General features: G+C 38.8%; 5 protein-coding genes and 1 long non-coding RNA gene across 6 annotated transcripts in view; 4 read left to right on the forward strand and 2 right to left on the reverse strand.

Annotated features, from left to right (window-relative positions):
- The first annotated feature begins 220 nt into the window (after positions 1-220).
- Positions 221-7,856, forward strand: ube2g1a (ubiquitin-conjugating enzyme E2G 1a (UBC7 homolog, yeast)). The gene is made up of 6 exons (XM_042499078.2): positions 221-452; positions 3,355-3,457; positions 3,607-3,704; positions 4,974-5,152; positions 6,083-6,202; positions 6,679-7,856. Exons 1-5 carry the CDS (start codon positions 407-409, stop codon positions 6,167-6,169), a joined length of 513 nt encoding a protein of 170 aa, XP_042355012.1. The 5' UTR covers positions 221-406; the 3' UTR covers positions 6,170-6,202; positions 6,679-7,856.
- A 1,490-nt stretch (positions 7,857-9,346) lies between these two features.
- ankfy1 (ankyrin repeat and FYVE domain containing 1) lies at positions 9,347-37,313 on the forward strand. The gene is made up of 25 exons (XM_042499218.2): positions 9,347-9,485; positions 12,747-12,954; positions 13,729-13,847; positions 14,657-14,792; positions 14,903-15,026; positions 17,598-17,747; positions 17,837-18,002; positions 19,133-19,337; positions 19,422-19,490; positions 19,577-19,779; positions 19,866-19,963; positions 21,144-21,345; positions 22,343-22,441; positions 22,627-22,780; positions 23,379-23,547; positions 24,444-24,562; positions 24,921-25,077; positions 25,760-25,960; positions 26,055-26,231; positions 27,655-27,802; positions 29,365-29,455; positions 30,442-30,566; positions 30,660-30,806; positions 31,496-31,586; positions 31,684-37,313. Exons 1-25 carry the CDS (start codon positions 9,476-9,478, stop codon positions 31,814-31,816), a joined length of 3,501 nt encoding a protein of 1,166 aa, XP_042355152.1. The 5' UTR covers positions 9,347-9,475; the 3' UTR covers positions 31,817-37,313.
- Positions 37,309-42,081, reverse strand: cyb5d2 (cytochrome b5 domain containing 2). The gene is made up of 4 exons (XM_088088135.1): positions 41,708-42,081; positions 40,511-40,651; positions 39,231-39,417; positions 37,309-39,124 (listed from the first exon to the last, which is right to left on the reverse strand). The coding sequence occupies exons 1-4, from the start codon at positions 41,964-41,966 to the stop codon at positions 38,956-38,958; spliced, it is 756 nt and encodes a 251-aa protein (XP_087944261.1). The 5' UTR covers positions 41,967-42,081; the 3' UTR covers positions 37,309-38,955.
- Positions 42,082-43,122: 1,041 nt separating this feature from the next.
- On the forward strand, positions 43,123-92,545 carry zzef1 (zinc finger, ZZ-type with EF hand domain 1). The gene is made up of 54 exons (XM_088088102.1): positions 43,123-43,676; positions 48,857-49,001; positions 49,323-49,517; positions 50,087-50,270; positions 50,370-50,569; positions 51,540-51,750; positions 52,547-52,663; positions 53,773-53,951; positions 54,184-54,282; positions 55,094-55,185; positions 55,288-55,433; positions 55,524-55,629; positions 56,405-56,623; positions 57,464-57,555; positions 57,645-57,853; positions 57,965-58,098; positions 59,280-59,350; positions 59,429-59,543; positions 60,450-60,615; positions 61,197-61,318; positions 61,435-61,557; positions 62,221-62,390; positions 62,934-63,015; positions 63,108-63,309; positions 63,423-63,556; positions 64,469-64,709; positions 64,802-64,881; positions 65,586-65,676; positions 65,766-66,222; positions 67,152-67,316; positions 68,345-68,464; positions 68,563-68,724; positions 69,496-69,628; positions 70,196-70,334; positions 70,439-70,604; positions 71,294-71,541; positions 71,672-71,844; positions 72,452-72,659; positions 72,760-72,920; positions 73,632-73,912; positions 74,659-74,833; positions 74,928-75,060; positions 75,668-75,894; positions 76,491-76,799; positions 76,883-76,983; positions 77,657-77,792; positions 78,657-79,016; positions 79,361-79,504; positions 80,351-80,519; positions 81,151-81,249; positions 82,228-82,393; positions 83,532-83,682; positions 86,288-86,359; positions 89,437-92,545. The coding sequence occupies exons 1-54, from the start codon at positions 43,263-43,265 to the stop codon at positions 89,515-89,517; spliced, it is 9,075 nt and encodes a 3,024-aa protein (XP_087944228.1). The 5' UTR covers positions 43,123-43,262; the 3' UTR covers positions 89,518-92,545.
- A 13,975-nt stretch (positions 92,546-106,520) lies between these two features.
- Positions 106,521-110,549, reverse strand: LOC148187186 (uncharacterized). The gene is made up of 3 exons (XR_015778935.1): positions 110,282-110,549; positions 108,547-108,684; positions 106,521-106,955 (listed from the first exon to the last, which is right to left on the reverse strand). It is a non-coding gene; the product is annotated as an uncharacterized LOC148187186 (long non-coding RNA).
- Positions 110,550-131,189: 20,640 nt separating this feature from the next.
- atp2a3 (ATPase sarcoplasmic/endoplasmic reticulum Ca2+ transporting 3) overlaps positions 131,190-144,179 on the forward strand; it is a 67,195-nt gene continuing 54,205 nt past the window's right edge. The window contains exon 1 of the mRNA XM_088088918.1: positions 131,190-131,699. Within this exon, the coding sequence (XP_087945044.1) occupies positions 131,582-131,699 (118 nt within the window). The 5' untranslated portion in view covers positions 131,190-131,581. The remainder of the gene's footprint in view (positions 131,700-144,179) is intronic.

Raw genomic sequence — 144,179 nt, forward strand, 5'->3', positions numbered from 1 at the left:
ACACATAAAATCTTTAGGACTTGAAACTCAAAGTTAAGGACTTGGGATTTGCGTGTCATGACCTGGACTTGACTCTAGACATTGGCCTGAATGCTTTTTCTTGAATTGTGGGAAACTCAGGTTGTTATTATAATGCAGAGGATCTAATCTCTGCGCCACACTCAGGTGAGCTGAGGGTGGCGGTAGTTTCGCCCTGCGCGCTGGTTGTCAACCGCCGGTTAAATCTCCACCGAAGAAGAAGCATCATCAGCAGCAGGAGAAGCCGCCGCCGCCGAAGAAGAAGAATGAGGAGAATGCTAAACGGAAAATAGATCCCGGGGACGAAGAGCTGCTCGGTGAACGTTAAACTAACGCCGTTACCTCAAAGTATCAGCATTGATCATCGCTGCACCGCCTCGGAAACAGCATGACGGAGCCTCAGTCCGCGCTGTTACTCAGGAGACAGCTCGCAGGTAATCAGACACCCCGCTGTTTGTAACCGGCCGCACCGTTAGCCGTGATTCAAACGGCGCTAACTGTTTTTCCTGAACCTTCCACACCAACCTCACTGTGTCCGAACCGATAACATTCACAAAATGATTATTATTAGTAATTATTATCACAGTGGATGCTGACAGTTTACCGGCTTCTGTGTGTTGACCGGTACGTTTTGATTTCAGCTAAAATCCGCCGTAGCATCGGGCTGGCTAACAGCGGTTAGCCTGCCCGTTAGCTCGCTGGATGTGTTTACATGTCTGACAACCGACACAACAAGCGATGTTTTTCTCTCTTTAAACGTCGCGTTTGATAATCGTGTCATCGTCTCGATTTTAGCGAACATATTCAAGCACAAATCAAAGTAACGTTTCACGAGTTGACCCAGTTTTAGACGCCGAATAACCGTTAATGTTGAACGTTAACTCGCTAGCGGCTGTGTGTTAGAGTTAGCTGTCACTGTCGTTAGCCTCAGCGGCAAAAGCTAACAAGCTAATCTATTTTTTATTTAACTACATTTAAAAAAAAATGTTTTTTATTTATTTATAACCCGATAGAATATCACACACACTCCTATCGCTCTGCACATAAATCGCGCTTTTCAAAATCAAGCTTATAACAAGTATCTTCCATAAATATTGTTTTTTTCTCGCATTGAATTAAGTGCGAGTATTAAAATCCTAATAATAAATATCAATATTCATTAATTTGAATAACTTTACCTTTTAAATGCCACGTTTTTGTCATGATGCCACTATGTTTTAGATGGAAAAAAACAACAAAAATTGATTTTTTTTCAATGTTCTACATGTAATTTTTTTTTATTGTATTTATTTATTTTGATTTTTTTATGATCCCAGCCTGAGATATGTCAATGATTAGCAGCAACACTAATTTTTAAACATTATTATGCTTTGTGCAGTGTTAAATACTCACTCATATCGCTCTGCACACAGATGCACTTTTCAAAATCAAGTTACAAAAATATTATACATTAATATGATTTTCTACTTTCATAGTTTAGTATTTTACCCAACATCAGTCTTTATTATTATAATAATTTTTATTATATATATATATATATATATATATATATATATATATATATATATATATATATATATATATATATATATATTATTTTTAATTTTCATAATTTCAACCCTTTAAATGCCAGGTTTTTGTCATGATGCCAGCCTTTCTGTGTATAGATGAGAGAAAAACAACACAAAAAAAATAATCATTTTCAATATATTACATGTAAAGTAGGTCTTTTTTTGTTTGTTTGTTTGTTTTTGCTGCTGACAGTCTGGGATATGTCAGTGTGTGAGTGTAGCTGCTGACAGTCTGGGATATGTCAGTGTGTGAGTGTAGCTGCTGACAGTCTGGGATATGTCAGTGATCAGCAGCTACATTGACTGTGACAGGTCACCTGGTGGAAATAGCATGTATTTCCTCCATATGCCAAATATGGTCAAAATGACCTCATCAGGTGGAAAATAGTCAAAATGACAAATTCAGAGTCAAAAGCCCAGAATGACACCCAGAAATAATACAAGTCCTGTTTTTCTGCTCTGATGGCTGTGGGATCAAAAATGTCAGTTTGAATGGGTTTCAATGGAGCATTTTTGGACCTGAACAGTCTGAATGTAACTATTTAGTTTCCACAGTGTATTAGATCGTAGATCTTTGCAGCAGCCTTTAAACAAACTTTGCAGCAGACTGTGGTTTGTTTGAGACCTGACGCCGCAGAACCGAACCAGTTCCAAACAGCTGACAAGGGTGTCTTTTATTCTTTTGAGAATGTATTCTTCATTGTCATAAACAATGCCTTCTTTTTCTAATGCCTTTGAAAGAAATCAAGCTAATTTGCTCATGTTTCAAAGGGTTAAATGCTAGTGAAAGGTGTCTTAATGCAGCACAAGAAAGTGGTCTCAATTCAGGTGGTAAAGGGTTAAATAAGGTCAGCATGAAGCAGGAATATATAATAATGTAATAATAATATATTATAAGGGCTTGGCGATGAAAAAAATCACGAAATAACTTTTCCTCGACTGAAATATAAGACGTAGTCGATAGAATGTCGATAGAACGCATTCAGCCATATTTTGACAGCCAGTGATAATAAGAATAGCGTCGTGGTGAATCAAATGCAGTGAAAGACTTCAGCTGACTCTAGAACAGCTGAGTGTTTGACAGCCACAGCGTGTCTGTCTCTGTGTCTCATCCAGCCGCTCACGCTGAGCTCTCATTATCATTGCCAGGGGCAGGTGTAATGTTCCAGTGGGTGGACATGTCCGACAGCCCGCTCCAACACGCGTACATGTTTGTTTCAGATGGAGCTTTTCATTTTTATATAATGCTGGAAAGTTTGATAAATAATAATAAATCATATGTTTATTAAACTCCAACACACCATGGTCACATGACACTGTGTCAGTGAACTATGAGGACAAAAAACAAACCACAAAAAAGAGCAAAATAATCGTTCTTTAATTGTAAACAAAGTAAAATGTTCAGTTAATGGTGATATTGATTTTAGGTATGCGGCTCGGACCTTTGCTGGGAGAAAATTTTAGTAACTGGACCTCTGTGAGTTTTAGTAGAATAGGTCCTCCAGCTGGTGATGCTGTTCTACAGTATATTTGTCATGTTCAATGTCTGACAGAAAATAAATATTTAAACCCAAATGAACCTGATGATATCTTCATATCTCACTGAGGAGTCAAAGGAACCTTTAAGCTCCACAGAAATAGTGATTTGATGTATATCGTGATATATATCGGTATCGACTGATATGAAAAAAATATTGAGATTCATATCGCCCAGCTTGATATAATATCATCCAGTGGTGATGTGAATTTTTGTTTTTATTTGTAGAGATGAACAAAAACCCGGTGGAAGGATTCTCAGCGGGCCTGATCGAGGATAATGATCTCTACAGATGGGAAGTCCTCATCATCGGCCCTCCAGACACTCTGTAGTAAGTTTCTCACTCTCAGATATTATGGGATGTAGCAGGAGAGACGTGGTGCTCCAAATAACTCATTTCCTCTGCAGATTTAGCTTTTTCAAAAACAAACTCACCTGATTTATTGATTTCTTTCCTTCTGTGATCTGTTTTATTCACAGCGAAGGCGGCGTGTTTAAAGCCCATCTGACGTTTCCCAAAGATTACCCTCTCAGGCCGCCTAAAATGAAATTTATCACAGATATTTGGCACCCTAACGGTAGGTCCAGGTGGAGCAAAAATTGATATGATATTTGACTTTTTTATTTTAGTAAGACCTTTTTTAAGGAAGTGGAGGTTACATTTCACTCAGTGATGTCAATACATCCCAACAAATTAAAAAAAATCAATAAAACATGTATACTGAAAAGGATGTATAAGCAATAATAAAAACTGCATAAAGAAATTGGAAAATTATTTGGTGAGAAAAAAATTGGGAAATTAATACAAAGGTGAATAAATAAAAAAGCAAATTACAACAGAAATATCAATTTTACAAATGTAATATTATTATTATTATTTTTTTTTTACATTTTATCACTTATTGTCTAGATTTAAATTGTTTTTGTTACATTTTATGACATTTTTCGTTCTTGTTTTTTTAAAGAAATATATGTATTTAGTTTTGCATCGCGGCCACTTTGGAGAAAACTGAGTAGCTTTAGGCGTTATAATATAGAATACCTTCAATATTATAACACGTGTCGGTTACGTGTCGTTCTACGTTAACTTTCAAATGCATACAATGATTTTCAGTGGGACAGAGATATGAAAAAGGAAGTGCACCCCTTGACTTGTTGCATATGTTGAATTTTAAATAAAATTATCAGATTTTTTTTGTTACAGTGGGATACTAGTTTTTTTTTTCTTTAAAACCAGTAGAAACACCATTAAGTAATAATTAATTTTTGTTTCAAAAAGTTGCTGAAATTCAAATAAATGAAACTGTACAAGAATGGATGTAAACAAGAATAATGCCCTGGAGTTTTTCTTTTATTTCAAACATGTAAAATACAACTAAAACAGGAGTTAAAAACAGACCAATAACTACGATTACTTGATTTATATGGCACCTGAAAAAAAAGCAGAAATGGGATACGCAGGTGAAACAGCAACAGAAAGACAAACAGTCCTTCTGAACACAAGCACGAAGAAAGTAGTGTTGGGTTCAGATTAAATTAAAACCAGAGGACAATAATGCGAAATGCAGGATGCACTATGTCAATATAAAACAATACATAAATACGTAAATTAAAGGAAATAAAACAGAAGACATCACATAAAAGCAAGTCTATGAAGATGTGTTTGAAGACACCTGTCCACACTGTAAACTCAGATGTCCCTCTGATAAATACTGACTCAAAGGGGAGGCAGATATTTTTCAGATATTTTTTGTCTGTAACAATATAATCCTTCAGTTTGGCAGCGGATGAGCTGACTCTTGTGTTTTCTGCTTCGTGAATTGTACTCTGTGTTTTTTTTCTTCCAGTTGACAAGAACGGCGACGTATGTATTTCTATTTTGCACGAGCCGGGAGAGGACAAGTACGGCTACGAGAAACCAGAGGAGCGCTGGCTGCCTATCCACACGGTGGAAACCATCATGATTAGTGTTATCTCCATGCTGGCAGACCCAAACGGTGACTCACCCGCCAACGTGGACGCTGCAGTAAGTTCACTCCTTAAAGAGAAGGAGGTCAGAAATGGTTGAGAATTAGAGCCCGACTGATGTGGGATTTTTGATATCGATGCCGTTTTTTTAGCGAAAAAATTCACCGATTACTGATATGGCGAGCGATATAGTGAATTTTTGAGCTGGAATGAAATTAGATCATTTCTACGTGGATTGTGCTCTGATTTGGCACTGATATGCAAAAGTGCTCAGAAGGCTGCTTTTGTAAACTTTAAATTTTTATTAAAATTTAAATTAAATTTTATTAAATTTAAATTGTAAATTTTAACATTATAAACAAACAAAAATAAAGAATAAATAAAAATAAAATAAACATCAGCACTGTATGTGTTCAGCATCAGTCTTTTCTGGCCATACAAATAAAGATTATAAAAATAAAAAACACATCAGTACTGTTTGGTCTTTGCTCACCATTTAAATAAAGAATAAATACAATAAAATAAATAACTAAATAAACATCAGTGCTGTTCAGTTTCAGTCAGTTGCTGAACATTTCTAAAACATCCATCACATGGTCTGTACAAAAAGTTCTCTCATCAGCGCATATCTGAAAAAATATCAGCCGATATGCTCGAATATGCTCCGATATGTCTGCGAAAGGCTCATAACGGCCGCAAATATCGGTAGACCAATATATCGATCGGGCTCTCGTGAAGTTTTTAAAAAATCTGCTCCTCTTTTCTGATCAAAAATATCTCTTGTTTCATCTCAAACCACATTAACGGTTAACTGGTTTATGTTTTGGATGTATGTGTAACAAAATGCATGAATTATGAATACACCTTTTTTGTATATCTATAAAGAAATCTAATAATTGAATTAATGAAGGGGTATGCAGCATATTGGAAAGGTAATAAAAAGTATAAAAATAAAATGCATTTTCTTTTCCTTTCTTCGCCCCTGCAGAAAGAGTGGCGGGAGGACAGACACGGCGCGTTCAAAAGGAAAGTTGCCCGCTGTGTACGAAAAAGCCAAGAGACTGCGTTTGAGTGATATTTAGCAAGGATTTAGCTTCACGTTTTCAGGGCAAGTATTTTTATTTTTATTTTATTTTTTATCCCCATTTAAAATCTTTGGATCAGAAACCAACATATGTATAAATAAATACAGAAACCTTAATAAATGCCAAAATAAATATATAAATAAATAAAGGTAGTTTATATATTTTTATTTATTTGGCCGTTTTTATACTAAATTGTATATTTATTTCTGCATTTATTAATTTATTTTCATATTTTTTTTGTTTCTGTATTTTTTACACATTTATTTTCATTTTTAATTATTTATATCAGTATTTGTTTCTACTTTTGTTTATTATCAGTTTATTTATCCGTGTGTTTATTGTCCTCCATACATAAGATATACAGTTTGTAAGTGTAAGAGGCCACTCAGAGGGCGTGCAGCGCCGCAGATCGTTTTCATTTTCCTTCCTGTTGTTGTGACTTGTGTCGTCATCCTCGCTGCCTCCTAACACACGCGTGTTTTTTTTTTGTTTCTCACAGGTCTCTAATTGATAAATCAACATGGCACTGTCTCCTGCACTCTTCCACCCTGTTCGCCAGGCTCGTCCTCCGTCGCTCCGGCAGGAACAGACCGGCTGCTGTAGGCTGCAATAGAACATAACGGTGACTACCACTGCTGACCGAAAAACCCGCCAAGCAAGTGCCAACTCAAATCAAAACAAACGAAAAAAACCCAGAAGATGATTAAAACAAAAAAAAAAACATTTTTCAAGTCTATGAACTGCTTCAACATTCAGGAAGATATTGTAAAGACATGTATATAGCACAGACTAAACCGGATAATATATAAGCTCCCTCCTTCAGCCGCCAACACACTTAGACCAAATGAATAGCGCTGGTTCACTTAGACTTACTTCTCTCCGTGTTCCCTCTCTCCGCTCCGGCATGCTTTACGTTCTTTTTTTTAAGAGTCTGAAAAAGAGACGCCGTCGGAGGAACGTCGACCTGCGAAGAGTTCGAGCGACAGACGAGATCGACCGATGAAGGGAACTCAACATGAACCTGATTTTTAAAAAATTCTTCCTCCATCACAAGTCTTACCATCACTTCATTTTTTGTGCATGCTAAATTTTGTTGATCTTTTTTCAAAAGTGCCTCCTAAATAAAATGCTTGGCCACTTCACCCTGCATTGAACAAGTGTTAAAAAAAAAACAAAAAACAGATGGAGAAATTGTGTACCACCTCTGTATGAGTTTATTTAATAGCCAGTACACAGGGACTCTGTATAATGGTAACAATTTGGTGTAGCAATAACTCCCCCGAGTATGAAGTGTTAATTTTTGATATCCTGATTGGATTCGAGGTCTCGTCCTCCAGTATTCTGTTCTTTTAGCAGCCTCTCTTTTCCTCGTCTGTGTTGTCCTCAGTAGGAATTGTTATGCATGCTTTATTGTAATTTTTGTTTCAGTTTTGTTTGTTTTTTTTGCTGAATGTTTCCGGGATTTTGTTTGCAAATGAGTGTTTGTGTGTACCGTGTGTGTGCCCCTTTTTGTTTTGTTGCTCTCTCTCCGAATCCACAATCTCTCCGTTATTCTGCTCACTGAACTATTGCAGTTTTGCCTAATGTACAAAGACAAAATACTGATGTATATTTTTCATGTTATGAAACCTGTCACCTGTAGTGAGTTCTTCTAAAAATATGACTTTTTTTCAATAATTAATGGTATTTTTAATTGAGGTGTTTTTTTGGGGGGGGGGCAGCATTAATAACATTTCTGTCATGACACACATCAGAAACTTTTGCACAAAGTTTTTTTTTATTGCACAAATTGTAAATGCGTTTTTTAGAATGGCCGTAGTATCTCCAAATAACAGGGAAATATTCTGGAAATTTGCACAGATCTGGGTGGGTTTTTAAATGAATGCCAAAAAAAATGCCAATTTAAAAAAATAAAGTCCTTAAGAATGTTAATTAAAAAATTGCTAAAAAGGAAAGACGTCCAAAATTTTATTGAAAAAAAGTTCCAATTTGTTAAAATCATTAAAACTTAATGAAGAACAAAAGGACACATATTTTAAAAGATGAAAAAATAAAGCCACATTTTTTCCTTTAAAAAATACAACAAAAAATAAAGAAAAAATAATCTTTAAATGTTTTCTAGAAAAATTCCCAATTCAAGAAGATTAACAAAAATGTGTAAAAAAATAAAATAAAATTTTAAAAAAATCCCAAAAGTAAAATAAATTCTAAATACAGTCATTTAAAGTTTATATTCCACCAATAAAGTCAAAATAAAACATATAAGTCCCTTATTTGACCTACTTCACATTTACCCCCCTCCATAAATAACAAAGTCCCTAAATTATATTTAAATATTCAGTTCTAATCCTGATCTGAATTCACTTTTTATTTCAAAAGAATATATATTTTTAAAAAACTGTTATATAGTAATTTAAAAAGAAATGATAAGGAGTATCGATGGAAAAACAGCCTTTTCCCCTTTAAAATCACCCAAAAAAATTTAAAGAAAAAAAAACGCTATTTTTTTTCTTTTAAAATTGCCCAAAAACAGTTTTTGAGAAAAATATCGCTTTCTTTTTTATATTTTATAAAAAGAAAATCTAAAGAAAGAAAGAAAAGACATCTAATTATTAATTTGTAAACATTTTTAAAGAATTTTTTTTGTTCTTTGAAAGTCACCAAAAATTTAAAGAAAAAAACAAATCGCCAATTTTTTGTTTTTAAAAAATGTTTTTGAGGAAAATATCGCTTTTTCTTTTTATTAAAACAAATCTAAATAAAAACCGTTAAAGAAAATAATCTCCTTATTTTTGATTTGCCAACAAAAAAATCATCTAATTTTATTCTTTAAAAGTCACCAAAAAAAGAAAAAAATCTTCTAATTTTATTCTTTAAAAGTCACCTAAAAAAGAAAAAATCTTCTAATTTTATTCTTTAAAAGTCACCAAAAAAAGAAAAAAATCTTCTAATTTTATTCTTTAAAAGTCACCAAACAAAGAAAAAATCTTCTAATTTTATTCTTTAAAAGTCACCAAAAAAAGAAAAAAAATCTATTTTTTCCACCTTTAAAAATCTGCAGTAAAATAACTACAAAATATCGCCGTTTAAAATTGCATGCTCCACCCTTGAGCTAAAATTAAAAAAAAATCGATTGTCTATTAAGAGAACGTACGGTCTTTGAATTTACCTCAAAGTCCTGGAAATCTCCTGGAAACCCTTGAAGTGTTTGAGCCGCACCTGAACGCAGCACCGCTGTCTCCTCTCTGTGATATCGCGATAGTTGCCACCGGAGCACGGAGCTATCGCTGAGCAACATGGCGGAAGGTATGAGATTGTTTTTTTTTGCCTCTCCGGTCCACTCCCTGTTATCACCGTGTGCCCGTTAAACCGTCACACCGAATCAACCGGTGTCCTCTCCGGTTACCGAGCTCCCTGCTGTCCGCGGCAGAGGAGACACGGAGCCGTACGTCCCGTGCGTCTGTGCCGTTAGCTGTCGGTGATGCTGCTAGCCTGATTTTTTACAGCTAACGTTTCGAGTTAACGTCGAACCGACAAACCGAGAAATGTTCGCCGCGACGAGAAATCTTCAGTTTTAGTCACATTTATTTTTGGCTGCGACAGAAATTAACCCGATGTTAACTTACAGAATAAACACATAATGTTGGTATTTAGCTTTCTGCGAAATGTCACGCATCAAACTGTCCACAGTCTCGCGCTAACGTTAAAATCCACTAACGGCGTCTTTAAATGTTCGCTCACAAAGACGCATTTTAATAAAACAATTACAAATGTGGCGTTATCATGTGGTAAATGTTGGGACGCGAGGCTGCTCGGCACACAGGAGCTGTCAGCAGTAACTGTGGAAGAAGTACTCTGATCACAGTATTACTACTTTATACGAATACTAAAGTAAAATATTTTGGTTCGAGTAAAAGTACTGCATTCTGATTTTTTTACCCAAGTAAAACAACAAAAGCGTATTCTGCTCACAGGGCTCCCACAGTCATGGAAAACCTGGAAAAAAGTCATGGAGTTTTGCAATCACATTTCCCACGCCTGGGAAAGTCATTAAATTTGTACAAATCATTGAAAGTTATGGAGTTTTAAAACCGGAGTAAATTTGCTTTATTTATTTAAAAAACAAAACAAAAAAAACCCAGAATTAAGGGAATAAACAATGCAGAACAAGAAATTGCCCCAAAAATTAGCCCGAAATTATTGAAAAGTACAAAACAACAGGAAAATAAAAATCAAAAACAGTAACCTCAAATAGTGCTTAATAATAATAATAATAATTTTGTAACAGTATATTAAATATATATAATTATGATTATAACAACTGTTTTCGCAACATTTTTCTTCTTTTTTAAAAAGTTCTAAATCGACTTGTATCTTGCAATTTGCGGGACATTTCTGTCACACAGTGTTACTGCAGTCATGGAAAACCTGGAAAAATGGATGGATTTTTACAGGCACATTTTACATTTACAATAGAAATAGCAAAAAAAACAAACAAACAGGAAAACGAAAACCAAAAACAGAGACCCCAAAATCGTACTTAATGATCAGGATTCTGTAACATAATGTTATTTAATGTTTATTTTGTTTTCTTGTTTTTTACCTGTTGTGCATGTGATGTGGATCCAGGTTTCAAAGGGTTAAATCATGTTGTATTTTCTGTCCATAATATTTATGTGCCTGTGTGTTGCAGTACTTTTTTAACAAAAAAGTTTTATTATGTTTAATCAGTGCACCAAAACACAAAGCAAATTTCTTGTAGGTTGATTATATTTTGTTATTTTTCTGAACCTGCAAAGTTATCAGGTTAATGTAGGAGCAGAAAATGGTAATACTCAAGTAAAGTACAAGTACCTTAGAATAGTACTGAAGTGCCATCTGAATCTGGTTTACTGCCAAGTAGGTTTTCACATGCACTGGATTTGTTTGGGTTTATTTGTGCATAGCTTAAACACATAAAACGAAAATTAAATCAACTATAAAACAAGTTTTGCAAAAAGGAAGACAAGTATAGCATAGAGGAAAATTGCAATAAAAATATACATGTAAAGGTATTTGCAATATCTGTGAATAATTGTGCATGGCAAAGGGCAGCACCTAAAGCAGGCCTGGAAATAAGAGCATGCCTGCTGTGTGTTCCTCCTTAAGGTTAAATCTACTTAATGCATTAGTGATGGCTGCTAAATCCTGCAAAACGGAGCTGGATTTTAGTTCAGTATGACAGTTTGTGCAGCAGCTGCTGGTCCTTGTTGCTCCTCCATGCCGCCCTTCCTGTGTCGAGCTGATCAGGTGGTTTTCGGAGACGCCCCCCTTCTGTTCCTCATGACCAGCCGCCGTGCCAATAACGGTTTACGAGTGAGGACAAAGTAACGTGCCGGCTCAGCATTCCTTCTTCAGTAAAACTTAACCGTTTTAAAGGAAGGAAACGGGCCTCAGTGAACTCTGTGGATCAACGCTGAGACATCAAACTGTGTTGCAACACTGCAGAGAGTGTGTTTCGTTTAGAGGAAGAGGGAAAGGTTTGCCCAGAGACAAACACAGTTTAGATTCTGCCACAGTCCCTTTTTAAGATTTGGAAATTTGCATCCTGTGTGCTGAAAAATCTCTGTGCAACACAGGTGACAAAGAAGAGTGTCACAAGAATTAAGCCAGTCTTTTGAAGCTTATTAACGGCACAAGTCCCAGGGTTGGCACGGTCATGAAAAATCTGGAAAAGTAGTGGAATTTGCAAATAGCAATTTTTCCAGGCCTGGAAACACACATGATGTGTTCAAGGATTGTTGGAAATTTGAAAATCCAAAGATAATTTCTGTTTTTGCAGTTTCTGGCTGTGATCAATGGGGTTATTTGAAATCACCAAACACTTTGGAAGGAAAAATAAAATAATTTTAAAGAAAAAAAACATTTTTTGAAGAAGAAAACAAATCATATTGAGTTAACCAAAAAAATCCAAAATTTATTCTATGAATATGTTCAAAAATTTAAAAAAAAAAAAAATAGAAAACAAAAAAGTCTTTTCAACAAACCACAAAAATGTTTCCCTTGAAAATGGCCAAACAGCTTAAAAAATTAAGAAAAAAATCATCAAAACCTTTAAACAAAAAACATTTTTTTTCAAAAGTTGCCAAAAATGTTTGAAGAGGAAAAAAAATCATAAAAACAAATGTTTAAAATCAGCAGTAAGATAAATACAAAATACAGCCATATAAAGTTTTATGCCTTTCCACTAAGCCAAAACACAAAAACATGGGTCCATCCCCAGTGCTTAAACACATATGTGACATGCCTCCTCCTTTTAATAAATAAGAACATTCCCAAAGTTATATTTAAATATTCAGCTCTAATCCTGTTCATTAGTTTCATTTTTTGAAATAATTCATTCATTAAAAAAAAAAAAAATCACAAACACAAGCCTCTGTACTCTGCACCGCGCCGTTACTTTAAGAAAAGGTGCTTCAGAGGGTGCAGTTATAAATGTGGTCAGAGCACGTCTTCTAACCTGCTTGTCTCCCTCTGTCCTCTGTCTGGTTTTGTCCTGTTTGTCTCTTGTGTGTTGGCGTGGGACAGAGGAGGTGGCCAAGCTGCAGAAGCACCTGGCCCTGCTCAGGCAGGAGTACGTGAAGATGCAGCAGAAGCTGGCCGACACAGAGCGGCGCTGCGCCGTGCTCGCCGCTCAGACGTCCGGACAGGGCGCGTCCAGCCCTGCGGCTGCAGACACCTTCATCAGCCGCCTGCTGGACATCGTGGCCGACCTCTACCAGCAGGAACAGTACAGGTGAGCGTCAGCCGGGTCGCAGCTGTGCAGATGTTGCGATGTGTCTGCTGTGGTGCGATGAAACCTGCCTGTGCTGCTGCGGGCGACTCTTCACGTCGAAGCTAAACAACCTGTGACTGTCAATCGTGTTTGTTAACAAGCTGCACACTTCATCCGATTTTAATCACAGTCACAACTGCGGCTTCCCACAATTAACTGAACACCGTCTACACAATACTGTCACATCAAATATTCTAGGTTTACATTTGTTTTATTTTCATGTTTTTTAAAATTATTGTTTTGTTTAGCTTTTATTTAACCATTTTCCTATCATCATCATCATCATCATCATCATTATTATTAATAATATTTATTGTTATTATTACTATTAATCTGTTTTATTATATTTTTGGTTTAGCCTTTATTCCACTATTTTTATTATTATTATTCATCCGTTTTATTGTCATTTTTTCTTAATCTGTTTTATCAAGTTTGTGGTTTAGCTTTTATTAAATCATTTCATTATTATTTATTATATATTTTATTATTGTCAACATTATTTAATGACAGTCGCTTTCTGCTGTTATGAATGCTGTCAGCGTAGTGTCCGCTGTCTGCATACTTTAATATTTCACAGGAAATATTGTACAAATCATACACTGTTGGTTTCACAGGAAGTTTAAAAAATCCTACGTACTCCTTTAGCCGACTGATTCGCGTGTGAGCGTTGAATTTCAGACGCGCCTGAAGAATATTAGTGATGTTTTCTGAGACATGATTGTGTTGGTTTTGCAGCGATCTGAAAGTGAAAGTGGCGGGAGAGAGTCTCAGCGCACATAAGTTTGTGTTGGCGGCTCGCAGTGACGTCTGGAGTCTGTCCAACCTGGCGTCCACCTCTGAACTGGACCTGTCAGGTGAGACACGTCACGGTGTCCCCTCCTCACCCCGTCAGTCAGTCCACAGGCCGATGGGTAAACTGAGTATTTATTTAGGATCACGCAGTCTGTCAAAGTCCACTGTTGGATGCAGTTTGGGCTCTCTGCTCTCCACTAAAATAATCACTAAAGACTGAAATCATTTAAATATGACCAAATCATTTTTTTGTAGTTTTCACTGTTTGACCTGTTGCTGTCTGGTAACGAGGACAAACAGACTTAAAGACAGTTTCTCTCCCGGAGCCGTAACCACACTGAACTCCAGTCAGATAATTACATTTACTTATCATTTTTTACATATATGCAACAAGTGAAAAAAAACAGAAAGTAAAAGTTGAGTTTTTAAGAGGAACAGACCTAAAAAAAAAAAAATGAAATAAAAACTTGAGTAAAAATTAAAATAATAAATAAAATAATTTTAAATTTCGAATTTTGATAATTATAAATATAGTTCTCTGGACATGTTCAAAAAGTAAGAAAATAAATATATAAATCTATGAATTTCTTGAAATTAGAAAGACATTTCTTACCAAGTTGCTCATTTTCTTTGTTCCTGTATTTTTTGAAGAAATCAAAGCTGTTTGTTGAGGTCTCAAAGGTTTGATTATTTTTGAATGGCGACTGAATGCAGCACGAGAAAAGTGACGTGTCTTCAGGATTCAAAGGGTTAAAAAGTTTGATTTGTCCAGAGTGATTTTTGTGTTTGTCAGATTTACGTTACGTCACGTTAGCGCTGAGATGGATTCACGCGTGTAAATCTCTGACTTTGTGACGTGATGGATTTCCAGATTGCAAACCTGAAGTTGCCATGGCGATGTTGCGCTGGGCGTACACGGACGAGTTGGAGCTCACTGAAGATGACGCCTTCCTTATCGACTTGATGAAGCTCGCCAACCGTTTCCAGCTGCAGCTGCTCAGAGAGAGGTCAGAGGGGTCACACCGACGGACGCAGGCGACAGTTTAACTTTAACTGTCGCGTCACGTTTTTTGACACATTAACGGCCTGAAAATAAACGTGTGTCCGTGCCTCGCAGGTGTGAAAAAGGCGTCATGTCCTCGGTGAATGTCAGGAACTGCATCCGCTTCTATCAAACCGCCGAAGAGCTGAACGCCACCACGCTGATGAACTACTGCGGGGAGATCATCGCCAGTCACTGGGTGAGTTCGGACAGGACGTGACTGACAAGAAAAAAATAACATTTCGGACAAATGTGCAGCCAAAAGTGCTTCACACACCAAAACTAAAACGACACAGACAAAAATAAAAAATGAAGAATAAATAAAAAATTAACAAATACAAATTTGCATCAGTAAAACTGACAACAATGACATAATAAACTGTTAAAAATCAATGTGTAAAAATTAACAATAAAAATTTACATGAATAAATCTCCCAACAACAAGAAAATGTTAAAAATCAATACATAAAAATAAAAATGAATAAAAAAAATAGCATGAGTAAAACTGACAACAATGATACAATAAGATGTTAAAAATCAATACATTAAAAAATGAACAATAAAAAAAATTCAAGATTAAAACTAAAAACAATGTTACAATAAGATGTTAAAAATCTGTAATAAAAATAAGCAATAAATAAAACTTTGCAAGAGTAAAACTGACAGCAGCGATACATCAAGATCCATCCATCCATTTTCCTCCTCTTCTCTGGGGCCGGATCACAGGGGGCGGAGCAAAGCACGCCAGACGTCCCTCTCCACGGCAACACGCAGCAGCTCGTCCTGGGGGAGATACATAAAAATAAAAAGTAAAACTGGCAACAATGACACAATAAGATGTGAAAAAATAAAAGATAAAATAAAAACTATGCATAAAAATAATGATAAACCAATAATTAAAACCTGGACAACTGAGGCGAAAACATTACTTAGATTTAAAACCGGATTATTATTCCAAAGAGAGTTTGGGGATGTTTGTCTGCGTTGTGGTTCGATACTGAGCTCTGGACAGTTCGGTCTGGAACACGTGACCTGTGTGAGCGTCATACATGTCGGAGAGATTTGTGTTTTTCAGTCATGCTGAAAAAAGCCGTCGGCTCTGAAAATGATGCAAACACGTTAGTTTGCTCTCTGATGTCACCTCTCGGGATCATGTGATCGTCTGCTGGTTTCATCAAGTCTGACTGGGTTCTGCACCTGCGCAGAAACAGCACAGATTTAAGGAACTTTCCTCATCGTGGTTTGAATCTGCCAAACGTTCAGGAGTGTTTCTCTTCTGGATCACCTTTAATCTGCAGTGTTTCTGTGGGTTAATCTCCTCGCGCTCGCTGTTTCTGGCAGATTAATGTCGTGTTGTCTCGTCAGCGTGAGGCTTCATTTACGATGCAATAAAGAGCGGCCGGAGCTCGGCAGGTTTCAAGGTTGCCTTTATGAGCTCGATGTAGAAAACGGATGTTAACTGTCAGCAGCTTCTGACGCCCGAAACTCTCATAACTGCAGACTTCACCAAAGCAAAGAACTCTGCAGCATCAGAGCCTCTTAACAGTATTTTTACCATTATATCCTTTTTTATAACATTATTTAAGCAGTATTGTATTTATATAAACACATACACACGGGACTCGCACGGATATGACCAGCATTGTGTCCACGCCACGTTCCTCCCCAACTCCCTTGTCGACTTCCACACGAAAAAAAGTTTTCATTTTAAAATTGCTGCATTTACGCAAAATATCCACACAACTTAGTTTGAAAACTGCGAGGCTGCGTTTAAGTCTGCACCAGGAAAACTGAGACTTTTGTAGACGTTTGCTCCCCTGATTGGCTCAAATAGTCACAAATAAAACTCTGGTCTCATTTTTTCCCGTCTCTGTAAATACGGAGATGCCTGTTTTCTTTCTTTTTTTTAACAAAAATGTATATGGGCAGATGTGGCCTCAGAGGGAAAGAAAGGTAAAAATGATAATTATCATCATTATTATCGTTGAATCACCGAAACAGTAACCTTTAGGGGGGAGGAGGGAAAAAATTAAATGCATTAAACAAATGAAAAAAATTCAAAGAAATGACTAAATTTATTAAATGCATGAATAAATTTAACTCTGACTGCAAATCATGTTTAAAGTGGTGTTAACGAGGGCTGCATAATTTATCGAATATTGATCACAATCAAAATTTGGCTTCTCACAATTAAATGGACACAATCTAGACAATACTGTTGAATTAACTTTTATAGGTTTTTAAAAACAAATGATTTTCATATTTTTTTAATATTGTTTTTTTCCTTTATTTTTTATTTTTTAAATTTTGTTATTATTTTTATTTTTTATTTATTTTATTTGGGTTTTTTTCTGTTTCACTTTTACTTAACTACTATTACTACTTTTATTATTATTAATATTATTATTATTTTCTTTTTTATATTAGGTAATTACCAAAAAATAATATTTAGTAGAGAGGAGATAGAAGTAAAGGAATACATTAAATTAACTGAAAATAAATAAATAGTATTAAATCAATAAATTACATGCATAAGTAAATGCAATTTAGATATAGAAGTAAATGTTTAAAAGAAATAAAAGGATTCAGTGCTTAAACATTCAAATTCATTTGTAATAAACATAAATCACCAGACAGAGCGTCACTTCCTTTTCATATTGGATAAATGGAGACAAGATGTAAATCTTATTTTTAGGATCCTGTCCTCAGAGAACGGGTGAGTCGGTTTTTTCAGATTTGACTCATTTGTTGTGTTTTTTTGTTTTTTCAGGACGATCTGAGGAAAGAAGATTTCAGCACCATGAGCGCTCAGCTGCTCTACAAGATGATCAAGTCAAAAACAGAGTATCCGCTCCACAAAGCCATCAAGGTGGAGCGGGAAGACGTCGTCTTTCTCTATCTCATCGAGATGGACTCGCAGGTCAGATTTAACCCTTCGTGAACCGTTGCCGGTCACAGTGAAGTTAACGCGGTGGACTCGAGGTTAACCAGTTCCTCTCCTGTTTTCAGCTGCCCGGGAAGCTGAATGAACTGGACAATAACGGGGACCTGGCGCTGGACCTGGCGCTGGCTCGTAAACTGGAAAGCATCGCCACCACGCTGGTGAACAGCAAAGCGGACGTGGACATGGTGGACCAGAGCGGCTGGAGCCTCCTGCACAAAGCCATCCAGAGAGGTCTGTGGGACACATCACTATTATTATTATTATTATTATTATTATTATTATTATTATTATTATTATTATTATTATTATTATTATTATTACTATTACTATTATTACTGCATTTTTAGACACTCAGTCTTCTTCATGGCTTCCAAAATCAACTTCCCTCTGAGCTGCAAAGGCGCTCAGTTTAAAATAATTTTAAGGCTTTACTTAAAATGTTAAAAAAAGGAGTTCTAGATATTATTTATGTTTCTTTTTTAACTCAATGTGTGTTTTAAAATTCTATTTTTGATCTCTTATTTTATTATCATTAATAATTTATTTGTTCCCTCCTGTTGATGTAATTTATCTCTATTTAGGCTTTTAATCTATTTTATCAATCTTTTTTTGTCCAGCTTTTATTTAATTATATTTTATTATCATATTTTTATAATCATTAAATGTATTTTATTGTCACAATTTTTTTACTCTTTGCCCCATATTTTTAAGAAATCTATCTAAGTAGTCTTTTCTCTTGCTTTTATTTTACTGTTATTATTATTATTAATATTGGTAGTAGTAAAGCCTTAAAATCTGTTTTGTGCTCATTTCTTTCTTGTTTTGCATCTTAAATGTATTTTTTCTAGCTCTTAGTCAAACATTTATTTAGTTACTTTACTATTGTTATTATTATTGTAATTATTACAATTATTAATATTTTTATCATTATTATTATTAGTAGTAATAATAGTAATAATAACAATAAAGCCTTTAAACCTATTTTATTGTCATTATTTTTTTGCGATTTTATCTTTTTAATTAATTTTATTTCGTTGTTTAAACTAGTTTTTATTTCACTCTGTTTTACTTCCGTAACATACCATAACACTTAATTAGTGTTATTATAGTTTTTAAAACCTTTTTATTACATTTTCAGCATTATTATTTTCTGGCCTGCATCAGTCTCAAATTGTTAAATCGTCTTTTTTGTGTTTTTTTTTTATTTTATTTTTTATTTGCCTGTCAGTCGAAATTCAGCTGCATGGAAGCTTTTATTCAAAATAAAGTTTGATTGATTGTACAAACCTGGTTACATTATGAACAATATTTTTTTAAAGTTAACATGTGAAAGCATTAATTCTTTCCTCCTCCTCTCGCAGGTGATGAGTTTGCCTCCGTCTTCCTGATTCGTCACTCGGCTCAGGTGAACGCCGCCACAGTGGGGGCGGTGGAAACCCCGCTTCACCTGGTCTGTTCCTTCAGCCCCAAGAAACACTCTGCGGACGTGATGAGCGGCATGGCGCGCATCGCAGAGGCTCTGCTGAAGACCGGAGCCAACCCCAACATGCAGAACAGCAAGGGCAGGTAGGCAGACCGCCGGCCGCGATTCGGTTTTATCGGACCGCAAAGTGTGACGGTGCTTGAGACCTCGTCTTGTGTCATTTTCAGAACTCCGCTGCATGAAGCCGTGGCGTCGGGGAACGAGCCCGTGTTCAACCAGCTGCTGCAGTGCAAACAGTGAGTCACGATCTGCCCTCAGAGGATTCAGTGAGTTTGTTTCGTCACGACAGCTCATCCTGCGTCTAATCTGTCCGTCCCGTCAGGCTCGACCTGGAGCTCAAGGACCACGAGGGCAGCACGGCTCTGTGGCTCGCCCTGCAGTACATCACCGTGTCTTCAGACCCCTCGGTGAACCCGTTTGAGGACGACGCTCCGGTCGTAAACGGCACCTCGTTTGACGAGAACAGTTTTGCAGCCCAGCTCATCCAGAGAGGAAGCAACCCTGACGCGCCTGACACGAGCACAGGTGCCGATTAATGACCTCGCTTTATTTTAATTAAGCCCTCAAACACATTTTCATCCTCATTTCTTTCTGTTTTATCCTTTTTGTAGAAAACTGCCTGATGCAGAGAGCAGCTCGGGCCGGCAATGAGGCAGCAGCACTTTTCCTCGCCACTCACGGAGCAAAGGTCAACCACGTCAACAAATGGGTGCGTATCAACATTCGGACCTTGTGTGCACGTCATATGTCCTTTAAACCGTCCAAAAAAATTCAAATATTTTAGCTCTTAGTTCATATAATGCATGTCAGGTCTGGCACGGTGGAGGACAGAAGCTGTCAAACATAAAGATAAATACATTATAAGTTAATTTAATTTAGTGAGATTAATTTGGCTCAGAAAATAAATGTCTGCGCACTGTCAGACATTTCTGCGCTGGAGCCGGCTGTCAGACATGTAATATCATAAAGAAAATATTATGTTATTATCACAATTTTAATTCAGCTTACATTTAAGCCATTATTTCCCTGATCATGATCTTTTTATTTTATCCTGAATTGTGCAGTAATGAGAAAAGTCTGTTTAAATGTGAGAGCTGTTAATTTATCATCAATAATCGGTCTGACAATCTACGATGATAATTGTGTTTTCACCTTGAAGATGGTTTACAGAACGGTATTCAACTGATTATTATTATTCATCAAACTTTCCAGCATTATATAAAAATGAAAAGCTCCACCTTAAACAAACTTCAGGTAAATTTCAGCACATTGTGCTGATAATAGGCCAACCTCTCCTGACTGTAGGACTCTGACTTCAGCTTCTGTCAAACTTCTGTGCTGTTAATCATTTTACTCAGGAATTAAAAACTTTTGAGTCGGCCTACTTCTCCTATAGCTGCAACAGCCTGCCGACATTCACAGTTAGAGAAAGGCTGAAAATAAGCTCATGTGCTTGTGGCCCCGGGCCCCCAAAACATTACATCTGCCCCTGGTAATAATAATTAGAGCTCAGCGAAGCGTTGGATGAGACACGGAGCGATGCGTCCTGCTGTTTCTAAATAATTCATCCAAAGTCTGATTAAAGCTGAAACTAACACAAAGTCGTCTGTAGAGTCTAAAGAAGTCACTTTCACCTCTGCAGATGTGTCTGTTTCAAAGCTGTGGCTGTCAAACACTATCATTGGCTGTTCGTGTTGTCTGTCAAAACGTGTCTCGAATGTGTTCTATCTGTCGACTACGTCTCATAATTCAATCGAGGAAAAGTTATTTCGTTATTGATATCGTTATCGTTTTATCGCCCAGCCCTACTGCAGGTCCTAAAAAGTAACCTGATAACCAAAATCATGACAAATACTAAAGATAAAATGAATTCTTTGACCTCGTTTCAGGGTGAGAGCCCGCTGCACACGGCGTGTCGCTGTGGCCTGGCGAGCCTGACGGCAGAGCTGCTGCAGCAGGGCGCCAACCCCAACCTGCAGACCCAGAAGGCTCTGCCTGACGAGAGCGTCAGCGTGGCTCTGCAGACGCCCCTCCACATGGCCATCGCTCACAACCACCCAGACGTGGTCTCTGTCATCCTGGAGCAGAAAGGTCAGCGTTTTTACATCTGCATGCATTTGACTAAACGTGGTGTGGGCAATTAGAGGCGTGCCATTTCATTTCGTTCACCATAAAACCAGCATAATTTTTAACCCTCTAAAACCTTTTAGGACAGTACTTTTCTTTACTTTTATAGTATTTAAAACCTTGAACCCTGAGCGAATTTCTGCATTTTTTCTAGAAACATGGGGAAAAAGGGCATGAGCAACTTGGCAAGAAATGTTCCTCAAATTGATATAAATGAGTAAAAATTTGTTTAATTTACATATTTTTATTTATTTAGTTGTGATAATTTTTTATTTTCAGGTAATTTTGTATTTTACGAATTTCTCGCTAACTTTTAGGTCATTTCTTGTTTTGTTGCTCAGTGCCCTCTTTTCATGTTTTTGAAAGAAATTTAGTTAATTTGCTCAGGATTCAAAAGGTTAATACGCTAAAAAGAATTCATATAATGATGAAACTGTTAACAGCTAAGAAATGTAATTTTTGGTTGATTTTGTTTTGTTTGATCAATGATTATATACATTATCTGAGCTGCACTCTGAGTTACTATTGTTATTTATAAACTAAAGAAATTTAACTTTAACTTTTCATTTTAACTGAAAGTTTGAGAAAAACATGGTGACATTTATAACGATAACAATTTTTTGTTACAACTGCATGTTCTCGAAATTAACAATAAAGTAGTCTTCATTTTCCTGACTGTTTTTAACTTGTGTTAATTGACTCATTATTGTAATATATTGCTTTACAATACAATATTATTTTTAAAAAAAATTATTTTATGTTTTTTTACTTGCAATGATTAATGTCATACATTTCTATTTTTTAAAAAAAATGTTTTTATGATGTACTCAGGTCTTTCTTGAAAATAAGATCTCAATGGGACTTACCTGATTAAATAAAGGTTTAAAATAATCTTATGCCTAAGCTTGGCTCCACATGAAATGCCTCCTCTTCATCTCCCTCTTGATTTGCTGTTTTGCAGCTAACGCACTTCATGCCACCAACAACTTCCAGATCATTCCAGACTTCAGTCTCAAGGACTCTGTGGACCAGACGGTGCTGGGCTTGGCCCTGTGGACAGGTACGCCGAGGCTGCGTCTTCACACTGATCTGTGCACGGTGACCTCTGTGTGTGTGTGTGTGTGTGTGTGTGTGTGTGTGTGTGTGTGTGTGTGTGTGTGTGTGTGTGTGTGTGTGTGTGTGTGTGTGTGTGTGTGTGTGTGTGTGTGTGTGAGATGTGTAATGTGTCCCACGTGTCCCCGTCAGGCATGCACACCATCGCAGCTCAGCTGCTGGGCTCAGGAGCTTCTATCAACGACACCATGTCCACGGGACAGACGCTGCTGCACATGGCCATCCAGAGACAGGACAGCAAGAGCGCCCTCTTCCTCCTCGAGCACCAGGCGGACATCAACGTTCGGTAACGCCGCCGTTATACCACAATTATAAAGCACTTGATCACTTATGAAGTGCTTGAATTATTGTTTTGAGTTATTTTATTTTATTTTAGTTTTCCATCAGTAGAGATGAAAATGAGAGAGGAAGTTAGGACGTCACTGCTCTTTATTGTCAACTAACGTGACTTATCTCTTGAATGCCATTTGGATTATATTAAATAAATAAATGCATAAATGTGTAAATAAATAAATGCATAAATGTGTAAATAAATAAATGCATAAATGTGTAAATAAATAAGTAATAGATAAATAAAGATGTCTGAAATAACTAAGTATGGCCATAAATGAAAAAATAAATAAATAAAAAATAATGCAATAAAAACTTTGTATAAATAGAATAAGTATAAGTGCTTAAGTTAATCGATTTTTTAAAAGTACTTATAAATTATAAATCATCTGCCACATATTAGTTTGGAGAAAATAATGAGTTTAAGATGGTGTGGCAGATATTGAAACCGTTATCAGAGAAAAATAATTCAGTATCGATTTCCAGAAAATAATTTTTCAGGAGAGATTTTAGGTGATATTTTCTGTGTCTGATGTCTCTGTCTCCATCACCAGGACCCAGGAGGGACAAACAGCTCTGCAGCTGGCCATCAGTAACCAGCTGCCGCTGGTGGTGGACGCCATCTGCACGAGAGGAGCCGACATGTCCGTGGTGGACGACAAAGGGGACCCTCCTCTGTGGCTGGCTCTGGAGAACGGCCTGGAAGACATCGCGTCCACGCTGGTGAGACAGATGCAGCCAGTTTAGAGACGATAGTTCCCGCTCACTTCCTGTCTGCTGAGTAACTAAAACCCAGACCACTTTTTTCAGTTGAAAAGCAAAATAAGTGGGTATGAAGCAGAGTTGTTGTTTAATTCAGGTTCAACTCTTCACATTTTAGTGCGAAGTATTGAAATTCTGCATGTTGTTGTTGTGAGTGATGAAGTAATGAGTCTTAATACACACAAATTCATGAGCATTTTTGCTCTCTGGGTTTTTTGAATTTTTTTTTTTTTGGTAAAAAGCCACAGACTCAAGATGTTTAGAGGTTTTGTTCTGCAACATGAAATACGTCTGTATAAACCCAGTTTTTGAACTCTTTAAGGTTTTCCGCGTCTTAAAAAAGGCAGTTGCTTAAAAGTGGCTAAATCAGACTATAGTGTTTCATCCATCCATTCATTTATTTATTTTAATCTTTGAGAAAACTTATTTTTATTTAAAAAAAACCAAACGAAACATAATGAGCAACTTGGAAAAAAATGTCTACAAACTGCTAAAAAAATAGTAAAAGGTGACAAAAATAAGCTGTGCTGTATTATTGGATATTACCAAAAAATAACAGAAAAATGTCCAGAAAACTACATTTATACAGTAATTCTCTTAATTATATATTTAAATTATGTTACAAGAAAAAGAAAAAAAGGCACTTTTTTGGGGTTTTTTTTTTTTTTTTTTTTTTTGGTATTTTACTTTTCGTTTCTCATTTCCAGCAATTTTCTTGTAGCTTTTTACTAATTTTTTGCAAATGTTTGGGCTATTTCTTGTAAATTTAACTGTAGCTCCCCTAAACAGTGCATGGAGACATACTCAGTGGAGCGAAGTTTGCAGCCGCCGTTTTGACTCTCGTTTGTCCCGCGTAGGTGCGTCACGGCTGCGACGCGACGTGTTGGAGCTCGGGGCCGTCCGGCTGCCAGCAGACCCTCCTGCACAGAGCTGTGGATGAGAATAACGAGGTCTCTGCCTGCTTCCTCATCCGCAGGTACGTTAACCCTCTCACCACCAGCGTTTTGGGGAGCCCTGATCCCAGCTGTGAATGTTGTGCCAAAAATCCTAATCACAATTATTTTGGTCAATTTTGAAATCACGATTATTCACCACGGTTACTCATTGACTTTGTAAACATGCTGCATTTATATATGCATCATAATTTCCCTTCATACTTTTCACATTGAGTTTCTTTTTAAGTCCTTAATTTAATTCCTAGCCGACGTCTTGCCTCCTCTGTGTGTTTGTGTGTGTGTGTGTGTGTGTGTGTGTGTGTGTGTGTGTGTGTGTGTGTGTGTGTGTGTGTGTGTGTGTGTGTGTGTGTGTGTGTGTGTGTGTGTGTGTGTGTGTAGTGGTTGTGACGTGAACAGCAGCAGACGGCCGGGCCCAAACGGAGAAGGAGACGAAGAAGCCCGAGATGGACAGTCGCCCCTCCACCTGGCGGGCAGCTGGGGTCTGGAGGAGGTGGTGCAGTGCCTTCTAGAGTTTGGAGCGAATGTTAATGCGCAGGTCAGTCCTGAGGGGGGGCGACTTTAGTGTTATAGGACTTATGTGCTTTTTCATTGCGGCTGCAGTTAACATTAAATAACAGATCTCTCAGTGAGCTGTAAACCTGACGCTGTACACTTTGATTTTATTTTATTTTTGTCTTGATTTTCTGATTTTTTTTTTTCTTTTTCCCGATTTTATTTTATTTTTCTGATTTTATTTTCTTATTTCTTTTTACTTATTCATGTTTCATGATTCATCTATCTATTTTTTTTTATTTTTCCTGGTTTTCTTTTTTTTGATTGATTTTTCTTTTCTTTTTCCAGATTTTTTTGTGATTTTTCTTTTCTTATTATGATTTTCTTATTGCCTTTTCTTTTTCCAGTATTTTTTTGTCCTTATTTGATTTTCCTTTGCTGATTGTGTTTTCTTTTGAGAAACTGTTTTGTTTTTCCAATTTGCTTTTCCATTTTTTGATTTTTTAAAAAAATTTTAAAAATTATTTTTTCTTGATTTTTCTTTTTGAATTCCTTTTTGTGCATTTTTATTTTGTTTTTCTTTTGATTATTTTTTTCCTATTTTTCTTCATTTTTAATACATATTTAGTTCACACTGTGCGAGGAAGCCTGATATTCAGGATTTTTTTGAAGAAAAAAAAAATGTTTTTGAAGCGTTGTTTCCGTTGTCTGTCCGTGTCTGTCAGGATGCAGAGGGCAGAGCTCCCATCCATGCTGCCATTAGCAACCAGCACAACGTCATCATCCAGCTCCTCATTTCCCATCCGGACATTCGTCTCAACATTCGCGACCGTCAAGGAATGACGCCCTTCGCCTGCGCCATGACGCACAAGAACAACAAGGCGGCAGAGGCGATCCTGAAGAGGGAGCCGGGAGCTGCTGAGCAGGTAGAGCCGACCGAAAAGCGCCGCTTTGTCTCTCTGCAGGAAGATTAAAGACGTTTACTCAGTTACTAATGTCTCTCTCTGTCTGTCTGTGCAGGTGGACAACAAAGGACGTAACTTCCTCCACGTGGCGGTGCAGAATTCAGACATTGAAAGCGTCCTGTTCCTCATCAGCGTCCAAGCTAACGTGAACTCCAGAGTTCAGGATGCCGCCAAACTCACCCCGCTGCACCTGGCGGTCCAGGCCGGATCCGAGATCATCGTCCGCAACCTGGTATGAACGCGACGCCGTCCCCGCCCGCTTTTTGGTTTTTATTAGCCTCCATTTAAACATGTATGTTCAGAACCGGCCGTTGATTTGTCAGCTAATAACGGTCGACCAATATTGTTTTTTTTCAGGGCTGATACCGATACCCATAATCAATATTTGGAGCCGATATGCATTTACAATAACAATGAAAATATTCCTGTCAATATGTAGAGTTTTAAATATAACAAACTCCAACATAAAACTTTATTTAAATGCTTTTAGCAAATGTTTAATCAAACTAAAACATTCGACATCATGTACAGCAACTTCTCAAAATCTTTTTTTATGAAGTCAAGTGAAAATTTAAGTAAAAATGAAAAAATAAAAATAGCTAAGGTTTCACAAAGTAAAAGTTCCTCCCATGCTGACGCTTTCTTTGCAAATTTTATTTAATTAATTTTATCGTCGATAATTAAAATAAAACCTCAATACAGATAATCAGCAAAATACCAAATATTGCCCTAAATAATCATCCAGGCCAATAATCTGTCGACTCGAACACAGAAACAACTTCACTGTCAATAAATGTTGACACAAAATAAACTAAATATAATGATACAGAACATCAGGCACTTAAAGAAAAAAAAGAGTGAACTGATTATTTTGGGGATACCAAACTGTAACTTTTTCGAATCGCCTCAAAGACCACCGCCTGCAAGCGTAGAAAGGAGTTTTTTCATACTTCATACATGTGTTTCCGTAATTTGTATTCGCAATTTCAATTTGTGCAATTTCTCATAATAACTTTATTTATAGAGCACATTTTAAAACGGGGCTTACAAAGTGCTTAACAATAAAAACAACAAAACACAAAAATCAATCCAACACACAAGATAAAAACACAGTAGAATAATTTAAAAATAATTTAAAAATCAGCGTCAGCATCAATTAAGAAAAGCCAAATGATAAAAGTGAGTCTTGGGAGCAGATTTAAAAGAGGACACTGAGTTTACCTGCCTGAGTTCTGCAGGTGATCGAAGGTGACGAGTCGGGTTTAAGGGTTAATGGGATCCCGCCTGCTGGTGCGGAGCGCAACGGCCTCCTTTCACACGTGATTATGAGTCAGTGCGGCAAAAAAATACCCCAAAGATGGCGGCTGGTTACAGTCAGTGAAACACATACAGCGAGGCTGCCCCGCCCACACCACTCAACTGCGTCTGTTTGCTTTTTTATTTAAAGTTTATTCAAATTTAACGTCTCCACATTGAGCCAAATTTAAAAAGGCACATCCTCAGGTCCCCAGCGACACACTCGCTGAGTGCGACGTAGATTTTTCCAAACGGTTGTCGAGATATAACGAGGACAAACAGGCAGACAGAGGTGTGAGCTGCAGTGGCGATGTTAATGAAAGAGCGATGCAGCTGATTTTGGGTGTTGCTGCTTCCAGCTGCTCGCCGGAGCCAAAGTAAACGAGCTGACCAAACACAGACAGACAGCGCTGCATCTGGCCGCCCAGCAGGACCTGGCCACCATTTGTTCTGTGCTGCTGGAGAACGGAGTCGACTTCGCTGCTGAGGACGAGAACGGCAACAATGGTACCGACTCCCGCTCTTCATTACAATGCTTCAGTTTCTGTGTAATCTGAACGTGGTGGACGTGTTTATGTTTTCCCACGTCAGAGACGCGCTCCGAAACATCGGAAAAAAAGCTTTATTAAAGAGCTTCTCTCAGCCAAAAATGTGACCCCCCTGAATCATGTGATGAGGGGAAACGTCAGGGATGCAATATATTTTAAAAAGTACTAAAAATGTATAGATAAAAAAATAAAACATTTGGTGAGGAATACCATAAATTAGGCTTTAAAGCAATGAAGAAAAATGTATAATTTGTTTGATTTCTGTTACTTATATCTGTGTCTGAGCAAACATGATTTGGGACTCGGTAGTTTCACCTGATTGTGCTGAAATTAGAGTCATATTTTACATTAAATGAATCCTGCGTGCTTATCGTTCTGCTCTGTGGCAGAAAAGGGTTAATCGTGTTAGACAGAAGTGAAAGCCCATTTTTACACACACAACCTTTATTTAAGGAGGGAGACTTTCATTTTCAATGATGCCGAGCGGGAATAAAGACAAAACATCCAACAAGCAATCAGATGACAGTTTAAAAGAGACAGAATCAAACAAAAAAACTAACCATGATATTTAAATTTAAACAGCTAAAAACAGAAAAACAGAAAAAAAACATGGTAAGGTTTAGAATTATAATAAAAAACATCAACAGTTAAAACAAGATCTGAAATAAGACATTTGAATGATGGGAGAGAGTCCACGTTTAAGTTTTTTTGCAGATTATTTCATGAATAAGGTGAACTGTAAGAGAACGACATTTTTCCAAGTTCATTTCTAAATTTGGAGAACGTCGAGTAACGAGATATTCTGCGACCCAGCACCCAGATTATGTGACTTCAGAGTTAAGAAGGATGAATTATAGTGAGGAGGCATCTGTTTCAAAGCTTTTTAGATGATTTTAGTCGCCGACCTTCAGCTAAAGATGTCGGTAGATGCTGTACGGATCACCGGATACGAACCTCAGAGCTGAATGATGCATCCGGTGACTTTAACGTACAGGCAGCAGCTTTTCCGTAAATGACGGCCCCATAATCTAAAACAGATCAAAAAGCAGATTTGACTTTTCTTTTTCTATATAAAAAGGAGAAAAAAAATGTTTATTCCTGTATAAAATTTACAGTTACAGTTCTCAGTTTGTTAGCGCGGACGTCAGTCTGATTCATTTTATCGTCAATCCTGATACCAAAATATGTGTGTATCATGGGGACTCAAATGGCACCGAATGATAGGGACGACCCAGTTATCAATAAAAAAAGGGACAAAAGTCAGCTCAGCTCAGAGTTCAGGTTGTGTCTCAGTCCCTTTGTGGTTTTTGAATCTGAACAGTGTGCTGAGTTACCTGCTGTGTAGCTGATTCTTCATCCCCAACATCAATAACATTTTGTCCTTCTCGTTGTGTCCTCCTGGTCGTGTCCTCCTGGTCGTGTCCTCCTGGTTGTGTCCTCCTCCTGGTCGTGTCCTCCTGGTCGTGTCCTCCTCCTGGTCGTGTCCTCCTCCTGGTCGTGTCCTCCTGGTCGTGTCCTCAGCTCTGCACCTGGCTGTGATGCAGGGCCGCCTTAACAATGTCAGAACTCTTCTCACAGAGTCCAACATCGACGCTGAGGCCTTCAATCTCAGGTTTGTTTGCAGCAGCAACATTAGAAGCTTCTTAAGCTCACTTCAGACCAAAGATTCACCACGAGACAAGTTCAGACGCGCAGCTACTACAAAGCGCCGGTCCGTGACGTTCATACAAGTACGACTGGACGGGACAACTCTCTGCTCCTCCGCTCTGATTTTCAGTTTTTCAGGTTTATTTTGTGGCTGAATATAATGTGTAGCTTCTTAAATTAGAGTGGGGACAGTGATAGTGAGATACTTGCCACAGCTGCATCTGTACAAGTGATGAAACAGTGGGATGTGTATTGAATATGCCACAGTAATCTATATATAATCTATAATCTATATAATATTTTCTTATGTGTGTTTGTTTTCTGGTTTTCTCTTTCCTGATTTTTTTTTGTGATTTTCTTTTCTTTTTAAGAGATTTCTTTAATGTGACTGATTTTTTGTTTGTTTTATACTTTTCTCTTTAGAGATTTTTTTTCTTAATTTTTATTTGTGTGATTTTCTTTTCTTTTTTAAGAGATTTATTTTGTTCCACTGATTCTTTTTCTTATTTTTTGTTTGTTTTCTGGTTTTCTCTCTTCTGATTTTTCTTTCTTTTTCTTAATTTTCTTTTTTGTGATTTTCCAAATTTTCTCTTCCTTTTACTGTTTTTTTTTCTCGAAATTTTTTGTGGGTTTTCTAGTTTTCCTGCTTGTGATGTTTTTTTTCTTTTCTTTTTATTGTCTTTTTTTATTTATTTATGTTTTTTTGTCCTGATTTTCTCCTCTTTTTCAGAGTTTTCTTTTCTTTTTACTGATTCTTATTTGATTTATCTACAAGCTGTTTGGTTGTAAAAACAGGTGATGTGCTTGATGTTGTAAAACCAGCCACCTGTGATTTGACCCGCCCTCTCACAGGTGACGCCATCAGCCAGTTCACGCCGCTGCAGCTTTTCTCTGCAGCTAACCTTCAGATCTGACTGTAATGTCTCCTGTTGATCTCATTCTGCTGCTCAGGGGTCAGTCACCGATGCACGTACTCGGCCATTATGGAAAAGAGAACGCCGCCGCCATTTTTGAGTTGTTCCTGGAGTGCATGCCTGAATACCCTTTGGACAAACCCGACAATGAGGGGAACACAGGTACGGCAGCCCGTTAACGGCACACGTTAGCGGTCCTCTCGTGACAGAGCCACTGTGTCATCGACGCGTCATGTGACCTGTGTGTCGTTGCAGTTCTGCTCCTGGCTTACATGAAAGGAAACGCAAACCTGTGCCGCGCCATCGTGAGGGCCGGGGCTCGACTGGGCATCAACAACAATCAGGGCATCAACATTTTCAACTACCAAGTTGCAACCAAACAGTTGCTCTTCCGCCTTCTAGGTGAGTTTTCACTCTTTGTTACCAGATATTTCCCCTCAGGGACCGTTTAATGCATTTAATGCACTTTTTATTTTTGATAATTGTGTGTGTGTTGATGCATGTGTCCTAAATGTAGTCCAGATTGTGTATCTGAGTGTAATCAGTGAATTTGCAGCTCAGCTCCTACAATAAGTCTAAAATACACGGTGGAAACTAAATAGTTACATTCAGACTGTTCAGGTCAAAAAATGCTCCGTTGGTCAAAAAAAAGAAAAAAAAAAATTGAAAAAAATCCTACAGTTGAGAGAAAAAAGACAACAGCCAAAGAAACAACAATAAATAAATAAATAAGAAAATAACCTTAAAAAGCATTTATTTTATGTACTTTATTATTTTATGTCTGTAACAGAAAATTAAATAAGATAAATTATTACATAAAATCTGTAAAAAATTAATATGATTATAAATATGGCTTTCTGAATGTTTTTTCCTTCCTTTCTGGGATAATTTTGCCAATCCTCCCCTCTTAATTTAAAACTAATATTTAGGCAACTGTCTTTTCACATTTTACCAATTTCTTGCAATCTGTGGAACAAGTTAGCTTGTGAAATCCATCTGAACGCAGCACAAAAAAGAAAACAATAGTCGATCCATGTTTCAGAGGGTTAAACCCCGTCGTGATTTTATTTATATTCTGTTTATCTGTTCAGATATGCTGTCCAAAGAGCCCCCTTGGTGTGATGGGTCCAACTGCTATGAATGTGTCGCCAAGTTTGGTGTTACTACACGGAAACATCACTGGTTAGTCTCTTCTTAAAATATTATTTTTTTGATTTCACTCATGTTTTTATTTTGTGAGTTTTTCCTGATTAATCCGGCGTCTCCTCCTCGCCTGCAGCCGCCACTGTGGGCGCCTGTTGTGCCACAAGTGCTCTATAAAGGAAATCCCCATCATCAAGTTTGACCTGAACAAGCCGGTGAGGGTGTGCGACATCTGCTTCGATGTACTGACTCTGGGTGGGGTGTCGTAATGCCGCGGCCCGGGTCTCCTCCACCCTCGCGGTTCTTCGGGCGCACCAGGAGAAGGGACGTCAGTAGCAGGACAGTTATGGACCATCACCTTTATACTATTCCAGTCTAAGAAAAAAAAGCATTAATGTTCTAGAGGGACGTTTCAGATAGAGAGTGAGACATCGTCTTTTTGTTTTGGTCTTAAAGTGGATAGAGGACAGACGCGCTCCGGCTCCATGACGGCTGGACTCTTTGTTAATCAGTTTGTTTCAATTCAATGATTTAAATCAAATTCTCTGTTGGGATATTTCACCGTCAGCAGCCTTTATGCTCTGACCAAAGACAGAAATTCATTGCTCTGCTTTTGAACAAAAGCAGAGCAAACGTGTTTAAGAGCCCCAAAATCACTAAATCTCTGTAATCTTTCCCTCTTCTGTCACCCCGACTCGGACCGGATCCAGCAGGACAGACGAGGAGGATTTAAAGGGAAAGCAACTTTTGTTCTAACAAACGAGCATCGAACCAGTTAGATCCAAAAATAAAACGCTGACTACGTTTACATGCACACAAAAAAGACAATAATCCTGCTAAGCTGTTTACACGGCGAATGGAAACAAATATTCCACTAAAACTCCTGTTTACATGCAGACGTGCACAGCGAGCGGGCAAAACTTTATTTATTCAGGTGGGAGCGCAATGTGCTGCATAAAGTGCGAGGCACAAAACAAAGCCAGCATCTGAGCATAAAAACAAATCAAATCATTAAAATTAAAACAAAGAACTTAAAAAGATTAAAAAAGGCGTGTCAGAACTGATGAAAAATTATTAAATAAAATAATATTAAAGTATAACATTTAAAGTGGATAATACATCTAAATTAAAATAAATAAATAACTAAAAAATAGAATAAAGTAAGAAAATGATTAATTTTTTTTTTTAAACCAAAAAAAGACCAAATGATAGATTAACCAATAAACCAGTAAAATTACCATACTTTGATTAATGTTAACATGTTGTTTATCATGTCAAAACATGGAAAAGTAGAACAACTTGCATTTTTGCATAAAAATTGTTTTTTATTTTTATTTATTTTTTTACAGTTTAGATGTTTGTTTTTTTTGTTTTTTGTTTTTTTTTTTACAGATTTTTTGTTTCTTCTTCTGACCAGAAATTAGGGCTTTTCTACGTGCATTTCTACTAGACTTCATACCTTCCTGAAATTTCACCTGGATATACAGTTTATGACGGTATATGTATGCTGTGCGGCCGTCAGCTTTTCAGACTAATAAATACACAATAAAAACCAAAACAAAATGTTCAGAAAAGTAAATATTCTCACACCTATTTTCCTTGTTAAACAGAGAAATACAACTGCGCTCCTTCTGAATTCAACTCTCTCTCGGTCACAGAAGACTGACGACGCTTAACTGCCTCATTAACTCGTCAAAAAACATTTCATCAAACTCAACAGAAACAAAACTAGCCTGAAATGCTTGGTTACTCTTGTTAGCAATCTAGTTAGTAAGTCCACTGTTCCAACAATCACCAGTTCGGTCCGAATAAATCCTTAATTCACTGAGTTGGATGTAAAAACATGCCGTTATTTCCCACACGGTCTCTCTGCCTGCTGGCCGCCGGCTGTTTACAGTCCTGTAACATCTCCCTCCACCACCAGGTGTCGCTGTGTCGTCAGCTCAGCTTCAGCTGACCCAAGCCTCCAGGAAAAGCACCGCGCTCTGATGCAAATTTGACATAGTGGTGAAAAATGAATAACTCCGTCCAGGTCCGTCACGTGATGCCCACGGACCCTAAAAGACTGACTTACATCGGGAAAAAGACGTCTGTAAATCAGTGTCAAACCCCCCGCGAGATGTCTCATTTTACTATTTAGATTTAGGTCAAACAGTTTGATAACATTTAGAAAACCTAAAAGAGCTGTAACATTAGATTTTTAAGACCGCCACTCAAGCTAGCAAAGCGCACATCCATGGTGGGGAGCTCAGACTGTATAAAGATGGACGACTCGCCCCCCCTTCCCCCGACTACGCCGAAGGGCGGCTAAAATATCCGAGATACGGGCATTGCCATTGTGTGAGGATGACGTCATTAGAGCCGGAGTCTGTGCAGTAGCGAAACACCCGTCTGACCAATCATGAGCAGCTCCATTAAACGCGAGCGCACAAATTGGCTGTCACGGTTGTCAATCATGGCGGAAAACCCCCCTTTTGTTTAACTTATTAACTCATTAAAACCAAACTTATGAAAACAAACACTTGAACAAACATCAGGGGGATGAGAACGCCTTCAGTGACAGAAACCATCTTTGGGGAAAATTTCTTTGGCATGTACTTTGAGTTTTTAGTTTGTCCCATTCACTAACATGGAGGGGCGGGCTTTATGACCTATACTGCAGACAGACACCAGGGGGCGATACAGGTCGAAAAGTTAACGGAGCTGTCATGTCGTCCACCCTTATATACAGTCTGTGGTATCCATGACAACGCACAGAGATGTCCGGAAACAGACGAGAGGCCGTGTGTACAAAAAACTAAAAAACAGTAGAGACGCATTTTATAAATAATGCTGCTAAAATCAGAAAATGTAAAATTGGGAATATTTAATGGCTGCTTATATGACCGGCATCCGATTCAGAATATTGTCAGATATGTGCATGTAACCGTAGCCACGGACCATGTTTCACTTAACTGTAGGAGGTGAATGACGGCACATCTGGAAGAGGATGGAATTTTTCATGATTTTTTTTATTTCATTTTTTCAACGGAATCCCAAAATGGTCAAGATTCAAACATTTTATTAGTATTGTTTTCTCGAGATTATCTCAAAACAGAAAAAGAGCCCCTGAATGTACGGCGTTCACCGAGGAGCTTCTCACTGTAGCACGCGTCCTGGCTGATCCGGTCACAGCGCTACACACAAGTTTTAACAACAACCGAGACACGTTGTGATTCGATCAGTCAAACCGCTCGCTCTCTCTGACGGGGACATCGGTGTGGGACGTGATGGTTGTTTCGATGAAAACGTGGTAAAACCTTTATCATGTTATATCGAGTTGGACACAGTGTTGCTTGATCATTCTGAAAACATTGTGAAAACGTTTATCGTATAGACGGATCTGCAAAAACACCTGAAAATGCTGCAGTTTGCATGCCAGGCCAGTAGTTGGCGGTAATGACACACCATAGGTGAAGACCACACGCCCGCATATGAAGGCGTTCTGTGAAGGGATGACGTATTTTTGTAGTTAGCGTCGCACTGGTTCCCTCGTCAAAAACCTTCTGGGATTTTCGATTATCGCCAAAAATAATCCCTGTGACGAACACAAGTTTATTATACTTACAGGTTTGTTCAGCATGATAATCTTCACGTGAACTCGCCACAAGCAAAAAGCTGTAAGCTGGCTGTACAAAAAACATGGTGGTCGCACGACCTAAACGGCACGACCCCGAATCTTCAACCGTTCAAAAAGTTCAAAAATTGGATTTATATATTTTATGTTGCAGAACAAAACGTGTAATTATCTTTAGCCTGCGTTAACCACAGACCTTATTTAAGACATTGTACCAAAAAACCCAGAGACTTAGAGACGAGGGAACTGCAAAAATGCAAACGTACTTCCGTATTTTAGGACTCATAACTTAACCGTTCGATCTGCAAACAAGAAGATGATGGCGAATGCGTGCACGAGAACGGACGGCGTTAATAACCTCAGCAGAGTCAGCAGCACAAACACAGCTCGGCAGTCCACCGTTGTTACTGTTGTCCTCCTATTCGGGCGCGGCTGTTTGTCTGACGTGTGAAGTGCGGCTGTGACGTCACCGTTCTCGCGGGATCATCGCCAGTTTACACGGCGACAGAAGGGGGCGGCGTTTTCAAAAAGATTACACTCTGGAATCAAATTTGGCGTTTTTGGCCCCCAAAACGCTGTTGTCGTGTTAATTAAAGGCCAAACTGCAACAAAAGTTTAATGTTTCATGCAAAAACCGTCGACCTGTAAACGGCCCTTTGACCCTCTGGCGTGAGTGAAACGGGACGTAAAGAAAATCCGAACACGTGGTCAGCTGCTTGATAAACGCAGGTGTGAACAGCGACGTGTGTCGGGTGTCTCCTCGTGTTCGAATCACCAAAATGTACATTCAACCCCAAAACTGTTTGGCCCCAAAACAGCTTTTGCTGCACAGAACGCAAAACTTCCTGCAGTGATTTAGGCCTAAAAATCGCCGACGCTTCAGTATCGCGATACCTTGAGAATGAAAAGATTTGCTCTTTCTCCAGATCTTGGGGAAACTATCTTGGAAAAATATTTATTTTGAGATAATAACACAAATCTTACAAGAAAAAAAATCAATAAAATCATCACAAAAAAACGGAGGAAATAAAAATGAATTATTTTGCAATATTAAGTCATTATTTTTATATTTAAAGTCAATATTTTGAGAAAGATTATGTTGAGAGCTTTTAGGTCATTTTGAGATATGTCATTATTTCAAGATACTATGTCTTTATTTCGAGATACTTTGACATTATTTGGAGATATTAAGTCATTTTTTCAGGATACTAAGTCAGTTTTGGGAGATATGAAGTCATTATTTTAGCCTGAAATAATACTAATATAATAATAATACTAAAGTTTTGAAAGATTTGTTTTTCTTTCTTGAGATCTTGAGAAAATTATCTTCAAAAAATATTTATTTGATATTATAACACAAATCTTGAGAAAAAAAAGTTAAATAAACTGCAAGAAAACGGAGCAGATAAAATGTTTGAATTCATGGCCGTTTTAGGCTTCCGTATTTTTTCTCCATGTTTGGTTCATCGTGTGCATGCATCAGCTACGTTACATGAAATACTTTTTAAAAAGTTGGGAAAATTTGACCTGAGAAAGCTTATTTTATCCCGAGAGCAGTATCAAAAAACAGTTCTCCGAACAATCTTCCTCCTCGGTTACAGAAATGCCTATTTTACGCGTATGTATGTCATTTGATTTGTTGTCTCGTCATAATCATAAATCATCGAAATCAGAATGATTACATTCCATTTTTTTGGTTTCTTATTTGCCATGTTGAGGTCCTCGGAGTAAAGTCCCCACAATGTTGCCTCGAGTCAAGTTGTCGTCTTGACCCCGTCACGTTTAACGCTTCTTGATTTCTCAGCCTAACAGGTGCACTTTATCAAGATCACATGACATTTCAGGCGGTCGGGGAGAACGTGGAGCGGCGGGACGGCCGAGTAGCGGGGCCTCTTTAAGTATTGTTAAATTGTACAGATAAATGTGTGATATTTTTGACCACTACAACTGTTTTGTACTTAAAATGCAGTTTGTGCTTGTCATTGTGACAAACCTAAATCTTGCCTCTGTTAATCTTTTATGCACATTGTTTAATCTTTTATGCACATTATATTGTATCTGTATGCTCAGATATCTAGCCTGTCTCTTCCTGGTGTATCCTTTTAGAGAAAGGGAGGACAACTTTACATAAAGGTCATCAAAAACTTTGACTTTTCTTCATTTTTCCTCTTTATTGTGAAAAAAAAGTTATATTTATGGAAGCCCATATTTGCCAATATAATGAAAAAAAAATCCTGTAAGTCATTATGATGAGAAACTTTCTCGAAATATTAATATCTCAAAATAATGAGAGACTGCATCAGTATTTTGACTTTAATTAAGTTGCATAAATTAGCTCAACAAAGTCCTGCAAACTTTGAAAAAACTTTTATTTTGCAATACTGAGTCATTATTTTTAAGTCATTATTTTGAGAAACGTTATTATGTTGAAAAATGTTCTCAATATTTTGAGATACAGGGTAATTATTTTGAGATATTGTGTTGTTTTGTTGAGATAATTATTCTAAAGATACTTTGTCATTATTTAGAGATACTAAGTTGTTAATCTAAGCTACTAACTCATTATTTTCAGATACTACGTCATTATTCGAATAAATTAGGTCTTTATTTTCAAATACCAAGTCAATATTTCCAAATACCAAGTCTTTAATTTGTGAGATTAAGTAATTATCTTTAGATAATAAGTCAATTTCCCCACTGTGGGACAAATAAAGGATTATCTTATTTTAGGATTATCTTATTATTTGGATATAATGAGTAATTGTTTCAGATACTAAGTTATAATTTGAAAATAGTAAATCATTATTTGGAGATTACAAGTCATTATTGTAAGATACTAAAAAACATTCTGAGATACCAAGTCATTCGAGGATATTAAGTCATTATTTCAGGATGCTGGTAATTATTTTGAAATTTTAACTCATTGTTTTCAGTTTTCAAGACAGTTTATCTTCATTTTGATACACTGTCATTTAGAGATCGATGTCATTTTGAGATTGTATGTCACTATTTTGAGATGCAATGTCTTAATTTTAGAAAATGTTTTATTATTTCATCAACATTTTGTGATATTATGTTCATTTCAAGATATTAAGCGACTGTTGTTTAGGTCATAGTAAGTCACTATTATAAGATATTAAGTCACAAATTTGAAATACTAAGTCATTACATTAAGATACTAACTCATTGTTGAGGTAAGTCTATTTAGACATGGTAAGTCATTATGAGATACTAAGTCATTATTAGGAGATATTAAGTCACAATTCTAAAATACAAAGTCATTATTTAACAATACTAACTCAATATTGTTGAGGTATGTCTTTATTCAGACATTATAAGACATTATTATGAGATACTAAGTCATTATTTACAGATACTAAGTCTTTATTATGAGATACTAAGTCATTATATTGAGATATTAAGTCACAATTTTGAAATACTAAGTCATTTGAAAATACTAACTCATTGTTAAGCGAAGTCTTTATTCAGACATGGTGAGTCATTACTCACTGATACTAAGTCATTATTCACAGATACTTAGTCATTATTATGAGATACTAAGTCTTTATTATGAGATACTAAGTCATTATTATGAGATGTTAATTCATTATTATGAGATACTAAGTCATTATTATGAGATGTTAATTCATTATTTCTAGAAAGTTCATCATGCTGACTTACAGGATGTGTTTTTTAATCACATTGGCAGATATGATCTTCCATATAGTCCCTGGTTGTTGTGCTGCTAACTGCAGTCCATGAACGGCTTCATTTTCTGGTCTGACTTGGAGACTAGAACTCTCCAACAGAGCATGACTCGGCGTCCGGAGGGCAGCCGGCGTATCTCTGCAGGTTGGGGTCTTCCTCTGCTGCAGACTGGACACAGACGCAGCGGACACTGCTGGAGCCCGGAGAGAAGAGCCTCCGCGGGACGCCTGTCCAGCTTCTGTCCACGCCACCGCTGGAAGACAAACCAAAACTCTGAAGCAGGTGAACAACACATCTCTGCATTTCATCTTCTGCCTGCAGCGCTGTTAATATTTCATGAGCAGCAACTATTTCCATACCTCTTAGTGGAGCACCAGACTCGTCCTCCTCTGGCGGCGCTCCACTCTGAGTTGCATGCTGGGAAGCGGACCCTCTCGGCCTCAGACTGGGCTTTGATTCTGCGGCCGTCTGCGAGTGCTGCTCGGACCTGCAGCAGGGCCTCTGTGGGCTGACCGGTCTCACTGTAGAACCGGCCGATCAGCAGACCTGAAATTTAACACAAATTAATCATTTAAATACCAAAAAATAAATAAATACAGGAATAAATACACAATAAATAAATAAATATGAAAATATACATACATAAATAAAAGAATAAATGTATTATTATTAAAATACATATTTTTTTTAATCTCCAAAATTACACAATTTATCACAGCCAGAAACTGTAAAAACAGCAATTATCGTTAAATTTTTACTTTTTTTGACAGTCCTTGAACACATTATGTGAAACAAACTTCACAATCTGAGCTTAAAATAACGATTTTTCAGCAAAATCATCTCATTGAATAAAATAAATATATTTGAACTTCTCTGCACAACTATAATTTCTCAAAACTGCACTGCTGTTTCATAATAAATCAGATATATTTTACATAATTTTCATAGTATTCTTAAAAAATATTTTTAAACTTTACTCTCTTCCAAATTTATGTCTTTTTTTTTTGCAATACCTGTTTTTATTTTTTAATTTGTTTTTCTCCTCCTATCTTATTGTTATGCACTAATACACCAAAGCAAATTCTGAGAATAAATTAATGTTTAAATAAATAAATAGATGTTGAAATATATACGTAAATGACTAAATGCTGAAACAAATGCATGAATAAATACTTATAATAATTTCAATAAAATGTTGAAATAAATAGATAGTTGCATGAATAAATACTTAAACATTTATGATTAAATAGGCAATTTATAAATAAATATCTTAAATATATTGTAGATTTTTGTGCAGCTACATTTATTTATTTCTGTGTCTGTATGTTAATGTGGTTGGAGGTCCTAACCTCAGCATTTATTCTGTCAGTATTGCATTCATTTATTTATTTCAGCATGTATTTATTGTCTTATTATTTGATATAATTTATTTAATAACCTCTATTATAAAATTCCGTTTTAATTAATTAACTGATTAATACTTAATTTATTGATTAATAGTGATACATAAACCTGACTGTACAAGATGCCTGAAGGTAACATCTAGTCTTTTTAGGAGGAAATGAACGTGCTTTACAAAAACAAACAAAAAAAACACATTAAATCACATTTAAATATTTCGGGAACAAACAGGAAGTACCTGCAGGTGTGTAGTCCCTCTGGTAGAAGGCCAGCCAATCACAGAGAGCGATGACCTGCAGCGGGGACAGACTGGACACGTCGTCCGTCAGTCCTTTTTCTGTGAAGTCTCCGGTGACGAACGCCAGCGACGCATCTCTGCCTGAAAATACAGTTTACAGGCCTCTGCAGTACAAGAGGTACACACACAGTATATACACGCAGTACACATACATATACACACACAGTTTACAGAACAAGAGATACTGATGTACTACAGCCCTGTGTGTGTGTGTGTGTGTGTGTGTGTGTGTGTGTGCAATTGTTAGACTGGAATTCATGTTCCTCATTTAGATTTTTAATTATTATTATTATTATTATTATTATTATTATTATCATTATTATTATTATTATAACACATTTACACATATACACCATTACTCAGCCAGAAACTGTAAATACAGAATTTATCATTGAATTATCACATTTTTTGATGGTCTTTTATCACATTATGCGGGACAAGTTCTTCTGTATTTTAATTTTCAAACATCAGATTTTTTTAAATCTAACAGCTCATTTATGTGGAGGAGAGAGGTCTTTCTTTTTTTTTCCTGGTCACTGATGATGGAGGCTCAAAGAAAAGCATTTGTAGCTTCAGGGAGGATAAACAATGGAAAAATAAATAAATAAATAATTTTTAAAATAATTTTAAAAACCCTCTATCTATCTCCATCTATCCATCCATATATCTATCTTTGTTTTCAATTTTGTATTTATATATATTTGATTTTTAAATCTTGATTCTGGCCATTATGACATCAAATTGAGAATTAAGTACAAATTGTAAAAAATTACAGAATGATCACAGAACTCTCATAGAAAGTGCAATAAATAAATAAATATTATTAGACTATTATCATCATTAATTTCATTACTAGCCTATTACTCTTTATAATAATAATACAAATAAATAGCATACTACAAATAAATAAATAAAGATAAAAATCAACAAGATAGTAATAATGAATAATAATTATTATTATTATTATTATTATTACTAGTATTAGTATCATCATTCTTTATATTTATGTTTACGAGATGTATTTATAGTATTTAAACGTGAAACTCTGTTAAATAATAAAATATATTTCTGTGTGATTTTTGAGCTCAGATGTTAAAATCAGCACACTCAGGGCTCTCTGGGAGACGCGGGAATCACCTGCCATGCCGTGATAAGCTCCTCCGGGTCCGTAGTGTTTGCGTCCCTCGTGCACATCGAACACCTGTCCCAGGATGGCCAGGTAGAGGCCCGGGCTGCCCTCCGCTCCGTCATACTCCGATAACTCCCTGCTGCTCAGCAGCCGCGCGGCTGCAGACGGCTGCTCAGGGTCTGAGCCCAGTCCGAGTGTTTCCGACCAGTCCCGAGGAATGACGAACGCCGCCAGCGCCACACACGCCGCCAAAACATAGCCGAGCATGCTGGTCCTTCAAAAGTTTCACCGTTTCATCCATTTATTACATCATTTCCCCGATAAATGCAAAAACCGACAACACAACACAGCAAAACTCACGACGCTGAAGTTCGCTTTTCATTCGTCGCTTCCGATTCCGCAGTTAAGGGGAGAGTTAAGGGGATAGTTAAGGGAATTTGCAACACTTAAGCGACGGATTTTTGGCTTTTTGCACCTCCTGCTGTGGTGAAAGCATGAAAGACGTTTTAAGTAAATCCTTAACGCTGTCTGAAAAACACTTTAAAATATATTAACCCTTTATTCTACTTGTAAAAATGCAATAAGGGACATTTTGCTACATTTTTTCACATGCAGACCACATTTGATCAAAAACCACTTTACTTAGATTTATCGAATCTAAACTAGATTATCCCAGAGAGGTTAAGGATTATTTAAAACACAGATTCAGATTTGTGAAATCTTTATTTTATTTGTAATTTAAAAAAAAAAAAAAAACACAACACACATTCAGACGCCTTTAACAACCATTTTAACCTCGGAAACCTGAGAAAATTAGGTTGATTTCTTTCAAAAACATAACATGCAATGTGACGAGAAATATAATGAAAATGACAAAAAATGATTTGATTATTAGATTTTTAGATATTATAAAAACATCCAGAAATGTCCCGAAATCTGCATTTAATATATTTATAATTCTCCCTCTAATAATTCTGTATATATATATATGTATAAAGAGAGAGAGAGAGATTAGCAAGAAATTAGTAAAAAAGAAACCCCCCACCTCAAAAAAAGTCCAAAATCACACAAACACAAAAAAGTAAGGTTAAAACCAACAAAAAAAAACCCAAAACAAAACAACAAAAAAAATCAGGAAAGCGTTAAAATATATTATTATCATTATTATCATCATCATCATCATAATTAATATTATTAATTATCCATTGCCATCTTATTTTTACTATCTTCTTTTCATTGTTCTTAGTAGTATTAGTTTTAGTTTTAGTATTTTTATCTTGAAAATTCTCTCCTTAACGACTGAATACGAATCGGAAGCGAACTTCAGCGTCGTTAAAAAAAAAACCCCGAGTACTTCCGGGAACATCACAGCGCGTGCGCACACTGGCGGCGCAGAGGACGTCCCGTGCACGTTGACGTACGGTGCGTAACGTCAATGCGGTAGTAGTGAACGGGGAGCTCGGTGTAGGTTAGACAGGTCTGTGTACAGACCGGGACTACCGTTAAAACTGAGTCCGGGGGGCCGCACACGGTGTCGGGGAGCCCTCGGTCGGTGAAACCAACATGGGGAACGCGGAGAGCGGCTGCGGCGGCGGCAGCGGCGACGAGGACGACATGGAGACGGAGAGTCCCGGCTTCGCGGAAGACAGTCCGGCCTCTGCGGCCACCGCCGGCGCTGTCGGAGGCGGCGGCGGCTCCGGTGCTGGGAGGAGCGGGAGGGGGGCGGCTAACCCGCCGGTGGCCACCGGAGGACCGCCGACCCCCGGGGTGCTGCTGGAGCAGGTGAAGCTCCGAGAGGCGGCGGCGCGCATCAGCGACTCCGGGGTCGCCATCCGGGAGTCGGTGCTGGCCGGGAACGAGGGGGTCCTGGTCCGGTGGCTGGAGGACCGGCTGAACCGGGGAGAGGAGTCCGTTAACGTGGAGCAGTTCTGTGAGATGTTGGAGAGCAGAGACGCTCCGAGAGACGAGTGTGAAGAGGTACACACACACACACACACACACACACACACACAGAATAAAAACACAGAAAATCACACTGAAAACACAGAAAAATATAAAGAAAACACACACAGAAAAATAGAAAACAAAAACACTCAATCAAACTGGGAAAACAAACCAGAATCACAGAAATACACACACACAGAAAACAGAAAAAATCACAGAAATACACACCAAACACACAAAAAGTCACAAGTCTTTCTAAAACATGGACAGTTGGTAATGAGCAAAATACCTGTAAATGAGGAATTTAAAAAAAAAGTAAAGGAAAAGAAAAAAAGGAGACAATAAAATTACCTTAAGATAGTCTGTACACACATATGTGTGTGTGTGTGTGTGTGTGTAACATGGATTATTTGAAATTGCCTTGATTTCTTTTTTAAAAAATGTGAAGAAGGCAACGAGTAATTTCCAAAAATAACCTGCGAAATAAAAGAATAAAGTAAAATAATAATAATAATGAAACAAAAAAGAGACAATCGTGTATAAAAATCTGTTACATGATTTGAAATTGTCTTGATTTCTAATTTCTGTGTAGAAAGCAATGAGAAAACAAGAAAACTACCTAAAAAAGGCAAAAAAGGAGAGATGATAAACTGACTTTAAGATAGTGTTAAACATATATTTTCTTAATATCTAATAATGTTCCCACAGCTAAGTCATTTCCTTGTCACCTTTTCCTTTTTTTTTCTTGCCGCGCAGCTCTTTGCTTTTTCTTCATGTTTTCAAAAGAAATCAAACCAATTTTCTCAGCTTCCTGAACTGATGTTGATCCATGTTTTAAAGGGTTAACTGTCTGTATTCTTGTTCTTATCTCACACATGAGGATTGACAAGTTTTTATATTTTTTATCAAACACAAAAGATGATACAGATTCAAAATGGAGGAAAAAATATACAAACAGAACAAAAACAAAAGAGCAAATACACAAAAGTACAATAAGACGTACAGATTAGGTCATTAAAGACAGCAGGGCCGTGCAGAGAGATGTTAGGGGGCAGGGCCTCATGCAACAAAAGGGCACCCCTCTCATAATTATTAAGAAAAAAAGTAGCATAAAGGGTAAAGTCAGGAAATTTGGGACACTTTTTGGCAAGAAAACCGCTTAAAACTGCTGACTGCCTTAACCTTTAGGGACTGTTTGGTGCATTTTACACGCTTCTTCATTCGTCATTTTTTGATAATTTCGGCTGTGTTAATGCATACTGCATACATTTTGGCTAGATTGTGTAATTTTTTGGTGTTTTTTTCCATCAAAAAACATAGTGGCATCACGATAAAAACCTGACATTCAAAGGGTTAAAATTCAAAAAATTAATGAATATTTGATACTTCTGATTAGGACCGATATTGGTTAAAGAAATAAGCTCAGTGAAAGTAGAAAATCATATAATGAATAATCATTTTTAGAGCTTGATTTTGAAAAGTACATTTTGTGTGTAGTGTTTATATTCATATATATGACATTTTTTGCAAAAAAAATAATATTGAACATGAATGTTTCCACTCTCGCCCCGAATATTTTACCAAACACGCCTGTTTTTCTATATACCAGTATTGTAGCACACATTTGAAGATCCAACGATAATTTCTGTTTCTGGTTTCAGGCTGTGATAAATGGTGAAGTTTTTGGTGATTTTTAAAGAAAACATGTTTCTGGAAGGCACACTTTTTTTTTTAAAGCAAACGCAGTTGCCAAAAATGTTTTTTTAAAAAAAAGCCTTTTTTTTAAAAAATAAAAATCAACAGAAATAAAAAAGCCCATTTTTTTCTCTCTAAAAATAGCTAAATAATTTTAAGGAAAAAATAAATCATTGAAATGTTTTCTTTGAAAATTGCTAAAAAAAATGCTGATAATATTTTTTCTATAAAAATAGCCATATATATATTAGGTATATTGTAAAATGATAAGATAGCAGTAATATTGTATTGAGATTTGTGTACCGTGATAATATTGTATTGCAGTGCCATCGCTGATTCCCGCCTCTGTTGACAGACCGATCCCAGTGAGGACGGCTGATATCCGTCTTTATGCCCCTTTATGATGGCTGATAAGTCGAAATGACAGCCTGTAGTGTGCTGATTGATTTCTTGAGGCCGGGCCGTGAGTCAGACCGTCGAGCTCTCCCGATGTCACCTTTTTATTGTCTCTGGGTTTTCAGCTTTGGCCTCCTGGAGTCCAACACGCAGCTTTATTGTCTGCTGGCTGACATTTGCTGTTGAACCAAAGGTTGCAGATGAATAGGTCGACTAATGGACGTGTACTTTAGTCGGCTTTCGGCTTTGTGTGGATAGATAGGAATGCCGCTGGGATGCTTTACATACTATACAGGCCAGATATACTCAGCAGGCTCTGATTAAGGGGCCACTAACAGCAGGAGGCCAGGGGCCAGTCTCAGCAGCCCCAGATAGTTTTAGGATTTAAGGACATATGTAGGATTTTAGGACATTTCAAGGATTTTAGGACATATGTAGGTTTTAAGGACATTTTAAGGATTTTAGGACATATGTAGGACTTTAGGACATTTAAAGGATTTAAGAACATATGTGGGATTTTAGGACATATGTAGGACTTTAGGACATTTAAAGGATTTAAGAACATATGTGGGATTTTAGGACATATGTAGGACTTTAGGACATTTCAAGGATTTTAGGACATATGTAGGTTTTAAGGACATTTTAAGGATTTTAGGACATATGTAGGACTTTAGGACATTTAAAGGATTTAAGAACATATGTGGGATTTTAGGACATATGTAGGACTTTAGGACATTTAAAGGATTTAAAAACATGTAGGATTTTAGGACATGTGTAGGATTTTAGGGCATTTCAAGGATTTTAGGACATATGTAGGTTTTAAGGACATTTTAAGGATTTTAGGACATATGTAGGACTTTAGGACATTTAAAGGATTTAAGAACATATGTAGGATTTTAGGACATATGTAGGATTTTAGGACGTAGGATTTTAAGACATATAAAGGATTTTAGAACATATGTAGGACTTTAGGACATTTCAAGGATTTAAGGACATATGTAGGATTTTAGGACATATGTAGGATTTTAGGACGTAGGATTTTAAGACATATAAAGGATTTTAGAACATTTCAAGGATTTAAGGACATATGTAGGATTTAAGGACATTTTAAGGATTTAAGGACATATGTAGGACTTCAGGACATTTCAAGGATTTAAGGACATATGTAGGATTTTAGGACATTTCAAGGATTTAACCCTCCTATTATCCTCAAATATTACTCACACATTTTACCTTTGGGGTTAATTTGACTCCAGGGATATTTGCCTCCAGAAAAGGATTTTACAGAACATTGTTGACTAAGTTTTTGTGTCAGGCACTTTGTTTATTTGTTGAATACCTTAATAACCCCTTGATAATGAAACATTGACCTGTCCTCTAGCGCCACCATCAGGCCAAACTTTTCAGTTAGAAATAATTTATCTTGAAAAGTTTTCATCTAAATCTTCATCAACATTAATGACCACAAGAGTATGAACCCTGTTGGTTTTGGTGATGATATGACCTTTCCTGCAGCGCCACCATCAGGTCAGACTTTCAGTTTTAGTTTTAGTGTATCTTGAAAATCTTTCATCCAAATCTTTTCTGATTTGGGGTGCACGTTCATGACTCTCACAGAATGAACCATGTTGATTGATGTTGGTAACCCCCCCTTTCACCTCATAAACATTTGTTTCAAGTCAGCTACATCCAAGTCTTTCCAGCTGTCCCCATACACACACTTCCCCTCTAAATTTGTCATCCCAAGAACAATATTTTCAATTGATGGTGTTATGAAGAGCTCAAATGATGACTTGATGTCTTCAACATGCTGACTGCATATCTGGTGGGGCCTGGAACCATTTTGATGATATTAGCATCACTAAGTCTACCCTGCTGTTGAAGTGGGGAAAAGGACCATATTATGTTCCCAGCAAGCGTGCAGGTTGCAGTGCTCACAGAGCACAGTGAGGAGGGCTGCCCTGCAAGCTTTTATATGTTTGCTCCTCCCTTATTTTGCATGAACTACCAATGTCCTTGCAATAATACCCCGCCCTCCACAGCGCGGGAAATATCAGTTCTGTTTGGCAGGTGTGAGTCATAGGTCACACACACACACACACACACACACACACATTCATACCCCCCATGTCATGTATCAACTCAAAAGTATCAGCTCTGCAGCTGCAGGTGTGGGGGTGTTAGGTCGCACATGGGTCACACACACACAGACAAGTTTTACTCAGCTAAAACAGCTTGGGGTCAAATTGACCCCAGAGGAACACCAATGCACGCAATATATGTTAAACACATTGAAAAAATATCATATTGATAATTTTATGCTTAATCAATTGTACCCATCAAATTAGGAAAAGTCATGAAATATGAAGCAAAAAAAAAAAGTCGACTATTATTTTTTGAATGATAAACATTGAATGGATAATAGGAGGGTTAAGGACATATGTAGGATTTTAGGACATTTCAAGGATTTTAGGACATTCAGCCTTTCTCTAACTGTGAATGTTGGCAGCTATAGGAGAAGTAGGCCGACTCAGAAGTTTTTAATTCCTGAGTAAAATGATTAACAGCACAAAAGTTTGACAGAAGCTGAAGTCAGAGTCCTGCAGTCAGGAATCGTTCTTTAATTGTAATCAAAGTAAAATGTTCAGTTAACGGTGATATTGATTTTAGGTTTGAGGCTCGGACCTTTGCTGGGAGTAAACTTTAGTACCTGGACCTCTGTGAGTTTTAGTAGAATAGGTCCTCCAGCTGGTGATGCTGCTCTACAGTATATTTGTCATGTTCAATGTCTGACAGAAAATAAATATTTAAACCTAAATGAACCTGATGATATCTTCATATCTCACTGAGGAGTCAAAGGCTTTAAGCTCGACAGAAATAGTGGTTTGATGTATATCGTGATATATATATATATATATATATATATATATATATATATATCGATATCGACTGATATGAAAAAAATATCGTGGTAAGACTTTATTCCGTATCGCCCAGCCCTAACTATGAATGATGACATTTGTTGGCCCAAAAGTCTTAAATCACCATGAAGGTTTGTGTTTCAGGGAAGAGTGTCGGCATATAAAGAGTCACAATGTGTCCTGTGTCTTTCTCCGTCTCAGGCCTTTGGACAGTTCGATGCGGAGGGGGACGGGGTGGTGGATGTGGAGAGCATGCTGATCGCTCTGAAGAACTCCAACGGAGCCAATCTGAAGGGAGAGCTGAGTCATGTGATCAGACAGCTGCAGGCGTGCTCCCTCACGCCAGGTACGACGAGTGATTTGTTTAACCCTCCTTTTATTTGAGCGTCTGTCGGCAGCCGACAGAGGAGCTCTGTGGAGACCAGGCCTGAGTCATAATAATAACTTTAGTCAACACTGAAATCACCGTTATTTACCACGATTACTCACTGACTGTTGCATTTATTGAACATAAAAAACTTCTATGACAGCAGGATAAATCTGTGAAAATGTTCTCAATCGCCATCTAATTTAAATAAGACACAAACTGTCATTAAGCACTTCATACAAAACCATTTCTCTTTATCCCCGAGTCTCTGTCCAATCTGTATCTTTCTCTTCCTCGCAGGTTTTGTGGACATCTTCTCCAAGACCAAAGACCGTTTAGGGGCTCACGCCTCTAAGATCCTTAAATTCTTACACAGGAATCGTATTCCCAGCAGTGCCATCCCCTTCCCCATTTTAGAGGGCTACAACAGTATTTGCACCATGAGGTCCAGCGTGGTCCAGGACTTCCTGGAGTTCCTCCTGCAGAAGGAGAAAGGTGAGCACTTTTCTAGTATTTTAGGATTTTTTTTTTACGATTTTAGGACATTTGTAAGATTTTCGATATGATAAATTAGTATTTTTATTAATATTAACATTTTAATATTTTATTCAGAAATCACCAGAAATTTGAGTTTTCTTTTAAAATTGTCAAAAAATAAAAATAAATCACCACATTTTTTTGTTCAAAAATGATAATAATTTCAAAAGAATTAAATAAAAAAACACCAAAATGTTTTCTTTGAAAATTGCTAAAAATGTTTTAAGAAAAAATAATTTTTCTTCAAAAATCTCCAATAATAATAACAACAAAAAATAAATAAAATCAGCAAAATGTGTTCATATAAAAACTCGCCTTGTAACCTCATCAGTGTCACCCAATCTCTGGGAGTTTTGTAGTTTTTCTGGAGGCCAAAACATGCAGAGCAAACTGAGCTGATGAGCTGAAGACAGCAGCAGTATTTCAGCCAGACTAAAAGTGTCTGTCATTGTCTTTGTTACGATGACAGAATAAATCAAAGTATGCAGAAGTTTGCGGTCGTCCTCATCTGCGTTTGTGTCTTTCAGACTTAGACATCCAGTACAGAGCGGAGCTGGACCGCGATCCCGAGGTGGACAAAGTGAAGGTGGTCACACAGTGCTACAGCACCATCGAAGCGTCGTCCAACGTTACCGACATTTACAAGATGACAAACGGGGAAACGGCGTCTTTCTGGCAGTCGGACGGCAGCGCGCGCTCACACTGGATCAGGTAAGAGCGTTGTGCCCGGAGGCTCTGCAGCTGGTTGGCATGTGTGCTCGATCCTTGAATCGTTTGAGGTGGAAACTGGTGTCTTTTTTTTGCTCCCAGGCTGAAAATGAAACCAGATGTGGTGCTGAGACGTCTGGCCATCGCCGTGGCTTCCAACGACCACAGCTACATGCCTCAGTTGGTGTCGGTCGCCGTCGGGAAGAACCGGCGTTCCCTGCAGGAGATCAGGGACATTCGCATCCCCAGTAACGTCACCGGCTACGTCGCCCTGCTGGAAAATGCCAACATCACACACCCCTGTGAGTCACCAGCTGTCACTGCGTCTGCTGCTCAGCGGGGAATTTATTTCAGGTTTCATACAACCATGAAAATCCAGGAAAAGTCAGGGAAGTTGCAAATAGCAGTGTCCAGTCCTGGAAAAAGTTTTGGAGAACTAAATATATTAGTAGTGATGGAGTTTTGTTTCATAAACCTGTATAATAGCACATGATTTGTTCAAGGACCATTGGAAATTTTAAAAATCCAACAATAATTTCTATTTTTACAGTTTCTGGCAGTGATAAATTGACATTTTTGGTGAAAACATGGTTTCCAAAAAAAAAAAAAAAAATTGTCAAATAAAAAAAAAAAACAGAATATTTTGAATAAATTAATAAAAAGGCAAATAATTTTCTTTAAAAAATGCCATATTAAAAAAATTTTTTAAGAAATTGCCAAAATTATTTAAGATCACCGGATATTTTTCTTAAAAAATCAGCAGTAAAAAAAAGAAAGAAAAATACAAAAGACAGCCATTTAAAGTTAAACACTCCTCCCCATGGCCAAAATAAAAAAGTGACTCATAAATGCAACAATGCCTCTGGTAAAGTGGGTGTGGCAGTTTGCAAACCCAAAAGCAAAACAGAGAGGAAGAAGAAGAAGCAGCGCGGTTAAAGCAGTAATTACTATGACATCATCACATTTTATTGCTTTTGTTGTTTTTGGTCCTGCAGGTGAAGCCGAGGCCAGAGCCATTGTGTCTTTAATGATAATGACCTTTGTGCCTAAATGACAAAAACAGAAATTCCTCAGCTGCCTTTTTATGGATTTAACTTCTTGAGTTTATTAGTACGAGTGATTTGTTTCACGTGTGTCTCCTTTAATCAAAATCTTCTTGATGTCGCTCTCGGAGGATGAATATGATATAATATTAATTATAATCTGTGCGTTTCTGTGCATGATGTATTCCCTCAGTCTGCTAACCGAATTATCCGTCCACCAAACCTGCAGACATCCAGATCAACATCAAGCGGTGCCTGAGCGACGGCTGTGACACGCGGATTCACGGCCTGAAGACGCTGGGTTATCAGATCACCAAAAGTAAAGAGGTGTCCGTTTCGGACGCTTCGGCCATCTGGTACCTGTCTCTCCTCACCTCCCTGGTCACAGCGTCCATGGAGACCAACCCTGCGCTGGCTCAGACCGTCCTGCAGAGCACACAGTGAGACGCTCATGGCTTTGTATAAAGACATGAAAAACCTGGAAAAGTTAAACTAAATATTCCTTGAAAGTTTTAGAAAAAGTACTGAAATTTTGTTTGACAAACCTGTATAATAACATGATGTGTTCAAGGGCTGTCGGATATTTTAAAAATCTATGATAATTTGGGTTTTTATAGTTTCTAGGTTGTGACAAATTGTGCAATTTTTGGAAAGAATGTTCTCTTTAAAAATCACCTAATTTTTGATTTTTTTTAGATATTTTAATGGGCTTTTTGCCTTTATGGGACAGGACAGATATAGCGTGAAAGAGGGAGAGAGAGAGGGGATGAAATGCAGCAAAGGGCAGAGGCCGGACTCGAACCCACGGCTGCTGCATCGGAGACACGACCCCTGTACATGGGGCGCGCACTCTACCACCTGAGCCATTGGGCGCCCCTAATCACCAAACTTTTAAAGAAAAAAATTGTCAAGACTTTTTATAGAAAAAAAAAATTGAAAATCACCTAAAATATTTAGAGAAAAAAATATCATTTTTCTTGCTGAAAATTTTTCTTTAAAAATCACCATCATTTTTTTTAAGGAAAAAGAATTTGCCAAAACATTTTAAAGAAAAAAAAACACATTTTTTTCTTTGAAAATCACCTCAAATAAAAAAAAAATTAAATCACAAAAAAATTGAGAAAGAAATACCAAAATGTTTTCTTTTAAATCACCCAAATTTTTTTAGGAAGAGAGCAAGCAAGCGTGTTTGTTTTGGCTCTGAGGTTTTTTATTTTCTGTTTTTTTTCCTCCCAGAAAAGCCTTACGCCACATGCCTCCGCTGTCACTCACGCCGTCGTCCACCGACTTCCCCAAGTTCTTCTCTCTGAACATCCTGGAGGAGGTGGACGGGTTTCTCCTCAGGATCGCAGAGTAAGCACACACACACACACACACACACACACACACACACACACACACACCCATCGCTGTGCTCATCACAATGAAAAATCAAAGTATTGATTCTTGCCGATGATGCGCTGTTTCCATCCCACGTGGTGTGAACCTTCAGCGGCGCTCGCAGCCTTTATCAGCGCGAGTGAAATGATGTCATCAGTAAATGATCAGCAGTGTGTCTGCGGGCGGTTTAATCTCACACACAGTCAACACTGACACACACACATCCAACCACAGGTGGATTTTACCAGCAGAGACTTAAAACTTTTAGTTTGTCCACTTTCAGACAAAGAAATGATCCGTTTTTTGATAGATTACGAGACGACGGGCCCCTGAGCGCAGACATTAGAGTCTCTGTAATTATTTTGTGTCTTTTTTAGTTTTTTTGCATCTTTAGTTGTTGTTTTGAGTCGTTTTATCTCTCTTTGTGGTTGTTTATTGTCCTCTTGCATGTTTTTATTTTTTTTAGTCTTTTTATAGTCGTTCAGCATCACTTTGTAGTTGTTTTAAGTCTTCTTATAGACATTTTAAATGTCTCTGTAGTTGTTTTAAGTCTTCTTATAGACATTTTAAATGTCTCTGTAGTTGTTTTAAGTCTTCTTATAGACATTTTAAATGTCTCTGTAGTTGTTTTAAGTCTTCTTATAGACATTTTAAATGTCTCTGTAGTTGTTTTAAGTCTTCTTATAGACATTTTAAATGTCTCTGTAGTTGTTTTGAGTTCTTTTATGATAGTTTCTCTTCGTGGTTGTTTTGATTCATTTTTGTTGTTTTGAGTCCTCCGGGTTGGTTTTGTGTCTCTTTGTAGCTGTTTGTGTCTTTTTGTTACTCTGCTGCCTCTCTGAGTGGTCTTTTGTGTCTCCTTGTAGACATTTTCAAAATCCAAAAGTTGTCCTCAGATGAAGCTCATGAGATAAGATTTGAAAAACTGTAAACCTAACCTTTACGATGTGAGGGATCTTTTGTTAGACGATGCATGAGAATATACTTACTTGTCCAAAACGTCTCTCTAACTTTCTGAAATAGAGACTTCAACAATCATGTGACTAAAACTAACCTGTGTTTGTGTCTTTGTCGCCGTGTAGCTGCTGCGTGAGTCCTGACGCAGAGCTGACCCTCCTGGCCTTCGCTCTGGCCAGAGGCAGCGTGGCCAAAGTGCTCCAGGCTCTGTCCTGCATCAGCGATCGTCTGGAGGCCGAGTACAAGGCCTCCTCCCTCATCGTGTCCATGGCCGCCGTCAGGCTGCGACTACTAAATCGCAACGGTAACGTGACCACTTTACTCTCACTGACATGAGGCCGTCTGAAACCGTAGACGCGGAGGGAAAGTGCCGAGCGCACGGGGAGGAGATCCATTAGTGGTGCTGTTAGAGAGCTGATCATTATGCTGCAGTCGGAGGCGGAGGAGGCGGCGCTCTGCCTCCCACTGCAGGAGCGAAGCTGCATGGAAAGTGATCGCGTGATGAACTGGTGTCTTAATGCTTTGTGTGATTACAGGGAAGCCTCTCCAGTTACACCTGCAGGCCTGTGATGTGAAGAGTAAAGAAGAGAAGTCCGGACCGGAGAACATGCTCACAGAGTCCTCCACCGGAGACGGTACGACCACGTCCTTATTCACAGACGAAACAACATCAAGTTCATACCGAGGCGGGGATGGGGACTGATGTGATTTTATTCAGGGTTTGTACAGTCATGAAAAACCTGGAATAGTCATGGAATTTGCAAATAGCAATTTACAGGCCCAGAAAAGTTTTGAAAAACTAAATATACCCTGACAATTTACCTAAACAATAACGCATGATCTGTTCAAAGACCAATGAAAAATTTTGTTTTTACAGTTTTTTTTTTCATTTTTAAAGAAAACACACCCTTCACACCTGCAGTTCATCAAATAAAAAATGTCTCCTAAAGTCATCTAAAATTCTTTAAGAAAAATAAAATTGCCAAAATATTTTATTCAAAAATAAAAACGGTCAGTAATGATGATGGTACAATTTTAAAAAATTAAAGGAAAGATTTTATAAAAATCAACAGAAATTCTATAAAAAAAAAAGTAGCCCAATTTTTTTCTTTAAAAATCGCAAAAAAAAAAATTAAGGAAACATGAATCATCAAAACATTTTCTTTGAAAATGGCCAAAAATAATTTTTTTCTCTGAAAAAAAAAAGACTTTTTTTGGAAGGCATGTTTTCTTTAAATATCTGCCTTTGTCTAAGAAAAAAAGGGCCTCCCCATCACCCTCTCCCCCCTCATAAATAACGAAGAGTTAATGAAGACGAAAAATAAACATAGGTTCTGACACTAATCCAACAGATCAGACATTTTGCGACGGGTACTCAGTTCCCATCCCTCACTTCTTAAACTAAAAATAAACGTGTATTCACTGAATGATTTTGTCGCTCTGCAGGTTTTCTCACTGAAAGCGGCAGGAAGAGAGCCAGCATCATCCTGTCGACTGAGGACCAGAGTAACTTCCAGGTCACTCAGATGAAGATCAAAGTGAGGATTTCACATTTTTCAGTGATAATGTTGATCAAACCAAACACAGACGGAGACGGTTCCTGTGACTGATGACACTTCCTCTCTGGTTTTTGAAATCAGGTGCGAAAAGGAGCCATCGGAGCAAAGTGCGGTTTGGTTTTCGCGTACAAGGACGACGACCCTTTTGATGCAGAGAAACATTTCAAGAGGTTCAAAAAGTTTGACGCCTGGGACTACAAAGACTACAAAGAGTTTGTGCAGGACAAGTAAGCTTCCCTAAGTGCATGCTGCTCGACGTTTTGCAAACAGAAAAGTGAGTTTGTTTCATGTGACTGATGCTGTCACCTGACCCGCAGCGTGAAGACGCCGTCGCAGTCAGAGGACGAGCCGATTGGCTGGTTCGAGCTGGAGGACGACTGGAACGACGTGGAGATCAAACTGCAGCAGTGTCGCGTCGCAAAGGTGCATTCTTCCTCTAACAGGCTTCGTACGGTCATGAAAAACCTGGAAAAGTCATGGAATTTGCAAACTGCAGTGGTTCAGGCCTGAAAAGCAAAATGTGGAAAACTAAATATATCCTGAAAGTTTGGGAATTTTGTTTCTCAAACCTGTATAATAACACATGATGTGCTCAAGGAGCGTTTAACATTTGAAAATCCAATGATAATTTCTGTTTTTACAGTTTCTGGCTTTGATAAATGGTGACATTTTTGATGATTTAAAAATGGCCTGTTGGTCATATCATCTTCAAAAATCACCCAAAAAGTTTTTGAAAGAAAAAAAGTTGCCACTCTTTTTCTTTACAACCCACCAAAAATGTTTAAAAGAAAAAAAGAGGAAAAAAAGTATTTATTTTTCAAGAAAATATGTGTGTTTGGAAGGCATATTTTCTTTAAAAGTCACTGAAAAAAATTACTAAATTACTAAAAAGTAAAAAAAAAAGACCCTTTTGTGTATATAAAGCTGTATGCCCCCCTATAAATAACGAACAGTCCCTAAATTATATCTAAACTTTCAGCTCTAATCCTGTGCTGAAATAAATAGCATTAAAAAATGATTACGTAGTAATAAAAAATAACTGATAAGGAGTATCGATGGTCTTTTAAAATTTGCCTGGAAAAGTCCTGGAAATGTCTTGTTAAAATGCGTATGAACCATGTAAAAAAAAAAGCTTATTTTTCTGTCATTGTCAAATAACCGCGCCGCTCGTGTGTCCTCCGTCTCCGTGTGTTCCCAGTTCCTGATGGTGAAGTTCCTGTGCACCAGGCAGGACTCTGCGGAGCGCCTCGGCGTGCAGTCCCTCAGCTTCAGCGGGTACCTGTGTCCCGGCGCCGAGAGGCTCGGAGACCTGGACGACCTCAGTCCGGAGGGAGAGAGCTTCGACGGCGACGCCGTCACCGGCCTCTGTCTGCTCAACAAGACGCTGTTCTTCATCCAGCAGCTCACACGAGACATGGTAACTGTTGTAATCGATGGGTTAATCTGCCCGGACATCGCCATGACGAGACGCTGCAACTTCTCCTTTTACTGCACTGCTCTGCTCTGTACTATTGCATTTCCTTCTAAAATTTTCCACCTTTTTCTTTAAGTATAAATAATTAATGAATATCTAAATACGTATAAATTTAAAACTAAAGAGGGCTGAGGTTAGGACCTCCCACCTCGTTAACATCCAGACACAGAAATACAGAAATAAATCAATGTAACTGTATAACAATATAAAACATTTATTTATTATATATGTATTAATTTATTTTTCTTCTTATTCATTCATACATTTATTTTTTTCCAGTATTTATTCATTTTTCTGCTGATTTTTTTGTTTGTTTTTACTTAGATATCCAATCATTTTAGTTTTTAATTCAACACTTATTTATTATTTATTAATTTTTTAAAAATTAATTTAAATGTTTATTTATTTTAACATTTGCTTATTATCTATTTATGTATTCTTCTTGTAATTTAGTTATCCATTTATTTTTTTCAGTATTCACTTTAACATTCATTTATTTATTTATTTAATCTTTTTTTATTCATTTATACATTTATTCATTTCATTATTTATATCAACATTCATTTATTTTACTATTTATTCCAGCATTTATTTATTAATTATTAATTTATTCATTCTTGTTTTTGTTCATTTATACAGTTATTTATTTCAGAATATATTCCTATTTTATAAATTTTTTTATTTCTTGATACTCAGAGGGAAAACATGCTACTGGTCTTTTTTTTGTTTTATTTTTTTGCCTTTATTGTTAAGGACTGTGTCTCTGCCTCTCCATCTGTGCAGGACGCCTCTCACTTCAAGCAGAAGTATCTCCTGGACTTCAGCGGTCTCGGCCTGGACCTCTTCTGGGGCTTCTACAGTAAACTCAGGGAGATGTGAGTCTGCGACTGTTAGTTTGTCACCGTCAGGCCTGTTGATGCGTCATGAGGACATGTCTCAGCTGTAATCCATGTCTTTGTCTCAGTGAGGGAGAGGAGGTGCTGAAGAGCAGAGTCCTGCTGCTCCAGCTCATGCAGAACTGTTTCCCCATGCTGCCCAACCCGCTGGAGCCTCGGGGCCCGGGGGAGAGCCGGGGACCGGAGGACGGGGCCGGTCCGTCCACGTCCAGCGCCGCAGAGTCTCAGAGTGACTCTGTGAGGGCCGTCGGTGAACTCTACACTCACCTGTGCCACAGTAAGACCTGCCGTCAGCCTCCAGTCACCCTGCAGCCGGCGCTGACGTGGATCTGCTTAGATGATTGCATTTCTCTGTGAAAGCGGGAATTTTCTCATGTTTGTGTTTCAGTCGTGGACGGTCCGGAGGGCGAGACTTTAGTGGAAAAAGCTTTGCACAAGGAGACGGTGAAGGCCATTCTCAACGGAGCGGCTGTCTTCTTCCCCGATAAACACGTCAGACGGGACAAACTCTTCCACATGATGGTGAGTCCATGCAGACGTCAGAAGACGCGCCGAACGTGCACGCGTTCAGGTGCACAACGAAAAATAACTTGACTGCAGGGCGTAAACGAGATCTGCACACGGTGGGCTCCAAAACAATAGTTTATTTCTCTTTTTCTGTTTGTGAGGCAACGTTTCGAGCTCCGTGATCAGTCGAGTGTGAAAGAAAAAGCACAAACCGAAATGTCTTAATGTGTTTTGATTCGAAACCTTCTGTGATTGATGGGAATTAATGACCGCCATCACTGGGAACAATGAATCAGATTTTGGCAATAGTTATTGCATGTTTGTGATGATCTGGTACTTAAACATGTTAGTACGGTCATGAAAAACCTGGAAAAGTCATAGATTTATAAGCAATTTCAAGGCCCATTTTTTGGATTTTTCTGAATGTACCCAGAAAGTTTGGGAAATATCATGAAATTCAGCACCTGAATAATAACACATGATGAGTTCAAGGACCATTGAAAATTTGAAAAATCTGTTAATAAATTTCTGTTTCCTTTTTTTGGGGGCCGTGATAAATGTTGGCATTTTTAAAGAAAACGTGCTCTTCAAACCTGCAGATCATCGCTTTCTTAAAAGGAACAAAAAGAACAGTGGCCGAATTATTTTCTTTAAAAATCACCCTTTTTTTGTTTTAAGAAAAAAAAAATGCAGAATGTTTTCTTCAAAAAAATCCCCTAATAATGATAATGATGATAATAAAAATATCATATGAATTATATTAAAAATAAACAATATGTTTCTTTAAAAAAAAAAAACAGCAAAATTTTAAAAAAGGCCGGCATTTTTGAAAGAAAACACGCCTTCTTGTTTTCTTTTAAAATCTGCAGTAAAATTAAAATAAAGTACACACATTTAAAGTTGTATGTCCCTCCCTAAGTCAATAAAAAAAGTCCCTTTTTGTGTATTTACTCTCTAAACTGCCACCTGGTGGTGATTGTTGTTGGTGCTGAGCAGCAGGTGACAGAGATTTGAGCTGATTTCTGTCTCTAAAGAAAAGCCTTTCAAACTGACCTGAGGAACATCTTATAGATAAAAAAAGAGAAATAAACTCTTAATTCAGAGCCTAACAGTTTCCAGACTGCCTGTGTGTCCTGCAGAGTTTAAAAAAACAATAAATAAAAATCATGATAATAATGATGTTTGCATTCTTGCAGAAAAATATCACAGAACAGGATCAGCCGGAGTCGGTGAAGGTGACGTTTGAGTCGCTGTGTAATTACTTCAGGTAAGAACGCCGTGCATCAAAGACATCGTTGTGTTATTGTGCAGGCTGCAGCCAATCAGCTGTGTGCTCTCTGTGCAGCGACCAGGATCCGAGCGGCCTCCTCCTGCTCCCGCCCAAAGGAGCTCCCTCAGACTTCGACATCAGCCCCATCCTGTCCGTGATGGAGACGCTGCTGCTGGTGGCAACGAGAGAGGTGAGACGTCCTTCACACGCAAACAGTGACTCAGCATTATGATATTAAACCTGAGGGGTTTGCTTTAATATCACACACACTCATACTGCTCTGCACACTGTTCAAAATCAAGATTTAAATATTATATTATTATTACAGACCTTACATTACATTATTTTCTACTTTCGTTTTTTTTAAACCCACAAAAACATCATACATTAATATTGTTTTATATTTTTATTGAGTTTACTTTTTTAACCAACATCAGTCCTAATCATAAATATCAAATATTCATTCATTTTAACCCGTTAAATGCCAGTTTTTTGTCATGATGCCACTATGTTTTTAGATCAAAATCAAAAAATGAATTATTTTCAGTATACTGCATGCCAGGTAGATTTTTTAATGTCAGTGATCAGCAGCTACATTGACTGTGACAGGTCACCTAGTGGAAATAGCATGTATTTCCTCCATATGCCAAATATGGTCAAAATGACCTCATCAGGTGGAAAATACAAATTGACAGAGTCAAAAGCCCAGAATGACACCCAGAAATAATACAAGTCCTGTTTTTCTGCTCTGATGGCTGTGGGATCAAAAATGTCAGTTTGAATGGGTTTCAATGGAGCATTTTTGGACCTGAACAGTCTGAATGTAACTATTTAGTTTCCACAGTGTATTTTAGACTTATTGTAGGAGCTGAGCTGCAAATTCACTGATTACACTCAAATACACAATCTGGACTACATTTAGGACACATGCATCAACACACACACAGTTATCACAACAGGAAGGATGAAAAGTGCGTAAAATGCCCCAAACAGAGTTAATAAACAGTTTTCTAACGTCCTCTTCGTGTCTCTCTGTGTCCTCTGTGTCCTCTGTGTCTCTCTGTGTCCTCTGTGTCCTCTGTGTCCTCTGTGTCAGTGTGAGGTTCTGATGGTGGACGAGAGCAGCGGAGCCAGCAGGACCGTGCTGCTGTCCCTGTTCTGGGCTCTGCAGGGCAGCCTGCTCTCCTGGTGCTACCTGCAGCTCAAAGGAGGAACGTCCACCGCCGTCGCCATGGAGCTCGCCAGAGACATCCTGCTCAAATGTGAGATCACAACTTCCTGTTTTTAGGATTAAATTCTATGTCTGTAAGAGCACACGGCTCAGTGCCGATGGGTTAAATGTGGTTCTCCAACAAATAAAGAACCTGCAGATCCTTAAAAAGTCTTAATTTAGATTTTCAGAGTTTAGGGTTATTAAAATGCCTGAAAAAGTTTTTGCTTTGATTTTTATAGTCTAAAACTTTTAGGTAATGTTTTGCTGCAGCGGCTACAGCACAGGTGTTTTTTCATGTTAGACTTGAATGAGAATCATAAGTTTTATTTATTATTTTAAAGTTTATAGTCTGAGAGTTGTAACAAAGAGGATAAACGTTGGATATCAATGAATGTCAGAGTTCATTAAAAAGAAGTTCTGAAATACTTCTGGTAAACTGTGCTTTTGAAACATATATTTATACATGTTTACAAAAAACTTTTGTTTGGTAAAAATGGATTTAATTTGAACAGAGGAGCTGATGATTCCCAGAGGTTTGACGCTGCTGCCAATCGGACACATTTCTTTTGGACTAACATGTTTTTTCTCACTGTCGGTGTTTAAGTGGACGTGAAATCTTTTCTTTCCCAGACGTGGATCAGTTCCTGGGAAGCGTCAGAGGGATCCTCGGCTCCCTGCTGGAGAGATACTCTGGAGCTGCCGTCACGGACAAACTGGGCAGCTCCATCCTGGCCACAGTCTTCAGACAGCTGGTAAGAAACTCTGTGACGCGTCGAAACCTCTGAGCTCCTGTGATGTCGAGTTGATGACAGATGTCCCGTCCTGTCGGCTCTGCTGAGCGAGTGTTGTGTGTTTTTTGTTGCTGCAGATGATTTTGCTCCTGGAGCTCTGCTCTCTGGACATCCCTCACAGCGTGCTGCTCAGCAGCTTCTCCTCTCTGGTCGAGCTGCTCAAAAGTCTGTCCAGTGACACCGGAGACATCTTCTCCAAGGTCAGTCCACTCTGACCTTTGACCTCAGCGTGACACAGTTTATACAGGGTTCCCGCAGATCCTTAAAAGGCATTTAATCTGTTTTAATTGATATTAAAATGTCTTCAAAATTATTAAAAGTGCTCAGATTTGGGAAGATAGATTTTATGATTTTTTTAAAGTAGAAAATAATATTATTGTGTAAGATTTTTTAAAGCTTGGTTTTGAAAAGTGCATTTTGTGCGCAGTGTGTGTGTGTTATTAAAGCGTGCCCTAAGAGTTTAAAAAAAAGGATCCTACTCTTTAACAGAAAGATCCATAATGCTGTTATATAACTGATATATTGCTGCTAAAAAACTGCACGAAATTCAAAAAGAAATGTTGTTTCCATCAGTCATTTAGACAAAAACATGGGCAGATAGGGTCCATGCTGGGAAATACAGAAGTTTCCCTTTTAATATATATTTTATAAACTCATCACATGCATCATATATAAAAACCTAATCTGCAAAGTAACTGCAGCTGTCAGAGAAATATCCTGCAGTGAACAGTGAAATATTTCCCTCTGGGGTGTCGTGGAGTAGAAGTATAAAATAGAAATAATAGAACTTTGAGTAAATGCACTCAGTCATATCCCATCATTGACTGTAACAGACTCTAACTGTCCTCCGTGTGACCGTTCAGGCGGATCAGGAGAGCTGGCATCAGCCCCAGCAGCCGGTGATGCTGAGGACCTGGAGCCTGGAGTCCCCCCACAACTACGAGAACAGCCGCCACGAGACCAGCATCTTCGCCTGCCCGGGCGCCACCTCCTTTGAGGTGGAGTTTGATGAACGCTGTGAGACAGAGAAGAGGTGACTGATGGGAAATATAAGATTTATTTTATTTTATTTCTTTAATCTTAGTGAGAATTTCAAAGTTCGTGCAGTCATGACAAACCAGGAAAAGTCATGAAATTTGCAGATAGCAATTTGTAGGCCTGGAAAAGTTTTGGAAAACTAAATATTTCCCTAAAGTTTTGGAAGAGTCATAGAATTTAGTTGCACTCATTTGTAAAATACCACATGATGTGTTCAATGACTGTACGAAATTTGAAAATCCAACAATGACTTCTGTTTTAACGGTTGCTGGCAGTGATGAATGGTGATTTTTTTTGTGATTTTTTAAAGTAAAATATGGCTTTAATTTTTTAAAAAATTAAAGCAAAAACAAAGAATTTTCCCTTAAAAATCACCCCAAAAAAATGTAAAGAAAAAAAAGCCTTTTTTTAAAAGGAAACAAAAACTTTTTTTTTTTTACAATAGCTTTAAAGTCCTGGAAAGATCCTGGAAATGTAACGGTACAAATGTGTATGAACCCTGGACATTTTTTTCACTCTCTGGTGTTGATCTTCACAGATACGACTACCTGGAGTTCACCGACTCGAGAGGCGGGAAGGTTCGCTACGACATGAAAGTTGGAAGTGAAAAGTGGCCGAAGGTACGACGTGTGAGCCGATCAGTCGTCTCCGTACGTCACGCGCCGCCGTCTTCATTCGTCCTCACGTCTGCTGCTTCTCTTCTCTCCTGCAGAAGGTGACGTTTGACGCCGGCCCTCAGCTCCAGTTCCTCTTCCACTCTGACAGCAGCAACAACGAGTGGGGCTACAAGTTCACCGTGACGGCGCTGGGCCTGCCAGACATCACCATTTCCTGGATGTCCGACCTGCAGCTGCTGGTGGCTCGCCTGATGGGTCGTCTCGCCTCCAGGACGCTCGCCCTGAAATCCCCTTACGGTGAGACCCAAAAAAACTCCATCGGCTTCAAAAATTAAATCATATCAGAGTTTTTTTTAGACTCGTGATGATTGAAACGCTGATGTTTGTGTGTATTTTGCTCTGAATTGTAGAGATTCGCACCGTAAAGGAGCTTCCAGCAGGAAAAATGTCCCACGTTCAGTCCTCTCCTTTATGGAGGCCTGTTCTGAGACACGGTTTGTGTGAAACGAGGGAGAAGAATCAGAGTAAAACGCCCACAGACCAGGTATATGATTCTACACGGAGGACGAAAAATGACCAAAATGCCAATAAATAAATACCAGAATGAATAAATGATACTTATTAAAATATACAAATAAGTGAAAGCATAAATAAATAAACCAATGTCTACAGAACAAAATATAGGAAAAAATAAATAAATACATGAAAAAATACAGGAGTAAATAAAGAAATACATAAATAAAATAAATTTAATAATACATAAATAAATACAGGACCAAATAACACGCATGCACATTTTTAATTCCTGAGTAAAATGATTAAAAGCACAGAAGTTTGACAGAAGTTGAAGTCAAGTTGTTTTCATTTTTATATAATGCTGGAAAGTTTAATCAATAATAATAAATCACATGTTTATTAAACTCCAACACACCATGGTCACATGACACTGTGTCAGTGAACTATGAGGACAAAAAACAAACCACAGAAAAAGAAGCAAAAAGCAAAATAATCGTTCTTTAATCGTAATCAAAGTAAAATGTGCAATTAATGGTGATATTGACTTTAGGTATGAGGCTCGGACCTTTGCTGGGAGGAAATTTTAGAAACTGGACCTCTTTGAATTTTAGTAGAATAGGAAAATAGGAGAATAGAAATCCTTTTATATCAGTGTATTTATTTCATGCCTTTTTTATTTCTGTATATATATATTTATTCTTACATTTATGTATCACTGTTTATGTTATCGCTGTGTTTATTCATAATTTATTTATTTATGGATTTGTTTTATTTATTTGTTTATTGTACTGTTATTTATTTATACATTTTCATTTATTGACACTTAAGTCGTTTTTTGTCCTCCATACATCCATCTTCAGGTTTATGTTAATGTCTGCGTATTGATCTCATCAGCTCGTTGGGTCTGAAATAATACGGCGTTGATTTTTCTGTGTCGTAGACGAACATGTGGACTCCTGATGAGTTTAGGAGCTTCCTGGAGGACTTTTCCCGCTGGAACCCGTCAGTGGAGCCGACAGACAGCAGGACGAAGCTGATGAAGACGCTCATGCACTCCTGCAGAAAACAGCCAATGAGGAACGAGATCGCCTCCGGGTCAAAGACGGATCAGGCTGTGAACGCCATTTGGGCTGCCATGGTGTACCACACGCCAGCCCTCAGCCACGCCCTGCAGGCCTACGGTAACGCTCGGCCGCAATCAGCCGTCATAAAGTCGAGTTTGACTGTTTATTATCGTAATTCTGTGTTGATTTCTCCCGTCTGGTCTTTGCAGTTACTCAGGACTGCAAATCCTGTCTGAGCGAAGACTTCGTGCAGGTGTATTCGCTGGCCGACAGCATCCGAACGTGGATGGTGAGTGTTACTCGACATGAATGTAAATATTTAGGATTTATCCAGAAAGTTTTGGAAGGCATGTTTTCTTTAAAAATCCCCAAAACAGTTTTGAAGAAAAAAAAAATGCCAAAAATTTAAATGAAACAAACAAAAAATCTTCAAAACAAATTTTGAGAGAAAAAAATAGCCACATTTTTTCTCTCAAAATGGCCAAAACGCTTTTAAAGAAAAAGCAATTGCAAAAATGTTTTGATTTAAAAATCCTCCAAAATTTAAAGAAAAATAAATTCAGAAAAACTGTCAAACTGTCAAAAATGTTAAAATGTTTTCTTTAAAAATTGCCAAAAAATTACAGAAAATTCTTCTATTTTTTCTTTAAAAAATGCCAAAAACTAATTACTAAATAACCAATTTGTTTTCTTTAAAAAGAAAAATAATCAAACATTTTTCAAACATCAACAAAAATTTCTGAAAGAAAAAACATTGTTATATTCTTTTCTTAAAAAATGCCAAACACTTTTAAAGACAAAAAAACACCAAAATTTTAACCATTATTTTTTCTTTAATTAAATTTTTTCTTTAATTAATTATTTTTAATAATGAAAAATAATCGATAAGGAGTATTGATGGTGGTTTCAGAGAATCTTTAAAAAAAAAAGTATTGATAGAAATGTGTGTGAACCCTGTATGTATTCGACCATTGTGCTGATGATCTCTCTCAGCTGGAGATGAAACAGAGATACCTCGTCGGCAAAATGAACGTTCCTGACGAGAAGGAGGGAGGTCACGATGAGGTCACGATGGAGACGCTCGGTGAGGAGTCCAGCTGATCCCACAGGTCCGTTTCTCTTTTGCGCCTTTATGTCTTCGATAACATTCCCGTTTATTGTTTTGCTCTCCAGCTGAGACGTGCATCGAGAAGAGCCTCCTGCTCTTCAGATTCGCCGCCTGCCAGGACGGCGACTCCTCCAAAGCCGCAGAGGGGAGCGCTGCTCCACTGCTCCGCTCCAGCTCCATCTCCGAGGGCGACTTCCAGGCCAGCTGCGCTCAGGGAGCTCAGACCGCGGCGTCTGAGGAGGCCGGCGAAGCCCGGCCGGGACCCAGCCAGCCCTCCTCGTCCTCCTGTGGGCCCGGCAGGCAGGGCCACAGGGGCTCCACGGAGAGCCTGTCCTCCCAGCAGGGGGAGCCGGCCTCACCCTCCGCCTTCCCCCGAAAAGCCCCGTTCAGCCGGGCGCGCCTGCGCCTCCTGTCCTGCCGATCCATAGAGGAGCCCCGCATGGCCCCCTCCGTCAAGGACCGCCACCCGATCCTGAAACACATCCTGAACTTCATGAGGGACCAGGCGCTCACAACCGCCAGGTGAGCCACGTCACACCTGGACTCTGCTGTGTGTGTGTGTGTGTGTGTGTGTGTGTGTGTGTGTGTGTGTGTGTGTGTTAACAGAGTCAGAAAAACACAGAAAACTCACAGAATTTGCAAAATAATTTCTGGAAAAGTTTTTAAATACCTAAATATACCCAGAAAGTTTTGAAAAAGTCATGAAAATCTTTTTCACAAACCTGTATAATAACATGATGAGTTCAAGCACCAGCGGGAAATTTAAAAAGACAATTTCTGTGTTTGCACTTTTTGGTTGTGATAAATGGTGAAATTCTGGGTGGTTTTTTTTTTATGGAAACATGGTTTATTTAAAATCACCCAAAATTTTGAAGAAAAAAAATTGTCAAAAAAATAAAAAATAATAAAAAAAAATAATTGCTAAAATTTTGTGCTTTAAAAATAATAAAAATATATGTAAAAAAAAAAACCAACCCAAAAACATTGACTTTTAATACATTTTTTTAAAGAAAAAAAGTCAACAGTTTCTGTAAATTGAAAAACTGTCAAAATATTTAATCAAAATCCCACCCCCAAAAAAAGCTTTATGTAAAAATCACCCACAAACTTTTAAAGAAAAGAAATTGGCAAAATGTTTCTACAAAAGTCACCAACAATTTAAAAAAAAAACATTTTTCTTTAAATATCACCCCGTTTGTTTTAATCAGGACAATTAAAAAAATATTATTTTCAATGATATTCAGTTCTAATCCTGTTTTGAAATCATTACTTTTTTAAATGATATATATTTAAAAAAGCTATTCCATAGTCATGAAAAAGAGCTGATGAGGAATATCGATGGTCGTTTTATCTTTGAAAATTTGCCTTAAAGTCCTGGAAAGTCCTGGAAATGTATTGGTAAAAATGTGCGTGAACCCTGGCGTTACATAATGGCGATGTTTGTCCTGCAGCATCCTGCAGACGCTGTCGCTGAGCAGAGCTCAGGCTGTGAGTGTGTGTAAGGTCCTGGAGATGGTCCGGCAGTGTTTGCAGTCTCTGGGGAAACCTCACCTCTTCCAGGCGCCGTGCATCCTCTTCCTGCAGGAGCTGCTGGCCTGCCAGAAAGACTTCACCGGGTAAGTAACATGTTTTCATTTCAACTTCCTGCAGATCCCTAAAAAGTACTTAAATGCTTTGAATTCATTCATCTGAAAATAAGGCTTTAATTGGTATGAAAATGTTTTGAAGTAATTGTTAAAAAGTCTTAAAAATACTGTGTGGAAGGTTGGATTTTATGATTTTTTTGACAGTCCATCATAAAATCTTCAAATAAATGGTAACATCTGTTTTTTTTTTTTAAAAAATTGGAAGTCTTTTTCTACCTAAAAAAAATGCAAAAATTGCATTGAGTATGTTGAAAATAATTCATTTTTCGTGTTTTTTTTGCCATATGAAAACATAGTGGCATCATGACAAAATCCTGTCATTTAAAGGGTTAAAATTCAGAAATTAAATGAATATTTGATATGTACGATTAGGACTGATGCTGGTTAAAAATGAATGTATAATATTCCTTATAACCTGATTTTTGAAAAGCACATTTGTGTGCACAGAGGTGTGAGATTTTGAAGCTGCACAAAAAGTAATAATATATAAAAATCAATGTTGCTGCTAATCATGGACATATCCCAGGCTGTGATCATCAAAAAATAATAATCTACTTGTAATCTACATGTAGTTTATCGAAAATAATTCATTTTTGTGTTTAGTTTTTGTTTTTGCTTTTTTTAAAATGCAAAGTAATATTTTTTCTATGATAATAAAAAAATCTACTCAGCATGTAGTATATAGAAAATAATTCGTTTTTCATGTCTTTTTTTATCTAAAACCATAGTTGCATCATGACAGAAATCTGACATTTAAAGGGTAAAAGTTATGAAAATTGATGTTGGTTTAAAAATGACTCATTGAAAGTAGATTTTTTGTCGTGGAGAGGTTTGAGTGTATTCAGTATTAAAGCGGTTTAATAGGGGTGATACTGAAGTTTTGCACAGTGTGTTAAATATTTGTAATTTTTTAACACATAAAGCTGTTTAGAATTATTTAATAACAGCATATTTTGGGTTTTTTTTGGGGGGGGGTCTTTTTGCTCTGTCTCCTGCAGTTATTTCTCCCAGCTGTCGGACAGCGGGCAGAAGCTGGGCGAGGAGGTGAGGCGCTCCTACCATCAGCTGGTGCTCATGCTGGTGGAGGCGGTTCAAGGCTTCAGCGGCCTCAATGAGAAGTAAGCTCTTGTCCTTTAAACTCTCTGATTGGCTGACATGAACGGGCAGCAGTGATTAGTGTGCGGTGGTGTAACGTGAGCCTCGTCCCGCTCTGCAGAGCTCTGCTGCCGGCCCTGTCCTGCGTGCAGACCTGCCTGCTGCACCTCCTGGACATGAGCTGGGAGGTCCACGACCTCCCGCTGTTCCTGGACATCAGGCTGCCCGACCTCCTGCTCAGCATGTCGCAGGAGAACATCAGCGTTCACGACATCGCCATCAGGTAACGCCAGACACACCTGAGAAAACACATCAGCGCGCAGCGTGCAAAGAAAAGCTTTTATTTGTGTCTGTTTCCAGTCTCTCAAAATCTACAATTCTAAATATCAAGATATTTTTTATTCATTTATTTTCCATTCCTCCCCTCATTATTGACAGATATTTAATTTATTTATTCATTCAGTCACTCAATTATTTATTATTCTTTCTTCTATTATTCTTACCACATATTTGTTTTTTTATTTATTATTAATTTTTCACCAATTATTACCACAGTTATTTTATTTATTTATTCATTATCTATTCCTCTTTTTTATTACTACAGATTTGTTTATTTATTTATTTATTATCATTTCTTCCATTATTATTCCATATAGTTGATTATTTATTATTTATATATTTATTTTTTTATTTATTCATTATCTGTTCCCCCTTTTTATTGCTACAGATTCGTTTATTTATATATTCATTTATTTATTTATTTATTTATTATCATCCTTTCTTCCATTGTTATAATGACATAGTTGTTTGTATTATGAGTTCCTCCCTAATAATTACAACACAGGTGATTTATTTGTTTGTTTGTTTATTTTCTTATCTATTCCTCTTTTTTATTACTACTTTATTACTTTATTTATGTATTTATTTTCCATTCCCTCCTTATTATTACCACCTAGTTTTTCTTATTTTTATTATTGTTATTTAATGTAGTATTATTATTATTTTAGATTTTGGATCTAAAACAGATTCTGCTGTGGTTGAAATTGATTTATAGTCAGTGGACGGAGGAGGACGAGATCGCAGACTACAAGAAGAACCAGGAGTGGATGGACGAGTGTATGGACGGGATGTTTGAGAAGTGGTACGACAAAATCGACGAAGAGGACTCCACGGAGGACAGGAGAAAGGTAACGCCAGAGTCCAATTACTGAGCAGGGTCGACTGTCTCCTCCTCCAAGAAGAGAGCAGAAATGTTTTCAGAGAATTTGTTTTCTTTAAAAGTTCCCAAAATTTTTTTTAGAGAAAAATATCACTCCTTTTATAATAAAAAAAATGTCCTTAATATTAATTTGCCAAAAAAATGTAAGAAAAAAAATCTTCAAAAAAATTTAAGAAAAAAACAAATCAGCATTTTTTTCATTTAAAATTGTAAAAGAAATTTGAGAGCTGAAATTGCTCATTTTTTTTAAATTAAAAAAATCTTATTTTTAATTTGCCAACATTTTTTAAAGAAAAAAATCATCTACATTTTCTCTTTAAAAGTCACCAAATATTTTAAAGAAAAAAACAAATCGTCAGTTTTTTTCTTTAATATTCAGCAGTAAACTACAAAATATGGCCATTTAAAATTGTATGCTCCTCCCTTGAGCCAAAATAAAAAACATCGATTGTCGTTTCAGAGAATGTATGGTTTTTAAAATTTGCCTCAGTCCTTGAAAAATCCTGGAAATTGATTGTTAATAATTCACCCACAGATGCACATGTTCATTGCTCGTTACTGTGACCTGCTGAACGTTGTGATCTCCTGCGACGGCTGTGAGAGGATGGCGCCTTGGCACCGATACCGATGTCTGCAGTGCATGGACATGGACCTCTGCAAGACCTGCTTCCTCAGTGAGCTCACACACTCACACAGGAGTCTCTGTCGCCCCGAGTTCACAGCAACAGTATAACAGCTCTGTGTGTGTGTGTGCGCGCGCGCGTGTGTGTTTTGCCAGGTGGTGCCAAGCCCGAGGGCCACGAGGACGACCATGAGATGGTGAACATGGAGTACGCGTGCGACCACTGTCAGGGGCTCATCGTTGGCAGCAGGATCAACTGTAACGTCTGCGAAGACTTTGACCTGTGCTTCGGATGTTACAACGCAAAGAAGTATCCCGACAGGTGACGCACGTCACGATTAATCTCACCTGTCAGTGGTTTACTACCACGGCGAACTGGGGCCATTACAGATAAAATAAAAATTCAAAAACGAAAAAAACAAAACTCAGAAGTTAAGAGAAAAAGTTGGATATTCTCTGAGTTTATAAATTCACAAATTTGTGAGAAAGATCTCAGATTTTTTGGGGAAATAGTTAGATATTCTCTCAGTTTACAAAGTCACAAAATTGTGTTAAAAAATCACAAATTTCTAAGAAAAAAAGGTCAGATACTCTCTGAGTTCATAAAGTCAGAAATAGCTGAGAAAAAACACACATTTCTGAGAAAAAATGTGGCCACTACATAAGTTTATGAAGTCACAAATTTGAGTAAAAAAGTTGTGAGTTTATAAACTCACAATTTTCTGATAAAAAAAGTCGGATATGCTGAGAAAATTGCACATTTTACTATGAAGGTAAAGTGGGCTCACATAATCTGATGAGTGCTTCTTGTCAAAAATGGATTTAATTTTTCTTAGAAATTTCCGACCATAAACTCGGATGACTTTTTTTCTTGCGCAAACTTACGACAATCTTGGAAAGTTTTACTCTGAATTTTGCCCTCTTTTTAAAAAAAATCTAAAGTGGCTCTAATGCGCTGTCGTAGTTCACAGCCAGTTGAGTTAAATTTTTATTTATTTTTTCCACCTCCAGCCATCTGCCCACCCATCGGATCACCGTGTACCCCATGGTGACCATACGGATCAGTGACCGTCACCGCCTCATCCAGCCCTACATCCACAACTACTCGTGGCTGCTGTTCGCCGCTCTGGCGCTCTACACGTCGGAGCTGAGCAGTCAGAAGCAGGCGGAGGGAGACGCTCTGGAGCAGGCGTCCGCCCTGCAGACGCACTGCTCCCAGCTCATCACCGACTGTCTGCTGAAGGGCCAGAGCGGCAAAGGCGAGTCCAGAATCCGCAGAATCCCCCTCTATGGTTTTATCTTGGCAAATCCGCTGGTGTCACTTTGTTTCCCGTTTTTTTTTCTTGACCTTTTATGGTAAATCCCGTCTTTCTTCCGTCCTCCTCACAGGCTTGCGTTCCTCGGCTTTGCTCGCTCTGCTGTCGTCCAACGAGTCGGCCTCTGATAGCGAGCTGTGTCCGGTCTCTCCAGAGTCGTCTCAGGAGCTCAGTACGGCCACCGACACCTCCTCGCTGCCCGGCAGCACGGCGGCAGTCTGCTCGCCGTCATCGCCACAGGACCAGGTGAGCCGCAGCATTACGATATGAAGAATGAATCGTCTCTGACGGCGAATCGTTACAGCAGCAGGAAGTCGAGGAGGGGGGTGAAAAAAACTGCATATGGAGCAGATAATAATAATAATATTAATAATATTAATAATAATAATAATAATAATAGTGATAATAATAATTTGAAAATATATTATTATTTATTTATTTATTTACACATATTTGAGTATTTTTTTGTGCTTCTATACGATTTGCATCTTGCACATTTATAAATACTGCAGGAGTTTTTAAAGGATCAGGAGGTCACATTATTGATCACAGATGAATGGAAATATTTTAGCTGATGTACAAACATGAGTTGATGCCTGAAGTCTATTATGTATTTAGTATATTTTATTGTATTTAGTATATTTTATTGTATGTATATATTTTATTGTATTCAGTATATTTTATTGTATGTATATATTTTATTGTATTCAGTATATTTTATTGTATGTAGTATATTTTATTGTATTTAGTATATTTTATTGTATGTATATATTTTATTGTATTTAGTATATTTTATTATAACAGTATGAAAGCTCGTACTCGTTGGTCTCTCATCTTATTGAATCGCCGACAGAGTAAACCATCAGGGAAGGAGAAGAAGTTGAAGGAGGTGGGCTCTCCTCCTCCTCCTCCTCCTCCTGCTCCTGCAGAGGTGTCGTCTCCTCCGAGCACCGCAGAGGGGGACAAACTGAAGCTGGTCGCCCAGGACACCCTGGACTCCCCCAGCCTCAGCCAGACGGCCTCCGTGTCCAGCGAGGACCCCCTGTCCCCCGTGGTCCGACGTAAGTCCCGAGAGACATCGTCTCCTCCAGACTCTGATTCATCGTCCCGCAGCTGTCCCGTTAAACATTTCTTCTTCTTTTTTTTCTGTCTCGTTCTCAGCGTCAGAGTCCGGTCCACGAGCAGCCAACTCTCCGTCGGACATCGTGAAGGAGACGGACGAGCGGCTGCCGCAGGTCCCCCTTCAGGAGCACGTGTTCTCCGAGTGCTCCAGAGAAAGGATCCTGGGACTGCTGGCCGCCATGCTGCCACCAGCCAAACCAGTACGTCCAACCAAAGACCAGTTTTTAAGCTTCCGTACAATCAAACTCAGTGTTTAATCATTTTTTATCACAAATCTCCTACGCTGATCATCGCTTACACACGAGTGTCTCGTCCAACAAGGACAAAAACATTATTTGTATGTATTCTGAAAGGTATATTCAGGGTTTGTCATGGAAAACAGCGATTTCCAGGCCTGCAAATGTTTTGGAAAACTAAATATATCCCAACCCACAACTTTTTTTTCTCTCAAAAGTAATTATACATTTTTAACAAAAATCAATATCAACAAAATTTTTAAAGAAAAAAATCCCCAAAACTTTAAAGAGAAAAAAAGGCTATTTTTTTTCTTAAAGTCATTTTAGAATAACCCTCCCGTCTCCTGAATAAGTCCTAATTCTGTTCTGAAATCATTTTTTTTAAATAACATTTACTTTTTAAAAAGCTGTAACATCGGAATAAAAAAGGGGCCGATAAGGAGTATCGGTGGTCGTTTCAGAGACTTTATGGTCTTTAAAATTCTTCTCAAAGTCATTAAAAAATCCTGGAAATTTATTGTGAAAATTGTCTATGAACCCTGTAAATCCATCCACACTTTGTCACGTTAAAGACTAAATTATTTGTTTTTAACATGCAGTCACGTTTTATCCAGTTTTATCAGCAATAACACGTGTCCCACACGTCACATGTCCACGTCTCTCTGGTGTCCTCAGGGCAGCACGCTGTCTCTGCCCAGTCTCAGCTCCATCATGCCCAAGCTCTTCAGGGCGGTCATTTCCAACGCTGGCTCGCTCAACGAGACCTACCACCTCACCCTGGGACTGCTGGGTCAGCTGCTGCTCCGCATCCCTCCGCTGGAGGCCGACGCCGCCGTCACCGAGGCCCTCGCCGACAAATACGACCTGCTGACGCAGGGAGAGGCGGCCAGCTCGGACACGCAGGGCTGGAAGACCACGCAGCTGCTCCTCAGCCTCGGGGCCGTCTGCTTAGACAGGTAAGACCGTAACGAACCGCATTTCAGAAACCAGATTTCTTCATGAAACAGCTGCAGAAAATATTACTAACAAAAAGTCTGAGCCTACAGGGATTTTAGCAGATTTTTCCTTCCCTTTTGTTCCTTAAAGAGGTCTAAATATTTTCACTTTCACAAAATAAAAGATAGCAATTTGATTTTAGGCTGCGTGTGTAGCCATGGTATCATATTTCCATCTTTATTAGTGTTTAATTATTCGGAAAGATTGAGAGTCGTAATAGTGATGATAAAAATAAATAATTAAAACTAAAATTTATAATAATATAAAATAAATAATATAATAGAGATATTACAAGTGATAGTAAAAATTAAGTCAAATAATACAATAATAATAATTATTATTATTACAAATAAAAATATATAAATAAGGATAAACATTTAATAAAATAGTAATTAAGTAATATTGAAAATACAAATTCAATAAAACAGACTAAACTAATTTAATAATTACATGAAAAATACGAATATTAAAAATAAACAAAGTTAAAAATCAAATAAACAAAATATTATAATGAATAAACTTAAAATGTAAAAAAGAAAAAGACAGTAATAATAAATTCAAAATAAACGATAAAATTAAAAAACAAACAAAAGTCTGGATAAAAATCAATGAATAAAAGCAAACACTAATTTATTTGAAATAATTTGATCTGCATCTGATGATAACTTTGACTTTTAAACGTCTGTTCTGCTGCTTTGTTTTGCAGCCGCATCGGTTTGGACTGGGCGTGCACGGTGGCAGATATTTTGCACAGTCTGAACACGTGCTCTGAGTGGAGCGCCGTCATCGCCGCCTTCACTGACCACTGCATCCAGCAGCTGCCGCAGACGCTCAAACGCACCAACCTGTTCACCCTGCTGGTGCTGGTGGGCTTCCCCGAGGTAGGTCAGACACGCGGACTGGGTTTGTACAGTGTGCTGCCGGCCTCTCTGAGCTCAGCTGGGACTCATCCGTGTGTGTGTGTGTGCGTGCCAGGTGTTGTGTGTGGGCACCCAGACGGTGTTTATCGACAACGCCAATGAACAGCACAACATGATCCTGCTCAAACACTTCACGGAGAAGAACCACGCTGCAGTGGTGGACGTCAAGACGCGCAAGAGGAAAACAGGTCGGTGCAGTCGCAGCTCACTCTCATGATGTTGTGTAGAAATAATAATAATAAACTTAATTTATATAGCACCTTTCATACAAGAAATGCAGCCCACTGTGCTTTACAAGAAAAAAAATACACGCTTCAAGTGCTTCACATCAAAAGACATAAAAAACCTGCGTGTAAAAATAAATATAAGATTGCAAAAGGAGGCATACAATGCCACTTGAAAATACCAATAAAAGTGAGATAAAAAGGATAAAAATTGAATGCATAACATAATATGGAAAATAAAATAAATAAATGAAACACACTGACTTTGTTAATAAAAATAAGGCTAAAAATAGAGTGTAGAAAATGCAAAAAAATGAAGGAAAATACGACATTTTAAAAAGGTGCAGCAGTGCATACTTTTGAAGAAAAACAAAGCAGTCAAGTCGGCGTTAGTTTTAAAGGCTAAAATGAAGAGACCGGTTTTAAGTTTTCTTTTTAAAATATTTAGCGAGCTGGTTTCCTAAAGCTTTAACTGACAAACGCTGCATCCCCAATAAACCAGCTGCAGACGATCGCAGTGTTGGTGAATAAACGGGGAATTAACCCTCTGTGTGCCGTCTCCTCATTCCAGTGAAGGACTACCAGCTCATCCAGTCTCAGGACTCCACTGCAGCCGGGCTCCCGGGGCAGTCAGAGGGCCACGGCCCCTCGAAGGCCCTGCTCAGCCGCTACCTGAGCAACTTCACCGCCATCATCAGCCACCTGCTGCAGACCAGCCAGGACAACGGCTCCCCCGATGCTGTGGAGGCGTCCTGGGTTCTCTCGCTGGCCCTGAAAGGCCTCTACAACACACTGAAGGTGCCTGCCACGAAATGTGTTTCATCACCACCACAATATATATATATATATATACATATATATATATAAATATATATATATAAAACAATTAAAATAATTGAGAAATATATAATAATAACAAAATTAATAAATAAAAAAATGATTAATAAAAAAAATAATTATTTTAAAAAAACAGGAATTACACACCTAAAATATAAATAATAGTAAAATAATAATTAATTGACAAATAAATAATAATAAATACATAAGAAAAACAATAATATTTATAAAATAGCTTCAGAAATAACTAATAAATATATAAAATAGTTGGTTTCTTTAATGAATTAAAACTTTTAACTTTAACATATAAAAAATCAACAAAAAATAGGAAATACACACTTAAATAAACACATAAATAATAAAATAATCATAATGAAGAAATAAAAGAAAATCACTTCATAAATAAACAATAATGTTCTAATAATGTATTGAATATTTAAACTTGATGATGATGTTAACTAAACAACTACTAATAAAAAACAATACTAAGATTTTTCTGACATACCTTTCTAAAACGTTTGCATGGTTTTGTGCTCCTCTTTTGTGCCGTCGTGTAGAAACATGGAGTCGAGGAGGCTCAGGAGTACATCCAGCAGTCAGGACTGACGCAGCTGCTGGTGAGGAAGTGCAGCAAAGGGACGGGCTTCAGCAAGCTGTGGCTGCTGCGAGACCTGGAGATCCTCTCCATCATGCTCTACTCCTCCAAGAGGGAGATCCACTCCATGGCCCAGGACCCCGAGCGGGACCAGAGAGAGCAGGACAAGGAGCACGACTCGGACCACTCCAGCTGCTGCGCTGACGACACCGACGTCAACAAGCCCGACCCCCTGGAGGGTCTCGACGAGGAGACAAAGATTTGCTTCCAGGTGATGAGGAGCGCAATTCATAAGACTTGCAGCAATATTTCATATCATGTCATAATGTAAAGTCCCTTTTTTTTTTAATGCAGATCACCCACGATGCCTTAAACGCCCCGCTGCCCATCCTGCGAGCCATGTACGAGCTGCAGATGAAGAGAACCGACTCCTTCTTCCTGGAGGTGCAGAAGAGGTCAGACACTTTCTTTTCTCAATGTCTTTTTATTAACCTTTAGTCATACAAATACATTTTATCACAAATATAATTGGAAAATAAATTTACAACATGGATAGAAGAAAAGACACAAGTGAGATTTACAAAATTTCACAGAAAAAGATAAGAAAAAAAAACTATATTTTTTTGCTGAATACATGTAATAATAATAATGATAATGAAAACAATAATAATAACAATAAATATAATAATAATAATAATATTAATAATGATTTCAGAAATAGAAGTTTTATTTTTTATAAAAACAAAAAAAAACAGATCAATATTACAAAGCTGCAGTTTCAGCATCAATGAACTCTATTTTCTTTAGTAGATTAAAGTAGATTAAAAAAGGTTGCCATATCGCGTAAAATCTCTGAGCACACCCTCTTGTAAACTACCGAATTTTCTCCAAAGTCAGATGGTTTCTTAGATCTTTAATCCGTATCTTAAAAGTTGGACAAAACAAAAAGTGAAAGAGTGGCTGCTGCTTGCCCGCACTGATCGCACATCGGATCAACTCTGGATGTGAATTTAGCTAATCGTACTGACAAATTCTCTTTATTTACTTTCTTTATACGATCCACCGCGTTCATATTTTACAGTCTAACACGGCCTCTCTGTGTTCGGGGTTTGTGGGGTTTTTTTTCAGATTTGACGGAGAAGAGATAAAAACAGACGAGACGATCCGTACGCTGGCGCAGAAGTGGCAGCCGACCAGACGGCCTCGCTCCGAGGAGAGGAACACAAAGGCCGTGGACACGGATATGATCGTGGTGTCCTGCGTGGTGAGTTGTTTAAAAACCTGGATCGACATCAGTTTTCTTGTGCTGCGTTCAGACGCCTTTCACAAGCTTTTAAACCCTTATATGGGGAGAATAGGCAGACACCAACGTCGCAAGAAATGTCCCACAAATTGCAATAAATAATTAAAAGGTGGCAAGAAAAAAACTTAAAAATTTGTTTTAAAAAAAACTTGTAAAGACAGAAAAAAACCTTTACAAAAAAAATCAGCAAAAATGTAAAGAAAAAAAATTTGGGAAGAAAAACAAGTTTGCCAAAAGTTTTTATTTAAAAATCATTTGTAAAGGAGAAAAATGGTCTTTTTTTTAAAGGAAATGTGCCTTTCCAACCTGCATTTTTCTGTAGATAGATAAATACAAAATACAGGAATTTGTAGTAAATTGAAGTAAAAAAAAAACTTTAGTCCCTCCCGAGTGACATGCCTCCCCCCTTTTTTTATCATCCCCTTCCCTCTCATTAATAACAAACAGTCCCTTAGTTATATTTAAATATTTAGTTCTAATCATGCTCTGATTTTTCTAATATTAGATATTTTAAAAAGCTGTTTAAATAAAAAAAGGACTGATGAGTATTGATGGTATGGTCTTGAAAATATTCCTTAAAGTCTTAGAAAAGTCCTGAAAATTTATTGATAAAAATGTGTTTGAATCCTGAAAATTACAAAAACAATAATTTGATCATAACAATAGTTGCAAAGAAAAGAAGAAAATCGATTGACTCACCGTTGCGGAGCGACACATTTCTAATGTGACAAGACGAGATCGGAGACTCTGAGAAGAGTTTATAGCTGATGTTTTTTTAAATATTTTTTTAGTATGTCAATGCTCTGATGTGTCCCCGTCCCTCAGTCCAAACCCAGTCACTGTGAAAAGGCCACCGAGGAGATCAACGTCGTGGCCCAGAAGCTCATCACAAATTCAGAGAGCGACCTGCAGCTCAGTTACGCCAAACAGAGGCGCACCAAAAGTTCAGCCCTCCTGCACAAGGAGCTGGACGTGCGGAGCAACCGGGCAGTTCGTCAATACCTGGTGAAGGTCAACCAGGCCATCGCCACGCTGTACGCCCGCCACGTGCTGGCCTCGCTGCTGGCCGACTGGCCCGCGGAGGCGGCGCTGAGCGAGGAGGCCCTGGAGCTGAACGGCGCCTCACACATGGCCTACATCCTGGACATGCTGATGCAGCTGGAGGAGCGGCCGCTCTGGGAGAAGGTTTGTGTCCATTGTTAAAACGTTATTGTTGTGTATGAAATGTTTTGTGTCTGAATGTGATTGTAATTATCGTGAATGAAATGTTTTGTGTGTGTGTGATTGTGATTGTAATTATTGTGTATGAAGTGTGAATGTGATCATAATTATTGTGTGTGAAATGTTTTGTGTGTGAATGTGATTGTGATTTTGGTGTATGAAGTGTTTTGTGTGTGAATGTGATTGTGATTTTGGTGTATGAAGTGTGAATGTGATTGTGATTTTGGTGTATGAAGCGTGAATGTGATTGTGATTTTGGTGTATGAAGTGTTTGGTGTCTGTGGCATTAATCCTGGGTGTATGATCAGATCCTGCAGAGGGTGCTGAAGGGCTGCAGTCAGAGCATGCTGTGCAGTTTGTCCCTCACTGCCTGTCAGTTCATGGAGGAGCCGGGGATGGCTGTGCAGATCCGAGAGTCCAAACACCCGTACGACAACAACACCAACTTTGAGGTGAGAAAAGATTCTTTTTATCATCAATCACAGATAATAACTTTATTTAAAAAAGTTTCATATTTCCTTATTTGTCCCAAAATCTTCTCAGTTTAATCCTTTGAGCTGCTCACAAAATGTATACTGTTGAATTAAAGGAGACTTAAAACTAGCGCTGACTCTTAGTAACGATTAGAGTTGGTTTTAAGGGTATCACTTAATTATGTTGGTAACACTGATTACCTACTCACAATAAAACAATTAGTGCCAAATTTAAGTACCTGAGATGCATTTGATGAAAGAGTAAACACTCACATTTTTAACTCTTATTTTTAAAGCTATTATTCACTCCAAATACTAAAATTCATTATCTACTCCCCCTCATGCCGATGGAAAGTCGGGTGAAGTTTTATAGTTCACAAAACTCTGCCGGCATTTTACGGGGAAAAGGTTTCTTTGCATCTCCCAAACAACCGAAGCAAAAAGGTGGCCAGGCTGCAAACGTAAAAAAAGATACATAATAAAACCACAAAATGTCTCCATACTGCTCGTCTGAAGTAATCCAAGTGTCCTGAAGCCCCGATGTGACAGCTTGTTTTGAAAAACGTCAAAGGCGTCATGTTTTTAGCCTCGTTGGAGCCTGTAGCTGCTAGTGTGGGAGCCACATTCAAGTATGCACACTCACGTCAGACCAACGAGAGCTCACGGTTTTACACGCCAGAGTTTACACGCTACCTGGAAGCCCCCCCAGATTAGGGAATCCACCAGCCACAGACAAAAAAAGTCAAGTTACAACCCTAAAACAGATCTGCATTTGAAACAGGGTGTAGGTTTAAAGACTCTTGTGTGGCTGTTTGCTCTCTGAAGGACAAGGTGCACATCCCGGGGGCCATCTACCTGTCTGTGAAGTTCGACTCGCGCTGCTACACAGAGGAAGGCTGCGACGAGCTCATCATGTCCAGCAGCAGCGACTTCCTGCAGGACGTCCACAACTTCAGCGGCTCCCCGCAGAAATGGGCCGATTTTGAGATTCCTGGTGAGCGATGTTTTAAAAAGTTCCCTTTCTGCTCCGATCGTCCGTGTGTTTGCATTTCAGATACTTTGATTTTTGTGTTTATTGACTACTTAATTATATATTTTAGTCTGTTTTACTAATTTCCTTATCATTTTATTATTTTTAACATATCTATTTATCATTTTACTTTCTGTTTTTATCCTTTAATTTACCTATTTATAGTATGCGTATTTTACTTTACTTATCTACTTAACTTTTTGTATTTTTTATTATTGCTATTATCATGCTTTTTATTAATTTATCTACTTTTACAGTTTCACTACTTTTTTTATCATTTTATTATTTTAAACATATTTATTCATTATTTTTCCTTCTGTTATATTTTACTTTACTCATCTACTTATCTTTTTATAAAAAAATAAAAATAGAATAATTTCTTATTATTGCTATTAGCATGCTATTTATTAATCTATTTATCTTCTTACTTATTTATTTACTTTTTTATTTTTTTTATTATATGAAGCACTTTGTGTTGCAGTTTATTTGTATGAAAAGTTTAATACAAATGAAGTCTAACTGATATAAATGTATTAACGTGTGTGTGTGTGTGTGTGTGTGTGTGTGTGTGTGTGTGTGTGTGTGTGTCTGTCAGGTGACACCCTGTACTACAGATTCATGTCCGACATGAGCAACACAGAGTGGGGCTACAAGTTCACCGTGACCGGAGGACACAGAGGACGCTTCCAGACCGGTATACACACACACACACACACACACACACACACACACACACACACACACACTTCCTTGCATATTGTACCAAATTTGCATGAATTTACAAAATCACATATTTTTTACAGTATTTCAGCCAGTTTGGACATTATCTGGGTGGTTTTGTTCTTTTGTTTTTTTGAGGATGATGATGTTATCACACGTGTAATTATATATAATATATCATATGATTCTCTGTTCTGATCTTTTTGGATATAATTTTGTTTAAAATAACTGTTTCAGGACTGAGTGAGTCCCACCTGTCAAACATGACTTTATTCTACTTCCTGTGCCGCAGTACTCACCTTTCCTTACCAACATTTACCAACTCTGCATCAACTCTTTGTGATGGTCTGTGAATTCAAATGTTAACTTAAAGTGATTTCTATTCATGTGTTTATAAATATAGCACGGGTTATATATTACTAATTTAAAGTTATTTCAATTATTTCAAACACATAAAATACACAGAGTAAGTTACCTGTGTGACCCGCTCGATCCAGTAAATTTCATTAAAATTATTCATAATCAGCCCAACTGCTGTTGAAATAATCAGACTTCTGGCTTAAAACATAAATTTTGAATTTTGAAAATATCAGAAATGGATTCATTGTCCTCAAAAAAAAAACCCAAAATCATCCAGATAATGTCCAAATTTGGCTAAGCAGTGGCTGAAATCCTGTCAGTGTATGTGATCGTGTAAATGTATGCAAATTTAGTAAAATATGTAAGTTGCTCAACATATGCAAATCAGCATCCGGCAGTTTCTTAATGTTGGGGACCCAAACTGTGCATTTATACCTTAAAACTTTGGGGTACTCAACATTTCCGGGTTCACATTAGACTTTATAGGCGGATAAATGGACTTTTTTCTTTGCTTTGTTTCTTTGAGAATCTGCAAAATATTAAACTAAGTCCTCACGTTTGTCACGTCCTCACCGTTTCTGCGCTCCGTCAGGTTTTGAGATCCTGAAGCAGATGCTGGCGGATGACCAGGTGCTCACTCACCTGCCGCTGGCTGACATCTGGGAGTGGCAGGTGGGCGTGGCCTGTCGGCAGACTGGAAACCAGCGTCTCAAAGCCATTCACCTGCTGCTCCGCCTCCTGCAGTGTCGGTCCCAGACGTAAGAGTCCGATCGTTTCTGTCTCTTTCCTTCTCTGCAGTGCTCCTCACATTTATTCAGTTTCACAGTGGAGTCTTACAAAAACAAAAAAAGGTCCAGCAGATAAATGAATACATTATTCAATGTACCAAAAATAAGAGCACAAACAAATACAGGCATAAAAAAATGAAATGAAATGATATTTCTGTTTTCGTTTTCTTTGTTTGTTTGTGTGATGCCCCTCATTTATTTACTTTCCTATGCCATTTCGCTTTCATTCATTTATTTAGGCTTTTTTATTTATGCATTTTTTATACTATTAATTATTGCATTCATTTTGGGGTTTTTTTCCCTTCCTCTACCAGCTAGTGTTGGAACGAGGCAGAATTTAATCTGTGCACTCTGATGCTGATCAACCAACAGATGAAAAGTTTACCCTGTGACACACTTTGAATGAAAGCCCCTCATTTGCTTTTTTAAGAAGAAATGCATGAAAATGTAAAGAAAATAATAATTAACAAAATAATAGTGAAAAAATAAACAATAATAAAGAACATAATAAATACACAAATAATTTTAAAAACTAACTAACTAAAATAAACATAAAAAAAGAAAATTGCAAAGGAAGTTAATACAAAGGTAAATAAATAGATAAAGATGCAAATTAAAACTAATATCAATTTGTCCAATTTTTTCAAATAATTTTTAACATTTATTTTTTCTTATTATTTTTGGTACATTTATATGCACAAACATTTTCACTTGGGCACGAGGCTCTCCCACCTGCAGCATAGTAATGCTAATTTGGGTTAAAGGATCCGGTGCAGATGTTTGCCTCTGCAGCTAATTTTCCTCAGAGCTGCAGGACTCCACAGGGATTTTGCATAAAAGCCTCGATAAATCCCTCGTGTCCTGGCAGTCAGCACGGAAATTAGGCAAAGGATGTGTTTAGGAATTTGTGCGGATGGACTCCACCGAACATCACATAATATCTGAGAATTTTATTTCCATTTCAATATTTTCTTAAACAATATCCTAAATATTACTTAACACAGAAACACGTGACTCTCAGATAACTAACTCTTTGTTGTGCCTGTGTTCTGCCATCGTGTGTGTGTGTGTGTGTGTGTGTGTGTGTGTGTGTGTGTTTTCCGTGCAGAGCCTGCGAGCTGACGCTGCTGCGGCCTCTGTGGCAGCTCTTCATGTCGATGGAAAACAGCCTGAGCCAGGATCCCACCAGCATCACGGTGCTGCTGCCGCTCCACAGAGCCCTCACCGAGCTCTTCTTCATCGCAGAGGCCCGGGCCATCGTGAGTCTCTCTCTCACACACACACACACACACACGCAGAGCTGTACAGGTGTTGTTGTTGAAGCTGGAGGCGTGGCTACGTGACATTTTAGGTATGTGTTTAGTAGCGTTGGCTGTTTCTGCCGTGATGACAGCGTTATTGACTCTGCAGCTGAACACAGACTGTTCATGTAGAAAACATGTTTTAGTTTGTCTTCCTTAAACCCGCAGATGCAAAACAACAAGAGGCACATGTTGCTCGGAAAAAAGGAAAGAAAAAACTAGGTTTTTTAAATATTTTGTTTTATTCTTAAAATATTTTTATCACTTTCTTCAGGTAATTTTCTTGTCTTTTTTTCAACTTTATTCTGGCTATTTTCAGGTAATTTTCTTTTACTTTTTTTCTCGCAAATTTTTGGGCCTGTTCTTGTTAGGTTACTCGTCTCCCTTTTTCCTTGTTTTTGAAAGAAATCAAGCCCATTTGGGGCTTCAAAGTGTTAATTATTGTCGTAATATATTATTTAAAATTATGTTACAGAAAAAAGGAAATATACTCTTTAAATATTTTATCAATTTGCTTAAAATATTTTTTAGCAATTTTTTAAAGTAATTTTCTTGTCTTTTTTTACTTTACCTCAGGCTATTTTCAGGTAATTTTTGCTTCCTTTTTTTAAATTTCTTGCTAATTTTTGGGACATTTCTTGTTAGGTTGCTCGTCGCCCTTTTTCCATTTTTTTTTTTAAATCAAGCCCATTTTCTTGGGTTTCAAAGGGTTAAAATGACCCGTCCTTATGTTCTTTTTTGGCTTGACAGCATGTTCAGTGTGAGCTGCTGAGAGTAAAAAGCAGTCAGCGTTTTAATTCTTCACCTCTCCGTGTCTGAATCTGTCTCTCCGTGAGATGAGTGTTTCTCCTCCACCCACCTGTTCTGCGCCGGGCTCGGGGCCAAAGCCCGGCCCCAAAGCCCGGCCCCGCCATCTGCCAGACAGCCCAGTGCCACACTGCTGGGGGGAGCAGGAGACGCTTTCAATTTTGTGACGGGCTCTCTCTCTCTCTCTGTCTCGGTCGTCTTGAATTATTGATTAAGTGAATTCTGGAGGATTATGAGAACGCCGTCAGCCAGGAGTTTCCCATCTGGAGCCGACAGGCCCAGAAACGCCTCCTGCTCCCTCCTGCTCCCTCCTGCTCCCTCCTGCTCCCTCCTGCTCCCTCCTGCTCCGGCCGCAGAGGACCATAAAACGACATCTCGTGATTCAGGATGGATTCTGTGCTCCTCCTGCACCGGCGGACTGTTGTTTCCTGTGAGGGAGAGGAGCAGTGAGCGTGGACGGACAGCAGGGGGCAGTAGCAGCACTCGGCAGAGTTTGGCCTCAGATGGCCTTCATGGCGATGCACTGTTAGATATGACACACACATGCTCGTTGGCGTGTTTGTTGGTGTGTGGCACGTCTGAGCGCCTCCATCCTGCAGAGCCTCGTCACAGAGCACGACCCGTCTCTCATCAACACAAACACGTGTCGCAGCTCGTCGTCGCCTCCAGCTCGTCGTCGCCTCCAGCTCGTCGTCGCCTCCAGCTCGTCGTCGCCTCCAGCTCGTCGTCGCCTCCAGCTCGTCGTCGCCTCCAGCTCCTCCGGTTACATGGTTGGAAGTGTTTGATGCACAAAACAGATCATTGACCCGTTCACCTCTCATGCATCCTCCTGATAATACAGTGAAAGAAAAGAAAAACAGTGCGTACAGTCATAGCCAATCTGGAAAAACTTTTAATGAATTTTTTTTTTTTTAAATTTGCCAAAAAAAAAAATAGAAAAAAAGATTTTCAAGAAAACAAATTGGCACTTTTTTTTCATTTAAATATCATCACATTTTTTTGTTGTCTTTTTTTGTCAAAAGTCACCAAAACATTTTTAAAAAGTCCTCAAAAATCTAAAAGAAAAACAAGTTTTTTAAATTTTCTCTTTAAAATCACTGACAATTTTTAAATAAAAAAAAAATCCCCAATGTTTTTCTTTAAAAAATAGCAGTAAAATAAACACAAAACCCAACCATTTAAAGTTGTAGGTATTTGAGCAGGAGTATCTACCCTTTGACTCTAGTAATAGATTACTCTGTCCACCACTGTTGGACACATGATGTCCTCTGAGTCCTCTGCGTCCCCCAAGACTCCGTCCCTCCGCCGCAGGAAGTGAAGGTTATATTTAGGAATGAAAGCGGCGTGTCGCGCTCTGCTGACCGTACAAATGGTCGGAGGATGTTCCCCAGCATAAACACTGCTGCTGCTGCTGCTGGGAGACGGATGGACGAGCGGAGCTCTGGACTGTGTCTCCAGCTCTGTCAAAGCTCCGGTCTCAGCCCATTTAGCCGCCGCCGCGTCCTCTTATCTGACTCCTTATATAAGGCGCGGGGTGTCTCAGTGGAAGCGCTCTTCAGCGTTGTTTATAACTTTGATGGACGGCTCTAACATTCCTGCGATGAGTCTGATGCAGAGACGGAGAGCGGTCCGAGCAGCAGGCCTTGTTTATAACTCGATTTGTGCTTTATGTAACCTCTCAGGGTCGTCTGTGTCGGGAAGCTACTTTTATTCTATTTTCCGGCCTGTGAGGTTTTCTGTGTCTCTGTGTTTGCAGGCGCAGGGAATCCTGCAGGAGTACCTGTTAGCCATGACCACTGACGAGCAGCTCCTCAGTCACACCGCCATGGTAAGACCCGTTTCTCTTTCTGCATCATGACCACGGATGACTCTTAGTTAGGGCTGGGCGATACGGAATAAAGTCTTATCCCGACGTTTTTTTAATGTCAGTCGATATCGATATACATCATATCAGTATTTCTGTGGAGCTTAAAGGTTCCTTTGACTCCTCAGTGAGATATGAAGATATCATCAGGTTCATTTGGGTTTAAATATTTATTTTCTGTCAGACATTGAACATGACAAATATACTGTAGAACAGCATCACCAGCTGGAGGACCTATTCTACTAAAACTCACAGAGGTCCAGGTACTAAAATTTCCTCCCAGCAAAGGTCCGAGCCTCAAACCTAAAATCAATATCACCATTAACTGAACATTTTAGTTTGATTACTATTAAAGAAGGATTATTTTGCCCTTTTTTGTGGTTTGTGTTTTGCCCTCTTAGTTCACTGACACCCTGCTCGGTCCGTGCCCCCTGAAGTGTTGTAACATTATGCAACGCTCCGTCCCATTGGCTGAGCGGTCTTCAGACGCCGTGACTCAGCCCGCGGTCTCTTTGGCGAGTGAATCAGCGAGCCATTGACACCCAGCAGCTCCCTCTGCTCTCTTGTTTTGAATATGAGTGGGCCGCTCTCAGCACTAATGTATTTGGTAATTACAGCGCATTAGAATCTGTGGTCCGTGCTGTGCAGCCTGTGATGTAGCGGAGCAGCCTGCAGGCAGCAGAGAGGAGCAGAGGATGCGGGCGGTGAAGAAACACTGTGGGCGGTTGTGTTCTGGTGGTTACCTAACACCTGACAGGTTAAAAAACAGCAGCAGAGACGACTTGGCAGGACTCAGAGCTGCTCTGATGCAAAGTCCAAGAGGAAATTGGCCGAGTTTCACTTTCAAAGGGTTTGAAAAATGTTCACAACAAAACAGTTTCACCCTCCGGAGACGACGAGTTCTCTCTTCATGTTGACCTCCTCTGCCGTTTGTTTCTGCAGAGTTTATTACGGCGTTCAGCGTTCTTCCTTTTTCACGTTATTCACTCAATTAGACACAAACCACGGCGCGAGACGCCCGCGTTTCTGCAGAGGAGTCGCCCTCCAAACCATCCAAATGAGAGAAAACTGCTGTTTTCTGGAGCCGTGTGGACGTCTCAGATGACAGATAAATATTATAAATGTATACATACACCCACATACTCAAAATTACATTTCTAAATTTTTTCATCATCATTTCTCTTTCTCTTTTTTTCTGTAAATAATGATGGAAAATTGTAGAAATTTAATTTTGAGTGTGTGGGTGTATGTATATATTTCATTAATTATAGTGCAGGTTTAAATGAATAAGGAAGTTTTTCCAAAGTTTTATTGTTATTTACAAGTTGAACTGAAAATCAGACAACAGTTTGCACGTTCTCGAACCCAACAAGCTCTTTTTAAAAAATCTGGCAAGCGAAGTAACAAAGAATACAGTACATAATACATATAAATACATATAAACAAACAAGCAAGCAAACAAAAAACCACAGCAAGGAACGACAGAAGCAAAATTAGCACCTAAAGACACAAACAAAAAAGTTTATAATTCAGTGAGTTATGGTGAAGGATTGAATATGTTTTCACTTCTTCTCACTGCTTTTCGAATATGTGAAGAGTGATTTTGTGTTTTTGTTTGCTTTATGTTTTTCATTGTTTGTAATTAATTAATAATTAATGTAATTTAGATGTTTGAAATAAATTTAAATTGAATTGCAGTGTTAAAGTGCAGAATAGTCAGGGTTGGTGAGGTTGGTCCGTGTAACGCTCATATGTTAAATTTTCCATTGTCAAAAATGAAAAATTGAATTCTGTTCTCTAAATTGGTGTGTTTTTGTTCGTCAAATCAATATTTTTGAATTTAGATTTTGAAGATTTTGAAGTAGTTTTTCTGATTTTCTATTTGTGAAATGTTACAAAAACAGAAAATTTAGAAAAGGAAATCAGAGATTTTTTTTTTTCATTATATAGAAACGTAGATTCCTCATTGGCTGCTGCTGCAAACCCGCCGTGATGCATCTGTGCAGGCGCCATATTGGCGAAGATCAAGATCTGCTCATAAACAAAACCACGTATACTCAGAGATGCAGATTTCACCATAAATCGACTGTAACTCGCTTAAATCTTAATCAGTGAGCAGAAATGTGAGAGGAGAGAAGAAAGGCAGCGAGGCAGCTCTGCTGAGCACGTGTGTTTGTTAAACTCGGTGACGTAACTGCACAGAAGTCCCTGATTCATCGTTTAGTCAGCGTCCGTGTGTCATCGCTCAGCACCAACAGGTGAAAACCTCACGTGTCGTTTTCTGACTCTCCCTCCTCACGCTGCGTCTGATTCATCCTTTTCAGTTTTCCTATGGCCTTGAAAAACCTGGAAAATCATGGAATTCTGTTTCACAAACCTGTATAGTAACACATGATTTGTGTTATAGGAAAATCCAACGATGACATCTGTTTTTTAGTTTCTGGTTGTCATAAATGGTGTTTTCATTTTTGGTGATTTTTGAAGAAATCATGTCCTTTTGTTGTTTTGAGAACACAAAAGGTGAATGTTTTTCAATCAAAATCGGCACAAAATGTTTCAACAAAAATAACTGCCGAATGTTTTTAAAGGAAAAAAAAAATATATATATATATATACACATATTAAATTGCCACAAACTTTTAAAGAAAAGAAATCTACTTTTGGCAATTTTAAAAGAAAAATTTTTGCAGATTTTTTTTTTCTTAAAAAACTTTCTGCCAGTTCTTAAAGGAACACAGCTTATTTTTTATGCCTTAAATTTTTTTTGTATATTAAACATTAATATATTTATCTGTAAATTTTTTTGCTGACTTTTAAAGAAAAAAAATTTGGCAATTTTTAAAGAAAAAAGTTTGAGGGGTAAAAAAAATCCTCTCCCCCCCTCCCCTTTTTTTTTTTAAAAAAATTAAAAATCTCTAAAAATATTTTTTAAAAAAAGAGTCATGGTCTTTAAAATTTGTGTCGAAGTCATGGCAAAGCCACTGAAAAGTGATAAAAAATGTATTTAAAAATGTGTATGAACTGTGTGTTTCATTGTTCAGGCTCTGAAGAACATCGCCGCCATCAGCCTGGCCATCAATTACCCCAATAAATCCACCAAACTGCTCAACATGTCCCCCTGAGACAGAGGAGGGGACACGTCCCAACTCAGCTGCTTCACTCTGAACACGAGGACGGATGGAGAGCGCCGACCACCCGGCGCTGTCCGTTACAAAAGGACGCCTCCACCGCGCTGACGCTCTGCAGCACAGGAGCCGTGGAGGGACACTCACAGAGCACTTTCCACACTTACTCACAATCCTTTTTGCCTTAGGTGAATCCAGTATATCAGCATGTGCATTCACTGCAACAGGAACAACTGCGGGGCGGGAAGGGGTTAATTTCACTCATTTTTTACTTGAAGACGCCGTGCTAAAGGACATGAAATGTGCCAAACTCACGACCTTCAAGGGGAAGTATCTTTCTTCTTTTTTTTCTGCCTTTGTTCCTCCCAAACAGCAGCGCTCTGGGTTACATCGTTGATGACGGGGAAAACAGGTCACCTTGGCGACTTGCATGTCTCCGTGGACATGTAGAGCATCCTAAAAATACTGTCCAGGACAGCAGAGTCTCATTAGTCACCATGGGGAGAAAGTTCTGACCTACTAGCTCATTCCTTCTTCCCTTCCTTCTTTCACTTCATCTTCCCTCCTCTTTTTCTCTCCTTTCAGACAACAGAAGTAGAAAACGGTGTTTTTTAGGGCTCCCGTTAAAGGGAAGGATGCGTTTTTGGCGTGAAACGTTCAAAAAGACTCGCTGAACAGGATTAAGACGAGACTCAGAGAGCCGTGGTGTTTGTATAGGATGAGTGAACATGAGGGAAAACTGTGATGCAACGCATTCCTCCGTCTTATTCTATCAGTACGTATTTTCACTCCATCACTAGTGAACGAATGAAAAACCATCATGATGTCAAATCAAATGAATAACAGAAAAAACATGACATGCAGAATCGCTTAACCCTTTGAAACTTTGAAAAACATCACTTTTCTTGGGCTGCATTCGCCTACACAAACATTTAAACCTCGATTTCTTTCAAAAACGTGAAAAAATGCAATTCGTAACATGGCACGAAATTTCCTGCAAAAAGCTAAAAAATTAGTGGATTTAAAAGAAAAAAGACTTACCAGAGAATACATTTAAAATGATCAAAATTATATATTTTAATTAATTTTTATGAAATCATTATAATTTTCAGGTAGTGTTTTGGGTAATTTTTTTTTTTACTTTTCCTTTGTTTCTGCTGATTTTCAGGTTATTATCTTGTCTTTTTTTTTTTTTTAAACAAATTGGTCATTTCTCTTTCAGGTTGTTCTTTGCCTTCTTTACAATTATTTAAGAGAAATCAAGCCAACGAGCCCAGATTTCAAAGGGTTAAGAGACGCAGGGCGACATTACTTTTCTTCTCTCAGAGGCCTTTCACGAGTTATTTAAACCTTTGAAACTTGACAAAATTGTCGTGATTGTTTTCAAAAACATGAGGAAAAAAGCCTTTGAGCACAGCGGTAAGAAATGTTCCACAAATTGCATGAAAATTATTTTTCCAAAAGCTAGAGAAAAAATGTAAGGAAAAAGATCAAGAGAATAAATTATATATATAAAATGACATATTTAAATTATGTTACAGAAATATTATAATTTTAATTTTATTTTTAAGTACTTTTTCTTTACTAACTTTCAGGAAATTGAACATTTTTACTTATTTCTTGCTAAATTTTGGGTCAAACTATATTTATAATTATCATAATTACATATTTAAATTTATGTTACGAATTATAATTTAAATCACTTTTTCCAGGTTATTTCTTTGATTTTTACGTTACTAGTTTTAGGTAATTTTCGCTTTCATTTTTTATTGATTTCTTGCCAATTTTTGGGTCATTTCTTCTTTTCCTGCTCATTGCCTTTTTCCAATGTTTTCAAATGAAATCAAGCCAATTTGCTCAAGTTTCAAAGGGTTAAAAGCCATCCGTTTTATCTGCTGATTTATTTATTATTATTTTATCTGACGTTTAATTAAGTTTGGTGATATATTTTTCATAGCAGTGAAAGAAAAATGGAATCGTAAATTATTAATTTAATTAGTAACATGTCCCACGTGTATCATCAATGAACGCCAGAATATTGGTGAAGTTACACATGAAAAAAAATCAAAAAAAGTCACACTCCCATTTCAGGAGCATGAAACCAGAAGAAACGGTTTTTCGTGATCCAAATCGTTTTCTGCAGCTCTACTTAAACGTTCTTTCAGTCCAACATTGGATCAAAGCCGAGCTCCGCCTGTAGCCACGCCCACACAGGTCAGTCGTGTTTCACATGTCGACCGATCTCATCGTGTTTGAAAGCGAGCGCGCAGACGGCGGGCGTTTTTCAATCATTACTGCGTTCACTTCAGATGAAGATTGTTTTAGTTGCAGGAAGTCGCGGTGGTTTATACCAAAGAAACCAATCATTGTGAGCCATGAAACATCTCTCAAAGAGAGTTCCTTCTCTGTTCGTCACATATCAGATCGCTACCCGGTGAGAAGCTGGAGCAGAGGGAAAAAACCTTTTCTGTAGTTTTCATTTTTGGACTTTTATTTTGAAATGGTCCCGTGCGGGCCGTAGAATAGCTCGGTGGTTTTGTTTACATGAGCTGCAGCGAGGAGACAGGAAGAGTTAACACGGCCTCCGTTTGGCTTCTGCGACGCCTCACCTATTTACGACGTGCCTACGGTTAAAAATGAAGCAATCATAATTTATCTCATGTTAGCCGAATAGTTATTAATTCTATTTTAAAAAGAAAAAGAGAAATATATTGTTTAATTTGAAGTTTTTTGTAACTTTTTACTTTTAATGTTGGTTTCTTTTTTGGCGAGGATGCTCGATGTTTGAGGCTGACTAATTTGAATGTACATATCTGTGAATAATAATTGCACAGGAGAAAGACTTTGATATCAACCCCTTACAAATATATAAACTTTATTGGGCACTAACAGACGGACACTTTGATTCTGATTTTTTGTATGCATGGCACTCTGAAGGTAAAAAAAAAAAGAGAGAGAAACACATACTGCTTGGGTTGAAATGTGATCCATTTCTAATAAAAATAGAAATGACTTAAATAAAAAACTTCTGCCGTCATTTTCTGTGTGTGGAGGATCAACGGAGACTTTCTGTGCACCAACAAATAACGCATCGATCACTCAGTCGGCATTGATCAGAGCCCACACGCTCAGCGCCAGCAGATACTGTACTCGCTGATCCAACACCAACGTCGATAGTTCTCTTTCACGCTGCTCCTCGCCCTTTTTACCTCGAGAAAAACAAGCGCAGACATCCCCACAGACGAAAAGCTCCTTCTGCAATCTAACAGCAATTTCTGTTTTTGTCCAAGCAGAACTTTCTGTTAACTAAGTCTCCGCCTAAACACACGAGCTGCGGCTGAAACGTCAAATCCAGAATTACCGCCTCGCCGTTGTAAGTTTCGCTTCCAGTTTCCATCCATGTCTGAGAAAACATGGACGCTTCACACACAGAAGATCTCTACCATCAGCAGAGGATACAAAAAATCTGCAGTTTATCTTATTAGACTTTTGTCCAAAATTCTGTCATAATTAGCGGATGAATACTTAAGTTATAGCAAAAAACATGTTTTGTGAGGTCACACTTTTGACCTTCAACCACTTGTTCATTCTTGAGTCCAGGCAGACATTTGTGCCAAATTTGAAGAAATTTCCTCAAGGTGTTCATGAGCGTTAACAAGAATGAGACGGATGCACGGTAACTGTGACCTTGATTTAGGATTATCGACTACCTGTTTCTAATCAGTTCATTCTCAAATTAAGTGGACGTTTGTGCCAAATTTGAGGAAATTGAGATCACAAGAATGAGACAGACAAGGTCAGAATGACAGTGACCTATGATGACAAATTCATAACCGGTGTGTTCTTGAGATCAAGTGGACATTTGTGCCAAATTTGAGGAAATCTTCTCAAGGGGATCTTCAGATATTGCATTCACAAAAGTGAGATGGATGCAAGGTCATACTGATTTTAACAAAAGAATGTTTGTGCCAAATTTGAAGAAATTCCTTCAAGGTGTTCTTGAGATATGGCATTTACAAGAATGAGACAGATGCAAGGTCACTGTTACCTTGACCTTTAAACTGTAAAATTTAATCAGTTCATCTTTGGTTCCACTTGAAAGTTCGTGCCAAATTTGAAGAAATTTCCCCAAGGTGTTCATAATATTTCTTTTACAATAATGAGACAGATGCAAGGTAACTGTGACCATGACCTTTGACCTTCAACCACCAGAGTCTAACCAGTTCATTCTTGATTCCAAGTGGATGTTTGTGCCAAATTTGAGAAAACTCCCTTACGGTCATCTTCAGATATTGCATTCACAAAAATGAGCCGGATGCAAGGTCACAGTGACTTTTGACCACCAAAATCTACTTCATTGTTGAGTCCACTTAAACATTTGTGCCAAATTTAAGGCAATTTTCTCAAGGAGTTCTTGACATACCTCATTGACAAGACTGAGACAGACAAGGTCACAATGACAGTGACCTGTAACTACCAAATATTAACCGGTTCATTCTTAACTCCAGGTGGATGTTTGTGCCAAATTTGAGGAAACTCCCTTACGGTCATCTTCAGATATTAAATTCACAAAAATGAGATGGATGCAAGGTCACAGTAACCTTGACCTTTAAACATCAAAAAGATAATCAGTTCATCTTTGAGTCCACTAGAACATTTGTGCCAAATTTGAAGAAATTTCCTCAACATCAGGTTTCAACCACCAGATTCGAATCAGTTCATTCTTGAGTCCAAGTGGATGTTTGTGCCAAATTTGAGAAAACTCCCTTACGGTCATCTTCAGATATTACATTCATGAAAATAAGTCGGATGCAAGGTCACAGTGACTTTTGACTACCTAAATCTAATTAGTTCATCCTTGAGTTCAAGTGGAAATTTGTGCCAAATTGAGGGGAATTCCTTGAAGACCATATTAAGATATCATGTTCAATGACTGCAGTCAGAACCTCGAACACTTACAAAACCAGAGTCTTGTCCCGTCGCCTCCAGATTCTGCACATAGAGATTACCGCCGCTTTTATACATCTGAGTCATTCCTCTCAGTTAGGAATCTTTTCGGGCAAAAGGACTGTTCGACCTCAGCCGTGGTTTTACCTCACAGGCCCTCGGCTGCTGCTGCGTCTCCTGTTTGTGGAGTCTCAGGGATACATGATGGGAGTGATGATCACTGGGGCGATAATGACATCAAATGGAGGAAATATTCAATAAGGCTCCCGATGATTCAGTGCCCCTCTGCGCCACCAAAGCCCCCACACCGCAGTGAGTCAGCCCCCCTGCCTGCCCTCCTCCTGCTCCGTCTCCTGCTTCCTGTCAGGACAGGATGCCGGCACTCTCATTTACCCACTGTGAAAAGAAGCAGCTGTAAAAGGAGAGAGGAAACAAAAAAAGGCTCGCAGTAACTGCGCATGCTCTGGTGAAGATGGCTGATATTCTGTTGAGATTACATATTTGGGATTTTGTTGAGTAAAAGTCTTATCCATTACAAAGTTGGACTGCCTTGGCAGATTGGTGGAAAATAGAATATCCACATAAATTTCATGTTTTAAATTTCTTAAAATTCCACTATAACGCCCAGCTTGCAGTGGAGCAAACTTAAAGTGCCCTCTAGGGTGCCAGTCCAGTGGAGAAAATACCATGTAGCACCCTTCAGGTTGCCCTTCTAGTGTAGAAAACGTGATGAAGTGTCCTCATTGATCTCCCTTTAGTGGAGAGAACGTGATAAAATGTGTCCATCCAGTGGAGAAAACATGATGAAATGCCCTCTAGGGTGCTTTTAGATGGAAAAAAGGGATAAGTGCCCTCCAGGTTGCTCTTCTATTGGGGAAAATGTGATAGGTGTTTTCTCTTTGGTGCCCTTGTAGTGGAAAAAACATTACAATGTGCCCCAAAGATGCCCTTAAATAGAGAAAACCTCACTATGTGCCATCTTGGCTGCAATTTCACTGGAGAAAACAGATGGGAGGCTTGGAGGGTGCCTTTAAATGGAGATGACATGTCCTCCCCCTTTGTGAAGTGCTATCAGTGGAGAAAACCTGATGAAGTGCTCTCAAGGGTGCCCTCAAATGGAAAAAAAATGTGATAAAATGCCCTCTAGGGTGGCCTTCTAGTGGAGAAAACACAGCACCCTCGAAGATGTCCTTTCAGTGGGGGAAACGTGATGAAGTGTCCTTGTAGTGGAGAAAACTTGATAAAGTTTTTTAAAAGTCTATAGGATGCCTTTAAATGGAGAAAACATTATGAAGCGCCCTCAAAGGTATCCTTCCAGTGGAGAAAATGTTTTAAAATAGCCTCAAGGATGTCCTTTCAGTGGAGAAAATGCGATAAAGTGCGCTCTCAGGTACCCGTCTGGTGGAGAAAATGTGATGAGAAGCCTTCGTGGTGCCTTTAAATGGAGAAAAAGCAAAGCAGTGCCATATAAACGTTCTGCATGTGGGCGCCTCGTCACATGTAGCTGATGCCTTTTTTTAACTTTCCCGCCTTTGATCCTCAGTCCGTCATTGTATGCAACTCTGCGGTGTTCACAAACAAGTAAAAAAACAGAAAGATAAAAGTGACAAAGCTTTTTTTCTGGAGCCCATAAGCACTGAGCACGACAGCAGCAGGCTGCCTCCGACCTCATTCGCTTTCCAGGATCACCTCCCTCAGCTGTTTACACTTATGATTCACAAACCGCCATCATGAGCATCAAATGAATCATATTGTTAATGTTTTCCAAAATGTTGCCTTCAGGAGGAACACAGCACCCCCGTCTCTAAATTTACACGCCGCCCCCCTTCGTCTCACATTGTTTTCCCGTCAGATCATTCAGATAAATTAAGAATCTGCAGTATGACTTCAATTATGAAGGTCAGCTGCGGGACAAGTCGCTCATTTCAATCATCTCCCTCCTTCCTCTCTGCCGCCGTGGATCTCCTCTCCGTCCTCGCGCAGAGGGACCTTTGCTGTCACCACACATATGCTAACTGTGTCATCTGCGTCATTTCGTGGAGCTCACAATCAAACGCCTCCTCGTGTGCGGTCACTTGTTTTGATGGCAAAGTGTGTCTGTCCTGATGCTGCTGCCTCCGGTGCAAAATCTGATCCTCGGAGCTCCACATGGTGTGGCACCGCTCTGCTAAAGCAGTTACCAATTCAGTACATCGTTACACGAAATGTTTATCACAACAGGAAAAAAAACACAAAATAAAATAAGTAAAAGTCATCAAAAATTCAAAGTAGCAGTTTCACTCTTCTGATCTATTAAAAAACAATAAAAATACGTAGAGCAACCACAGTGTAGTTTTTTTTTTAATATTAAAGATTTTGCAAATAATAAGAAAAAAAGAAATAATTTCTTAGATGTGATTCATATAATATCAGTGTTGTCATAATATTTTATTTATTGCATTTATTCAATTTAATTATTTTCATTTTGATTCTTTTTTTAATAATGTTTATTCAGTTTTTATTTTTTGTGTTTTTTGTCTGTTGAAATTATGTGTTTAAATGAAAAGGAGGTATGCCAGTACCATGTTTCTTTCTGTTACTTTTTCAGTAACTTTTTCAATCTTTGATAATGATGCTTCACAGTAAAAACTTTCTGAACAAAAGGAAACTTAGGAAAAAGGACCTCACTAAAAACCAAAAAACAATTAAACAAACAGAAACAAAACATTTTAAAAAATGTGGCAAATGTCTTGTTTCAACTTTTTCATAGATGAGAAAATATTAAAAAAAAGAAAGAGGAGTCTGGGAGGTTACCATCTTTTTTTATTTTTGTTTTAAGTTAATGATCCTCGTAACAGAATATATATAATGTAATATAAATTCAATACATGGTCACACATATTACTGTTTTCACTGATGAAAAAAACACAAGATTTTTTTTTTACCCATTTCACGGATGAGAAAATGTTTAAAAATAAAATAACATGAGATTATCTCGGCCAAACTTTTTTCCCACCAGATCTTGAGCCATAAACACAGGAGAAAAAATATTTTATGGACTTATAAAATGGATTTTTTTTTCCTCTTGCCACTCAGGGCTTCCGTACGTTTCGGCTCTGTGGTTTAATCTGCATGTTTGGATTCGCTGGTCGTGTTTTCAGCGCGTCCCTTTTCTTTTCACGTCACATTTTGACCCCGATCTGATCCCGCAGCCCCGCGAATAAAACCGCTCCCACGCTGGAGGAAACCCCACCTCCACCTCATCATAATGAGACCTACTTCCTGTAGCCCTCGTGGGACGGGGGGGGCAGTGTGGGCCGCCTCTCCTGAGGCTCGGGGATAATTGGGAAGTTTAAACAACCCGGCGAGAATAAGACACGCTGAGGGGCTCCGCCCGGGAGAGAGGCGTGCAGCTTCTGATCTCATTTCTCGCCTGTCTCCTATCTGGGTTAGAGGCGGGCTGTCAGCGGGGCGGCCCGCCTGTGGCATTGTGGGAAATAATGGATGGATGTCGGTTCCAACACGACAGCCGCGGCGCCGAGCCTGTTAACCAATCAGGATGATAAGAGCCGCGGCCGTGTGGCTAAAAGGACAGAGTGGCTCTAATGTGATGGAGACGAGAGGAGATGGAGCGCCCCGCGAGCGGACGCTCACGGAGAGACAGGTTAGCTCGAGAGCAGACTGACGGACATTCGGGTTCAGTGTGGAAGACACAGCTGACATTTCGGATGGTTGCCTCAGCAAACCCCAACTTTTACTGCCCTGATGTGCTCCTCGAAACAGATTCGATGGATTAGATCCGCCCCCATAACTAATTTTGATTCCAACAAGTAACCGCCATCGTGATCGAATTTCTATGTTTCGAACAAACCAAGTTTCATGAGAATCGGTTCAGAAATAAGCGAGTTACAGTCAGTTTTTTTATGACGTAGCCAGACGGTCGAACGTTCTGCACATTCGCGTCTCGTATCGTGTCGGCACCATGTGGGACCGACGGCTGCGGCTCAGAGGTAGAGCGGGTCGTCCTTTAATCGGTTCGATCCCCGGCTCCTCCAGTCAACAGCTCCAAGTATCCTTGGGCAACATATTAAACCCCAAACTGCTCCCGCTGCTGCGTGATCGGCGCTCGAGTGCGTGTGAACGGTTCCTGAGAAGCAGGTGGCACCTTATACAGAAGCCTCTGCCTGCAGTGTGTGAATGTGGACATGAATGTGTGAATGTGGACGCGAATGTGTGAATGTGGACGTGAACGTGTGAATGTGGACGAGAACATGTGAATGTGGACGTGAATGTGGACATGAATGTGTGAATGTGGACGTGAACGTGTGAATGTGGACGTGAACGTGTGAATGTGGACGAGAACGTGTGAATGTGGACGTGAATGTGTGAATGTGGACATGAACGTGTGAATGTGGACGAGAACGTGTGAATGTGGACGTGAATGTGGACATGAATGTGTGAATGTGGACGTGAACGTGTGAATGTGGACGTGAACGTGTGAATGTGGACGAGAACGTGTGAATGTGGACGTGAATGTGGACGTGAACGTGTGAATGTGGACGTGAATGTGTGAATGTGGACATGAACGTGTGAATGTGGATGAGAACGTGTGAATGTGGACATGAATGTGTGAATGTGGACGTGAACGTGTGAATGTGGACATGAATGTGTGAATGTGGACATGAATGTGTGAATGTGGACGTGAACGTGTGAATGTGGACATGAACGTGTGAATGTGGACATGAACGTGTGAATGTGGACATGAATGTGTGAATGTGGACGAGAACGTGTGAATGTGGACATGAACGTGTGAATGTGGACATGAATGTGTGAATGTGGACGAGAACGTGTGAATGTGGACATGAATGTGTGAATGTGGACATGAAATGTGTGATTATGTGAAAGTCGTGAGTCAGAAATTTCGAAAATTTGCAAAGTCGTGACGTTTCAGGGCGTCAGAAATGTTGGAAAGCATGAAAACAGCGGCATTACAACAACTGGCATTAAAAATACATAAATCTGATGATTTTGTTTGTAGTAGTTATCATTTAGTTTTAGTAGTTGCACATTTTAGTATCTGCATCGATTAACTCTGAAATATAAAACATGCCTGACACGTATACTAACATCGATAACAACGTTATTTTATACACGAGTTGCCGACTTGACGTCATAAATGCATAAACATGGCGGCAAAAGTCGATGTTTGATCAATGGTGAGAAACTTTTTTATTAATTCTTGTATTAAAGATGAATATTTGATTACATGTGAAGCTCAGTGTGGTGTTAATGTTAGCTGCTGTCCGCGTGCAGTGACCCGGGTCAAATATGAAAACATATGAAAAAATAATTTATACAAAATACACATATATAAAATATAAATAAACTGGAAACAGCTATCAAATGTATATATTTCCTGTGCTTTAAAATCGCTTGACGTGTTTTTTGGGTTTTGGCTGAAGATGATGAATGAGATGTGGATTTACTTTCTAACAGTTTGTTGACTTCACTGCTGTAAAAGTTCTTCTAACAGACATTTTTGGGGTTTTTTTTTGTTGTTGTTGGTACCTGTTCTAGGTCATGTGTCACAGGTCAAAGGTCACTCAACCTGCCCTTATATGGTGTTTAGGGGGCGTTACCTGTGCTGACAGGTTCATCGCTGAGAACAGCTGCTCAGAGCAGATTTGGATGTTTTGGTGTCTGTGGAGCTGACTCTTCTTCTGTTTTTTCTTAACAGAAAATTAAGTTTAATTAACATTTAAGAATAGTGTGTGTGTGTGTTTGTGTGTGTGTGTGTGTGTGTGTGTGGACCAGGAGACCTTCCGTCTTGGGGGGACAGGACGTCACGGGCAAATACGAGGCCTTTAAAGAGTTACGTAAATGTCCTCAAATCCTTTTGGCATTTTGTCTCTGGAGGAGGAATGTGATTGCCTCTGCAGAGCAGCTGGTGTGAGTCAAAAGTTCAACCACACACACACACACACACACACACACACACATGCTGTGAGTTCATCTCTGAAAATCCTGCTGTTTGTCTGTTTGTTTGTTTGTCTGTTTATGTCCCAAAAACCGTGTCTTCATCCTGCATAAAACGCAAACACCAGTCCCCTTTTTTAGAATTTTTTAGAATTTAAAGACGTTTCTCAGATTTAGGAGGTTTTGAGGATTTTAGAGAAATTTCCAGGATTTAAGGACGTTTTTAGAATTTTGGAACAATTCTTGGATTTTTGGATGTTTCAATGATATTGATGTTTGAGGAGAAGGATAAAGATGTTTTTGTGATTTTCGGTTGTTTCTGAGATTGAAGGACGTGCAGATTTGGCCGTGCACCGCAGCGGAGGATCAGCGAATGTTTGGATTTCTGCTATTAAACCTCGATGTTTGCAGCCGGACAGAAGAGCTGGCGAGAAGGACAGAGCACAGACAGGATGAAAAGAGGAGAGGAGTGAGCGGGCGGCGTGACGAAGACGAGAGAGACGCTGCTGTCCTCCGGGCGTGCAGGTTGGTCGGTTCACCTGGCGTGGGCAGCGTGGAGACGCACATCGGGGACGGACGGCGTGGTAACGAGCAGCAGGCCTCCTGCGTCTCGAAGACTCCACAGCTGAGCGCTCTGCGTCCCGAGGACACGTCTCAGTCGAACCCTGCTGGAGACGTTTTCCATCAGAGAGGAGGAAGCACGTTAACACAAACTCAGCTCTCTGTGACATTTGTTTGGAAAACAAAAGGCGAAGCCAGCGGCGGCCCACTTGAGGTTTAAGAGTCACGGATTTCTCGTGTTGGGCGTGTTTATGCTGGAGCTGGAGGAAGTGGAGGCCGCTGACAAACATTTGGTTTGGCCGTTCAGAAACAACACACTGGTCTCTCACAGGAGGAGTTTTGGAAACGCAGAGCTGCAGAGTTTGATGAGAAGATCGTCAGAATCGAACTGGGTCCTTTATTTTTTTATAAAAACGGCATCGTGACTATACTGCCGCTTTGTCAGGGATTTTGGCGTCAGATACCGACCCCAAAAGTCACGGCAGTATGACGCACCTGAGGGGCGTCAGTTTGTAGCCGGATGGAGAATTCTCTGCCTGATGATATGCAGACGAGAATATGTTAATGCAGCTTTACGTATTTGGGGGACACTTTTGCAGGGGCAGCAGCAGCATGCATGAGCGGATTTCTATGATTTTCGGATGTTTATAGGTGTAGCCCGAATATTAAAGGAGTTTGATGTGTTGAAACTACAGCGATGGTTTGGATGAGGTTTCATAGGACATTAGGAGATGCCTACGATTTTTGGACATATCTAGTATTTTAGGACATTTCTTGATTCTAGGCTGTTTCTAGGAGTTTAGGAAATTTTTAGGATTTTAGGATGTTTCTAGGATTATAGGATATTTATAAGATTTCATCATGTTTGTAGGATTTTGAGACGTTTCTCAGAGACTTTGAAGATTTTTCTGTAATTTTAGGACATCTGAGAACATTTCATGGATTTTAGGAGATTTCTCAGATTTAAGGACATTTCAAGGATTTTAGGACATTTCTAGGATTTAAGAATGTTTCTATAATTTTAGGACATTCATGTAAAGATGATTTTTAGATTTTAGGACATTTCTACGATTTTTGGACATTAGTGTCTTATCTAGGACCTCTGTGAGGGGGGGGGGGGTCCTTCACTGTCACTTTTTTGATCAACAAGCTCTATTTTGATGCTGTTTTATGCGCTCTGGCACCTCATGGATACTAAAAGGACAAAAACAATTCCCAGTGTCCCTGCTGGGGGCCAGATTTGTCCCGTGGACTAGTTGAATATCACAAGTGTTCATAATGAAAAAAACACGTGATAAAGCGGAGAAGTGTGTCACGCCGCCTGCGTGAACTCTTTTGAGCTCAGGTGAGCCACGTGTGCAGGTGCATGCACATGGAAGCTACACTCACGTCCCACAGTCCTGCTCTGATGTGGAGTTTAAACCTGACAAAATGTCCCAGCGTGCTGCAACTCGTGCCTCACTTGTTCCACATCCACTCGCCCCAGATTCAGGTCACACTTTGATGCACAGCAATGTGCTGCAGCGGTCTACTTGTAACTCTATCATTAACTCGCGGCCCCGCTGCACAATGTGATCTCCTTAAGTGTTCGCTGTGCTAGAAGTCGTGGAGGCCGACGCTGGACGCTCCAGTGGAGGCTCGGCTGCGAAAGATGATATTTTAATTCCCTCATTTTTTATAGAGCCCTCCTGGCTCCGTGTCCTCTCTCACCGAGTGACCTTGACAGACAAAGAAGCCTCAGCAGAAATGAAAAGGAGCTGGTTAATAGTTAATGGCCACCTGCATTATTCCTGGACCTTGGAGCAGCAGAGCCTGCATGTTTTTGGGCTCCGTTATGTGTTTTGCTCTGAAGGAGACTTTTAGTTTAGACATGACCAAAGGAAAAGGTCTTCGATTATTGTTCCTGTAATGGCAGGAATGATTGGAAATGTCAGCAGGAATGACTTCGGAAAACAAACGATGAAAAAGCAGAGAGGGGAAAATAATGCTGCATCACGATTTCTTTGGGATTTCCCTTTTTCCAAATTGTCACCTTTAGCTGCTGCAGAGACAAAGTAACTGTGCAGCTTCCTATCCTGGTTTGTCCCGGTCTCCTAGAGCCGGTGTCTCAGCCTCCTGTGAGCAGAGACGCCTGTAGGATGTGAGAACATTTGGGGTCTAAGCCCACACATCTGTAGGAAAAGAAAGAGACATTTTTTTAAGAAGACATGCCTCTGAGAAGGCCTGTTTTTCTTAAAAAATGTGGAGACTATTTTTCTTAAAACCATATTCTTTAAAACATTTAAACATGTTTAAAACACTTTAAAACATGTTTGTTGATTTTTATTTTATTATTATTTTTTTGCACCTTTTCTTTCATTTTTGGATGAGAATTACTTATTTATTTATTTTTAATATAAAAAATGTGGTGATTTTTTTTGGCCATTTTCCCCCTTTAAAATATTGGATGATTCCTATTTTAAACTTTAAAAGTTTTTGGTGATTTTTTCAATTTTTAGATTATTATTTAGATTTTTCTTTTTCTTTAATTTTTGGGGGGGATTTATTTGATTTAACATTTTTTGGCATTTTTTTTTTCTTGAATGTTTGAAGATTTATTTTTTCTTTTAATCTTTTGGTGGCATTTTAAGAAAACATATCTTCCAAACCTGCAGGCCCACCAAAAAAAAAACAAACCCCACAATATTTCATAGCTGGAAACAGGAAAAACTGACATTTTTGTTCGATATTGGCTATAAATAAAGACACCCAGGCCTTATGACCCCACTGAAGCCTGAACATAAACCCCAAAATCTCCCATAACACGTGCTGTATTGGAGTCCAGCAATAAGCCTCGCAGATGAGGAACTTCCTTTCACCGCGTCTTTGCGGTGAACTTCCTTTTAACTCGTCTCTCAGGTTATCAGTTCCCACGAGACGCACTTCATCATTATCACATCAAACGAGCTGCAGCCCGGCGAATCCACACCTGACTGCAGAGGTGGCCTCCTGCCAAAAACAAGACGGGCGCGCATCAGAAGCTCTCGGCGACTGAACGCTGATCACACTGAGAAAATCTCCTTCTCGTCTACGAGTGCTGACTGAAGACACACGAAAGCACGTCAGGTGATGACGTTTGCACGATAGAAACAGCCACCGTGACGGTCACTGAAGAGTGCGCGTAAAACCTGAAGGATTTCTGCAGTTTGCTGATGTTTGCTCTCTCGACTTGTTTGTGTGTGTATTGGACATGAGGTCGGTGACGTTCTTGCAGTTCAAATTTAGCGGCAGATCCGGTTTTCTGTGCGCGCTACGATACCCGTCAAATGGTGTCCACGCCGCCATTTCTGGCCTCCGACAGCGTTAGACGTTTATGTGTGGATGAAATAAGTTGTGACGTCAGCGTCGCAGTTTGGGAAGACTGCAGCTGGTCTGTCACTGCCTTTAAAAAAAAAAAAATTCTTTAAAACATTTTGGGGATTTTTCCTTTGAAAATGTTTGTTGATTTTTATAATTTTTTTGCACTTGTCTTTATTTGGGGTTTTTTGTTGTTTGAGTATTTTGCTGTTGTTTTTTTTAAAAATAATTTGACACTTTTTTTTTCTTTAAAAAAATGTGGTGTTTTTTTTTTGGTAATTTTTCCCTGCAAACATATTGGGGTTTTTTTTTGTTCTGTTTCAGCTTTAAAAGTTTTTAGTGATTTTTATTTTATTGATTTCTTTTTCTTGAATTTTTTTGGCAATTAGTTATTATCTAAACTTTTTGTGAACTTTAAGAAAAGATGTCTTCCAAACCTGCAGGCTCAAAAAAACCCACCAAAATAACACCATCAACAAGAAGACACGGATGTTTCCTTTAAAATGTTAAAAACGTTTTTCTATCTCTGTAAAACTTTTTATAAAGATGTGACACATCTGCTGCTGCACGGAGGATTTAGGAGAACACCCTGGTATTTTTGACATACTACATTTGACTGTCTTTGATTTTACTATATATTGGGACATACTAAATGTTTTTTGCATACGTATGGTATGGTAGTACGGGTATTAGAACGCACAGATTTCCCTCCCATTGACTCCAGCGAGGACTACAAACCATCATGGCATCCAGTAAAAGACTACAAAACCCACATTAAGCAGGTCAGGACACTGAGCTGAGCCCAGCTGAGACAGATCAGCTGATTGTCCTGCTGAGCTTGAAGAGACAGACAGAGTGTTTAGTGTCAAAAGGACGATGAATTAGGATTTTACTTCAGATACTTGTTTTTGTTTTGTTTGTCTTCTGTCTGCGTTAGTGAAGCTGACCCGTCAAAGATGACCGAATACACTCAATTTAAGTCGAAAAGCAACACTTCACTGTCTTCATGTCCTGCACACACACCTCCAAAACTCTTAAAGAAAAGCGCCCGACCTCTCAAGATATCACAGCTGTTTCCTGAAGAAAGCGGTGAAGTTGCTTTTGGTGAATGTCTTGCTGTCAAACATGGCTGCTGAGCTGCTCGACCCTCTCCTCAGTCGTGTGATGTTGGTCTCCTGCAGGCGCGAGCTGCAGCTGCTCAGAGGTAAAGCACAATCTTTTATTATATATTATGTTTTTCATGGAAGTAGAAAATGGTGGGAGTAAAGTCAGTTCAACAATGAATCATTTACATGTCTGTACTTTTCCCTCTAATGGGCTCAGACTTTGGGGGCGTGGCACCATTGCTGTTTGTTGTTCTTGTGGTCGGCAGCTCGACGTCTCCTCTGAGACTTAAAATCCACAATCCTAAATCCTCCTCCAAACCTTTAAAACTTTAAATATCCTAAAATCATTGAAACAAACTAAAATCCCAGGAATGTCCCAAAATTCTAGAAACATCCTGAAATCCAAGAAACATCCCAAAATTCCTGAAATGTCCAAATCCAAGAAAATATCCTAAAATTCCAGAAAAACGCCCTGAAATCACAGAAACATCCCACAATACGAGAAATGTCCTAAAATTCCAATAAATAAATAAAATAAAATAAAAAAACATTTTAAAAAATCCTAAAACCTTTGATAGGTCAATTTCTGAGAAATATCCTAAAATCACTGAAACATGCTAAAATCCCAGGAATGTCCTAAAATTCTAGAAATGTTTGAAAATTTTAGAATCACCTCCAAATTCTAGAAACATCCTAAATTCCCAAAAACATCCTAAAATGCAAGAAATGCATTAAAATCCTAGAAACATCTCGAAGATTCTTGAAATGTCCCAACCCAAGAAATATCCTAAAATTCCAGAAAAATGACTTGAAATCCCAAAAACATCCTACAATCCTAGAAATGTACTAAAACTCTAAATGAAAAATAAAATTTAAAAAAAATCCCCAAATCTTTGGGACGTCAAAATCTGAGAAATATCCTAAAATGAAACAAAATTAAAACATTCTAAAACCCCAGGAATGTCCTACAATTCTAGAAAAATCCCCAAATCTCCTTAAATCCTGGAAACATCAAAATCTGAGAAATATCCCTAAAATTCTAGAAATGTTCTAAAATCCTAGAAACCTCCCTCCACCTGATGGCAACTCAAAAACTTCAGAAACTTTATGAATGTATGAAACACACATGAAACATCTCGGTGTTTGGCAGAAACATTTTATTCTGCTGAACAAATCTTTCAGTTATTCTGAAGCCCGTCGTTAGGTGACAGCCATGATGTACGGCCACTAACAGAAAACGGCCCGTCTCCATTATCTCGCCTGGTTTGCATGCAGAGTCCGTCCCTGCTCGCCGTCATTTGTTAGGCAAATATTGCGCACGCTTCAGGTCGACCAACCTTCAGCTAATGTCCTCCAGACCGCCGCCTCTCACAGCGCCGAACAGCTCCACTCTGTCCTCCCACTCACGTTATGAAAATGGTGTTTTTGTCTTTGTTTTTAAAAATATCACACCTCAAAAATCTCTTCTCTTTGCTGCTTTCAGGCGGCTTTTCTACTTAAAGCTTTAAACGCTGAAAACTGGTGCGATTTCTGTCAAAAACATGAGAAAAAAGACAATCAGCAAGTTTGAAAGTAATGTTTCATACGCTGCAAGAAGTTAGCGGATTTAGAAAATAATTTCTAAAAAGCAAAGAAAAATGTCTGGCATAAAAAGAAAAAAGCAAGGGAAAAATTATAATAATCATTATTACATATTTGAAATTATGGCATAGAAACGCTGACGGTTTTTCCAGAACATTTTCTTGTTTGTTTCGGGGATTTTTCTCTTTTTTTGTTTAGTGTTGTTTTTTTTGTCAGGGCTGAAACGAGGCGTCTCAGGCGGAGGGTGAAGACAGGTGCTCCAGCACAGACAGTGTGAGGATAAAAACATGTTTTTTGAACATTAAAGCATAAAAACATTAAAACACTGTGAAAGTCTGAACCTGAAAATGAGCAGAGTAGTCCGACCATGTGCTTGTGTTGACATCATGGTCGCGGCCTCTCAGAGCGTAAAGAAGGACAACTAAAACATAACATTTAGACGTGGAAGTCCACCGCAAAGAGGCGATATATGACGACTTTGGGATGAGAACTTTTTGGATACACGGCTGGACGGCGTCACGCTGAGACGCAGCCCGTAATGACATAATATACGGAGCGGGCAGGTCCCCGTCGGGCGTTCGTATGGGTCCAGACTCTCATGCAGGAGTCTGGTGTTTGCTTCCTGTCTGAAGGTGATGTTTTCTCCTTACACCTTGTCATGTGCCCTTTTTGCCTAAAATTAACTGTCACTGGTAGCAGCATCCTGAAACGATATCGAGTGCATAATCTGTAGACACAGAACTCCGGTAGGCGGATTTCCGTTAAAGATTTGTGCAAAACGTAAGCAATGTTTTTGAAATTTCGATAAAATACAACTGCGAGATGACTGCAGGGATATTATGCAACTTCTCTCGCAATATTTAACACGACCTTCCTCTGGCGATAACATTATATGAAGCACGGCGACGGATGTTTGCAGCAGTTGAAAGATGCCATTTCCCCACAGAAATATTCATGCAATAGTTCACATGCAGCCAGAATTCAAAACGTTGTCAAAAATGATGTTTTTTGAGAAAAAATTGAAATTTTACAAACTTCATCTACCATGACAGCAAAATTTTGTCAAGTTTTTATGAACCCTGAAGATTTTTTGCAAGAATTTGTACGTTTCCAGCACCGTTTACATCAAACATTTTGACAACCAGTTTTTGATAAATAGTCTGTGTTGGACGGTCTGAAGACGCCCTGCAGCAAGTTTGGTGTCAACTGAGCAAAAAATGTGTGAGGAGATGAATTAGTTTTACAGTTTTTGATAAAAACAGAGTGATGGACTTGATAATTTGTACCGCAGTGAAGTGGACAAACGTTTCTTCACAGTTGGGCCAACACTTGCAAAGCTGTAGCACCTACAAATGAGAGCAGCCACTCAAAATGAGACGGAGCGAAAGAAACCGAGGTGGTTTTAAATCATCTCAGTGCCTGTTTTACCTAAAACAAATAAAGCTGATTATTCATGCAACAACTTTTTAAAAGCACAGTTTGATTTGCATCGGGGGAAATCGGATGTTCGTGGTGTAGTCTGTAATCTGAGCGCTCTCACTCTGATTTCGGTGTCCTCGTCGTCCCGTCCTCTTGTGTCGTGTTGTGCTGCACTTTTTCCTGAGCTGAGCCGGCTTCGCATCTAGGCCATGTGGGCTCGCTGCCTTCTGCTGCATGTGTCTGAAAGCGAGCTGTGCGCCTGGAAGAGAGCAGTATAATCAGGGCAGTGTTTTATTTAAAGACTGTAACGTGGGCAGCAGCAGTTCTCAGGGGCTTCGGTGCTTCACAGCACAGCTCTCATAGAGGTGATCAGACCTCCTACTAACTTTTAACACCTCAGCCCTTTTCTCCCCCAACTTTGAATCTGGTGCAATCTGGAGCCGGACGCGCTTCCTGCAGAGCGTGTGATGGTTTCCATGATGCATTATGGGTGAAAGACAGATATTTCTGGAAAAAGAAGAAGAGAGGGGCGGACATCTGTTTTGCATACTCGTCTGTTCGTCACATGTGTTTGTGTGCGGCGGGTCAGTGACTGTGTGTGTTTCGTTAGTACTGTAAACATGTGGGTGGACGAGTGTGTGTCATGTGCGCAGTGTGTGTTTGCTGATGAGCCTGTGAAAACATGACACGGAGGTTTGTTAATCACAATAATGAGATGCTATTTCTGTAGTGACCAAAGCAGGTGTCTGAAACAGAGGGACAGTTTTGAAGCAGCTCAGCCATTTTTGTCGCTTCAGAGGGCGAGTGCATTTCTTGTGGTGACAAACAGGTACTTTTTTTTAACCAAAATAGCTGTTTTTGTAGCCTCAAAAGTGAGTTTGAGAGTTTGGAATACCTCCTTACGAAACATGCCCATTTCAAACATTAAAAGCAGGATTTTTTTAAGGAGAGTGGCTGTTTTTGTTGCAAGAAAAGTCAGGTCAAAGTCTCTTAAAGAGAGTTCAGGACATTATCAGTATGTTTCTGTTGTGTCAAAAGCGGGAATTTATTTAACGAGCAGTTTTTGTAGCAACAAAAGCAAGTGTTTTTTCATGAGTTTGAGAGACACCCAGCCTTTTTTGTAGCAACAGTAGAGTTTTTTTTAACAATAGTAGATGTTTTTGTAGCCTCAAAAGTGACTGTTTTTTGATGAGAGTTCGGGACAAGTTCATACATTATTTTGTGGTGCAAAAGCAGGAATTTTTAAACAAGAGTAGCTGTTTTTGTGTTTTTTAATGAGAGTTAAGTGCACGTTAATACGTTTTTGTGGCATCAAAAGCTGTCATTTTTTAACAAAAGTAGCAGTCAAGAGTTTGGGACGTGTCCAGTTGTTTTTGAAGCATCAAAAGTGGGATTTTTTTTTTTCTGTTTTCTGATGAAAGCTGGTGAAGCCGCTTTTGTAGCAAGAAAAGCAGCTGCTTTTTCTTCTTCTTTCTAACAAGAGATTGCACATGTCCAGTAGTTTTTGAAACGTCAAAAGTTTAAAAAATGTTTTAACAGAAATAGCTGTTTTGTGGTAATAGCTGGTGTTTTTAACAAGGGCTCAGGTCATGTGCAGCCGTGTTTTTGGCATCAAAAGTGAGAGTTTATAATGTGAGCTGTAATGTAGCTGCTTTGATACAAAAAAAGCGGGTTTCTTTTAATGAGAGCTTGGGACATTTTTGACTATTTTTACTGCTTCAAAAGGTTTTCATCATGCATTTTCAAGCATTAAAAGTAGCCATTTTTGCAACAATAGGAGGTGTTTTTTAACAAAATGACTACATCGCACATGAAATTTGTCACGAAACATCAAGAATATTGGATAGATGGCTCACCCCGAGTGTGAAGAAAATAAAGAAACACAGAAATCTGTCATGTGCAACAGTCGAAACCGTCCAAACTCTGGCAGAAAATATCCCTGCAGCATCACTGAGAGTCAGAAGGCGATTGATAAAACGTGTTTTCAGCTCCACATGTATGAAAGACACAAATAGCTCCGCTGGCAGGTCTGTGAAGGTGTTGGAAGCATCTCACATCACAGAGCTGTTGACCACACGGGTAAAAAACGAGAGCGGCGGAAACACTGTGAGAGGTTTCATGTGAGAGAAAACAGGAAAAAGCTGCATTCACTCAGGAGGCTTGAGAGGAGAAAACGTTTTAAAAATGAAATGATTACGCAACATTATACTAGAATATTTTAATGTCTTATTGTTATGGTGTTACATAAGTTGTCAACTACGCCTGCTCGACTCTGTAAACAAGAAACTGCACCGTGGAGCAGAAATAGAGTCCAAATATGAACTTAATGAGAATTTAAGGTGGAGAACCTTTTCATGCTTCAGAGGTTTAACTTTTCTAGAGTTTTTCGAGCGAGTGGAGGGTGAACCTGCCGTAGAGACCAGATGACTGTCAGGTCCGCTGATGAGTAATTTCTCCCCTAATGAGACTCACTGCTGCTTCCTGAGCTGCCTCACATGTGGAGGAATAAACCTGCTGGTGTTGTGCTTGTTAACGCTGTCATCGGCGACGTGCAGGCCGGGAAGTTCTCCACGCCACGGCTGCAGCCAGATTTTATTTCGTGCCAAATATGCAGTATTTCAACCCGTTAACAGTCACACAAAGAAATGCCTTTGCACAAAATTATACAAGATTATAGACCACAGAATATTTTGTAAAAATGTCTCAATTTATTGAAAAACAATTATAACTTTCCCAGTATGATGCATTGTAAAAACTGTCAATGTAATATAATGAAAATCTGAAAGTAAAAGTAACTTCATGCAATATAGAAATAAATGAAGAAACAAAAATAAGTAGGTGCAAATAAATATGAATCTATTAAAAAAAGTTCCTCAAAATTAATTTTTTTTTAAAATTATCAAAAAATGGAAAAATGTCCACAAAATAACAACATATAATTATAATATTTTTAAGGTAAAAATTATGTTGCAGAAAAAAATGGATAAAATATTTAAAATAAATGCATACTTTTAAAAAATATATTTTTATTTTTATTTTTATTTTTATTTTTATATTTTTATAATTTATATAAAATAAATTCTTAAATTCTGGATCTAAAAATGAAGCAGGACTAAATGTAATTTTATCTTATTCCTATTTTACTTTATTTAGTTTGTAAAAATTTAGTTTAGGTAATAAAAAAAGCATTTAGTGAAAACAAATTAAACTCCGGTTGTTATTTGAAAGCAGCGTTTTTGTCTCGGTGGGATCTTTTTAAGGATTGTAGTCACCAAGTTTGCAAACAGTTTACAGTCAAGAAGTGGACAGACAAGTCCAGCTGTGTGAAACGTTGATCCTCGTCCTGACCTTTGTCCGTCAGCGCTGTCCACACACCGAGCAGGACGCGTTTATTGAGTCTTTTTAAAATATGCTGCTCAGCCCATTTTGTCAACATCCTCCACCAATTTTATGATGAGATGATGGCGAGTGACATTTGGTGACCAGAGAGATTACTCTCATACAATCCACAATGGACAGTGACGCTCGTCAAACTGAGGCTTTAACCCTTTGAAACCTGGAACAACATCAGGTTGTTTTTGTTTTTTGGTGCTGCATTCAGACACGTTTTTTTCACAAGCTATTTAAAACTTTAGAACTTGAACAAATTGATTTGATTTCTTTCGGAAACAGGCAATGACCAACTTGGGAAAACATGTCCCACAAAAAGAAAATTAGTAAAGTGTGACAAGAAAAATACCTAAAAATTAAGCAAAAAAAAGAAGGGATAATTGACAGAATTATTCAACAAAATAAGAAAAATGCTCCAGAAAACCATGTTTACAGTTGTATTAAATTTGTATTTATAATTTTGTTACAGAAAATCTAATAAAATGAATAGAATAAATACATACATGTATTATTTAAAGAAGTTTTTAGGTCATTTTCCTTTTTTTCTTTTATTTTCTTATTTTCAGGCAATTTTTTTTCTTTCATCTATTGTACTAATTTTTTTATTTTTAAATTTTATAATTTTTGGATCATGTCTTAAATTACCTGTTGCCTTCACTCTGTGTTTTTGGCCCCAGTGTGCTCCCAGTTTAAAGCTTTAAGTTTGAAATATTTGAGAAAGACATCTGAAAGAGGCACAGGAGGGTGATGTAGCTTTAAGGTTTCAAAGGGTTAAACCTCTGACACCTGAGAAAAATTGGTTTGATTACTTTTGAAAAAACGTGGCTGAAAAGGCAATGAGCAACTTGGCAAGAAATTTCCTGCAATTGCAAGAAATTAGAAAAAAGATAAAAGTTCAGATATTTGTAACTGTGTAAATATTTATGTATTTTTTTAAATAGTCGGAGAAAAAACATCACATTCAGATCGACCGCCACTTTTCACCCGCCCCACACGGACCTTCATGCTCCTTATTTTACATCGTTAGCTTCATTACATCGATAACCTGACAGCGTCCAATGGCGTATCATAACAATAATTTTAGCTGACGAAAAAAGATCTCAGTCTCTTTCTCTGTTCACACGTACCGAATGTCATGTGACTTTGTTGTATTTTTTCTTCTTTGGGTTTAATGGCGGTTGGCATCCATAAAGTCACATTACCGCCACCCGCTGTTACACATCATATGATCCATAAAAGCGAAAAAAAAGTCCAATTGGTTTAATTTCTTTTGCATAACATTTAGGAAAAAAAGGCAAAGACCAATTTCACAAACAATGTTCCACAAACTGCAAGAAATTAATCAAAGGTGACAAGAAAATTACCCAAAATTTACCAAATAAAATATTGGCAGAAAACACCCATGTTTATAATAATAATAATTTTTAAAAATCAAATAAAATATTTAAAATAAATACATATGTATCTATTTTAAAATATTGAATATGTAACTTTTTTGCGATAAACAGGAGTTTTTTTCTGAAACTGACGTGTTTCCGTTAGACGTATTTTGCATTCGCAATTTCAGTTTGAGGGTTAATGGAAACCTGCCTATTAAAACCAGTCCTTCCACAGAAATTGTGATGCTCAAAATAAAAATGTATCCACTGATTAGCATCTCGTTCCTAATATAAATCTATGGGAAAGTTTTTTTGGCGTCACGTGACGGACCTGTGAGACTATTAGGACGCCACAAATTTAGCTCCAAAGCGCGGCGCACTCCCTGAGGGCGAGCGTCTGAGCGGGGGTCGGATAACCCCGGGGCGACCCTGGTCATTGGTGAGAAAGAAGATTTAAAGGAAACTCCCGTGTGTGTTGATGTGTGTGTGTGTGTGTGACAGAGAGTGAGATGGATGGAGAGGCAGAAGGGGAGCTGCAAAAACCCAAAAATGTAGCATCTGAACGAGGGTGCGTGCGAGCTTTTTCGAAGCTCCAGCTCAGCTCACAGCTTGTTAAGCTGGACTGTCTGCTCATCTTGTCCCACCCACAGACAAGATGCAGCCTCTCACTGTTCTCAGAGCTTGTGTGGCGCTGTGTGAACTCTGTGTGTGTGTGTGTGTGTGTGTGAGTGTGTACAGTATGCACACACTCACACAAAACACGCACACAAACACACAGTTCACGGGTGCTTTTTTTGTGAGCGTTTGCTGCTTTTTCTCACATCCCATTTGTGAATTTCTTTCTTTACATAACCGGTGAGTGCACATTCGTCCTCTCGCAGACTCTCTTGATGTACTCGCCGCTGCATAAATCTCAAGTGGTGCGTCACGAACGCCATTTATGTCTGATAAGAGTAAAATAAACAGCGAGTCTCCCGAGCTGCCTCCTTCGGGGGAGTCGAGTGAGAGCCGGTTACATGTGTGTGTTTATTTGAACAATCTTCCTGGCCACTCTGAGGGGAAAGTCGTTGGGAAGCTCAGTGTTTCAAATACAAACATTGAGAGTTTCTTTTTTCGAGGAGACGGATGGAGAGAGAAAGAAAACGAGGTGTCAGGTGGGCTGTGTGGGATCTCAGCGGCTCCCCGACCACTGAGACTATAAAAAGAATGAGACTTCCCAGAAGACCGGCGCTCCCCGAGGAATCAACATCCGCCGGCCTAATCTCTGACCTCCATCACAATCACTCCTCCTCTCTTTTTCCTCTCCTCCATCTCCTCGTACCTGCAGCCAGGAAACATGCACAACACACGCCAACACCAGTTTCCAGAAAAAAAGTGCTGGCCTTGTAGGTTTCTGCAAACCCCGGACACGTTACATTTGCCGTTATTATTTTGTGGAGAGGTTTCAACAACCCTGTGGTTAACATGTGGTTCAGTTTAGGCACAAAATCCATTTGGTTATGGTTAGGAAAGATCATTTTTTGGCTAAAAGTACCCATCTTTGGAGCACAATCTCCACTGGAAACACAGCAATGGCTCTGTAAAAAAAACACTTTTTTGTGGTACCGAAGCCACTGGAAAAAACACTCATGTTTTGGCGCCAAAAAGTTGCAGGAAACACAGCCATGAGTTGCTAAAATTGTCCATGTTTTGGGAGCAAAGAGTTTCTGGAAAAAATACAACAGGTCACTCAAAAACCCTCTGGGCTAAAAAGTGTCTGGAAACACAGGGATGGATCCCGAAAAAAATCAAAATAAACTGCAGGAAAAAGATTGCTAAAGGTTGCTAAAAATAAAAAATAAAAAATAAGAGTTCTTAGGCTAGGAAGTCTGGAAAAACAAGAAAGAAAGACACACAGGGATGGATCCCTAAAAAACTGTAGAATATGGAGGCTGATAAGCTGCTGGGAAAAGAGTGATGGGTTGCTAAAAAGCACTCATGAGACAAATGGAAAACACGGTCATGAAACGCTAAAAAACACAAACATTTAGGGGCAAAAAAGTCACGTGATACACCGCCATGGGTCACCCAAAAAAAAATATATCTTTTTGAGTGCTAAAAAGCTGCTGGAAAAATGATCATGGGTCCCCACAAACACCAAGGTTTGGGGACTAAAAAGTCGCTGAAAACGGGGATGGATACCTAAAAAAATAAACAAAAAAGACAGCTTTCTTTAAAAAAACACCAACATCTGAGTGCTAAAAAGCAGTCATGGGACAAATGGAAAAAAAAGTCATGGGGCTCTAAAAAACACCCAAGTTTGGGGGCTAAAATGCCACTGAAAATAATAATAATTATTTTTTTTAAAAAATGGGGGCTGATAAGCTGCTGAAATGATGGGTTGCTGAAAGACATTGAATTTAAGAGGTAAAAAAAATCACTGGAAAAACAGTCGTGTTTTGGGACTAAAAAGCAGCTGGAAACACGAGGATGGATCCCTAAAAAAATTTTAAAAAATGGGGGCTTATAAGTAAAACAAATAAAAATAACCCGTTTTGTTGTTAGTTGGTGTCAAACAGTGGTTCGTGGCTCGGAGTCTCGCCTGTCCACCGTCCCTCCGCCTCCCGATGACAAAGTCAGCTCAGACAATACGTCTCTTTAGAAACATTGACGTAAGGAAACGTGCAAATGTGACATATTCGTGGTTTGCAGAAACGTACAATGGCAGTATTTTCTTCTGGGCTGTAGAGGAACGCAGAAGAATCTCCTAAAGATATTGTGACGTGACACATTATTGAGGTTAATTATCGGCCTGAGTGTGACGGTGTGACAGCTCATTAAAACGTTACAGTCCCTCTGCGCCGCGAGGCCTCTGCTGAGGGGAAACGTCTCCAGAGACGAGCCGAGCGTGACCAGACAGGCACCATGGAGAGGTGAAGCAGGTAGTCATGACTGAGCGTGCGCTGGTGTGTTTTTTTTTCCTCTCACCGTCGAGCTGTTTTTTCACTTTGCTGCGCGGCTCCATAAAGAACTGATGAAAAAGATGGCTGTAAAAGCACTTGAAAGTATTTTATGCGTTTTTTAAAAAAAAGGCTGTATTTTCTGGTTGGGCAGGGAGAGCAGCACTGTGAAATAATGACTTTTTGATTTACAGCTGAATTATTCTGGCACAGTGTTTATGAAGTTAATGTCCTTGTCACTGAATGGAGCGCAGTACTTGAGAAAAATGTGTGATATACAGCAGTAACAGAGGGACGTGACAAAGTGATGAAAACTTTCTTTCCATAGAAGTTGGAGCCTAAAGTTGAAGATGAAGTAAACGACAGTTTCGGAGGATAAATGATGAGAGAAGCAGCTTAATAGGAAAGAAAAACATCTGCAGGAGCTTATTTATACACTGAACACGCACAAAAATACAAATTCTCTGAATGAGAAGAGTCCAGGACTAAGCAGGAATAATGCATTCAAGATGCTGCAGATGACAAAAGTTTATTTGCTTCAACAAAGCACGAAGCCTTTATTTTCATAAAGCAGCGAGTGATTCACTGGATATTTACTCCAACATAAACTGTGTCTGCTGAAATGCATTTTTATCAGTGTGGCCATAAACCGCAGCTGAAAGCAGCGAGGCTTCCTCTCTGTCACTCATGAAGTTTGGCTGCAGTGTTGATTGTTGTAGCGGTCGTATCTATGACATGCAGATAAAACCGTTTTCTAACCTCAGTTTATTGGAAACTGCTTCAGATCAAATTTGACACTTGAAGGAACTCTTGCATCGTTATGTGAAAATTGTAAATCGTTGATATAAAATACAGCGGTCTTAAAAAGGTCAAAAAGGGTCAGGGTCATCGAGAGAACGACAAACCACATTTAAAATGGTAGATTTTAAATAGAAATAATATAAAATACGCACTGGAAATGCATCAATTTTTAAAAAAAAGCTAATTTTTCGCAAAAATGTTTTCCACTCGCATGAGGCGACTGAAAAAAGCCATGTTTTTGAAGACTGCAATGGAAACCCTTTTTTGTCTTTTTTAGGTATTATATTATATTATATTATAATATATTATATTATATTATATAACATATTTGCAATGAAAACTCCCTTTTTTGGCTTTTCTGGGTCACATGATGCTGTGTCTATGTGCTTGTCAGTAGGATCTGGCTCCCTCATGATGCAGCAGGAGCTACAGGAGCTGTTATTGCATCACATAATATAATAACATCAAAACGTGTTTGTCGACGTCGCGGTGTTGGTTATCATGTGCTGTTGTTTTCTGAACGTAACCACCTGCAGCATCATCCTGGAACGTCAACAGCAGACGCAGAAGGACAGCCAGAGCGTAACGTGTAGACGCTTACGTCAAAGTGGCAGCATGTGATGACTTGGGATGTGAACGTGTCGGATGATCTGCTTGTTAAAGCGACCTATACGTCCATTTTTTCAGAGAGGACGGTCTGATCTCAAGGCTGCGTTGGTTCTTCAGGAGGTAGAGCAGCTCATCCTTTAATCACAAGGTCAGCGGCTCTATTCCCAGCGCAGTGTCTCCTTTCCGTTGTCAAAGTGACTTTGAGCAGGACACTGAACCTCAAGTTGTCCCGAATGGGCAGGCCAGCACCCTGCATGGAGCATCAGTGTGTGAATGTGTGTGTGAATGAGTGTGTGAACGCGTAGATTTGGGGCAAATTAGAGACGCTCTATATAAAGTTGCAGTCCATCCGTTATCTGTTTTCATCCAGGCATGTTACATTACATCCTGATGGGTCTCTGATGTATAATTTGGACTTTTCTTTTCTTGTCATTGTGGTAGAAATCACCTCTCTTTATTATAGTAATGTTTAAAAAAGCTGAACTCTGAGAGCTGCCTGTCGCCTCTTTGATTTGCATTTTTGTCCTGAATCCACGACGGAGGACGCTGTTGATGTTTCTGTGGTCGTGCATTAAAGGCACGCTGCATTTACATCCGGACCCATCTACACCTGATATCTGCAGCCTCAGAGCCACATGATGGACTTTACTGTCACCCGTCTGTATACAGCGCAGTGCACAGGAACAGATCAGTGTTTCCTGCTCTCCATGCAAAACACAAGCCTGAACAAAAGGTGCAAACCAGATAAAACTGGTACAGAGCGAGCTGGAGGACATGCTACACATGCAGTCATAGCAAAATGTGATTACAGATGTTGTAAATAGACGTAAACAAATGTAAAGTGATAAACAACAGCAGTTATTCTTTTCTTTCCTGTGAAATTCTACTGCAGTGATACTCAACTTACGGCTCGCGGGCAGAATCTGGCCCCCGGTATTGTGCCGGGTGGCCCTCCAAGTGTTTTCTAATTCACAATAAAAATAAAGTGATTCACACTGATAATAGTTTCTGTAATTTTAGTATACATACGGTGCCAGAGTGCATAAAACAGCATCAAAATAGAGCCTGTTTATCCAAAAAAGTGCCTAGCTAAGACCCTAAATCCAAGAAGCATCCTAAAATCTGAAAACAGAAGCATCCCAAAATCCCCCCAAATGTCCTAAAATCCTGGAAACATACTAAAGTCCTAGAAACTTCATAATATCTGAGAAATGTCCCTAAAATTCTAGAAATGTCCCAAAATCATTGAAACCACCATAATCCTAGAAATGTCTTAAAATGCTGGAAATGTCCAAAAATCTGAGAAATCTGGGAAATTTCTTAAAATCCCAGAAACATCCTAAACTAATGGTGAAACAGGCTGCACCGTAAACCCTCAGAGCATGTTTGCACCGTCAGTTTCCGTCCACAGAAAGAGTCTGTTGTTGTCTTTGACAGGCTCAGATTCTTATTTTCGGGTCTGACAACATTTTGTCGAGGATCCCTGCAGAGATAGACCTTTTTTAACCTTTTGGTTTAACAGTGTTCCTCTACGTCTGATATTTCATGGATGTCAGTGGTGTAAACTGACAGGAGAAACTCGTTCTCGCTGCTGTAATCAGACCCGGGGGAACTCGGTGATGAAACCCGTCCCTGACTCGAAGAGAGAGAGGAAGTGTCTCTGCTCGTTTGAATAAGGTCTCACATTTATTCTGAAAGGGGAAGTGTTGATATTCAAACTGAAAAAGTTACGATCCTCGCCCATCTGTTCCCTCTGACAGCGTTTGTTATGTTGTCCTAAAAGCCTGAGTCATCTCTGAGTGCGATTAACCCCTCAACTTCCACTGAGAGGGAAGTCCCTATACGAAGAGCTTTGGTCATCAAACCGCCATCGCTCTGCTCTGCGTCGTGACGCTGCAGACTGATGAGAGGATGATGAAGGGAAGAGGTGCTGCTGACAGAGAGAGCAGCCATCTGTCCCTCATTAAAACCATCGAAGGGAGGAGAGAGCCAACCACTGGACACAGCCGTCACACACACACACACACACACACACACACACACACACACACACACACACACACACACACACACACACACACACACACACTGAGAGAGAAAGAGAGACCTCCCCTGGGATGCCGGATCAAGGATGACTCCCTGTCTGCTCTGTTGAAGTGTGGAAACACTAGTAAGAGCTGCTTCCTTGTTAGGAAGAACGGCCAAAGGCCCTGCGCGCCGACTTTCAGGACTGCGTTTGTGTTTGTCAAAACACGATGTGAGTCCCTGCGCCATGCATTCGCCAAACGGTCCACTTGGGCAAACGCTAAATAGATAAATACATTTTTGACCACTTAAAGCGCTTTCACACTACAGGTCACATTCACACATTCACACACTGGTGGCAGAGGCTACCGTACAAGGTGCCACCTGCTGCTCAGTAACCAATCACACGCACTCACGCCAAGGACGCAGCATCACGAGCAATTTGGGGTTCAGCATCTTGCCGAGGATACTTTGACATGTTACCTGGAGGAGCCGGCGATCGAAACGCTGAACTCCCGATTATTGGACGACCCGCTCTACCTCTGAGCCACAGAGGCACCAAACGCGATATGAGGCGCAAATGTACGAAAACATCCACAATCTGGCTACATCACCACTATAGGAAATTCGAGATGTCACAGCAAAACTGACTGTAACTCATTTAATTCTGAACTGATTTTAATGAAATGTGGTTTGATATAAACGTAGAAAATTGATCGTGATAGTGGCTACTTGTTGGAATCGAACATAGTTATGGGGGCGGATCTAATCAGCTCTATGCATACAGAGCTTAACAAAAAATAAATATAACAGTCTGATAACGATCTTATCTTTCCAGTATATTACTAATATCAGTAATTATGTATGTGTGTATACATAATGTTAAAATAAGGTAAATTCAAACAACTAACCAGTAGTCAGATTTAAACAGTAACACATCTTAACAGACAATTTTGTTGTTTCTGTAAAGTGAAAAGTACATTTTGTGTGCAGACTGATACAGTCGTGTGTAATATTAAAGCAGGCACTGAAGTCTAATCTGTAAAGCAACCAGCTCTTCGAATACTGACACAGAAACGAGTATTTCTCTGCTCTGTCGGGATATTAATGCCAGCAGCAGTTTTGTCATGTCAGAGCTCCGAGTCGTGAAACCTCCGCACTTGTTGACAGCGTTTCATGCCGGAGTTAATTGGTGTAGATGACCTGTCAAATCAGCAGTCTCTGATAAACGCTGAGGAGACAGAGGGAGCCTCGAAGGCTGATCGTGCCTGCTGGTCCCTCTCGTTTTCCTCGGTGTTATTCATGTTCTTCTGATGAGTGGCAAAAAAAAAATAAACCAAACTTTGCACATAAGTCCAGTCCGATGCCAAACTTCCTCAGCTGCTAACACATGCCAGCAGTCCTGATGTTGGCGCTACAGCGACCGTCTAAATTTGCTTTTGATTTTTCATTTATCAAAAGTTGAGCATCAAAGTGTTTGACTGTAAATGGCGCTTTTAACATATACTTGCAAATTCTTGGTAAACCTTCAAGGTTCATGAAAAAAACTGACAAAATTTTGCTGACATGGCTCCGGCGCGGACATGATCAACGTGATCTTTCATTTGCCTGAGGACACATTTGTGAACTCTGTCCATTTGTCCTGTTTCTTAATCTGATGCTGATTTACAGCTCTGTGATTCCCACAAGAAATTTAAAGGTGACTGAAGGAGATTTTGATGTCATATCTGTTTTGTTTCACTTTGTTTATTACTGCTGTAAAAACCGAGTGTGTCTCAGTGTTAATGTGCTCTGTATTCAGAGTCAGAGTCAATCGCCCGTTTCTCATCAGCGGGATGAGGTCAAAGCTGTTTGTCTTCGCAGCATTACGAAATTATTTTCTTCAGACCAAGAGTTGCTCACATTGAACTGTTTGGTCTGTGTTACTAATTTCTGTCTTAGAGGCAGAGTTTGGATGTTTTAAAGTGGGGCGATGTGAGGTCTTATCCATAGTCGTTGTAACCTACGGGAGATGGCGGTCGGCACAACACAACGGCGAACTTGCCATATGGAGGACATTGTAGGGAGTTGGTGAGCGATTGTCTGTCGCTGTTTGCTGCTGAGCAGGTTGTGTTCACCGGCTTTTGGCTGCTTTTTCCCTGAAAATGATGCTCTGAAGGTGACGAGAGTGAACCAGGTTGCAGGACAGAAAACTCACACAAGCTGCAGAAAGTTGCAGCCAGGTTTCATAAAGCTGAGAGCATTCACAGGTTTTCAGTTTTCAATTTTGCGTACTGTACTGAATGGATTGGACTTACAATGCAGAGGCAACAAAACACATGCCAGTGACATTTAACATTCAATTTTTGGTATATTAAGTTCAGAATACAGCAGAAAACAGGAACACATAATTGCACCAATAAGTGCAGGAGAACGTGATTTAAAACAACGTGACGGTTGTGTCGTCCTACCCCTGCTGAAATAAACTGGACATTCAAAGCTGCACAATAGCAGCCAAACAGAACGGCTTAAACTCTGACAGCTGCGCTCTCCGTCCTTGTAATCACGGCAGAATGTTCTTTCAAGGAGACTTGGCATGAGCGGCCGTCTCCAGCCCATTCATGTCCGTCCTGGTATTCAGAGAGAGCCTCCGAGTCGTCAGGACCGAGGTTGAATGCCGCTACTTCAGATTATTTTTGATTATTTTCAGTCAACGGTAACGTTGTTTTCGTGTCAAAAGGTATAAAACACAATTTTCCAAACCATATTAGTTCATATATTCATCAAAGTCAGGATTGGAATTAAAGGTTTTGTCACATGTGCAGGTATATATTATCAAAACTAAGCCTGTAATCAAATGTGAGATTTCAGCAATGAGACAATGAAAACAAGGATTCTGAATTAATTGTGTTAAATTTTCAAATCACTGCAATTGAAGGTGAGCGAGATCTGAGAAACTCAGTTTAATGCTTTTGTAATATTTGATCTAAAATTAACAGAAAAGAAGATTGAGAATAGCAAAGGGCCGAGGATTGATCCCTGAGGATCACTAAATTGACAGGAATTTTTTTAAAAAATCTAAAATATTACCCAATATGCCATCCCGATACTTATGAAATAATAATCAAATAAAATAATAGCTAAAAATAAAACAAAAACCAACAAAATGTATAAATAATAATAATTATAATAGTATAATATTAATAAGGGCCAAACAATAATGCCAAACTAATGCCAGACAAAATTTAAAGTAGAATTAATTTATTTAATTAATTTTCTTTCTTTTTTTTGCCCTTTTTTTGCTTATTTTTGGGTATTTTCTTTGTAACATTTCTAATTTCTAGCTAATTTTTGGATCACCTCTTGTTAAGTTGTTTGTTGCCTCCTCCCATGTTTTTGGAACAAATCAAGCCAATTTGTTCTGGTTTCAAAGGGTTAATAACCAGTACACCGGGCTGAATGTGCAACCCTACATGAAAGAAAAAAGCTCAATGTCATTCAAAAGTTTTAACCAATGAAAATGCGTAAAATGAAGCACGGAGGGCGGGACTGAAATATGTGATGGTTTTATTTGCCAAAAGTTTCGGCCACACCCTCTTCTGGTCACCTTTAATGTTTTGCAGGAAGTTTTGCAGGGGTTTTGGGAAATGATATGTAAAGTAATGTTTTTGTTTTTTTTGACTCTGCTTGTTAACGATGCTGCGAGCCAACACATTTTGGGAAGTTGCTTCTTTACTTTGAGGTCTGTCTGGTTGAAACAGGTTTGACCAAAGTGTGTGTGTTGGACCGCGGGAATCAGGAAACTGATTTATAAATAGGAATAATTTCAGCTACCAGAATGTAATCATGATGTCTTAGAAGAAAAGGAAATTATTTCATGAGGTTGCAATGTCAGATTGCCTCGGGTGTCACATTGTCACTGGTGTCATTCAGAAACTTTTGTAGACTAACGGAAGGTGAGACGATTGTTCAGCTACCTGTGATGACTTTGTCCGTTTGAATTTACGTCTCCTAAGAAAAGCAACGACTACAGGAGCTACTTTGGTGTATTACAGAAGTCATTTGAAAAAGCAACACACTCCAGGCACTTGAGTAAAGGCTAAAAATTTAAAAGCCTTGAAAAAAAACGGCATTAATCTTAGATGCTCTGGTTCAAACTAAGACCAAACATCGTTTTGGATATCAGTTTTTGAGTCATGACAAAGACCAAAATGTGTCCTGCGACGGACGGTCAGGCTTGTTGTTTCGAGTTGATATGATTTTTGGAAAAACTTCTCAGTTTTTCAACAATAATCATCACAACCGCGAGAGGTCCTTGACCCTTTGAAACCCAGAACAACAATTTTTCTTGTGCTGCGTTCAGACATTTTTCACCACGGCCACATAGGCGGTCGCCTGGAGCGCCACATGCTGGAGGGGCGGCACCACTCGTGCTCAAAGAAAAAACAAAACTCGGGGCACCATTTCGATTTTTCTGCAAATCCCAATCTCGCCTAGGGCACCAAAAAAGCTAGAGCCTGCCCTGTCTCTCATAAGCATTTAACCCTCAAGAGATCCCAACACCAAAAGCCACCTTTCGCGTCCACATGATGGACGACATCGGCTGAGAACGCAGACGGACAGAACTGTTCGTGGTGTTATTATAAAATAAAATAAGATAATCCTTTATTAGTCCCACAGTTGGGAAATTCACATTGTTACGGCAGCCAGGAAAGCAGCAAAGAAAAATATAGAAATATTATTAAAGAGCAAAGTGCCACATAATAAAACAACAAGGCATACACCGGCAGACGGCACCTGCCGCCGCATTATGATACACCAACACTCTCATCCCAGCTCGTCACATGGTGTTTACGTTGCGGGATGCGGGATGCAGTTACGGTGATGTCAACAAATGCAGATGATGGGATGATGCAGCACCTAGTTTTGTTTACACAACAGCGAAGACTGTCCTCGCTCTCCTTATATTACATGGTCACTTTCATCTTCTTGAGTTTCATGCACATGCGACCGTTTCCATCCAGCCATGTTCTCAAGTGATGTCATCCGTACGTGCAGCATGTGGATGCAAACGGTCCCATCTGACCGTCCGGGGGCGTTAATAACAACAGGATCTCACAGGATCCACGCATTGCCAGTTTTCATGGCGTCAGAAGGGGTGGCGTTTTCAGAAATGAACACACTGAAACCGGGTTTTAAACGTTTTCAGGCCCCCAAAAACACTGTTGTTGTGTGACTGAAAGGCAACAACAGTTTAACTTTTAATTCCAGCCGGGCTGCATGAGGAAAAAAAGACATGTTTTTTGAACATTACAGCACAAAAACATGCTCTGGTAGAGTGGATTCAGCGAGTCATCAGTGACTGTGAAGAACTAAAAGCGAGTAGGGAGGGCGGTGCTCCAGATTCTCCTCCATCACTTCATCCTGACTGTGAGGTTACTGCGGCACTATCTCCACACAGCGCGCACGCCGAAATGGGTCTACTGTTGGAGATCACAGGCGCTGGACTGGGACCTCGATGGGCACAAAATATAAAAGGAACAAGGTGCTCCAATTCTGTCCTCGCTCACAGCTGGCCTCTTCTCTCATCACCAAAAAAAAAAAAAAAAGTGTATTTATATCTGGAGCTTACGTAACTTCCAGAACTGCTGTCTGGAGGATGGTCGCTGGCTGCGTGAAGTTCTTGGATGCTAAGTGCCTACAAGTGCCCTCGTACTTTGCTTTGGAGGTTCTGCCTCTGCGTCAATATTCAGATCTATTTTGGAAATCAGAGCTCAGCGCAGCTTTCCACAGATCCCCTGCAGACCGTCGGGCTACAACCGCTGGTTCCACCGCCCGCTGCCCACTCTCACACACAGTCACTGACATCATCATTAGTCATCATCACTATCAGTTTATGCTCGTTAACCCTTTGAAACTGGATCGACATCAGTTCTCTCGCACTGCATTCAGACGGCTTTCACAAGCATCTTTTAACCTCTGAAACCTGAGAATATTGGTTTGATTTCTGTCAAAAACATGAGAAGAACATAATCACCAAATTTGGTGAGAAATGTCCCACAAAATGCAAAAAAAGAAATAAAAAATAAAAAAATAAAAAAATAGCAAAATGTGACAAGAAAAGTTTTGAAAATTATCTTGGAGGATTACTAATTCTTTTTTTTTTAAATGGTTGTCCAGGCAATTACATTCATGATTCTCTTGAATAAATATCTAAAATTATGTTACAGAAAAAAAGAAAATATATTCATTTTTAACACTTTCTTTTAGGCTCTTTAGGTTGTTTGTTTTTGTTTATTTTTTAATTGTCTTTTTTAGATGCCAACTTCACCCAGTGATGACTGCATACTTATTCTTAAACTTGATTTTAAATAATATATTTTTTTAACTTTTTATCTTTGCACCTCCTTTCAGCACTTTTGCTATTTTATAAATCGTGTGTGCGTGTGTGTGTGTGTGTGTGCCCTTGCAGTGTGGTAAATCTTGAGAGAACCCCTTCGATGCCAAAGCTCTCGTGAAAAGGAAATCCCCACCCTGACACCCCCCTCTGCACGGCTCGCCCCCCCCCCCTCGGCGGCTCACACTGGGGGCCTGTGCTGCTCTCAGACGCATTCACACAACTTTTTCCACACGGCACTGTCAGCCTTCCAATAGCATTCGCTTTCCCCTTTCGCTCGCAGCTTTCATTTGCATGAGGGAAATGAGCCGTGGCCTCCCAAGCGTGACAAAAAAAAAAAGAGACATTTCCCTCCACCTGGCACGTGATGCTGCACAAACCTGCTGCACCTCCATCTGACAGCCGACATCCTCTGCGCTCCGGCTCTTCATATTTGATATGAAACTCCAAAAACAGGCCGTTTTCCCTCCGAGCTCTGCGGAGTCTCTGCACAAAAGACTGGAGTGCTGGGGACAAACAGCTGCTGCTGCCATTGACTTTGAATCAAGGAGATGTGAATGAAAAAAACAGTCTGGAGCAGCTGTACCTGACATGCAGCCCAAGTGGCAAGTCAACCCCACCCAGCCGCCTCGCCGTTAATAACCCTCTCCCCCCCGTTCAGGGGCTCTGCACATCTGTGCCAAAGTCATGATTTCACAGTCTGGCGCAGCAGGATGCCACGCAGCCTGTCAGCCCCGGGAAGGGAAGGGAAATGTTTTATGTCGGGGGAGAACTGTCTGCTTTTATGCTGTCTTAATACCAACTCAATATTTTAAATACACTTCTGGAAAGATGCTTGAAATAGCAGCGCACGTCTTCCATATCCAACATTAAAGAGGTTCCCTTTAAAGTAGCAGAAAGAAGCAGAAACACACAGGACATCTGTGTGATGTTACTATTCAAATTTAACCCTTTGGATCAAAACCAGTTTCCTTGTGTTCAGACATCTTTAATAAACTTTTAAACCTTTGAAACATGGTGGAAGTGGTTTGATTCTTTTCAAAATCATGGAGAAAACAGTCAACAACTTTTGTTGTTGTTTTTTACGTTTTTAAAATTATTTTTTTAGAGAATTTTCTTGTAATTTTTTTGGCAATTGTTTTGCAATTGTTTTTGCATATCTTGTTATATACATATATATATATATATAAAGATATATATATATAGTCATAATTATATCTTTAAATTTAGGCAATGTTTTTTTTCATAATTTGGATTTTTTTATTTCCTGTTTTGTTCTTTTTCTTCTATTTTTTTGGTTTCAAATTTCAGGTAAATTTCTAATAACTTAATCATTTTTCTTCTGCTGATTTTTTGGGGTGATTTCTTCTTAAGTTGCTTTTTAAAGAAATCAAGCCATATTTCATAGGTTTCAAAGGGCTAATAAGATAAATTAATGAGAATAAGATGTTATTCATTCTGCCCTTGCAAGAAGATTTGGCCTCCACTAACAATTTAGTGCCGTAAAGAAATCAAACACCCAAAATGTGACCTTGTGATCGTCAGTGTGCTGCAGATGCCAGCGAGGAGTTTCTTTAATTATCTTAATGTCACGCTGAAGCAATCAGTTTCCATGAGGATGATTTTGAGGTGATTAAACATTTTTAATTAGACGTAATTTACAGGGAAAGTTTCCTCGTTACTTCAGAGGTGTTAAAAGCTTCAGCAGAGTTCGCTCAGAGCTGCAGCCTCTCTTTCTTTTTGTCGGTTTCCAAAACTTTCTCATCCCATCAGGCTGTCACATGTGGCCGCTTTGCAGCGCACTTCTGCGTCTACATGTTACGCTCTAAGTCAGAGGTTCCCAACTGGTGGGTCACAGTCCCAAAGTGGTCCAGTGTGACTGTCTGCAAGTAACTCGTAAATGTGTTAAGTTTGTAAAAGAAAAAAACACTTAGATCACTTAATCACTTAGACACCAAAAACATGAGAAAACAGACTCCGGGTTGAAAAATACTAGAAACTGGTGTATTTGTTCTGAAAATTAATCTTGGACATTTAACTCCATCTTGATTATTACTTATTTTTGTTCTGTCAAGGCTATAAAATGTAAAATAACTTGGCTGTGGGATTTGTTTTTGAGCAACAACAATAACAAATTAAAAAAAACATATTTTGGAAAAACTGCAACGGAAACACTTTTCGTCTTTTCCAGGTCCCATGACGCTGTGAGGTCACATGACGCTGTGAGGTCACATGACGCTGTGAGGTCACATGACGCTGTGTGTTGGTGAGAACCAGGTAAACTGCAGTGCTGGTCTGGATAGTAAGTGTTGTTCAGAACAGCCAGGAAGCAGCTCTTCTTTCGTTAATCCTTCTTGATTGTCCCATGTGTGTGTAGTACAGCTGGGTGAGTTTGTGATGTGTGTGTGTGTGTGTGTGTGTGTGTGTGGTCTGCAACAAACAAACTTAGCTGAAAACATAGCACAGCGCCACAGTTACAGCATAGATTTGCATATTACACCAAGCATACAACTCAAATTGCACCCTTAATAAACTAAATATGACACAGACTGTGAACTAAACGAAGTTAAATGAGGGTGCATTCATCCTCACTATTAACCGGAACATTTAAACAATACAGATGCATAAAATGCGAACTTAGCTAGCTAGCGCGCTAGCCGCTAGCGTTAGCATGCAGGTCCCCACTGTGCAACTTCTCAACACACAGACTAAATCAACCATGTGTAGGTCCTACTTACTTATTCACAGGGACGCACACAGGTGAACACACAACACACTGCTTGTGATTCAGGCAGGGGACATGAACAGCTGAGAGACAGCTCTGTACACAGCTTGTCATGACCGGAGGACTGAGCTGAACGAGGCCGCACTCAGATGACGAGGAGGCGGAGCTGCGATGTCATCGGACCGCGAGCCTTTCATACACTGTCTGAGTGCTCCTCAGCAGGATCTGGATCCCTCAGGATGCACCAGGAGCTACAAGAGCTGTTATTGCATCACATAACTCTGAGCAAGTTTTGAATCCACAATTCCTCTGTGAAATCGTGGACTACATCTCCCAGAAATCCCTCAAACGTGGCCGCTCCCACGTATAAGGGGCTCGCCTTTCCATCGCGGCTCCATAACACGCTGGCCTTGGATTGGGAATAATGACGGCTAGTTTGGTGGCTGCAATAGAAATAAAGCTGCTAATGTTTTGAACATCCGTCGCCATGGTTACTGGGATGTTGTTGCCAGAGGAGAAGTTGCAGAACATCAGTCAGCGGAAACACAGTCATCTCACAATTGTGTTTTCATAGACATTTCGAAAAAATTGCTTCAGTTTTGTGCAAATCTGTGATGGAAACCCGCCTAATGAGCAGGGGCGTATCATGCAGAAGTGAAAGGTGGCTTTTGGCGTCAGGATCGTTCGCTGCAATTAACATTAAAGTGGCGGTATTTTACAGAATTGGAAAGAGAACGAGCTGGTAACATCCATCTAAAACTGAGACAAATTAATATGATTTATTTGGTTTAGTTTACATTTAACCCTTTGAAACACTGTGGCCTGATTCCTTTCAAGAGCATAAGAAGGAAATTAGTAACTCTGCAAGAAATGACCCCAAATATTGGCAAGAGAGTAAAAGTTAGTAAAAAGTAAAGCAGTAAAAAGTTTCAAGAAAATAATCTGAAAATTTCAAAATTCAGAAACAAAAAAACAAAAACAATAAAATTAAATCATTTTAAAAAGTGGATTTTTATGACTTTATTTTAAATGTATCACTGATAGATCCTGTTTTCTAGATTATTTTCCCTCAGATTTTTTAAAAAAATTTCTAATAATTTTCTCTCTCTTATCAGGGGTCATTATCAGGTCAACTTTGACTAATTTCTTGCAATTTGCAGGGCGCACACACACACACACACACACACACACACACACTCTACTGTTGCCTCTCGATCATTGTTGTGCAGGATGAGTCACGGTGATGACGGGGGTCATCCTGTCAATCACATGACTCATATGAGGCAGTTACAGATTTACTGATGATGGTGTGTGTTTGATGGGCAGCTGAGAGCCAAAATGAACACATGATAAAGTTGATAATAACTGCAGTGATGTCAGTTTTCAGTAAAAAGCAGCAAACGTTCAGGTTCTGTTCTCTTAATGCATGTGATTATTCTGCACTCATGTCATTGTTCATTGAATATAAAATAAAGATAGTAGTAAAAACATACTGACAAAGCTATTAGTTCAAGCTGCTCTCCTCTTGAGCAACATAAGCACAATTTATTGAAAAACTACTGAGGTGTGACATAAATTCATACATAAAAACATGAGTGATCAGAGGCCATATTCAGGAACATAATTTCTTTACTGACACACCGACAAACCACAAATTACAAGCCCTGTTTTCTTCTTTTTACCGGTTGTTCGGGCCGTGGAGAGCAGCCTGCAGAGCAGCGTCGTGCCTTGTTTTGTCTGACTTTTGTTTGTCTGACAGCAAAACGGGTCGACATTGAGCTAATCTTTGTGCAACTGGCTGTAGGGCTGCCAAAAAAAACAGCAGGGATCTTGGTGCTAAGGACTAAAAACACTGTTTTAATGTAATAATAATAATAATAATAATAATTTAAAAAAATGTACATTTTTTTTAAAGTACTGCAAAGGTTAAGAGACAGATATGGCACAATTTTGTAATAAATCAAAAAACATACTATTAAAATGTAAAACAAAAATAAAAAGTAATCAATATAAAGAAAGTTTTGCACAGAATAAAGTTAAGTAATAACAAAAAAGAAATAAAACAAATGCTATAAAACATTTATAATATATTTGAAATGAAATATACAATATATATTTAATACTTTATGTTTTTTTTTAACTTTTATTTAATACAGTATATCTGACATAAAATAAAAGAGCTCTGCATTTTATATTTATTATCTATCTATCTATCTATCTATCTATCTATCTATCTAGCTATCTATATGTGTGTGTGTGTGTGTGTGTGTGTGTGTGTGTGTGTGTGTGTGTATAATTCTGAATATCGTTTTCTGGACATTTTTCCCTATTTTTGGATACTTTTCTAATAATACTCCCCTCTTTTTTACAATTAATTTTTAGATATTTTTTGTCACCTTTTAATTATTATTAATTTTTTTGCAATTTTTAGGATCAGTTTGATGTCCATCAAAGGGTTAATGCATATGTCTTCAAATGTTTTTCTCAATAAAGGTTGGAAGAAAAAAAAACAGTGGCGGAGCTGCATGCATCCTGTTGAGGAGGAAGATGTTTGAAGTGTTTTCACGCGGCAGCGCTCAGGTGCGCGCAGCCAATCAGAGCGCAGGAGGGAGTGCTCAACGGCGGAGAGGCGGCGCGCTCGGACGCGCACACAGCACACCTTCAGATGGAGATGAAGTAGCAGCAGCAGTCGGTCGGAGAGCAGCAGCAGCAGCAGCAAGCAGCGCGTGTGTCCGCGGAGGTCTTCTTCAGGGGGGACAGGTGACAGAGAGAGACACTCGGCGTGCATCGGTGGACATTACTGCTGTTTCCTTCCCCCGCAGCGCACCGCACCGCACTCCCTCCCGCCGCCTCAGTAGATGTTACTCAACTACATGCATTTCGACCCGATCTTGTAAGCCCAGTCCGCCACCATGGAAAATGCGCACACTAAATCGGCGACTGAAGTTTTGGACAACTTCGGTGTGAACGAGAACACCGGGCTGACTCTGGAGCAGGTCAAAGTCAATGTGGAGAGATATGGACCGAACGGTGAGTACACACACACACACACACACACGCGCGCGCGCGCGCACACGCACACACGCACGCTCCTTCTCTGTGTATTTCAACGTGTGTATTTCACTTGGTGCGTATTTCAGCCTTGTGTCGTATGCTGCCGCTGCAAAACCGTGCGCGTAAAAAAAAAGAAAAAGAAAAATTCCCCGTGGCGCACAGTCAGTGGAAATTCATTGATGCGCAAATGTTGAAATCATTCATTGCATATCAGTCCAGTGGACACACAGGAGACATTTCAATATTCATGAACGCATCCGTCGCCTGAGTTCGTCGGTGTCGTGTTGAAGTATGTCAGAAACATGTTCAGGAAGCTTTATTGTCATGTAAAAAACAACAAAAAAAAAAGTGTTGACACGTCTCATCCTCCGGCTGCTGTCACACCGGGATCAGGAAGTGCGGAGCAGCCCGCGGCAGCAGCAGCAGCAGCAGCGGGCTGCAGGAGGAGGAGGAGGAGGAGGAGGAGGAGGAGGATGAGCCGGTGGAGATAATGAAACAGAAAATCTTGAACAACCTGTTTTCACTTTCAACAGTTGTTCTGCACATGGCGGATACTTTCCAGTTCACGTTACACAGACAGGGAAGCAGATCATGTTTGAAAGGCGTCAGGGGCAAAATCAGCTCTAATGTGAGGGAGTTGTTTGGAGGTGCAAAGAAAATAATAAGATAACATGAAAAATAAAGTGCTGTAAAAGTCATAAGAACATAAATATAGAAGTGAACAGATTACAGTAACAGTAAAAAGATTTTTTTTTAAAAAAACTACAGTTCAGAGGGAGAGAGCTGAGCAGTTTATGCAGGATAGAAATGACAAAACACTGAAGTTGACCCTTAGGTTGTGGGGAAAGTATTCAGATCTTTTACTAAAGTAAAAGTACAAATGCCACAAATACTCTGTTAAAGCACTGCATTGGAAATTTTCCACAAGTCAAAGCAAGTAAGTATATTCAGAGAAATGCAATGAAGAAAAGAAGAAAAAAAACCTAAAACAACAACAAAAAAACAACACAAAAAACAAAATTATAAAAAAAAAAAAAAAAAAAAAAACCCAAAAAACAAAACAAAAATAAAAAATAAAAAATTGAAAAAAAGAATAAAAACTAAAAAAAATTTAAATTTAAAAAATGAAAACGAAAAAAGATAATAATAATAATGATAATTAAAAAAACACCCACAAAAAGACTTCTCTCTCTCAAAATAGTTAGCAATTAATTTTCTGTTCATCCACTGATTGATTAAACAACTAATTGTTTCTGCAGTACTTGTAGAAACTGTTTGGTAAATTAATTTATAACAAAGATGTTTCATGGAAAAAATCTCAATTTGTACACAAACTAAAGTGTGCAGTTAAATGTAGTAATATTAAAAGTACAATATTTCCCTCTGACAAAGTATAAAGTGACATGAAAGAAAATACTCAATTACCTCAAATCTGTACTTAAGTATAGTACTTGAGTAAATGTACTTAGTTACACTCCACCACTGACCCTTTGACACCTGAACAAACTGGCATTACTTCTTTCAAAAACATGAGAGGAAGTTATAAGTTACAGTAAAATGACCAGAAATTTAGTACAATTAACAAGTAAATACAGGTTAAAAAAAGAAAATTATAAAGATTTTTAAAAGTTACAAAATTTATAAATTTATAAAATAGTGAAAAATAATAATAATCATAGTTTTGTGGAAATGTTTTCCTTTTTTAAAATTAACTTATAATGGGGTTGGGACAAGATGGATACAGTATCACAATATTTTTATGTGGTAATATTGTATTTATACTTGCATGCCAGTTTATATATATATATATATATATATATATATATATATATATATATATATATATATATATATATATATATATATATATATATATATATATATATATATATATATATATATATTATTGATAATAAACACATATATGTATGTATATGTATATACATAGATAGATAGATAGATAGATGTATTTTTTTTTAATGGGCATTTTCCTTTTACTAATTTTTTTTGTGGGACATTTTTTTTGCCTAGTTTCTCACTGTATTTTCCCCCATGTTTTTACAAAAAAAAAATCAGCACAAGAAAATAACCTGATGATAAGTGACAAAAAAATTAGAAACAAAAACCAACAAGAAAATGACCTCAAAAAAAAGCAAGAAAAATACAAATAAATTTGAAAAAGTACAATATAAACTATATATAAATTATAGAAATGATTATTCTTCTACAAAATAATTTCAAATATATAGTTAGGATACACTATAAATAAAGTTAGAATTTTCTTGACATTTTCCCCTTGTTTTTAAGACTTTTTTTTAATAATCCCCTCAACCGTCTGAAAAAAATATGTCGTTCCAGATTTTAAGGGTGAATTCAGATCAGGTGACTTCCAGGTGAAAATGTGTCTTTCCGTGCTGAGCTCGGACCTGCCATCACCACACCTTTCCCTCCTGGCCTGTCATTTGCATGTGTGGCCGAGCTGTGCGGCAGAGCGGCGCATTGTGCCCGTCAAACAGTGGCCCTTTTGTTGCAGCTCTACCCAGGGGCCCGCGATGACTTCATGGAAAAAAAGGCAACGTCTCGCCGCAGATAACATCTCTTTCGCTTTGAGCTATGAACTTCCTGCCTGCTGTGAGCGCCACGCAGATACGACAGGGAGGGAATACCCTTTTTGTCCCTCTTTTGGGGGTCTGACTGCATGGAGGTTATCCACTGAAGCTGCTCCTCCACAAGCCAAAAAAAGGAGGGAAACTGTATTAAATTAGCTTGTTTACTATTTTAGTCCCTGACGCTGCAGAGTGATGTACGGCTGCTGAGCGGCTGCTTCCCCTCTGCTGCACACAAACCGCAGGCCTCGTAGTTGACTGCAAGGACTCTGTGTATACGTGTGTTTGTGTGTGTGTGTGTGTGTGTGTGTGTGTGTGTGTGTGTGTGTGTGTGTGTGAATTTTGGTGTTTTGTTCCAGGGAGTGTCAGTTCAAAGCTTGTTTGTGGGTGGGATGCTGCTTCATACATTTACATGCACAAGATAATCCCGTTTTTGCCCTTACTCCAAAAAAAATCCCAACAATGTTCCTACTAGGGCTGTAAAATAATATCATGATATTTTGAGGCTATATCGCGATACACAATATATACCTAAATATTTGGAAATCTCCCCTAATGACTGTAAACTACTAAAACACAAAATTATTACATAAACTACAGTTACAAATAAAGTAGCTATTGCCAGAGAATTAAGTTGGATAAACTACTGTTTGCTCTGCTGCTCCGTGTTCACAAAATGTGGCTAAACAGTCGCAATCGGAGCTCTGCAGACAGAAAAACACAACGCCTCACCTGCCTAAACTACTGCCACTACCACTCATTAATTTAGACTTAGTCCACACGTACACGGGTATTTTTAGAAATGCATAATTTCCTCATCTAGTTACATAAAATCATTTATTTATTTTTAAAAAATCGACACCAAAATGTAAATTTAGGCAACAACAAAAACAACAATATGACGTCACGGGGAGACTGAAGTGAAGTTTCTCTGCGTGTGTGAGCAGCGCTGCTCAGGTGCTGCTCAGCTGCATCTCAGCTACTTGTCAGCCGCGCAGTTAGAGAAACTTAGAGAAACTTATCGGCAGAAATAAACAGTGAAAATGGTGTTTTGATGATTTCGACACGATGCCACCTTTCATTACAGTTTCAGTGTCTCTGTCTGAGATGATGAAATAAAAAGTGTTGCAGGCGGAGATAACAATGCACTGTGACATCAAAAAACGCATAACACTGCAAACGGAGTTTCTGAATATCACCACCCAGGCTGGAGTTTCCTAAATTGTCCATTTTCAGTGACCAAAAACTCAGTTTGCATTTGTACAAAAGGTCACAACGCATAGAGAAAGCTACTTTTCTAGAAATACCCGTGAACGTGTGGATTAGGCCTTAGATTGACCTTTTTCTTGGTGCGCTGTGTAGACGCCTCCTCGGCCGTGCAGATGGATGCAAAGCGTTAAAAGAAATAAACGATATAGCATCATATGAAATGATAGACGTAAAATCCGAAAATAAATATTCCACTAACGCTCCTGTTTACATGCAGCCGTGCAGATTCAGATTAACGTGTGCTAACATTGTGTTTAGCATGTGAAAATATGAAGAGCTAAAAAAAATATCTAAAAAAAGAAAACATATGAAGAGCTGGAGCCGCTTGTCATTTTGCTTTTTTTCCGTCAAAATAAGATTTATTTCCACAGTTTTGTAGCGGCGGTGGACTTGTTGTTGAACCTTCTTTCCTTCCTTTACCTTCTTGAAAAGGTCGGTGCTGCGATAAAATGTAAAACTTTTAATTAATAGCCGCAAGCTATTATTTGCTTAACTCACTGAACTCAATGAAAAGCTTCAGCAAAGACGGAAATATAATCAACTTATTTATTTAACCTTCTGAGACCCGAGCAAATTGGCTTTATTTTTTATTTTTCAAAAACATGGGAAGAAGGTAATGAACAACAAAAGAAAATTTGTTCCCCAAATGTTGGCAAGTTGGTTTATGTACAGCGTATCCATGACGATACACGGCGTAAACTGATGACACGGTGTCACAAAACTGTGGTGAAAATTTGCCCTTTGTGCCCAAAAAAATGCTCCTAAAACCAGCGTAAACCACAATATCCCAAATGTCCCAAATGGATTTTAGAATATTTTAAGGATTTCAGGACATTTCTGGTGTTTTAAGTAGTTTCTAGGATTTTAGGACATTTCTGACTTTAAAATGTTTTAAGGATTATGAGATATTTCTAAAATTTTAAAATGTTTCTTGAATTTCTAAAATCCTACAAGCGTCCTAAAATCCAAGGATTTCAGAACATTTCTAGGGTTTTAGGATGTTTTTAGGATTCATGGACATTTCTTGGACTTAAGTAGTTTCAAGGATTCAAGGAGGACATTTCATGGTTTTAAGGATGTTCCTTGGATTTTAGAATATTTAAAGGATTTCAGGACTTTTCTCGTGTTTTAAGTAGTTTCTAGGATTTTAAGACATTTCTTGGATTTTAGGATGTTTTTTAGGCTTTTAGTAGTTTCTTGGATTTTAAGACATTTCTAGAACTTTAGAACGTTTCTAGGATTTTGAGATATTTCTAAAATTTTAGGATGCTTCTTAGATTTTAGGACATTTGTAAGATTTTAGTAATTCAGGGATTTCAGGACATTTCTAGTGTTTTAAGTAGTTTCAAGGATTTTAGGACATTTCTCTGACTTTAGAATGATTTTAGGATTCATGGACATTTCTAGGACTTAAGGATGTTTCTAGAATTTGGAGATATTTCTAAGAATTTAGAACATTATATGTAGGATTTTAGGACATTTCATGGTTTAAGAGATGTTTCTTAGATTTTAGAACATTTCTAGGATTTCAGGACATGTAGGGTTGGTTTCTATGTTTCAAGGATGTTTCTAGGATTTCAGCACATTTCTTTCTTTTTAGGACATTTCTAGGATTTTAGGACATTATGGTCTTAGCTAAGACCTCTGTTGGGGGTGTGAGGGATCCTCCACTGGCACTTTTTGATAAACAAATACTATTTTGATGCTGTTTTATGCTCTCTGACACCTTATGGAGACTAAAAGTACAAAATTCTCAGTGTGCATCACTTTGTTTTTGTTGTGGATCAGAAAATGGTTGGGGGGCCATTAGGCAGATCATTTGGGGCCAGATTTGACCTGCGGGCCTTAAGTGGAGTATCGCTGGTTTAGTTTTTTAATGCAGAAAAGTGGCATATTAAAGCTGAGCTGTGTCGTTAAGTGAGTTCTCGTCTCGTTAGGAGGAAGACATCATTGATTTGCCCTCATTTTTGTTTTTTATGATGCACATAAAATGTTGCAGCTCTGTAAGTGAAGACAGGTGAGTGCTGTCGTCATGTTGGCACGGTGAAACCCGGCCGAGTGTCTGATCCGTCTCTGAGATGCTGGAGAAACAGCTGAGCCGCGGGAGGAGGAGGAGGAGGTGGAGGAGGAGGAGGAGGAGGAGGCTGACCTTTTGCTCACACCTCTCGCTTGTGGTCTCCTTTTTGATTTGCGACTTCATTCACACAAAGAAACAGAGCTAATTTCCTGACAAGCAGCCGAGTTTACGAGACGGTTCATCACTTTCGCTGTGACTCGTGGAGGAAGTGTCAGGCCCGTCTCTCTGCGTGTGGGCGCGCCAAGAATGTGTGTGCTGTCAGAGCTCGCCGTGTTCGATCATTGTGTCCCGCGCTCTCTCACAACCCCAATTACAGAGGCGCAGTCCCTTCATTTACAGAAAGGGCATGCTGTCCTCATGAGCAATCAACGGCTCGGAGGCGGGGTCGACCTCAAAGCTGCTCTGACGCACAGGTGAGGGAGTGTCCAGGGAGGATCATTTATTTATTGAGTCCTCTTTAACAATTTCCTGCTTTGTAATCTTAAAAAATGTCACTTTCAAAGCTTCTGCAGACTTTAAAGTGTTAAATAAAGAGGCATTATTAATCAAAGCGTGTTTAAATAAATCCCTCTTTGGCTCTGAGAGCCTTTAAAATGAGTTTGAAAATGTCCCGACACTCCCCTGAGGAGAGGATTGTGCAACATGTTCAGGTTAAACCACCCAGCAGTGCGTGTGGTTGCTGCATCTTACAAATGTGATACAATATCAGAGGCGATCTGCCTGACCTCTGACCTATCTGCATCTGCTGGTTAGTGCACTCTGCAGACACAGAGAGACTCTGTTGAGCTCACAATTTGTTTTAACCCTTTAACTCCTGGATCAAGCATTTAAACTTCTAAAAACTAAAAAAAATGGTTTGGTTTGAAAATGTGGAAATGCAATGAGCAACTTGGCAAGAAATGTCCCAAAAGATAATTTTAAAAAAATGGGAAAAAAACCCAACAAACAAAAAACAGTTGCATAAGGTGACAAGAAAATGACTAGCTGGGGAGATTATTAGATATTATCATAAAACAAGAGAAAATGTCCAGAAAATATATTCATTAATCCTGGAACTGTAAATCTAAAATTATGTTCCAGAAAAAAAATTGCACTTTTTGAGTTTTTTGGTTTTTTTTCATTTAATATATATATATATATATATGTCTAATTATCAGGTAAATTTCTGCTTTTTTTTCTTTTTTTAAGCAATGTCTTGTGAAGTCACTCTTTGCCCTCCTTCCAAGCTGTTGAAAGAAAATGAACCTGTTTGCTCCTGTTTTAAAGTCTTCATGATTTGATTGATTATTAGCTGCCTGAGCTCGTTTAATAAACCTCTTGGCACCGAAAACCGTGTTTTGTTCTCCGTCTCTGGAGCCTCCCGGAGGTGTCTGACGCCGCTGCTCGGAGGTGATACCATCCTCTGTGAATTACGCAACGTCGCTGCTCTGAATAATAATTACAACTTCCTCTAGTGGGATCTCACTGTGTTGTTTTCTCTTCCTGTTCTGCAACTCTTGACTTTTACTCGCTCCTGCGTTTGAAATAGACGCTTCCTGCTCCTCCTCCTCCTCCTCACGACGCACAGGTCGCACATTGCAGCACTCTCTCCCTCTGCTTTGCTGTCACTGTGTAAATTCAGTCCAGTTGAGAGTTAAATTGTGGCACCAGTGTCGGCGCTGTGTGGGCTGTAAAAAGAGAGTTAAGTTGTAGAAAAGTAATTTGAAGTCCTCGGGGTGTTGAGTCACTTCCCGGTGTTAGTGGGCTCGCTGTGCGCCTGCCCGGCCGCCTTCACAGGAGCTGCGATCCTGTTGGAGCTTGTCACTCTTCTTCCTCCCTCCCACCTCTGCATCTGTCACTCACCGTCCAGCCCGCGCCGCGCGATGCCGTTGAGTCACCGCCGTCTGCTGCCCGGACGCTCCCGCCGCATCACATCGCTCCGCCGGGGAGTGGGCTGCGCGTGCACCGAGCATATGCCGTACAGTATGTGTGTGACCTCGGGTCATCAGAGGGCCTGCAGAGAGATACACCGTGTGTGTGTGTGTGTGTGTGTGTGTGTGTGTGTGTGCGCGCGCGCGCGCTCAGCAGGTTGTCTGTAAAAAGAAGTAAACAGAAGGAAAAGTGTTTGGTGCGTCGTGTAAACCTGTTCTGCGTCACTGCGGCGGTTTGGGCAGAAAGGAAACACTGAAGCTTCATGTTAAAACAGAAAACAACTTGCAGAGACATGAATGGCGTTTTCTTATCTTGTACTTTACAGAGCTGGAATGTAACTGAGTACTTTTACTCGAGTTTTATGTGCAGTTTAAACTACTTTTTTAGTTCAGTCATCAGAAGGAAATATTAATATTGTACATTTCTGCAAACCACGGATGTTAGTCTAGTTAGATAGATAGATAGTTTCTAAAGTCATGAAAGTATGGAAGCTCTAAGTGGTCAAACATTTATACATTTTCCTGAAATAAATGGATCATTTTTTTGAGATTTCGAGGTAACAAAACTTTTTTTCTAGAGCCACTGACATATTCAATTTGAGAATCCTAGATAACGAAACTGTATTTTCCCGAAATGAAGACTTTAATTTGAGATCTTGAGATTACAAATTAAATTTGATTGGCCTGAGATTTCCCTCACACATTACATGTTATGCATGTTATAAATATTCTGGCCAGTTTGCTCAGTTTGAAAGGGTTAAGTTACGACTTATCAGCATTATGTGCCGATGAGACACACTGAAATGAAAAATGCAGACTTTTTTTTCTGGCAAATCTAGAATATCACCAGACTTTTCCTTAAATATCATCTTTTTAACATCACAGAGGATCCGCTGAATGTGTAGGCTCTAAAAGTCACGCTGTTTTTTAATAGTGACATATACATTTAGTGTCAGTGGGTGTATGTTTTAAATATTTTTAACCATTTTAAAAAATAGTTCCACAGTTTGGTGAGTGTGAACGTCCTCCACGGCTGCAGGGCTCAGATGGGTAAAGTTGCAGCCGTTTGATTGGACAGAAGTGTCGCTCTGGTTTCTAAACCCAGAATAAAGCCTAAAAATAGCGCTGCGTTAACACAGATATTTCAGTCTGCCGTTTGGGGGATTGCAGATTATTTTTCACAGCGTTCAGCCTCTCCCATTGGCTGCTGGGTGGCCGCGTGCCATCCTCCTTGGCGGCCTGTTGGGATGTTGAAAAAGTGTTTCTGCACACAGCTGTGACCTTAAAGAGGAAGCTGGGAGCCCCGACGAGATACGAGCTCTGTGCCAATCACCTCATGCGTGTCCTGCGCCGCTGACAGGCCCTTTTTCCTTTTTCCTCTGTAACTCGCCGCGTCACTCTGTGAGCGCTCAAATGTGGAACAAGGCGGTCAGTTTGTTTGAGCCTGAGTGTAGTGTGCAACAAGCAGTGTGTGTGTGCGCGCACACGCAGTAAACACGTAAACACAGATGTCTTATCGGCGGAGCGATCAGCAGTTTGTCACGACTCACGTCGTCTCTGCAGCGCTTGTGGGAAATGAAATTCACAGATCAGATTGACCGTAATGTGTTGATTTCAGGATAAAGTTCAGGCTCTTCTGTGAGACTGAAAATGTGCAGCTAAAACATCTGTGTAACTCACGTGCACAGAAACATGCCTCACAAGACGTATGTGAGAGTGATGCTGCAGATTAACCCTTTGAAACCTGGATCCGAGGCCTTCCACAAGCTGTTTGACCCGTTGAAATCCGAGTAAGTTGGTTTGATTTCTTTCTAAAACATTGGGGAAAAGGCAATGAACAACTTGAAAAAAGATATCCCAAAAAACTGCAAAAAATTGGTAACTTTTGATCTAAAAAAAAATAGTGAGAAAATTTCCCGAAAACTATATTTAAAATTATGATAATTTAAAATCATGTTACAGAAATTAATTATATAAATAATTAGAATTAAATTAATTAATTCATTAATTAAATTTTAATTTAATATATATAAATATATACTTTTTTTAAATTAATTTCTATCACTTTATTTGGGTCATTATGCCTCTGTGCCGGCGATAGAAGGGACCAGAAGTGTTACGTTTTCTGTTTGTCTGTCCAGCACGTTCTTGTGAACGCGATATCTAAAAAAACGCCTCGAGGGAATTTCTTCAAATTTGACACAAACACTCATTCGGGCTCAGCAACTGAATTGAATTTTGTGCTCATAGATCAAAGGTCAAGGTCCCCGTGACCTTGGTTCACTCATTGTTGTGAACCCAATATCTAAAGAACATCAGGAGGGAATTTCTTCAAATTTAGCACAGTTTAATTGGACTCAGCGATGATGTGATTAGGATTTGGTGTTTAAAAGGTCAAGGTTACTGTGATCTTGCATCTTTCTCGTTCTTGAGAATGCAGTATCTGCAGATGGCCTTGAAGGAGTTTACTCAAACTTGGCCCAAATGTCCACTTGGACTCGAGAATGAACTGGTTAGAATCTGGGGGTTGAAGGTCAAAGGTTAAAGGTTAAGGTCATAGACACCCAGCATCTGTCTCATTCTTGAAAATGTGATTTCACTCAATGTGTTTTCAACACCTTGAGGGAATTTCTTTGAACTTGGAGCAAGCGTTTTGAGTGGATTCAAGGATGCACTGATTAAAATTTAATGTTCAAAGGTCAAGGTCACTGTGACCTTGCATCACTTTTGTGAACGCAATTTCTGAAGGGTTAGGGTTAGGGTTAACCCTAACCCTAACCCTATGACGTTCAGGGAGTTTCCCTAAATTTGGCACAAACCTCACTTAGACTCAAGAATGAACTAATTAGAATCTGGTGATTGAAGGTCAAAGGTCAAGGTGAAAGCATAAAACATGTTTTTGGCCATAACTTAAATATCTTGGGTGCCCATCTTGAAACTATGCGGATCGTATCTTCCTGTGTGGTGTTATTTCTAGTTTTTTGGGGGTTTTTTGTGCATATTTTCAGCTAATTTTCTTGTAACTTTTTTACTATTTTTTAATAGATTTTTGTGCCACATCTAATTAAGCTGCTTGTTGCTTTCTCTCCATATTTTTTGAAAGTAACCAAACCAGTTTGCTCAGGTTTCAGAGGGTTAATTCCATCACACTCGCTCCTGTGCAACATCACAGAGGGAAAAATCCCATCTCTTTTTCCCCGACCACAGCCTGACGACGTCAGAGGCGGTGCAGCCAATCAGCAGCCGCAGGAGCCATCGAGACGAATCTTGTGTCATTTTCCGTCTTAATTGGCTCGAAAAGATAAAATCTCCACTTTGAAACTAATTCTTTTTTCTGACACGACAGTCTTTGAGAGATGAGCCTCTCCAAACTTATCTCGGTGCAGCTCAGTGCACATTTCCTCCCTGTGTGTCTCCGGCGCGGAGACAAGAACAGGTTGATCAGTTAAGCAAACACAGCAGCTGAAATCATATTAATGGTATTGAGAAGGACGTCTCTTCGTTCCTGTCCAACGGTGTCTTTTCCCCTCTGTGAGTCTTTGCCTCTCACTGAAATGAAACCATTACTTCTTTCCTTTGCACATATCTCAGCTTTAGAGTCTGGATGTCTCTGCAGGGTTTAACGTTTGCCATGGTAGTTTAAAAAACACATCTACACTTTGAGGTCCATACTGTTGCAGTGAAATGAACAAATCTGCTATCTGCTACTTTTTAAATGCAAGGAAATGAAATCAAGGAACAAGGGACAAGGCAGATTTATTAGCTATTTTTTAAACATAGTTTAAAAAAAAAAAATATATATATATATATATATATATATATAGATAGATAGATATAGATATAATGATTATTATAATTTAAAATATTTTTAAACATTAAAAAAAAACTATTAATATTAATAATTTAAATATATATATATGTTTAAACATATTTAACACATTTTTGGTGAGTGCTAAAATGATACTTTTAAAACACTACAAAACAAATCCCAAAGGACAGTCAACAACATGAGAGAATTCCTTTTTTAAAATCGCAAAACCAAACTTGAATAAATTAGATTTTAACAGGTTGAAGCCTGAGCATATTGGCCTGTTAAAAAATGAGCAAGAAATCAGTAAATAGTTACAAGAAAATAAGCAAAAAAGGGATTATTACCTTAAGTGCAAAAAATGTCTGTAGCATCAATAAAACCTGAACAAAATAAAATTTGGGGAATTTCTTTTCTTTGAATTAAAAAAAATAATAATAAAAAAACATATATATATATTTTAGATGATTTTGGTTTTTTTGAAGATGGGCATTTCTTTTCTTAAAAAGTTTTTTTCAATTTTTATAGAGAGCATAAAAGAGAATCACCAAAATTACACCACTAATCATAGCCAGAAACTGTAAAAACAGAAATGTTATCAAATTTTTTAATTGCCGATGGTCCAGGAATACATTTATTGGGGACGCTGAAATTAAGTTTGAATAAAGTTTGAATCTTATATGTTTTCAAATTTTTGGGCAAAAAGGACAAAGAAAAAAAATGGGTCTTTGAAAGGTCTTGGAAAAGTTTTGAAATTTTGTCCACGAAAATGTGTGGGAACCATAA

Source organism: Plectropomus leopardus, chromosome 15, assembly GCF_026936395.1.
Source record: "Plectropomus leopardus strain MGB_pleo_1.0 chromosome 15, ASM2693639v1, whole genome shotgun sequence".
Classification (NCBI taxonomy): domain Eukaryota; kingdom Metazoa; phylum Chordata; class Actinopteri; order Perciformes; family Serranidae; genus Plectropomus; species Plectropomus leopardus.

Bases quoted from the DNA above. Each gene is read 5' to 3' on its own strand.
- ube2g1a (XM_042499078.2), top strand. From the start codon at position 407: ATGACGGAGCCTCAGTCCGCGCTGTTACTCAGGAGACAGCTCGCAG. The intron at 3,458-3,606 runs GTAAGTTTCTCA...TTTTATTCACAG, and splicing joins GGCCCTCCAGACACTCTGTA to CGAAGGCGGCGTGTTTAAAG. The intron at 5,153-6,082 runs GTAAGTTCACTC...TCGCCCCTGCAG, and splicing joins CCGCCAACGTGGACGCTGCA to AAAGAGTGGCGGGAGGACAG.
- ankfy1 (XM_042499218.2), top strand. The intron at 15,027-17,597 runs GTGAGTTCGGAC...TTGTTTTTTCAG, and splicing joins AGATCATCGCCAGTCACTGG to GACGATCTGAGGAAAGAAGA. The intron at 25,078-25,759 runs GTCAGTCCTGAG...CGTGTCTGTCAG, and splicing joins GAGCGAATGTTAATGCGCAG to GATGCAGAGGGCAGAGCTCC.
- cyb5d2 (XM_088088135.1), bottom strand. From the start codon at position 41,966: ATGCTCGGCTATGTTTTGGCGGCGTGTGTGGCGCTGGCGGCGTTCGTC. The intron at 39,418-40,510 runs GTACTTCCTGTT...GTTAAATTTCAG, and splicing joins GAGGGACTACACACCTGCAG to GTCTGCTGATCGGCCGGTTC. The intron at 39,125-39,230 runs GTATGGAAATAG...TTTGTCTTCCAG, and splicing joins GTCTGGTGCTCCACTAAGAG to CGGTGGCGTGGACAGAAGCT.
- zzef1 (XM_088088102.1), top strand. From the start codon at position 43,263: ATGGGGAACGCGGAGAGCGGCTGCGGCGGCGGCAGCGGCGACGAGGAC. The intron at 63,557-64,468 runs GTATATGATTCT...TCTGTGTCGTAG, and splicing joins GTAAAACGCCCACAGACCAG to ACGAACATGTGGACTCCTGA. The intron at 72,660-72,759 runs GTAAGTCCCGAG...TCTCGTTCTCAG, and splicing joins CCTGTCCCCCGTGGTCCGAC to CGTCAGAGTCCGGTCCACGA.